General features: G+C 52.4%; 1 protein-coding gene and 21 non-coding genes across 22 annotated transcripts; 12 read left to right on the top strand and 10 right to left on the bottom strand.

The window, feature by feature from the left end:
• Positions 1-1,321: 1,321 nt before the first annotated feature.
• Positions 1,322-1,394, bottom strand: TRNAK-CUU. The gene has a single exon. It is a non-coding gene; the product is annotated as a tRNA-Lys (tRNA).
• A 10,972-nt stretch (positions 1,395-12,366) lies between these two features.
• TRNAS-GCU lies at positions 12,367-12,448 on the bottom strand. Its single transcript has one exon. It is a non-coding gene; the product is annotated as a tRNA-Ser (tRNA).
• Positions 12,449-16,705: 4,257 nt separating this feature from the next.
• On the top strand, positions 16,706-16,787 carry TRNAS-UGA. Its single transcript has one exon. It is a non-coding gene; the product is annotated as a tRNA-Ser (tRNA).
• Positions 16,788-18,305: 1,518 nt separating this feature from the next.
• On the top strand, positions 18,306-18,378 carry TRNAF-GAA. Its single transcript has one exon. It is a non-coding gene; the product is annotated as a tRNA-Phe (tRNA).
• A 16,845-nt stretch (positions 18,379-35,223) lies between these two features.
• Positions 35,224-35,315, bottom strand: TRNAI-UAU. Its single transcript is given in 2 exon segments — positions 35,224-35,259; positions 35,278-35,315. It is a non-coding gene; the product is annotated as a tRNA-Ile (tRNA).
• Positions 35,316-40,073: 4,758 nt separating this feature from the next.
• Positions 40,074-40,146, bottom strand: TRNAF-AAA. The gene has a single exon. It is a non-coding gene; the product is annotated as a tRNA-Phe (tRNA).
• Positions 40,147-46,917: 6,771 nt separating this feature from the next.
• Positions 46,918-46,990, bottom strand: TRNAF-GAA. Its single transcript has one exon. It is a non-coding gene; the product is annotated as a tRNA-Phe (tRNA).
• A 1,129-nt stretch (positions 46,991-48,119) lies between these two features.
• Positions 48,120-48,201, bottom strand: TRNAS-UGA. The gene has a single exon. It is a non-coding gene; the product is annotated as a tRNA-Ser (tRNA).
• Positions 48,202-52,546: 4,345 nt separating this feature from the next.
• On the top strand, positions 52,547-52,620 carry TRNAT-AGU. The gene has a single exon. It is a non-coding gene; the product is annotated as a tRNA-Thr (tRNA).
• Positions 52,621-59,769: 7,149 nt separating this feature from the next.
• TRNAS-AGA lies at positions 59,770-59,852 on the bottom strand. The gene has a single exon. It is a non-coding gene; the product is annotated as a tRNA-Ser (tRNA).
• Positions 59,853-70,234: 10,382 nt separating this feature from the next.
• Positions 70,235-70,306, top strand: TRNAD-GUC. Its single transcript has one exon. It is a non-coding gene; the product is annotated as a tRNA-Asp (tRNA).
• A 1,161-nt stretch (positions 70,307-71,467) lies between these two features.
• Positions 71,468-71,539, top strand: TRNAD-GUC. Its single transcript has one exon. It is a non-coding gene; the product is annotated as a tRNA-Asp (tRNA).
• A 1,161-nt stretch (positions 71,540-72,700) lies between these two features.
• TRNAD-GUC lies at positions 72,701-72,772 on the top strand. Its single transcript has one exon. It is a non-coding gene; the product is annotated as a tRNA-Asp (tRNA).
• Positions 72,773-73,928: 1,156 nt separating this feature from the next.
• Positions 73,929-74,000, top strand: TRNAD-GUC. Its single transcript has one exon. It is a non-coding gene; the product is annotated as a tRNA-Asp (tRNA).
• Positions 74,001-75,161: 1,161 nt separating this feature from the next.
• TRNAD-GUC lies at positions 75,162-75,233 on the top strand. The gene has a single exon. It is a non-coding gene; the product is annotated as a tRNA-Asp (tRNA).
• A 2,395-nt stretch (positions 75,234-77,628) lies between these two features.
• On the top strand, positions 77,629-77,700 carry TRNAD-GUC. Its single transcript has one exon. It is a non-coding gene; the product is annotated as a tRNA-Asp (tRNA).
• A 2,375-nt stretch (positions 77,701-80,075) lies between these two features.
• TRNAD-GUC lies at positions 80,076-80,147 on the top strand. The gene has a single exon. It is a non-coding gene; the product is annotated as a tRNA-Asp (tRNA).
• A 4,565-nt stretch (positions 80,148-84,712) lies between these two features.
• Positions 84,713-84,784, top strand: TRNAD-GUC. The gene has a single exon. It is a non-coding gene; the product is annotated as a tRNA-Asp (tRNA).
• A 4,197-nt stretch (positions 84,785-88,981) lies between these two features.
• On the top strand, positions 88,982-89,054 carry TRNAR-UCG. The gene has a single exon. It is a non-coding gene; the product is annotated as a tRNA-Arg (tRNA).
• Positions 89,055-90,035: 981 nt separating this feature from the next.
• On the bottom strand, positions 90,036-90,107 carry TRNAQ-UUG. The gene has a single exon. It is a non-coding gene; the product is annotated as a tRNA-Gln (tRNA).
• Positions 90,108-107,950: 17,843 nt separating this feature from the next.
• TRNAK-UUU lies at positions 107,951-108,023 on the bottom strand. The gene has a single exon. It is a non-coding gene; the product is annotated as a tRNA-Lys (tRNA).
• A 16,827-nt stretch (positions 108,024-124,850) lies between these two features.
• Positions 124,851-126,114, bottom strand: LOC120375508 (zinc finger protein 135-like; the record flags this gene model as incomplete). The annotated part of the gene is made up of 3 exons (XM_039496169.1): positions 124,851-125,004; positions 125,088-125,258; positions 125,426-126,114. Coding segments are annotated over 3 exons (1,014 nt in total), but the record flags the coding sequence as incomplete, so codon positions are not given.
• Positions 126,115-140,348: the final 14,234 nt, after the last annotated feature.

Genomic DNA, 140,348 nt, shown 5'->3' with positions numbered 1-140,348 from the left:
GGGAAATCAGGACCCTGAGACTGACAGTCCCCAGGGGCAATGGGGAGAGGACAAAGCTCCAAGTTAGCCGCACTGACAGGCCAAGCAGTGTAATGAGGGAGTCACCAGGCCAGGGGTCCCATCCTCCATGGGAGCTGGAACTGCCTGGGCCAGAGTGGGGCAGAGCTAAGGAGAGAGCAGGAGCCCGAGAAGAGCCGGGGAGCAGAGCTGCACCAGCCGGGGAGAACCAGAGCAGATCTGTGCTGGGAGCTGAGCCGCAGCAGCACGAGCCGTAGAAGCTGCCCAGGGAGCAGATCTGTGCTGGGAGAAGAGCTGCAGCAAGCGGAGCCAGAGGAGCAGCCCAGGGAGCTGGAGGCAGAGCCGCAGCAGCACTGGGGCTGGAGGTGGGTGCAGTGAGCAGCGTGGGAGAGCGAGGGGGACCCTGGGCAGAAGGCCCAGTGCAAGGAGATGCCACCGGTCAAGAGATCTTGCAGGCCAGACTTTTGGGGGTGGGGGGATCATATCCCCTACATGGGGGCTGACACTGGGAACAAGGGGCCTGTCACCTAGAGCATGTGGCCACTGCCAGAGCAAGTGTCCAGCCCCTGGTGTCCCTGCAGCACAGCCAGGGCCTGGGGAGGAGGCCTGGGACATGTGAGGGAGAGACTGTGACCTGCCCTGACCCTCCAGAGACGCTGGTTGTGATCTCCCTGCGCCACAGAACAGGGTGACGTGTTTTCCTTTCCCATCTTTCCTTGTGTTTTACATTGATTGCTGGGTAATAAATGGTGTTCGCTTGAAGCACATGCAATGAGGAGTGGGTCAGGGAAGTGCCCAGAGCAGAGCGAGTACCCCAAAGTGAGGACACTGTAGCCCCCGTTCAAGTGATCATGGCAAGATTGGAGGTCAAGCCCCCTAGGAATCCTGGGCCCAGCCTTGTTAGGGATACAAGGTCTCTTCCATACATGAGAATAGAAAGAGAGTCCTTGAGGTCAGGCAGCCTCTGGGTAAGGGGGTGGGGACTCAGATCCTTCCGCTGGCCAATTCCACTGGGGTCGTGTATAAGCCAGATTAGACTCTCCTTACACTTGTACTCTCTCCTCACTGCTTCTCTCTCTTCCTTCCCCCATCTCTGCTGCTCCCACTCTGGGCTTTCTCAGCACCTGGCCCCACAGCACTTCCTGGCAGCCAGAGACTGCGCTTTCTGCATCTGCCGATGTGGCCTCTCTCCTGATTGCTAAGGAAAGGAACCTTTCCAGGAAATGGCCACAGCTTCTGGGAATCCCTGTGTGGCTGTGAACAGCATATGGGTCCTGGCACATAAGGCAACTTAAAAGCTGAGCACCCAGGCAGGGGCTTGAACCCTGGACCCTCAGATTAAGAGCCTGATGCTCAACCAACTGAGCTACCTGGGCTTGTTGAGAAACATCTTCACCGTTAAAGCAATAAAGAATCCTGTGGCACCTTATAGACTAACAGACGTTTTGCAGCATGAGCTTTCGTGGGTGAATACCCACTTCTTCGGATGCAAGTGGTGGAAATTTCCAGGGGCAGGTTTATATATGCAAGCAAGAAGCAAGCTAGAGATAACGAGGTTAGTTCAATCAGGGAGGATGAGGCCCTGTTCTAGCAGTTGAGGTGTGAAAACCAAGGGAGGAGAAACTGGTTCTGTAATTGGCAAGCCATTCACAGTCTTTGTTTAATCCTGAGCTGATGGTGTCAAATTTGCAGATGAACTGGAGCTCAGCAGTTTCTCTTTGAAGTCTGGTCCTGAAGTTTTTTTGCTGCAGGATGGCCTCCTTAAGATCTGCTATTGTGTGGCCAGGGAGGTTGAAGTGTTCTCCTACAGGTTTTTGTATATTGCCATTCCTGAAATCTGATTTGTGTCCATTTATCCTTTTCCTTCACCGTTCAGCACAAGAGCAAGCAGGCAGGCAAACGAGAGGCAAAAAAAGTCCCAGGAACCCCTCCTCTTTTTCTGCACAGCCACTGCCTGTCAGCAGGGTTCCCCCTCCTCCTCCTCAGTGAGACTAAATCTAAGCACCTAGACAGCCGGCCTGTCCGCTGCACCCCAATCCCCCATGCCTGAGCCTCCCTGCCAAAGCCCTGCACCTGGCCCCATAGAATTAAGTCTCACATCTCGCTGGGAACTCGACTTCTTGTGCCCAGAGTGTCTCGGCCCCCTCAGCAGATGACCCGAGAAACACAGTGTCCGGCTTTTCCAAAGAAGAGCTTAGACCCCCTCATCATGTGACCTAAAGGATAAGGCATCTCCCTGTGGATCGGCTGATTCAGGATTTGAGTCCCCTCGTGGTTGTGCTCACTTTGTGCTGCAAGTCCTGCTCCCTTCAGGGCTGGAACCTCTTCTTGGCCGCTCAGGCCAATGCTCTGCCTTCAGCTAGAGCCCTGGGAAGGAGTTGGGGGTTGGGCATCACAAAGGCTGGGGCATGAGCCCCAGGTGCTTCCAGTCTCGCCTTTGCCATTCCTGACTTGCCAAAGAAAATGGGCGGCTGCCCGGGCTAGCGTGTGCGCCTGTCCCTGTGCTGGAGGGTACTTGCTACACAGCGTCTTTGGAGCCTGGGTCTTTCTCTGCTTCTCGCCAGCTGGGGAAAAGCCTCTTTGGGTAAAATCTCCTGCCCCACTGCCAAAGTGAGCACCTGTAGTGGGAACGGTCAGAGGCCCCCCCAGGGGGGCTGGCCCTGCTTTCCTACCGTCTTCTGGTGTTGGCCACAGAGCGACAGCAGCCGCCCCGCATGCTCCTCTGCGGGTGGCCTTCAGTGGGGGTTTGGCATGGCAGGGAGCAGGCTGGCTGGGTGTTTTTGTGCCCATCTGAAGGCCACACATAGGCATGGTCCTGCCCTCCTCTGGCCCTGACCTCAGTTGCTCTGTGGCTTTTAAGCCGTCCCTTGGAGCTGTCAGCACCAGCCGCCTCTGCTCTAGGTGCCCAGAGGAGGAGAGGTGCTGGGCTCCCGCCTGGGAAGCCTGGCCCCGGCACTGCTTCCTTTAAATGCCATGTGGGCAAGAGGAAGAGCTGCAGCGACAGGGACCAAAGTTGTGGGCATCAGGTGAAGCAGAAAGAAACCCAACATCAGGTCAACCCGCAGGAATCTCTAGCCAGACTGTTAAGTTCTAGGACCCCACCCTCTAGCGGCCCAGCTGGACCAGAGACCCATCTCCCAGTGGGCATCAGTGACCCAGGAGGAGGAGAAACAAAACATCACTCTAGCTCAGCCAGGGAGAGGGTAACCAAGCACATTGGGCTCCAAGGCTTTACAGCAAACCACCCTACCTAGCAGAGGCCCCACTGAGATTTGAACTCAGATTCCAGGATTCAGAGTCCTGAGTGCTGCCCATTACACCATGGGATCTGCTGCTGTTTTGTTTTCTAGACCCCTGTGACTCTCAGCTGGCTGGTTTGCTCTCTGCACTTATTGCTTCCCACCAGCGGCTTCCTCTCGCAGGACTCTCTCTCCTCCTCCAGCGACTGTGGGCCTGCACGGCTGGATCCGCGGGTCCTGCCCTGAGTCCCTGCATCCCCCTGCTTTGTCTCCATTCCCTGCAGGCTGCAAAAATGTCAGAGGAGGCCGCCCCTCCCTTCACTCGGTGCTCCCGCTCATATCAGCCAGCTGCAGCCTCATCTCCTGGAACTCGGGCAGCTGTCGCTTGATCCTGTTCTACAGTCACACGCTGACTGGTTCCCCAGCCTGGATGGTCTTGTGGAAATCCCACAGGCGACACTGCAGGACTTGGCACTGTTGGTTTCTTTAATGTTGTGGTGTTTGCACGACTGCCAGAACAAAGCCGCCAACTCCTCCCTCACCGACTCCCACCAATCCCCCTGGTTGCCATAGAACCCTCTGATGCTTTCCCATTCTGCCAACAACGCCAGGCCTCGGCCCCCTGCTCCTTTATCTTGCAAGCTCTGGATGTTCAGCTTCCAATATCCTCTGCCCTGGGTCAGGGACAGGGGTGGCTCCAGGCACCAGCGCAGCAAGCGGCGGGGGGGTGGCCTGCTGGTCGCTGTGAGGGTGGCAGTCAGGCTGCCTGCAGGAGGTCCCCTGGTAATGCGGATTAGGCGGCATGTCTGCGGGAGCTCTGCCAGTGCCCCGGCTGCAGCAGCAATTCGGTGGTGGTACGCTGAAGGCACAGGATCGGCAGACCTCCCACAGGCATGCTGCTGAATCCGCCTTACCAGAGGACCTCCCGCAGGCATGCCACCGAATCCGTGTTACCAGAGGACCTCCCGCAGGCATGCTGCCGAATCCGCCTTACCAGAGGACCTCCGGCAGGCATGCCACCGAATACGCCTTACCAGAAGACCTCTGGCAGGTGTTGGGATAGATCTGTATTACATTATACACTAATGTTAGATGTGTAGAAAGTGTGACTAGAAAGGAGCAGTGTGACGGTGCTGCCTGTGGGAGCCAGCTGAGGTCACTCAATCAGGGTGAACTGCAAACAAAATGGGGCAGACAAACCCCAAACATTGGTGGTTATTCCAGTACTTAGATTTACCAACCAGCACAACACAGCTTCTGTAGCACCTCACTGGTTACTCAGAAGTCCAAACAACGCAGTTCCCAGCCTCCGGCCTCCGTCCAGACACACACATCAGATATGATGATGATTCCTGAAAATCTGATCTCATCATATAAAAGAAAAGGTTCTTCCAATCCCAAAGGATCAGCCACATACCCAGGTCCAATTATAACTTAGATCTTACCCAAAATACACGCTACAGCCAATTCTTATTAACTAAGCTAAAATTTATTAAAAAAGAAAAGAGAGAGAGTGTTGGTTAAAAGATCAATATACAGACAGACTTGAATTCAATTCTTGAGGTTCAGATGCATAGCACAGATGAGCTTGTAGTTGCCAAAAGTCCTTTTAGAAATAGTCCATAGATTATAGTCCAATGTCCATATTCAGGGTGACTCCAGTCAGTGACTCGGGATCTCAATCCTTATGGCTTAAGGTTTCCGTCTCTTGAAACCCAAAGCAGTTCTGAGATGAAGCAGGATCATGTCCCAGGCTTCTTATATAGTTCCAGCAGCCTTTCAGCCTGAGAAAACTATAGGCTTAACTCCTTCTCCCAAACATCCTGGCAATTAGCACAGGGTAATTTACCCATTAAACAGTTCAGATACAGGTTAGTACAACCTTCAAAGAGACACAGAGACAATAATGCTATTTCACTCAAGTATCATCATAAATATTAATATTCCTTTTTTGATCTTTGAATTAAAACTACAGCAATAGACAAGACTTGTTTGCTGACATCACAAGCCCTGAGCAAACATCTCCCCTTCTACCTCTAACAGTGCAGACTTGCATTTCAAAGCTCTGTTCATTTACAGATCTTCCTAACCAGTCCTTAAGGTTCACCCATGGGTCAGGTCAGTGGGTGAGGTGAGTTAATTAACTCTTTCTGGCCCTGTCACCTTTCAATGAAATATTATATTACATTCATAACGTCACAGGAGGTCAGGAATGGGATGGCAGGGGCTGCGGGTCGGGAGTGAGGGGCACCATCAGAGCTGGAGGGAGCGCAGGGGGCTGCGGGTCGGGAGTGAGGGGCACCGGCAGAGCTGTAAGTCTGGAGGTCAGGACTGGGATAGCAGGGGCTGCGGGTCGGGAGTGAGGGGCACCAGCAGAGCTGTGAGTCTGGAGGTCAGGACTGGAATGGCAGGGGCTGCGGGTCGGGAGTGAGGGGCACCGTCAGAGCTGGAGGGAGCGCAGGGGGCTGCGGGTCGGGAGTGAGGGGCACCAGCAGAGCTGTGAGTCTGGAGGTCAGGACTGGGATAGCAGGGGCTGCGGGTCGGGAGTGAGGAGCACCAGCAGAGCTGTGAGTCTGGAGGTCAGGACTGGGATGGCAGGGGCTGCGGGTCGGGAGTGAGGGGCACCAGCAGAGCTGTGAGTCTGGAGGTCAGGACTGGGATGGCAGGGGCTGCGGGTCGGGAGTGAGGGGCACCAGCAGAGCTGTGAGTCTGGAGGTCAGGACTGGGATGGCAGGGGCTGCGGGTCGGGAGTGAGGGGCACCGTCAGAGCTGGAGGGAGCGCAGGGGGCTGCGGGTCGGGAGTGAGGGGCACCAACAGAGCTGTGAGTCTGGAGGTCAGGACTGGGATGGCAGGGGCTGCGGGTCGGGAGTGAGGGGTGTCACGGAGTCCCCGGGCGATGCTCTGGAACTGCTCCCCACAAAGTCAGGCAGGACTCTAGGGAGCCTCCTCTCCCTCGGAGCAGACTGTCTCCAGGGCAAGAAGCTCACACGGCTTCACCTCCTGGGTCTCTCCTTGGAGCATTCAGCATCCTCTGCTCCTCCGTGCGCTTCCCACAGCGAGTCCGCCCAGGTGGGGTCCTGGGGAAGCCACAGGGTCCTGCCCCCCCACTGCGCAGTCAGACGTGACTCTCAGCCAGCCAGTAACACAGAGGTTTATTTAGATGACAGGAACACAGTCCAAAACAGGTCTTGCCGGTACAGACAACAGGACCCCCTTTAGTTAGGTCCATCTGGGGCCCCAGGGAGGCCACAGCCCCATTGGGAGGCCCGAGCCCCATGGGGGCTCCCCTCCATTTCCCAGCCAGCTTCCAAAACTGCCAACCCCCCTCCAGCCCCTCCTCTCTGGGCTCTGTCTCCTTCCCAGGTCAGGAAGTCACCTGACCTCTTTGTTCTCCCACATCTTTAGCATCCCCTTGCAGGGGGGAAGGGCCTGGCCATTAGTTGCCATGGAGACTTCGTCACATGACCCAGTCTAGACGAAGTGAGGCAGAGTTTGGGCCAACGTCAGTTTGGAACAGCCCGACTTAACCCGGCAGTTTTCTCAAAGTATCTGCTGCCGTAAACCGCATGTCGTGTGGACGTGCGAACCCCAAAGGAATCAAACATGAAAGACACATAAGGCCAGTTACGGGGACGTTTCCATGGCCAGGCCTGAGGGTTAAGCAGCTGGGCTCTAACAGCTGCCTCCTCAAAAGGAAAAGGGGCCTCAGCACCCATAAAAATAACTGGTTGCAAAAATCAATCATCCTGCATCCATCACCACTTTAAATTCTGACCTCTCCTGCCCGATGTGTCTTTGTTTAGCAAACAAGTGAACTGGGGAACTCTGTGGCTGTTACCCTCTAACTCAGGAGAAGGTTACACATCTTGACTCAAGCAATATTCCTCTTGAAAAAAAATTATTTTAAAGTTTATCAAAATAAATTCCATTTGAAATAGAAATAATTACAATCTACGCTGGGGCTCTATTTTCATACATGCTATTTCTCTCCCATGTTCCCCCACTCTAATTCCTTTGGAGTGAGGTTTTACTTTTCAAGATTAGCCACCATTTCCGATATAGTAGGAGGGGCAGGGAGAGAACTAGAAGAAAACCTGAATTATATTGTAACACTGAAAGTTATCACATAATCAGCCTCTTACTTTACACTAATTAACTTCATGCTTAATTTCATTAACAACTTATTCAAAGATTACAAAATATAAACCTATAGGGCAGTTTTCTCTTAATTCCCATTTCCACCCAGTGAGCTTTGTGTGAAATCACATTCTACAATAACCTAGGAGCCTTCCATTTCTGTGAGTTCATTTCGTCCTGGGTCTTCTCCCAAAAGTGTGGGTGGAAGAGCTCTCATGCTAGTGGGTAGGTTGCATCATGAGAAAACCACCTGTGCTCTATTTCCACACTTTCTAATCTTTCAAAGTAGCAGGAGGTGGAGAAGTGATACAAATGCTTAAGACCTAATAGCAAAACTAAGAGACAAAACCACGGAGTCAGGACTCAGCATTCATGTATCCTGCGGTCTGAACTTGGAATCTGATACATTCCCTCATTGGCTACCATCATTTGCTCAGCATGGAACTGCTTCTTGTCCAGCAAGTCAGCCAGATTGGGGCCCCTAGGCATGGAATGGCTCGGAAGGAATCAGCTGTTTCTCTCTGTGCTTTATGAAACTTTGGATCCAAATGGTAAAAGACAGTTGTTCCCAATTTAATCATAGCGTCCTTTACGAGTGGGACCAATGCCACTTAACTAGGGAACAGCGTTCTAAAAATAGTTTACCTGGGCCACAGGTCACCATAGCTTCCATCTCTAGGGTGAAAATCAAAATCTGCAGTTTCTCCCCGAGTTCTTGTCGAATCTTTGACCTTTCTTGGAGTAATTTTACACGTCTCTGGTGTAGAATTCTTCACCAACCACACAACGTATCAATAGCGATAGTGAGGCACAACTCTCCCAAATATGCCCTTTCATTTCTTTAATCTGGTGGCACAGATTTAAATTAGGGACTAAATTCAGGTGTGGTTTAGAATCCTTGTAAAACACCAAATGTCAGGTATCTATGGAAAATAGGTCTCTTTCTGCAGCTATGTCACATTCAACAGGGATTTCATTTTCTACATATTTGCAGCATCTCCCAGGGGTGAGCTGAACAGAAACATCACTTCCATTTTCCCCCTTCCCTACCTAGACAGGAATTGCATTTCCCAAATAATAGGCAACACGCACCTGATTAGGAAGGCGATATCTTCAGGAGTCACCTCCTGCAGGGTCCGGGCCACAACTGCTTTGGGGGCCAAATGCAGGGGTATCGTGCTTAGTTCCAAGCCATTTGCTAGGGACTCGTCTTCCCAGCCCTTTAGAAAAAATACTGACCTAACGAACTGAACAACACGGGGGTTGGGATGGTGATGGGGAATAAGAACAGGGAGCTGCAAAAGGCAGAAGGAGGCAACTCATCTGAGAGACCACGGGGAACATAGTGCAAAGGTCGCTCTGTGGGAACTTTCAATTGTGATTTTTTAAAAAATAATCTTTGGCCAGCCGGAATCAAGGCATTTATTACAGGTCTCTCATATGTGGATTTTCTGATGTCTAATAAGGCTGGAGCTCCGATTGAAGCCTTTCCCGCACTCAGAGCACATGTAGGACGTCTCTCCACTGTGGATTCTCTGATGTGAGACGAGGGCTGAGCTATAACTGAAGCGTTCCCCACACTCAGAGCATGTGTAGGGCACCTCCCCTGTGTGGATTCTCTGATGTGTGATCAGGGCAGAGCTCTGCTTAAAACTCTTCCCACACTCAGCGGATGTATCAGTCTCTTGTGGTGTACTTGTTAAGTTTGTGGGAAACCCCCCCTATGCCATTCATCATTGTCTATCAGTCTATATAAAAGGTCATAGACATAGGCATGGGTACTCATCTATTTAAGTAACAAAAGCTATAGGTCAACTTTGCTTTCTGAATAAAAGGTCTTAATCTAGATATGCTAACTTTGCCTTAGCTTAACATACAGGATATGGCCTGTAGGTCTCTTGCATTACAGGCAAACTTATTTTAATATAAATCTATAAACCTAATACAATACATCAAATAATAGATATCTATATATATATACACACAAGCAATTTAGTCCTATAGGCTACAGCACAAAGCAGGGCTCAACCCTCAGCATAAACTAAATGAGCTGCTCACAGATTCTGGCAGCCACAATGAGCCATTTGGTGTGAGAGCTCAAACCTGCCCCCGTCCCAGAGGAAGGGGATCATCTGCAAGGGGCTTGGACCACTGACCTATCAGCTCTTAACTCCCAAACTTTCAGTAACTCTATTATCAGTACCTGTGAGTGTAATTTAAACCACGAGAATAGCCACACTGGGCTAGAACAAAGGCCCATCTAACTCTACATTTTGTCTTCTAACAGTAGCTGACACCAGGTGCCCCAAAAGCCACTCCCCTAGGCACTACTGCAAGTTGAACCCACGATCTCCTGTTTAAAAAGCAATCGCTTTAACCAGCTAAGCCACAGTGCCTGCCTGTAGCTAAAGGACAGTGTCTGCCCACACCTGACTCTCTGCCAGACCCCACCGGGGCCTGACACACTTTACTTGTGTTTGGATTCTGCAAAGTAGAGGAGCAGGTGAGGTTTTCCTTGCAAGCTGTGTGTGTGTGTGTGTGTGTGTGTGTGTGTGTGTGTGTGTGTGTGTGTGTGTGTGTGTGTGTGTGTGTGTGTGTGTGTGTGTGTGTGTGTGTGTGAGAATCTTTGGCCAGGTCTGCACTACAAAGTTATTTCAGCATCATTATATTGCTCAGGTATGTGAAAAACACACAACGCTCCCTCGGTCGGCAGCTTGTGGCCGGTGCACACACTGCAATACCACGTCTGGCGACAAAACTGCCCTGTTTTGGTGACAAAATAAAACCACCTCGACAAGAGGCCTAGAGCTTTTTGCAGCAAACTTAAAGCAACAAATTGTTAGTGTAAATGCTGCTGATCATTATATCACCATACCTGGCCTTCACCAGTATGCCGTGAACTTGCCTGCCCTCCATTCCTGCTACACAGCCATGGGCCCCTCCCCTTTCATAGCTCCATAAAGTTCTGACAGCTGAGCCGCTGTCTGCACTGGGGCTGGGTTGATATAACTGCATTGCTTGGGGGGGATGTACATTTTTTAAACCCCTAAGTAATGTAATTACACCGACCTAATTTTGTAGCGTAGACCTGGGCAAAGAATCACTCACGCACTGCGGGAGTAAACCTTCCCCTGCTCCTCTGCTTTACACAATCCAAACACGAGCAAAGCTTGTCAGGGCTCAGTGGGGATTGGCAGGGAGTCAGGTGTGGGCAGACATGATGCTTCAAATCACAGCAGGTGCCATGGCTTAGCTGGTTAAAACCTCAGTTTTGTAAACAGGAGATCCTGGGTTCAACTCCCAGTGCTGCTTTTGGGGCACCTGGTATTGGCTACTGTCAGAAGACAAAATTCAGAGCTAGATGGGCCTTTGATCTAGCCCAGTGTGGCTGTTCTTATGGTTTAAATTACACTCGCAGGCACTGACAATAGGGTTACTGAAAGTTTGGGAGATAAGAGCTGATAGGTCAGTGGTTCAGTCCCCTCAATGCGGTTTCACCATTTCCACTTGCTAAACTCCCTCCCACCCTTCTGGGCTCCTAGAGCAGGGGACTGAGCCTGAGCCCAGACACGGACACTGCAATTTTACAGCCGAAGCCACATGACCTTGGTTAATATGACATGGGCCAGCCGTGGGTGTTTCATTCCACTGAAGTCATATCCTAACATTATGTCTACACTGTGATTAACAGGCCCAGGGCACCTGTCCCAAAGCCCGGCTCAGCTGACTCAGGGTAATGGGGCTTGGGCTGCAAAACTATAAAATTACAGTGCAGACAAACAGGCTTGAGCCCAACCTCTGAGGCACGAGGGTTTCTGAACCCAGGCTTCAGTGTGAACACAAATATCTGCACCACAGTTTTTAGCCCCTCAGCTTTAGCTCCATGAGCCCAAGTTAGATGACCCAGGCCAGCCCTGCTGCCATCTTTATCCCAGGAGAGATGCACTCTAAGGGCACGTCTCCATTGCAGTGTAAGCCCAGGTGTGGCACGCTGTGCTCAAAGCAGCACCCTGCAAGCCCCATATTCACCACTCTCATATAATGATGACATGGTTTGTACAAAGTCTGCCTGGTGAAGTATCATGTCAAAAGTCTTGATCTGTTGAACATTAATATCGTGTTGGATTGTGTGTGCTCGCATTGGTTGGGAAGTTATGAACTTCTGCTCTGTGTGTGTTACTGAGATATGTTATGAGGTTGAGAAATGCCCCCCACCAGCCTTCAGGTGCACCAATGGAGGAGCCAGACTCGCTGCTGGCCCATTGAAGGGATCCACACTCCCAAGGACTATCCCAGGAACCGTGTACAATGAAGGCTTCTCCGAGATAGCGCAGAGACAATGGACACTGCTTGACTCACATGGTAGCAAAGGAGCTTCCTAGCAAGTTGGAAGAAGCTATGAAAGAGGGGAAGAGACATCATGACTTGGCCTCTCTCCCCCACAACTCAGCAGGTGGAAACACACCTGGAGGAGAAAAAACTGAACTGATTCAGAAATCAGAAGAGTCTAATAACAATAATACTTGCAAACCAAAGTCCCCAACCAGACTAGTACTGGTTTTTCAGCAGAAAATTTTCAGTTTGGGGAATTTTATTTTCTGAGTCAGACTTTGCCAAGGGAAGCAGGGAGAAAATGTTTGAGTTGCCTCCTTCAGAGCAGCTTGGCCTAGACACTAGCTCTGGTTCACTGCTCTGGCCTTGCTTGGGTTGAGGGTATTTTAATAATTTGGGCAGGTCCCAGGGTGTTTGGGGGAGATGATGAGGATGTTCCCTTTTGAGATAAAAACTAAGAAATACAGGACTAGAGAATTTTTTTTTGAGAAATCTGGGATTTAGACATTTTCTTTAAAGCAAGGGAGTTCTGAGTTTCTGAGAAGGTTTTTGTTTGCAAGAAGGGACATTGTTTGATCTGTCATTGTACCAAAGGGGTACATGTTTGTCTACAAAGGAGGGGCGACGACTAAAAGCATCCGATGAGGATGGGATTCAAACCCATGCGTGCAGAGCACAATGGATTAGCAGTCCATCACCTTAACCACTCGGCCACCTCATCTGAGCTGGCAAGAAGAAGACAGGAGGAGAAATCTAAGGCCAGCAGAGCTAGGGACAATAAGGAGTTTTTAAACACTAAGCAGAAGCAGGGGCTGAATGAGCTCCCCCCTCACATCTAGTGAGGAGCTGGGGGAAAGACTTCAGGAACAGATCGTGTTTGCACAGACACACCTACTCTGCGTAGCTATGCAGCATGATGGAGCCACTTTCCCAAAATGACCAGTTTTGGCTGCTGGTGGGTTACAAATCACTTTAGGATTGAGTGGAATGAAATGTTATTATCCTTCCTGTATGAGTGAGGGGCAGCAGAACATACCTAGTCCGTCCTGATGGAGGGCTGGGTGGGTGAGGAATAGCTTTTATTGGACTGCATAGAAGCCATTGAGAACATCATCCTAAACCAGGGGTCCCCAAACATTTCACTCTGTGCCTCTTAGCCATGGCTGTGGACCCTCGGAAACCACAGTCGGAAACCGAGGCTGGGAGTGGGGCTGTTGCTTGCTGGGGAGAGGGGTGCAGACAGGGATAAGGGGGTCGAGGCCAACTTGGGCACTAGAGCCCCAGGCTGAGGGTGGGGTTGGGGAAGAGCTGGCACAGAGTGGGGCTCAGTGCTGCTCCCTCCATGGGGGCTGGCTCAGACCCTGAGGTGCCCCTATGAATGTTCCTCTGTGTCCCCCTAGGAGTCATGCCCCACATTTTGGGAACCACTGAACCCTTCTCACTAAGCAGGGGCTAGTGATGCCAAAGCCCAGGGAAAGGGAGAACAAGTGCAGGGCCCCCAGCACTGGAACCATGTGAAGGGGCTGCAGGAGAGGAGCAATGGCTGGTGGCACAGGGAGTTAAGGGCAAAGGGGGCACAGGAGGGGGCAGGAGTTAGGGGTGAAGGAGGTGCAAGGGTTGGGAGTGCAGGAGCTAGCGGTAAAGGGGGAGTGGGGATCATCCAGGGGCAATGGGGAAGTGCCAAAGTACAAGCTTTGCTCAGGGCACCATTTTCCCTAATGCTGGTCTGAGCAAACAATTGGAAATGACCCTTCAGTGAGAACAGAACCATAGTGTAGAAAGGCCCCTTTGTTAAGTGGTGGTGGCTGAGGGCTTAGGGAGATGGGTTAAAAAACAACAAGCATCTCTCTGTGGAGGTTTGATTCTTGCCTGCTGGGCAAGGCTGGTGTGTGGTGTCTCCATGGCTGCACTTTCAGTGTCTGATCACCCACAGTGTCACAGGGAGCCAAGTCTAGACATATTCAGAGGCTCTATGCCAGGGTTTCTCAAACTTCCTTTCACTGCAACCCCCTTCAGCTAAAAAAAAAAAAACCTTACTATATGGCCCTGGAAAGAGGGACCAAGCCCCTCCACACCAGGCAGGGGCAGGGGGGAGCCAAAGCCTGAGCCCTGCCCCAGTTAAGGGAGGGCAAAACCAAAGCTTGAGGGATTCAGCCCTGGGTGGTGGGGCTCAGACTTTTGGCTTCAGCCTCAGGCACCAACAAGTCTAATGCCAGCCCTGGCAACCCCATTAAAACAGGGTTATGACCCACTTTGGGGTCCTGACCCACAGCTTGAGAACCACTGCTCTATGCTGAGGGGAGAGAGTTTTCCTGTGGGTGTAGTTAATCCACTTCCCCAAGAGGTGGCAGCTATGTCAGTGGGAGAAGCTATATCGGTGGGTGCGCAAGCTGTGGTGGTTGCCACATTTAAGAAGTTTAATCAAACCCCATTTTTAAAACCACCTGTGGTCTGGGAATGGCAACGGAGCTCAATGAAGCAGGGTCTGTCCTTCAAAGTCCTGGAGATCACAATTCTATACTCCTGTTGTCATGGGGGTATAGCTTAGTGGTAGAGTGCTTAACTGCAGCTCAAGTGGTCCTTCGTTCAAACTCCTGTGTTCTCTTATAACCTTCTTTCATTTTATAAAAAAAAGGAAAACATTTATTTTTCCATTCTCCATTCTGTTCAGGAGCTCCACTATACGGGGGTGCTTGATATGAATGTAAACACTCAACATTTCGCTGTCCAAATGCATAAAAACCTAGCGAAGCTGTCCATCAGCTGAAATCAGTTCCAGTCCTCTAAGTGTCTAGTTTATGTTTTCATCAATTAAACAAAGGTATCATACGAATGTACATTTGCAGATCCCTCTTCTCCAGGAGCTGTGCTGTGCAGAAGAACAAGAGCCACATCCAGCTGCAGTTCAGGAATCTGATGACCAAAGAGCCAATAAATGTTCTGAGGGCTGGAGAAAATTGCCTTCTAGTGAGCTATTGAACGAGCTCAACCTGTTTAGCTTATCAAAAGAAGATTGAAAGGTGACTTCATTGAAGTGTTGAAGGGCCTTAATGGACAGAAGAGATTGGGTATAAAAGGGCTCTTTAATCGAGCAGAGAAAGGCATAACAAGACCCAATCGCTGGAAGGTGAAAAGAGACAAATTCATATTACAAATAAGACACAAATATTCAACAGCGAGGATGATTCACCACAGGAACAAGCTACCAAGGAAAGTGGCGGATTTGCCATCTCCTGATGTCATTTAATGAAGACTAGATGGTTTTCTGGAATGTGTTTGCCCCAAAAGTAGCTCTTGTGTCATTCAGGAGGCCTGTGATATGCAGGGGGTCAGATTAGATGCTCTAATGGTCTCTTCTGGCCATAAAATTGACTAATTTCTGAAAAACTGAGTGTAGCATTGGGAGCAGCGTCTGATGTTTTCCTGTCTAGCCGGCTTGCTTCCTAGAACGAACGCTCCTTGAGTGGGGTGGTCCACAGGGAGTAGCTCAAACCTCCAAAGTGCCTGCCAGGGGCAGGACATTAGCACAGCAAGGGAGGGGTGTGGCAGTGACAACACAAAGGCCTTTTGCAGGACCTCAGACTATTGGTCAAAGACTATTGGTGGGGAGGTGGTGACCTCACAGAGAGATGCTGACATCAGCCAGGCAGGACGGGGCGAGAGGCCAGAGAAACCTCAGAGACCCCTGTGGCTTTGCTTCAGCAAGTCTCCTTCTCCAGGTCTCTCTTTGAGGACTGAGAGAGTATTCGGGTTCACGTATGTGAGCGCCAGGAGGAACCTCTTTCAAGTTTTCTCCTTCCCTTTTCCTGATTTTACTAGAAAACAGCCATCCCTGTTTAGAAGGTAAGAGCCTCCTTGAGATTTGAAACCTGTTCAGTCTGATCCATCAGGTGACAGTTGAATTCTAGGCATGGAAAACAGGAACTTAAGGAGGCAGAATTTTATTCCACACCTGGGATTTTGTCCCTTAGGGTTTGTTCTTTTTGTTTCACCTTTTCCTCCATCCATCCCTTCCTCCTTTCTCTTCGTCTCTTGCTTTTTTTGTCCTTTCACCTGTTCCCCTCCCAACACCAGGAGCAGTGTGTGTGTGTGTGTGTTGCGGGGGAGTGCTCTGCAGCTCCCACTGTGGGAGGTTCACCCAAAAATGTGGGGCTGAAATAGTGCTCGGGCAGTGATCCCCACCGGTGACCTGGGCCATCCTTTGGGCTCTCTGGTGAGAACCCTCAGCCTCCCATCCTGTCTCTACCCTGATTGGCTGAGCAGGGGGTTATTGACAGGGAGGAGACTCAGGTCCTTGTTGTTCTCTTTGAAGACCAAGGAAATAAGTCATAACCTGTTATATGTTGACAAATTTTAGTGCTTTGCTGCATTAACGGTCTCTGAGCAGTTCATGATTCTCTCTAACATTGCAGTTCTCCTCAAATGCTTGCTGAATAATTACTATGCACTGTTGTTCGTCTGGAGCTCATCTGCGAGCACTTTATTCAGGTCATTCAGTGTTTGAAATTCACGATCTGATGGTTAGTTTCAAAATCAGGGCTCTTGGGTCCTATTCCCAACTCTGCCACTGGCTGGCTGTGTGACCTAAGACAAATCAATTCTCCTTTCTCAGCCTTAGCTTCTCCCTCTTTCAAGTAGGGATAATAATGAACCGCTCCTACCTACCTCACAGTGGGTGGAGGATGGGTATCCATTGGAGAGTGTCACTAGGAGTATCAGAGGGGTAGCCATGTTAGTCTGGATCTGTAAAAGCAGCAAAGAGTCCTGTGGCACCTTATAGACTAACAGACATATTGGAGCATGAGGTTTCGTGGGTGAATACATCTGACATAGTTAAGCAAAGAGAACAAACCCCAAATCCCCCCTGTGCTTTGGGAGCCAGGTTTGCGGTGGGAATTCTGTAGTTCAGATGACTTCACACCTGGGCATTGTGATTCTTTACCAGTTTCTCTGGCATTCAGGCAGTTTTGTGCTCACAGCTGTGATGGCCGAGTGGTTAAGGTGTTGGAGTTGAAATCCAATAGGGTTCCCCTGCACAGGTTCAAATCCTGCTCACAGCGAGGCCTGTGTTTTAGCCAGTCTCTCACCTGGGCAACACCTCTGTACAACCTCCTGAGACACTCTCAATTCTCTCCCCACCCCAAGGAAATCCTGTTCTGCTCCTTTCACAGAGATCCCTGGGACACCCCCTCACACTGTGTCTCAGCACCTGAAGCCTCTGCCACTCACCTGGTGCCCCATAGATCAGACATAGCCCTGGTTCTGCTCCTCTCTCTAGGGTGTGAAAGAAGCTGAGTCAGTGACTCCATGGGAGCTACGGGGCTGTAGAACCAATAGAGAAAAAATAGGTGCTCAGTGCCCACTGGCAGCCAGCTCCCCCGCACCCCACTACAGGCCTTGCTGACAAGCTCCTGCTCTTCCCCTTCAGCACCTCCCACCTGCCAGTGATCAGCTGTTCAGTGGGGTGCAGGAGGGGCTGGCAGGGGATGGGGAGGAGCAGGGACGGGAAGAGGTGGGGGAGGGAGAGGAATGGGGCAGGAAGGTGCAAGCCGGGAAGAGATGGGACAGGGGTGGGGCCTTGGGGGAAGGGGGGGAGTGGGGGCAGGGCCTGGGGTGGAAAGAGGGGGCTTTGTCACAGATCCCTCTAGGGCGTACCCTGAAGGGAAGCACTGACTATCACAGTGACAATACAACTGACCAGCATTGCGGGGGAGGCTGAGGGAGATCCGCACTTACCAGGTCTCTTCTCTCCCCCACGGTGAGCCAGACACTGCTCTCTCCTGGCTCTCACTCTAGCAGCTGGATGCCAAGGAGCCATTTCCCCACAGGAAGGGCATTGAGTGCCCCTATGGTGCTGGGGGGCTGGCGCTGCTGCCTGTGGGGCTGGCAGGGGGGCTGATGTCTGCACAGACTCTCAGCTGCCAGGCCGGAGGGGGCACTTGGGACCTTACCAGACTGGCTCAGTGAAGACGGGGGGTTGACAGAGCAATACAGACGCTCTCCAGAGCACGGAGCAGCAGCCGCCCATGCAGCCAGGCAATGAGCATTTCCCACAGCCTGGAGCCGAGGGGGAGGCGCCAGCTGCTGTTCCAGCTCCTTGGGGACAGGCCCTGTCAGCCAACAGCCACTTCTTACTCCCCACAGCTAAGGGTGCCGGGTTCCTCCGGTGGGGGTGTGGAGCAGCCGTTCGTTTTCCTGTTCGCACTCCTCTGCGGTGTGAAAATCAGGGAGGGGAGGCAGAAGCCCCACTTCCCTCCTGAAATGACGCCCAGTGGGGGAAGCCAGGACAACAGGGTGGGGCGGCAGGTGGTGGCCAGACTCTCACCGCCAGGGTCTAGTCTAGCTCAGGGTCCAGCTCAACTTCCTCCCCGCGCCACTGGCCCCCAGTCCCCTTCCACCACCAGGTCAACCCAGGCACTAGGGCAGGAACGGGGTGAGGCAGCAAGTCAAGCTGAGCAAGGCAGGCAAAAGCGAGTCTTGTCTTCATGGGCACCTCCCAATGACGTCCTTTTTGTGTGCAACTGCTGCAAAAACCTCCCGGGCAGAGAAGCAACAGGCCCAAACATTACCACACAGCTGCCAAAGTAGCTCAGTTGGGAGAGCGTTAGACTGAAGATCTAAAGGTCCCTGGTTCAATCCCAGGCTTTGGCAGGCCCTTTCATCCCTCTTTGTGCCCTGCTGGCTTGTTCTCTGGGAGCACAGTGGTGTGTCAGCACCCAAGATGAGCAGGGCTGCCCTAGAGCATTTAGGGGTCTGGAACAAAGCATTTTTGGGAGCCCGTTCAATTAAAAAAAAGTTGCAATACTGTATTCTCATGGGGCCTGGGGTAAATTGCCCTGCTTGCCTCCCCTCTGGGTGGCACTGATGGTGAGTCTCTGATCTTGGGCTCTGCAGTAGGAAAACATAGAATGGGCTTCTGCCCCTAGTTGGCCCACCTGACCTTTAACAAGGAGAGATGGGAGCTGCCTTTCCCAATATGTCAGGGAGAGAGCAAGGCAGGGTGACCCTCAGGAATGGTGCCAGAGGGCTGCTGGGCAGTGACAGGCAGGGAGTGGGGGTGAAAACTCCTCTGCGCAGCTGAGCAAGGGCAGTACCAGGGAAGGGGCATCTGTGAAAGTGGCCGTGTGGAAGGGATTTGGGGGTCCAGGAGGAGGCACTTGCTGTTCAGTGCCTTGGAGCAGCTGGACTTGGCCATGGTGGGTGTTCAGGAAATGCACATTCATGACTCTATGGTAGCTTGCTGGGCAGAGGGTGATGGGAGGAAGGGCCTCCTGGCCAGGAAAGAATGATGGGGTTGGAGTCTTGTTCTTCACATTCGCGGTGCGAGTACAGAAGGTGGTGGAGCTCCAACCAGGGAGGGCATTACTGGTGGGCTTTGTGATCTGTGGCACTGGTTACTGCTATATTAGTGTGTATGGTCTCCAGTTAAGGCATGAGAGGGAAGATCAAAGGCTCCCTTCCTCTGGGCTGCATGGTGTTTGTTGTTGAGGGGGAGGGTGGGTTAATTGTGTCAGCCGGCCTGAGCACCGCTGGTCCCATTTTCCCAACTGTCAGAGGAAATATTTTTACAATGAGCACTACCTGGCACAGGTCTGTAGTGAGGTCGGCTTGGAGGAGCTCACTCCAGCCACAGAGGGGGTTCATCTTTCTGCGGGGACAGACCAGGACTCGCATTGACCGGATTTATGCTTAGCTTTTGTGTCTTTAGCATGTTGCTTCTCAGATTCTTTCTTGGCCTGACTTGTTACACTTTGTCACTTAACAGGACAGAGTTTGTGCACCTTCCTATTATCCTCACTAGGATCTGATTTCCAAATTTTGAGGAATGACTTTTTGCCTCTAACAGCCTCCAGTACTCGGCCGTTTACCTAGAGTGGCGTTCTGCTGGTCGTCCTATTGTCGTTTCTGATTTAGGGCAAACGTTTCATCTGAGCCTCTAATTGCGGTGTTTTTAAATGGTCTGCATGCTGCTTGCAGGCACCTAACACTTGTGACAGCAGCTCCTTTTAATTCCCATCCAACCATCTATACTTATGCCAATAGGTTGACTTTAGGTCTTTAACTTTGAGCGGTAGCTGAGAAGATGGTAAATTGGGCAGAAACCCATTCGACAAACCTCTTCATTTCCTCGTTATTTCCTGACTTCTTCATTCATTGCCTTTTCCTTATTTCCTGGCTGAGGCGGCGGCCTGCCAGGGAGCTCCCCGGCACCTCTGGTTGCCGGGGTGAAGGCAAGAGGCAGGCCTGGGCATGGTGAGGGCCTCTTGTCCCGTAATGAGGCCGCAGTGCTTCCTGGTCCCCTTTTCCCACCCACACCGGCAGGCGGCTGCTGTGGGAGAACACGAGGGAGGCTCTCGGGATGCTAGGCAGCGCTGTGTGGCTGTCAGGGAAAAGAGCCTTCTTCTCTAAAGATGGCTGGCAGAAATGTGGGGCTCAGCTCTGTCAGCGACCTGCCCAGTAGCCTCACTGCCAGGGGATGCAGACATTTCTGTAAGGTGCAGAAAGAGGGTATTTGGCTTCCAAGTTAATATGAGAAATATGCATTTAGGAGATAGAGCTTCCATTCTTTCATCAGTGGCCTAATAGACAAGGCAATGGCTTTCTAAGTCAGAGATTGTGGGTTCAAGTCCCATGTGGGGTGAAAAACTGCCTTCTTACTGTATATTACAAGGAAACCTTGGCCTTATTTTCACCAAGGGAGCTAGGAGATGTTTGAACACAAAATACTGGATCTTGGGAAAAATCCCCCAGAAATGGCATCTTGATAAATGCTTTCTAAACCCATCAGTAGCAAACAGTTAATACTAGTGTTTGTCTGAGACTAGAGGGAAGGGGAGTGTTTACTCTGACACCTCAGTGAGTGAAACAGACGGAAAGAGCAAGGCTGTTCTGAAAGAGAATGGATCTGTCTGGAGACAAAGCAGCCCCTGAGAATGAGCAACGGTGTGAAAAGAAGAGGTTCAAATGGGTGTTAGATGTTAGTTAGTGTTAGAGGGTTTATCCCTTCACCTTCCCATTACTGGGTCCTTCTTGCGTACACACAGAGCAGCAATACCCAAAGTCCGAAGGTGCAAACAATGAGATGTTTATTGGATTGAACTTCCAGCAAGCAATGATTCCAGTTTCCTTCCTCAGTGTCCCCATCCCAGCCCTGACACCACAGAGCCTTGCCTGTGTCCCTGTTCCCATTCTCCCCCTTAGCAAGACATAGGACACGTGGTGACACATTTCCTGATAGGGCCAGGCCTCAAGGTGGAAGGTGTTGATATTCCATTGTCCCACTGCCCCGTGCGTAGTGCAGTGCCCTGCACCTTCTCTCGTACGGACGTGCCACACCCGTTCCAATTAGCGTTCCAGACTTCCCACTATAGTGGGCCTGAGAAGGTTGGGTCCAGGTTGTCTAGTACAGGGGGGAGGGGCTTACTCCATTACTTCTAGGTTATTTCCATAGGCAACGTCACACAAGTATACTTAGCAATACACCAGCCGCTGTAATAATCCACAGCAACACCGAGAGACCTGAGCACTAGCCGCATGGTCCAACATCCCGGCCACCACCGAAACACCTCCTCTCCTCCTTCGACGGGGTCAAGCTCTTAACGTGCCCAGTTGCAATACGCTGCCGCTGCAGGTTTTCGTGCTTTTGTCCATATCATAAGTCCATTGAATGTCCACAGAGAAATGGGTTATTGTCCAAACCAACTTAACCACGTGGTGTGGAATCAGGCTGTATGCGCTGGTTCGATTATTCACAGCAGTAAGATTCACAGGTCTATCTGTGCACCAAAGCCCAGAGAGCAGTGTGTAGTGTGGAATTTGGTTAGGGGCTGGGGTAATTGTGCCCCCAGTAATATGTACATTTCCAGCAAAACACCTCATACACAGTACACCCAATTGTCCACCCCTTACCATGGGCCATTGGGTGTGCTCCTCCATGGCCATCAGGGAGGGGCACGTTCAAACATCTTCTCTGGATTTACACCATTTTACACACCCCTCCATTGATTCCCAGCGAGCATATCCCCTTCTCATTATTCCCATATGGCTTGTGGGGCCCACCTTAGCTGCCGATTCACTTCCAGATACCACGGTAGCTATTGCACAGGTGCTGGCCTCCTAGGAGAGCATTTTGAATTTCCACACACATCTCCCCCCAGGTCAGCCTTTTGAAGCCATCCTCACCCATGTCATGAGGTTTTCTGTTCATTGAAACACAACAATGCTAACAACAAGACAAACACCACAGACAAACAATACAAAACATAGATTCATGGTATTATGGTTTAGTCTTTTGCTGGCACCAGCTTGCTCGTAGAGTGTCTGAAAAACAAAAGAAACAATTTCCACACACCCCCCCCGTGGGGACAGATTAGTGCTTAATAATAATAATACCATATCCTTTTACAAATTTCCTTGCTAATTGCAGGAAAAACAGAAGAATTACCTCCAGGCTGTCCTTATTTTGTTCTATAGTCAGATAGTGAATTACTCCCCTCACTGGTCATTTATGAAATTCATGAAGTGGCGTGCCTCAGTTTCCCCTCTTGTACAACAGACCAAGTTTGCAATAGTTTCTCTGCTGTACCAAGCATTAAGTTTATCCTCAGGTAATAGCTGAGAGACAGCTTTAGATTTAGCTTTAGCACTGTACACACACACACACACTCCTTAGGGTTAACTGTCCCCCTTATTTTCAGACTTGACTTGTTTTTTCATCTCCCTTTCCTGGAGGGCCACAATCTGAGTCTTCCAGTAGCTTGTTTGCTGACCAGATGTATTTATTATTTGCAGCTCCTTTGTGCAGCCACTGATGGGCAGTTCTCTCCTTCCCCCATCAGCTAGGTCATTTGCATTCACCCCGGCTTTCGGGCTTGGCTTTTGGATCCAAAGCCATCAGCAGCTCAGAGACTGTCTTAAAAGGGACACAATCAACTTCCACCTGAGTTCTGATTACTTTCCACTTTCATCTTCTGCTTCAAAACACACAGATCTGAAAAAGAAACCTCAACCTATTGTGGCTCCCTTTGGAGCCCTAATAGGGTTTGAGCTAAGTACCATGTTTTGTTTGCATTTCTTTTACCCTTTCTCCAATATACACTGCACATGTCCTGGGAAAAAGCACATTCCTTACATAGTTTAATCTTCATAACATTATATTACAAACCATAAGTCTCAGTTTAGGTTTTTAAAACCTTACACAATTACACAAAACATTTTGTTTTGTCTAACAGCCCTTGCACTGCAATAATTTTTTTTTTACACAACTGTACCCTGATTACACGTCCATCTTGTACAACCAGAGCCAGCCAGGGGCAGGCAAGTTAAGTTCCAATAGAAACCCCGGACATTCCTTTAGTGATTTTGCTTACATTACCCAGGAGTCAAATCATTTTGATGAGATTATCTCTCCGCCTGCTGCCTGCAGCCGTCCCCTATAGACCATTTCTGTGGGCAAAGGGCCCATTTCCCCTCAGAATGGCTGTAAAGGCTTCTCGGGACAAAACATAGTGATGGTAGCAGCCACTTTACCTGACCCTCTTGTATAATTTAATTACTAAGCTTCCATCCAACGTGAGTGCACAGAGCTGCACATACAGTTACATTTATATAACTGGGTTTTATTATTAAACCAAAAACTGCCCTTCTTGTAACACCACAACTGTTGCCTTTTGCTATTTCCACAACTCACAAATGTTTACTTTCCTCCAAACTCTGTATTATTAATTTTTGCAAAACCCTGGGCGGCTGCACTGCAGTGCTGGGGTGACTCTGCAGGGGGAGAAGCTGCTGTGGAGCAATGTAGAGCAGGTGCAGGAAGGAGCCGGGGTCACTGTTCACATTGTGATCTGCACAATTTTCCATATTTGGGAATGTCCGAGAACAATTCTAGGGTAAGGTGAATGCAGAGCAGTGACACTGGAGGTGCCCAGACCTCCAATGGGGGCGGTGTGGAAATTAATAATGGGAAGATCATTTGCGAAATTAGTCATCACTGACAAGATTTGTCTCTTCTTATTTCATGTTATGGTGTTATTTAGCGGAATCAGGACATATTTTTACTATGTTAATTAAACACTTAATTTTATTTAACTGAGCCAAAAACTTAGTGTCACTTATTTTTTCTCTGTCCTAGCAAGAACTAAATGAATGTTGAGACTTTCTGGAAAGTGCAGCGAGATTAAATGTGGGGAATTCAGTCTCTGTGTTTGTGAGCTGATGTTTTCCTCTCACAGGTCAGTGCCTGCATTGAAATACCAAGAGGGATCTAAGGGCTGGTGTACGCCGGGCACAGGGGTGTTTGCAGGAGGGGCGGGGCCTCAGATGGAAGGGGCGGGGCAGGGTGTTAGTCTCCCCCAGCTGGCGGTTCACGCCCTGCCCATGGTGTTGCAATGACAGAGGCTGCCCAGGCTGCACTTGTAGCGAGGTTCCCCCACTAGGTGGCCGCGCAGAGGCTGCAGGAGACAGGCAGGTGGCAGCAGGGGAAGTGGCGACACAGGAGCTCTCAGCAGCAGGGTGAAGGACAATGCCGTGGAGCGGCAGCGACGCAGAGTGAACAGGGCAAACCGAGAGCCAGTTGAGGGAGTGTCGGAAGCAGAAGCTGAGGTTTCGCTTGATTCCTTCCCGTCCCTCCCCCACCCCTGGGGCTTTGCTGCCCAAGGGGAGTGGGGGTTGGGGGGAGGAGAGCGGAGGGGTCTGTTAAAGGAACATTGGATTGGCCTGTCACACTCCAAGGCGAGAAACTGAGGCACAGCACTGCCCAGTGTACTCTGGGGTGGGGGGGTTGCTGATGAGCGTAGATGTGAATGTGGTTGTGGGGTTTTCCCAAACTCAGGCTTGATTCTCTTTCCCTTTTAATAGAAGTTCCCATTGGCTCTCCACCCACGCAGAGCTGGGGAGTGGGGGCCTGTTGCCTTTTCCCCAGGCAGCAGGTGACACCTGCCTGGCTAGTGAGGGTCGGTTTGGGTGACCCCCACTCAGGGCAGGCTAAGGGCAGGTCTCTGCCCTTTACTCAGCCCAGGAGGAGTTTTTTGCACTAACATCCCAAGTGTGCAAGTCCGTCCCCGCAGAGCTGCCCCATAGGGTGACCTTAAAGCAACTGGAAAATGGGACAGGGCTTGGGGGGTAATAGGCTCCTATATAAGAAAAAGTCCAGCCAAACCGGCCTGTCCCTTTAAACATGGGACATCTGGTCACCCTGGAGCAGCCCCGCACTCCTGCTCCCCGGTTGGTGCGTTTGTAACCCGGGGGATGAAGCCGACGTGAGAAAGGGAAGGGAGCGAGCTCGGAGCTCTCCGGCGCCACCTGCTGGGAGCAGAGGGCAATGACTGAGCGACGTCCTGGCTAATTTAAATATCACCTGGTTCTCTGCCGGGTGGCTCCACTGGAGAGCTCGGGAGTGGCCTGAGTGTGGCAGCACCTTATTTGCATATTAAAAGCGGCAGTTTGGGGCCATTGGGGTAAAATATGAGTAAGTTTTGGGGTTGGGCCCCACATGTTTAGTGCAGGCTGTGGGGAGCCGGGCTGAGCAGAGCCTGCCCCGACGGGGAGTGTGGTCACCCTGAGCTGGGAGCGTGTGGCCAGACATGGGGAAGGGGCTGCGGGGGGATTGGTGGTTGTGTGAAGCAGAAAGTGTTTCCCCTTTTTTTGGTGTGGGGGGGTTCTCGTTACCTAATGCAGAGCACTGGTGGGGGAGGGGAATTGAGACTCTGCTTTGGGGGTTGCTGTGGGGCGTGACACAAGCCCCCTGGTGCTGGGTGCTGCTGTGGGGCATAGGACAGGTGGGGGGGCGGGGCTGTCTGGGTCCTTGAGATGAGGGGCGGTTCCTGGTTGGCTGGTGCCCGCCTGCCTAGTGTTTTCTGATAGCTGATCTCCCATTGTCCCTCGTGCGGGGCGGGTCTCTGAAAGCTGGTCTCCCATTGGGCCCTCCCCACCTGACGGTTCTGACAGGCTCAGCTCCCATTGGTGACGTTGTCTGACAGCGATGCGGGGCGGAGCCGCCAGGGCCTTGTGCGCTCAGAGCTCAGCGCCGCCCGCGAGAAGCGGCGCGAGGCCGCGCGGGGCGGGTCCCGCTGCCGGGCGGAGGGACCGAGACCGCAGCCGCGGCGCCGCCTCCCGCCTGGCGCGAAGCCGCAGCACCGGGGGGGGTCACAGGGCGCGAGGCGCTTCCGCGCGCGGCTGGTTCCTGCCGGTCGCGGGGTGACGGGTCCTGCCCGGGGCGGCCGCGGGGTCCCGATGGCAGCGGGGGGCTCTGGCGTCCGCCCGCCCGCGGCGGCTGGGAGCTGCGGGGCCACCTGCACTGGCCGGGGGCTGCGGCTCCTCCTCACCCCCCCCCCCCCGGTGACTGGGAGCTCCGGGCTCCGCCTGCGGTGTCCGAGCGCCGGGGGCTCCTCTCCTGCTCGGGGCGGCCGGGAGCTCCCGGGGCTGCGGCTTCTCCTCACCCCCCCCCGGTGACTGGGAGCTCCGGGCACTGCCTGCGGTGTCTGAGCCCCGGGGGCTCCTCTCCTGCCCGGGGCGGCCGGGAGCTCCCGGGGCTGCGGCGCTGCAGGGTCTGTGAGCGCTGACGTGGGGCTGCGGGGTCCTCACACCATCAAGGCCTGTTGGGAAACCCTGGGTCCATCCGCAGCAGCTGGGAGCTCTGGGGTCCGCTCGTAGGAGCTGCAGGGTCCATACGCAGTGGGGTGGGGCTGGGGGGGCTCCCCGGCCACCCATGGCTGCTGGGAGCTCCAGGGTCTGCCTGTGGGAGCTGTGGGGAGATGAGGGGTTTGGGGTGGAGGAGGGGGCTCCAGGCTGCAGGGTGGGGCCGAGGGATTCAGAGTGCAGGAGGGGGCTGTGGGTTGAGGCAGGGGGTTGGGGTCCAGGATGGGGTGATGGCTCTGGGGTGGGGGCAGGGATGAGGGGTTCCAGGTGTGGGAGGAAGCTCTGGGCTGGGGCAGGGGGGTGAGGGCTCTGGGGTGCAAGAGGGGGCTCTGGGTTTGGGGGGGTTCAGGGCTGGGGCAGGGGGTTGGGGTGCAGACTTACCTCGGGCGGCTCCTGGTCAGCGGTGCAGCAGGGGGGACCTACTGGCCACTTCCAGGGCGCAGTGCGGTGCCCTAGGACACGTAGGGACCAGCCTGCCTGAGCCCCGCAGCACCGCTGACCGCACTTTATAACCCAGTCACCCCACTGGGAGCTCCAGGGTCCCCCTGTCCCATGTGGTACCTGGGAGCTCTGGGATCCACCCACAACAGCTGGGAGCTCTGGGGGCATCCCGCTGCTCACAGTAGCTGGGACCTGTGGGGTCCATCCGTGGTGGCATGGGCCTGTGGGAGCCCCTTCCGCCACTGGTGGCTGATGGCCGGTGGGGGCCTCACAGCTGACAGCTCCAGTCTTGCTGCCCCAGGGCTGAGGCGGAAAATGTCACTGAGATCTCTGAAAGTCACAGATTCTGGGACCCCCTTTATATAATCTTAGCCTTAATAGTTGTTGACTGTCTCTCTCAATCTAGAGGTCTGTTCTAGGGCAGATGGGACAGGGAAGACAGAAGCTCACCCCCCAGCACAGGTTTGGGCAGCAATGGCTCTTGGGCTATTTGCTGTGCATGCAGAGGACTTGTCTAGGCCGGTGAAGCAGCTCAGCCAGATGAGGAGCTGGAAGAAGGAGACCTGAGCAGCCTGGACATCCCACTTTTTCTCCACAGCCACTGCCTATCAGCAGGGTTCCTCCTTCTCCTCAGTGAGACCAAATCTAAGCACCTAGATAGCTGGTCTGTCTGCTGCACCCCAATCCCTCATGCCAGAGCCTCCCTGCCAAAGTCCTGTACCTGGCTCCAGAGAATTGTCTCACATCTCGCTGGGAACTCGACTTCTTGTGCCCAGAGAGTCTCGGCCCCATTCAGTAGAGGATGTGAGAAACACAGTGTCTGCCTTTTACAAAGAAGTACTTGGAAAGGTTTTGTTCCTGTGACCACATGGCCTAATGGGTAAGTTGTCTGACTTTGGATCAGACGATTGAGGGTTCAAGTCCCTTCGTGGTTGTATTTGCCCAGTTTTACCTTTGTGCTGAAAGTCCTGCTCCCTTCAGGGCTAGAACCTCTTCTTGGCCGCTCAGGCCAATGCTCTGGCTTCAGCTAGAGCCCCGGGAAGGAGTTGGGGGTTGGGTGTCACAAAGGCTGGGGCATGAGCCCCAGGTGCTTCCAGTCTTGCCTTTGCCCTTCCTGACTTGCCAAAGAAAATGGGCGGCTGCCCGGGCTAGCGTGTGGAGCAGTTTCCCTCTTCCAAGTGTGCGCCTGTCCCTGTGCTGGAGGGTACTTGCTAAATAGCACCTTGGGAGCCTGGGTGTTTCTCTGCTTGTCGCCAGCTGGGGAAAAGCCTCTTGGGGTAAAATCTCCTGCCCCACTGCCAAAGTCAGCACCATGAGTGGGAACGGTAAGAGGCCCCACCAGGGGGCTGGCCCTGCTTTCCTACCATCTTCTGATGTTGGCCACAAAGCATCAGCAGCTGGTTGTGGGTGGTTTTCAGTGGGGGTTCGGCATGCCAGGGAGCAGCCTAGCTGGGTGTCTCTGTGGCTGTCTGCTGGCCACGCATAGGCATGGTTCTCCCCTCCTCTTGCCCTGCCCTTGGTTGCTCTGTGGCTTTTAAGCCTTCCCTTGGAGCTGTCAGCACCAGCCGCCTCTGTCCTAGGTGCCCAGAGGAGGAGAGGGGTGCTGGGCTCCAGCCTGGGACTCTTCCTCCCTCCTGCCTTTCCCTGACTATGAAACCTGGCCCTGACACTCCTTTCTTCAAGCGCCATGTGGGCAAGAGGAAAAGTGTGGTAGAAAGCACAAGGGCCAAACTTGTGGGCATCAGAAATCCCAAACACCCAGTCAAACCATAGCCACTTCTAGACCCCATTCCAACCAAAGACCTGGCTCCAGTGGGTATGAGTCACTCAGCAAAAGGTAAACAACTCATTTTTATACAGCTGGAGATAGGAAAGCGCTTGGATCTCCAGGGATTTACCATAAGGTCCCACTGAGATTTGAACTCAGATGTCAGCATGCCAACCATTACACCATGGGCCCAGCTTGTGCTAGTTTCTCTGAACATTGGTGACCCCATCATAGAATACCAGGGTTGGAAGGGACCTCAGGAGGTTCTAGTCCAACCCCCTGCTCAAAGCAGGGCCAATCCACAGGCAGATTTTTATCCCAGATCCCTAAATAGCCCATCTCAAGGACTGAGCTCACACACCTGGGTTTAGCAGGCGAATACTCAAACCACTGAGCTCTCCCTCCCTCACAGGCCCAGGTTGTGTAAGGGGACTGTTGGCCCTTTACTAAAACTGAGTGGGGTTTTTTTGGTTGGCTAGTTCCCAGTCCCAATAGAAGGGGGAAGGGTCAATGGGAAATCAGGACCCTGAGACTGACAGGCCCCTGGGGCGATGGTCACCAACTGGTAGGGAACAAGTGAGAATTTGTTAATGAGTAAAATTCCTGGTGAAAATTGGCAAAGCTGTGGAGAGTTTGAAAAGTTCCAGTGAATTTACACATGAAGATACAAACAGAGAGACAAATAGAGAGAAAGAGAACATCACAGACTGCACAGGCCCACACAGACATAAACAACCAAACCCACACAGCACATAGAGCCATAGACACATAAGGGAAAGCCACACAAAACATAGAACAAATCCACACCAAACAATACAGCAAAAGCCCACAACAGGAAAGCACAAAAACCACATACCAAAAGAATACTTAGCAAAAAACAATCTGCATGCAAAAGTCACACACACACAAAACTATGCCAGGCATCCACAAAAATCACACAGGACCCACATGCACATCAATACGTCAGACAATAAAAACCACCGACATACCGAAAGCCAGGCAGGGTTTGAGTCTCACAGCGAAGAGGGTGAGCACACAGGTGGTTTGGGGAGCAAAGACTGATGGGGAGTCGGGGGCAAGATTTAAAGGAAACTTGTGCTGGAGGTGAGGTTTGAACTCACAACCTCAGCATCACTCCACTCAGCACTGCTCTGTAAGTACTGGGCACTAACCCATTGCACCACTGAGTCCTGCTTTCAGGAGCTTGTCTCCATGTTTCACAGATGGTTTAGCGGAGTGGGGGGGTTGCATTAGCTAAAACAAATCCATATTAAAGGCTGCAGGATGGCAGCAGCAGAGGTTGGGAGCCTCCTTCCATGTGATAGAGCTGGTTCCCCTTTCCGTTGCTCAGGGGAAGGTTGGTGCTTTGAGCCCACCCGGTGCTGGAACATCCCATGGGTGAGATTAACGGGACTCTTGGGAAGGGAGGGGAAGTATTTTCTATCCCTGCCTAGCTCCATTGGTCTCCTGTGGCCCTTTTGGCTCCCTGCTCCCCTGTTGGGGAGATGCAGAGACAAGCCCCCATCTGGGAGAGTCACCGAGAGGCTGTGTCCCATGGCGTGTGGGGGGAGAGGGGGAGGGGTGGGATGGGGCTCAGGGAGAGAAGGTTGTGTGTGACAGTGTGTGGGGGAGGGGGAGGGTGTGTTCCTTAGGATAGAAATGATGGAAAACACAGGGGAGGTGACAGTGAAGCCCCATGTCTGAGTGTTATGACCCTGTGTGGTGCCGCCATTCACCTTCCCCTCCTATGGGCTCAGCTTTAATTGAATCCAGCATTTTTTCACCTGTCCTCACCACAGAGGTGTCCCACATGCCTCAGCTACCGAGAGTCCCTCTTAGAGACGCAGAGGGCTGGAACTGATTTCAGCTGCTGGTCAGCTCTGCTAGGTCTTTATTCATTTGCACGGGAAAATGCTGAGTGTTTAAATTCATTTCAAGCCCCCTGCCCCCATTCAGCGAACTCCTGAACATACTGGAGATGGGTCTGGAAATTGATTTTCATTCAAAAAAGTTTTTAAAGGGACTCACTTGGATGGGAACTAGGAACCCATTACCCTGCAGGAAACATTCACCCACTAAGCTACCCTCACAACAGAGAGTGTCCTGTATAGCCCAGAGCAGGAACAGCTTTGAACCTGGAGGTTAGTAAACTTTCTCTCTTCTATACAAACACCACAGCTTACAAACTCCCCACCCCCGCTCTGTGTCACCAGAGCACAACAACAACTCTCCTTGGGGCACACACAGCTCCCCAGCTCCCTGCCCGTCAGTCTCTCCAGCATTACTCCAATCCCTTAAAGCAGGGTCTCAACCTCAATTTACCTTAGGGCCAGGGCCAGTCCTCCAGTCCTCCCAGTGGGCCAATAATGTCACTCATACTGCCCAGACCCCGCCCCCCAAAACTCCACCCCCCCACCTGCCTAAGGCTCTGGGAGGGAGTTTGGGTGGGGGGAGGAGGTCTAGGGTGCAGGCCCTGGGCTGGGGATTGGGGTGCAGGGTCTGGGGGGAGTTTGGGTGCAGAAGGGGTGAGAGGCTGGTCTCTGGAAGGGAGTTTGGGTGGGGGAGGGGTTCTGGGGTGCAGGCTCTTGGGGGGAGTTTGGGTGCAGAAGGGGTGAGAGGCTGGTCTCTGGGAGGGAGTTTGGGTGGGGGAGGGGTTCTGGGGTGCAGGCTTTGGATGGAGTTTGCAGCGCTGTAACAAGGGCGAGGCGAGTGAGGCACTTGCCTCGGGCGCGCAAAGTGGAGGGGCGCCGCTCTACCACGATCAGAGGCGCTTCGGCGGCAGCTCTACTGCTTCCACTTCTTCGGCAGCAATTTGGCAGTGGGTCCTTCTCTCCGAGAGGGACTCAGGGACCCGCTCCTGAATTGCCACCGAAGGATGAATGAAGCAGCGGTGGCAAATCAGTGGCAGGTGATTCCCTCCGACAGGGACTCAGGGACCCCCCGCCAAAGAGCCTGGAGCCGGCCCTTGCATCGGGCACAAAAATTCCTTGTACGGCTCTGGGAGTTTGGGTGCTGGGTACAAGCTCTGGGCTGGGCCAGGGGGTAGGGGGAACCGGTGGTGGGGTGGGGGTGCAGGCTCTGGGAGGGAGATTAGGTGGGTGGGAGGGTGTGTGGAGGGTGAGGGTGCTGGCTGTGGGAGGGAGTGGGGGGCCGGTGGGTGTGGACCGGGGTGCAGGCTCGGGGAGGGAGTTTGCGGGGAGGAGGGGGTATGTGGGGAGGGGATGGTGGTGCAGGCTCTCGGAGGGAGTCAGGGGTGCGGCGCTTACCTGGGGCTCCACGGCGGGGTGGGCGGGGGGGCCGCCATGTTCTGCTGCCCCCAGGCATCACCCCTGCAGTGTCCCATTGGCTGCAGGGGCTCGGGTGGGGCAGCGCACAGAGGCAACGACCCACCCCGCCCTGCCATGGGAGGGGCCGGCAGCCACTGGAGCGAGCAGGCAGATGCTGCTCAGCTCCACTGCACTGATGGGGCCTTTGGGGGAGCACCTGGGGCAGCCGGTGGGGCCAAGGGAGTGACCCAGTCCCAAAACTGCTGGAGCCCCACGGGCGAGACCTGGGAACCAGGACTGCCAGCCAGACAAACACCTTTAAGAGGAGGTGTCCCTCTCCCTGTCAAAAACTGATCTTCCTCCTTCAGTTCAGTGACAGCCTGAATCGTTCCTTATCCCGCCAGAGCCAGAGGACTGAAACAGCAACATCAAACCCCTGTGTAGCTCGCAGGAATGGACACAAACACTCCCTGGTATCTGAGGAGATGTTCAGCTTTCCCCTTGGTCAACTACAAGGCTAAAGGGAAAGGAGGTGGTGCCAGATATAAAGAGTGAAACACGACACATCATAGTTATGCCCATGGTGGCTGCAAAATCTTTTATGTACTTCTTCTTATCAGCAGTGTATTGTTTTCTCTGGAGCCTAGGCCTTGACCAAGTAATTTGTACTTTGCTAAAATAATCGACTGCCCCTGGTGAAGACAATGGACTTGACACCCACTGGGGTGTCCCTACACAGGTACAAGTACTAACAACAGTGGCTGCCTTTTAGCCATAGATTTTAAACAGGGCAATAAATTGAAACAAAGCCCTGTTAAATCATTTCTCAGCCCGAGTCCTTCACCCACATTCCCTAGAGCATTGGGCCACCGTGTGGACATTTCATTTCTGACCTCAGTTTCACACAGAGACAAAATTTCCTTTGCACAGATCCATAAACAGCAAAACCTCCCTGTGTCTCTGGTCTGAGCCAGGGCATTCGATGCCAGTGTACCTTTTTCTCCTGCAATGATGACGGTCAGACAGAGGGGTCATGGCACCTGCATCCCTGCCAGGGAGATATTGGCTCCGCTCTTTCTTTCTGCTGCTGTTGTTCGTCCATCAAACATCAAGGGTGGAATGCAAGGCTGAGTTCACGCACCGGCCCTCTGAAAAATTTCAGTGCCCCAGAGAAATCCTGCCCCCTGCTATTGGAACGATGTGCTGGAGATTTGACTAGGAAAGGGACTGTCTGAATTGTCAGAGTGGGGAATGAACAACAATCTACAGCAATGTCGTTCACACAAACACACTCTAATCCTGCTCCAACCGGAAGGGAAATGGGCAGGAATTCTCGCTGTTCAGCCAAGGACACACTTACACTGATGCGCAGCCGTGAGTGTGCTGGGGAAGCTGGTCTGAGCAAACAATTTGAAGTGACAATTTAGTGAGAACAAAATCATCATGCAGTGAAACAACTGCATGTCAAGTAGTTGTAGCTGAGTGGTTAAGGCGATGGACTAGAAAGCTATTGGGGTCTCCCTGCGCAGGTTTGAATCCTGCCAACTACACAAGTACTGTCCTGCTGTTGTTATTATTGTAGTCTTAGTGCCTGAGCATCCACAGTGCGAACTGGAGATAAATCTAGTTTTATTCTGTCTACACTTAAAATGCTGTTGTGGCACTGCTATAGCACTTTGGAGTAGACAGTGACTGGAGGGATTTTCCCATCCCTGTAATAGCTGCATGGACAGAACAATTCTTCCTTTTCTTTAGCACTATCTAACCCAGGCTTAGGTCACCTTAACTATATTGGTTTGTGGGGGGAGTCACACCCTGAGAGACGTCGCTTTGCCAGTTCAGTGCCCAGCGTACACCAGTCCTTAGATCCCTCTGGGTATTTCAATGCAGGCACTAACCTGTGAGAGGAAAACATCAGCTCACAAACACAGAGACTGAATTTCCCACATTTAATCTCGCTGCACTTTCCAGAAAGTCACAAAATTCAATTCATTCTTGCTAGGACAGAGAAAAAATAAGTGATACTAAGTTTTTGGCTTGATTAAATAGAATTAAGTGTTTAATTAATATAGTAAAAATCTGTACTGATTCCTCTAACTAACACCATAGCGTGAAATAGGAACAGAGACAAATCTTGTCAGTGACGACTAATTTCACAAATGATCTTCCCATTATTAATTTCCACATTGCCCCTGTTGGAGGTCTGGGCATCTCCAGTGTCATTGCTCTGCGTTCACCTTCCCCTTGAATTGTTCTCGGACATTCGACTTCCTCTGCAGCGTGGGGCTCAGGTCACTTGCTGGAAGATTCCCTGCACCTTGAGGTCTTTAAGCCACAATTTGAGGACTTCAGTAACTCAGACATAGGTCAGGGGTTTGTTACAGGAGTGGGTGAGTGAGATTCTGTGGCCTGCGTTGTGAAGAAGGTCAGACTAGATGATCATAATGGTCCCTTCTGACCTTAAGTCTATGAATCTATGAATCTAGTCCCAAATTTGGAAAACTGTGCAGTTCAGCATGAGAATAGTGACCCCGTCTCCTTCCTGCACCTGCTCTACATTGCTCCACAGCAGCTTCTCCACCTGCAGTCACCCCAGCATGGCAGTGCAACCCCCAGGATTCAGCAGGGGCCCCTGGCAAGGACAGTGGGTGCAGCTAACAGCCCAGTGTGCCTGGCAGTGAGGCAGCTGTAAAAAAGCCACCCACCCCCCCAGAAGTACAGAGACTGAATTCCTTAACTTTAACATCATGACCCCCTGTAGAAAGCCACACGTGTCAGTTGTATTTTCACAGGGAGATGCAAAAATCAAGTGACACCAATTTTTAAGTTGAGTAAATAAAGTTGAGGAGATAGTTATTAACCTCACAAAAATACACTAAAGATCCCTCAACATAACACCTGAAGGTGAAATATGAACAGAGACAAACCTTGTCAGCAAAGGCTCATTTCCCAAACGATCCTCAAAATGTTACCAATTCCCACCCCTCCTCCACAGGAGCTCTGTGCAGTGTCACTGTTCTGCAGGCAGCTTCCCATTAAATGCTGTTGTGGGACATTCCCAGGCCTGGAAATGTACCAACGACAGAATTTGAAGAGCAAACCTGGCTCCCCGCACCAGGTGGGATTTGAGTGTTTTGTCCCCCTTACTTAGTGTTTGTCAATAGTACAGATGCCATGGGCAGGACTCCAGGCTCTGCTTGAGGGATCCTGGCACAGGGGCTGGTGGGGGAGAAAGGATGGTAGCTTCTGACCTGTGCTCTGGAGAGCAGGTAATAATTGAAGTGGGCATTTCTGACTCCTCCCCTCCTCAGTGTCCCTGGGCTGGAATTCTACATTCCACAGGGCCAAATAAGGGGGTGATGCTACTTGGCTAATGAAAACCAATGCTCCAGGTGAGGTTTGAACTCACAACCTCAGCATAGCTCCTCAGCACTGCCCTATAAGTACTGTGCGCTAACCAATTGCGCCACTGGAGCACCTGTTAATTAAGAATCTCTGAGACCCCCCCTAGGCTGATAAAGCCAAGGAGTGACCCCAAAACATTCTCAGTGGAGCTGAGAGCAGGTAGCGACAAGTGTTGTACTCGGTGGGGTGGATTCTTCTTAAGGGTTCCAGGCACCATTTGACCCTTTTGTTCTTCCCTGTGTAATAACAGAGCTGGTTAAGACTCAATGGAGAGTCTTGCTGCAGACCAACAGAGCTGAAATCACTGAGAACCGGCTCTAAGCATTAGTCCTGCTTTGGGACAGTGTCTCTCATGCAAGAAACTGCCCAGTCTGCGCTAGCCGTGAGGCTCCCTCACTAACAGCTGAAATCAGGGAGAGCTGTGTGAAGTGCAGGGCCCTAGGGGTGCCTGGACAGGGGGGAACAACACCCCAGGTGCCCAGAGGAGGAGAGGTCCTGGGCTCCAGCCTGGGACTCTGCCTCCCTCCTGCCTAGCCCTGACTGTGAAGCCTGGCCCTGGCCCTCCTTCCTTTAAATGCCATGTGGGCAAGAGGAAGAGTGTGGCAGCTGCAGGGACCAAAGTTGTGGACATCAGGTGAAGCAGCAAGAAACAACCATATGGTCAAACCACAGGAATCTCTAGCCAGACTGTTAAGTTCTAGGACCCCACCCTATAGCCGCCAGCCCATTGAACCAGCCAGACCAAAGACCTATCTCCAGTGGGCATCAGTCACCCAGCAGGAGGGAAAAACCTCACTCTCTACCTGAGAGAAGGTAGCCAAACACATTGAGCTCCAGTGCTTTGTAGCAAAGCAACGTATTGCCACAAGGTCCCACTGAGATTTGAACTCAGATTCCAGGATTCAGAGCCCTGAGGGCTGCCTATTACACCATGGGACCTGCTCCTGTTTCACTTTCTAGATGCCTGTAACTCTTGGCTGGTTTGCTCTCTGCACTTATTGCTTCCCACCATCAGCTTCCTCTCGCGGGACTCTCTCTCCTCCTCCAGTGACTGTGGTCCTGCACTACCGGATCCGTGGGTCCTGCCCTGAGTCCCTGCATCCCCCTGCTTTGTCTCCATTCCCTGCAGGCTGCAAAAATGTCAGGGGAGTCTGCTCCTCCCTTCACTCGATGCTCCCACTCATATCAGCCAACTGCAGCCTAATCTCCTGGAACTCGGGGAGCTGTCGCTTGATCCGGTCGTACAGTCACACGCTGACTGGCTCCCCTGCCTGGATGCTCTTGTGGAAATCCCACAGGTGACACTGCAGGACTTGGCACTGTTGGTTTCTTTACTGTTGTGGTGTTTCCCCAGCCACCAGAACAAAGCTGCCAACTCCTTCCTCACTGACTCCCACCAATCCCCCTGGTAACCACAGAACCCTCTGATGCTTTCCCGTTCTGCCAACACCGCCAGGCCTCACGCCCCTGCCCCTTTATCTTGCAAGCTCTGGATGTTCAGCTTCCAATAGCCTCTGCCCTGGGTCAGGGAATTGCCCACATTGAGCACACAGTGAGAGCTGCGTGATCCGAACTGTCCATTGGCACCACCCTGCACTGGGCTGTCGATGTGCTCTCCTTCATGGAAATCCGGTCAGTGCGACTCCTGGCCTGTCCCCGCAGAAAGGTGTATCCCCTCTGCGGCTGGTGTGAGCTCGGGTCAGAGGAATAGGAGGCTACTGCCCGCCCTCCACTGGTTCCACTGTGGAGAAACACGTTCTCTAAGCCGACCTCGCTATCGACCTGCACCAGGTAGTGCTCATCGTAGAAGAGTTTCCTCTGACGGTTGGGAAAACAGGACCAGCAGTCCTCAGGCCGGTGCAACAATTGAAATCCCCCCCCGACACCAAACACCGTGCGGTCTAGAAGAAGGCAGCCAGTTCCTTCATAGAACTTTCCTTTCATGCCTTAATTGGGGACCATACACACTAATATAGCAGTAACCAGTGCCATGGAGCACAAAGCCCACCAGTAATGCCCTCCCTGGTCGGAGCTCCACCACCTTCTGTACTCGCACTGCGAATGTGAAGAACAAGACTCCAACCCCATCATTCTTCCCTGGCCTGGAGGACCAGAGAGATGGGCCCTTCCTCCAATCACCCTCTGCCCATCAAGCTACCCTAGAGTTGTTAATGTACATTTCCTGAACACCCACCATGTCCAAGCCCAGCTCCTCCTGGGCCCCCAACTCCCTTCCACATGGCCACTTTCACACATGCCCCTTCCCTGGTACTGCCCTCACTCAGCTGCACAGAAGAGTTTTCATCCCCTATACCTGCCTGTCACTGCCCAGCACCCCCTCTAGCACTCTCTTCCTGCCATATTGGGTCCACCAATAACTCACTTAGGAGAGACAGCTCCTGTCCCTCATTGTTAAATGTCAGGCCAGGCAATTAGGAGCGGAAGCCCACAATATCTTTTCCTACTGCAGAGCCCAAGCTCAGGGACTCACCTTGGGTGCAGGGACCACTGTGCTCCCAGAAAACAAGCCACCCCTGTGCAAAGAGGGATGAAAGAACCTGCCAAAGCATGGGATTGAACCAGGGACCTTTAGATCTTCAGTCTAACACTCTCCCAACTGAGCTACTTTGGCAGCTGTGTGATAATGTTTTGGCCTGTTGCTTCTCTGCCTGAGATATTTTTGCAGCAGTTGCACACAAAAAGGACGTCATTGTGAGCGGCCCATGACGACAAGACTCGCTTTTGCCTGCCTTGCTCAGCTTGACTTGCTGCCTCACCCCGTTCCTGCCCTAGTGCCCGGGTTGACCTGGTGGTGGAAGGGGACTGGGGGCCAGTGGCGCGGGGAGAAAGTTGAGCTGGACCCTGAGCTAGACTAGACCCTGGCGGTGAGAGTCTGGCCACCACTTGCCGCCCCACCCTGTTGTCCTGGCTTCCCCCACTGGGCGTCATTTCGGGAGGGAAGTGGGGCTTCTGCCTCCCCTCCCCGATTTTCACACCGCAGAGGAGTGCAAACAGGAAAACGAACAGCTGCTCCACACCCCCACTGGAGGAACCCAACATAGCCTCAGGATTAAGACCCAAGGACTCAGGCTGAGAACTGATATAACTCCACTCATCTGGGATTTAACAACTTGTCTTCCACGGAGCAGGGCCAGATCCAGAGTTTTTCCTGCCCCAAGCGGCAAAAAAAATAAATTAAAAAAAATCCACAATCGATGGCAGCTCTACCGTTTTTGGCAGCAAGTCCTTCCCTTCGAGAGGGACTGAGTGGGCCAAATTGCTGCTGAAGAGCCGGACATGCCTCCCCTTTCCGTTGGCTGCCCCGGGCACCTCCTTGCTGTGCTGGCAGCACCAGGTGATGTAGCAGGCGATAGCTAACCCAGGTGGGGACATGACCCCACACACCCTCTGCAAGTGTTGCCTCTGAAATTAGGAAAACTGGTGAGTTGAAGGCACAGATGCACACCCAGAAGAAAGCCCAGCACAACTTGCTCAGGGTGAGGGGGGTGCTAAAGCCTGGCATCAAACCAGAAACCTTCAGATCTTCAATCTAACACACTCCCAGCTGAGCTACTTTGGCAACAGCCAGGCCCACCAGGAAGGCTTAATACACAAGCCACAGCACATGCTGGGAAGATTTAAATCTGGATGTCACAACACAGGAGACAAGCAGTGGACTTGGCCCAGAGGGGCAGGCTGGGTTTCCCTATATCCCAGTCACTCAAGCCAGCACCTGCCCTCTCCCAAGCTGTCACTGGCGCCCCCAGGTCTGCGAGACGAGAGCAGCGGTTCTCACTGGAACAACTCCACCCACAGCTCGCAGGCTCCTCCCAAGCCTAAACCAGAAAACCATCTTGCCAGAAAGCCGCCCACTAGGACTCACCACTGCTTCCTTTCCTTCCACCCAGAACCCCACTTCTTCTTCTCCTGGGCTGCAAGTAGCCACCCCTGGGAAGCCAAGACGCAGGCACAGGATTCTACCTCCCAGCAGCCAACCGCACCTCCCCAGGCTTTGCAGAACGACTGGTGACGCTCTACTAACCCCACTTAGCCGCACTGAGGCGCTTAGCTTCTGCCCTGCCTTCCTCAGCTCGACTTTCCTCTTTTGCCCCATTCCCGCCTCACTTCCTCCTTTGGCAAGTCACGCAGAAGAGCCGGCCTCCGCAGGCCAACCTCCAAGGGCAGAGGAGGCCAAGCCAGAAGCATTCGAAAGGCGACTGGCCTAACTCCTCAAGCTTCCCCAGGCTGACGCCAAGGTACTTTGTCCACTGATGTCACCACCCTCCATCGTGCGGGGGTTGGGGTTATCCCAGGGACAGGCCAGTGGCAGAAGGAGGAGCACCTTGCTGGACAGCATGGGGAGCTGGGAAAAGGAAGCCAGCATGTTGCTGCCTGGTTTTGGGTTGAGGCCCTTTTGCATGTGAGGTTACTGTTAGACCCGCTACACTATAGAAACTCCATCAGAGTGCGCTGCCCTGCCCTGCCCTCAAATTCCATGCACTTTGGTGGTGCTCACCCTGGCACACACCGAGGGGTGAACCTGGAGAACATGGCGGCAGCTCTTCAATGGGTCAGCTGGAAGAGCAGATGACTGGAGCCAGGGCTCAGGAAGTCGTCCTTACATCACCCTTGTGACTCCAGCTTGAGGGAGAGCTGCTTTTTGTTCCCTTGCTGAGAAAGAGCAAGAGAAGAAAGAACTGTCAGGTGGGCCAACTGGGTGCAGAAGCCAATGCTGCCTTTTCCTGCAGCTAAGCCTGAAATGAGGGACTTGCATTGGATAAAGGAACTGCTGTGCTTCCAGGAAACAGCCCACTGCTGCAGAAAGAGTCTGCTGAAGCCTGGGATTGAACCAGGGACCTTTAGCTTTTTAGGCTAACGCTCTCCCAACTGAGCCACTTCAGCACCTTCAGGGGGCCTTTTTGGGCTGCTGCTTCTCACCTTGAAGCTTATTCTCAATAAACCATCGCTCCAGTCAATAATGGCCAATGCAAGACAGACATCACTTGCTATTTTAGCACTCAGAAATGTCATCAACTAGTCTTCGGATCTCGCGAATGCTGCGCTTCAGTTCATGGGGGAAAGGCGAGAGAAGCGACCTTTGAACAAAAGGCCTGGGGTTAACATCCTAACACTGTCTCCGACTGTAACACTATTTAATAGCAGCCCACGCAGTGCTGGTGACAGTTCCATTGCTAGATGTTAGTACATTTCAGTTACTGTTAAAATTAAAAGTTTCTATATGCTTAAAGGAAATGATTTTTTATTTGCTTATATATGGCATGAATAAATACAGATTTACACATCCTAGCATGAAAATTTATTGTCTTATATGATAGAGAAAATCATGCATCCAAACTGTGCATCAAAATCATGAAATGAGCTACAAATGCAACAAAAAATCAGGCATTCAATGGTTTAACATATGGAGCGGGGGTGGGGGTGCACCGAAGACACGTCTTGCCTGGGACGCCACTTGGTCTAGGGGAGGCCCTGTCAGGGAGAGCAGGAGTTAGTCTCACACGCCTATTTCCAGGCTGTTATCTGTGGGCGCCCTGCTCTGCAGGAGGGATCGTGGCAGCCCGGACTCAGGGCTGGAACAGGCCCCGGATTGAGGGGGTGGCTGCAGGGTTTGCAGCACTCTGATGTCTCAGACAATGTGTCTCCCCAAAGCCTCGGATCTGCATCCCCAGAAGGCTCCTGCGCTGCCTCCGCTCCTCTCACAGTCTATAGCAAGGAGCAGCAGCAAGGGTCAGGGATGAGCCATAGGGCACTAGGTGGGGGGCAGAGGCTGCAGGACTAAACCCAGCACCCAGAGCAGAGGGGGTATGAGGCTTTTTCTCTCTCCTTAGCCACGTGCTATAGCACCGAGAGCTCTTTGAAATGCCTCCCCGCCCACAGCCTGGGGAAGGGGAAGGAGTCTCAGGTTCTAGCGTGATTTGGATGAGGATCACTGGACCCTAGAACCATTCACTGCCCTTTCCTAGAGAAACCTGTGATGCCCAGAACGGGGCTGAGATAAATGCTGACAGGAGCCAGGATTTGCTCCCCTGGAATAGCAGCAGGATTGGGCAGCTGGAAATCTCACCAAAGGAGCTGAAGCCTTGATGGGTCAGACACAGATGTCCCAGGTACTGCATGGGAGGTTTAGGTTTGTTTCTGGACAATAGCAGTGAGAGTCTTATTGTCTCAACGTTTCAGTAGAAAAATTCAGACCCAAACTGTCTGTGGCGGGGAGGTCAATAGCGGTTTCTTTGGGTTTGATTTAGTTTGTTTTCTCTTTCTCATTGTAAAAGCCCTGGATCATTTTGATGGGAACAATGTTTGCACAAGGCCAAGGAAAAATAAGAAAAGTTAAACATCTGCATTGGAGTGAGGGGGTCTCTGTGGGCCAGGGCAGGGGTGGAGATTTTCATGGGGAGGGGGTTAAGGGATGAATTAGACACTTTTGCGGGAACACAGGGGGATGTTTTGCAGTTTAATTTTTCCAAAGGGAAACCTCCCCACTCTCCCTGTGCTGCTGCCCAGCTCAGACCCCACTGACACCCCTGTGACGAAGTGGGAATTTTCAGAATGTTTTGCATATTGTGCATGCCTCAGTTTCCCCTATTTGTTGCATGATTATCTACGTCAGAGGTCCAAAACGCAGGGTGCATCCCGCCAGGTGGAATGAAGTAACACTCAGGGGAATGGACCTGGGGCCCAGGCCAGCCCCCAGAGTGTGTGGGGAGGGAGCACCATCCAGCTCCGCTCCTGGCTGTAGCCCCAGCTGCTGGCCCTGGCTGCTGGCCTGGCTCCCAGGGCTCCACTCCCAGCCCTACACCTGTGGCTCTGCTGCCGGTCTCTGACCCCACCCCCAGCTCTGGCCCCTGCCTCAGCCCCCTTACCCCTGTCTGCGTCCCTTCCCCCACAGCTGTGGCCCCATTCCCAGGTGTGGCTCATGGGGGCACGGACAAGGGTAATGGGGGGGCCTGACCCTCAAAAAGTTTTGGGACCACTGATCTCGGTGCTGGGACAAGGGTGTTTACTCTGCGGAGACCCCCAAAGGGCAGGTGTGGCTGCTGTCCAGCTGCCTGGGCCCAGACAATGGCCACAAATTCTGTCTCCTAGCAACTGCTGGCTGGGGCGCACCTGCTGCAAGACACCAGCTGGCTGGGATGAGTTGGAGAACAAAGAACGAGGTGGAGGCCAGGTGAGCAGGTTACCGGGGAAACAGAACAAAGGACAGAAGAGGGGCAAAGGGCCTGGCTGAGTTGGGCTGTTGGGACCAAGGAGTCTGCTGGTTTTGGGACTCGACGGGAGAGCCCAGACTCTGAGTTCGGGGTCTCCCCAAGATGGACGTTGCTGAATCTTCCTGCTTCCTGTGCGAACACAGAACTTTCCCAGGCTGGATTCCAGACCACTAATAAACCTTCTGTTTTACAGCGCTGGCTGAGAGTCACTGGTGATTGTGGAAGTTGGGGGTGCAGGACTCCCCTTCGGGGGAGGATGTAAGGCCAGGGCTGGCTCCAGACCCCAGTGCACCAAGCACGCGCTTGGGGTGGCATTTTTCCGGGAGGGCGGCAGGCGGCTCCGGCGGACCTTCCGCAGGCACGTCTGCAATAGGTCCCGCGGAGCTGCGGGACCGGCGTGCTTGGGGTGGCCAAATTCCTAGAGCCGCCCCTGTGTAAGGCTTTCCAAGGTGTCTGATTCAGATGGACTCACGACAGGAAGGTCTTGGGATGGAACAGGGATGCTGAAAGGTCCAAGGTCGGTCTGAGGAGGTGCTTAAGCCAAGGAGGCTTGCCCCAGTGAGAGCACGTGGGAGGAAAGACTTAGACCTGCCAACTTTTTGAACGTGTGAATGTGAAGTGACCAAGTGGTGAGTTAACAATGATGCTGTTGCACAGGATCTGACTGGAACTAGAAAACAAAAAGCCCTTAAAGTGGAACTCTTGGGTGACAAGAAAGATCTGATTTGTATTTGGAAGGCAATAGATTGTTACATCAGTCAAAACAGCCTGGTTTGGTTTGGTTGGTTGGTTCAGGGGTTGGCCGCTTTCCCTGGTAAATTGCAGAGGGTTCAGAGAAGAGCCACAGGAATGATTAAAGGCTTGAGCAGGAAAAGGAGTTTAAAAAAATCCTGCAGCCCTTGATAACCTCCCACTGATGGCAATGGGAATTGAGCTTTTGTAACTAGCTGCTGGTACCTGCGGTCTCAGCTATGGATTAAACTGGTGGCAAACACAGCTTCAGCCAAAGAAGTGAAGGATGTAAGTGAAAGAGCAAAACTGGCCATCCGGGCAGCTGCTGCAGTCCCATCACCACAGCTGGAAAGGAGAAAAGGAAAAACTCCCTAAAGTGCTGGGAGCAGCACCGAGAAAAGGAAGTTTGGCCATGAGATCAGTAGCAATAACTATGAAATGAAGGAGTGCTTTTTCATCTGTGCCGACATGTTTGAATTGTGTCACTTTACTACAGGACAAAACTTTAAAATATCCTGCTCTAATTTCAGGATGGGTCTGTAAACATAATCGGGTCTCTGTGGGAAGTGGCTCACGAAAGCTCATGCTAAAATAAATTTGTTAGTCTTTAAGGTGCCACAAGTACTCCTGTTCTTTTTGCGGATACAGACTAACACGGCTGCTACTCTGAAACTTGTGGGAAGTGGGACATTCAAAATTCCCAAGGAATTTAAGGGGTGGCGTTCATGGTTGGTCACCAGAGGGCAGTGCAGTTCAAACTGATGACCAGAGAGGAGAGAGCAGGGATTGTGGGACACCTACCCGAGGCAAGCTGCAGCGCTGTAATCGACCAGGTGTCTACACCGGTACCGTGGCGCTGTAGCCCCGGCGCAGAGAGCTGTACACCTCTCGTCAGGGTGGTTTTTTTACAGCACTGCAACTGTGCAGTTTCTGTGCACTAAGTGGCTTGGCAGTGTGCACACCTCAGACGTTACACCGCAGAAATCTGGTTTACTGTGCAGAAACTTGCCAGTGTAGACAAGGCCGTCGATGGCTTAACTAAGAACCCAAGACTGGTCATACTGGGTCCATCTAGCCCAGTGTGCTGCTGAGAGTGACCAGTGCCAGATGCGTCAGAGGGAATGAACAGAACAGGCTTGTTGACCGGCAAGATGAGGGTTTTTCACCATTGCCTTTAACTTCATTGTTGTTGATTCCTACTTATCCTATCTCACCACACCTCCCCCGAGGCCTCTGGGCAAATCAGGTGTGAACCACTCCTGTGATACAGGCCTGTCCCAATCCAGCTGAATTGAGGCAGACTTTGGGCCAATGTCTGTTTGGAAAAGGCCTGCTTAACCCAGCGGGTTTCTCAAAGTATCTGTTGCTGTGAACAGCATGAAGTGTAGCCGTGTGCAGGGGCAGCAGGTTATATGGGCTTGTGGTGCCCGAGCACCAGGAATATTCAAGGCTGGGGGCTGTGCTTCACCAATATTTGGAGCTGGGTTTCTCCCCATATCCTGCCTGGAGCGGGGCCTGCCAGCACCCCTCATCCCCGTCCCAGAGCATTCCCCCGCCCACCCGCCTCAGAGCTTCCCTGCCTGAAAAAAACAATCGGTGCCTCCGTCCCTTGCTTGTGCTGCCGGCTGCCTGCCGCTGCTTCTGCCTAAGGCTATAGAGAGCAGCGGCCAGCAGACTGTTGGAGCACCTCAGGAGGCGAAGGGGAAGGGGGAGAGAGGAGTGGGGAGGAGGCACACACGTGCTTGGGAGCCCTCTCTCCTGTCCCCAGCACCCACCTGGAGGAGACGCCAAGGGGACTTCCGGCCAGGAGATGGACATCTGGAGTGGTCCTCACTCACCGGAGCAGCTGCTGGGGCTTCGGTGAGGCTTGACCCTGTGATCCACCCCCTCCCCCACCCCGCAGCCCTCACTCCTGCCCCACGCTGGGCAAGGGGCAGCCCCATCCCCAGTGAGGCTATGGTGAGGGGCAGCAGGCTGCAGCAGGGGAGGAAGGAAGCCACATGTCATGGCAGTCCCCCCCCAGCACCCACCCACCCACCACAGGGGAGATGGGGGAGGGGGGCTTCCTAGACCTGAGCAGCTGGGGCTTGGGTGAATTTTGTGACACCCTGTCTCCCCCCCAGCCACCACCCTGCAGTCCTCACTCCTGCCCCACGCTGAGCAAGGGGCAGCCCCATCCCCAGTGAGGCTATGGTGAGAGGCAGCAGCAGAGGAGGGCACACGTGACGGCAACAACCCCCCACCCCCGGTACCCACTGTAGGGGAGGCGAGTGGGCTTTCTGGACCTGAGAGAGGCCCTAGGAGCATGTGCAGTGACCATGGTGCAGAGTGAGTGTGCTGCCCGGGGGGGTCCTCTCTGGCCCTAGCCCTGGGGTAGCCTGTCTGCACCCCAAGTTCCTTATCTCCAGCCCTTCCCCACCCCAGAGCCTGCACCCCCAGCAGCCCAACCCTGAGCACCCTCCTGCACTGTCAACCCCTCATCCCCAGCCCCACCCCAGAGCCCTCACCTGAGGGGAAAACCGTGCAACTTAAATTTGGTGGTCAGTTTGGAGTATCATTGTGTTTAGCACAATACTTGATTATTTTACATGCTTTAAAGTATATAACTAGTCGTATACAGGTGTTACTAAATGAGAATGTCCTTAATGTTTTCTCTGAATACTGTGTGGGTGCCTCAGTTTCCCCTATGCATTTCTCAAGGATCTAGATGGTGGGATAAGGGGGTGTGATTGTTGTAGAGCCCTACAGGGACAGTGTGATGCCGTCTGCACAGAGAATGGCCGCAACCCTGTCTCCTGGTAACTGATGGCCTGGGCCACTCTCCTGCAAGGTGCCAACTGAAGGTGTTGGAGAACAGAGAGATCGGGTGGCCTCCTAATGCCTGGAAAAGAGACAAAGGCCAGAGGAGGGAGTGTCAGTGCCTGTGCGGACTTCCGGGAAGTGCATGGTGTGGAAGGGGATGCTGGGATGCTTTGGAACTACTCCATACAAAGCCAGTCAGGACTCTGGGGGAGCCTCCTCTCTCTGAGCAGACTGTCTCCAGGGCAAGAAGCTTACACCTTCCTGGGTCTGACCTCGGAGCATTCAGCCCTTCCACACTGTGCACTTTCCACAGCGAGTCTGCCCAGGCTGGTCCTGGGGCAACCAGAGGTTCCTGCACCCCAACTCTGCAGTCAGACGTGAGTCTCAGCCAGCCAGTAAAAACAGAAGGTTTATTAGATGACAGGATCACAGTCTAAAACAGAGCGTGTAGGTACAGAAAACAGGACCCCTCAGTCAGGTCCATCTTGGGGGGTGGGGAGCCCAGACCTAAGTTCTGGGCCTCTCCCCATTTCCCCATCCAGCTCCAAACTGACACTCCCTCCTCTGGCCTCTGTGTCTCTTCCGGACAAGGAGGCCACCTGATCTCTTTGTCCCCAACACCGTCAGTTGGCACTTTGCAGGGGAAACAGGCACCCAGACAGTATTCAGAGAAAACATTAAGAACATTCCCACTTTGTCATAACAGGTGCAACAAAATATAATACCGTATATTGAAGTAGGCAAGTGCTGCTTCTGACTTTCCACTTTTAATTGACCCTTGTAATCTTGTGGTGCCGACATTTTATATTGGCTTACAGGGCGGGAACCACCAAAAGCTATACAAACCTGCTGCCTATGGCTGCACTCTCAGAGAGCAAAGCACCTCCTGCACAAAGGGGATGAAAGGACCTGCCAAAGCCTGGGATTGAACCAGGGACCTTTAGATCTTCAGTCTAATGCTCTCCCAACTGAGCTACTTTGGCCTGTTGGTTCTCTTTCTGGAATGTTTTTGTCAGCAGTTGCACACCGCAGAGGAGTGTGAACAGGAAAACGAACGGCTGCTCCACACCCCCACTGGAGGAACCCGACGCCCTTAGCTGTGGGGAGTAAGAAGTGGCTGTTGGCTGACAGGGCCTGTCCCCGAGGAGCTGGAACAGCAGCTGCCGCCTCCCCCTCGGCTCCAGGCTGTGGGAAATGCTCATTGCCTGGCTGCATGGGCGGCTGCTGCTCCGTGCTCTGGAGAGCATCTGTATTGCTCTGTCAACCCCCCGTCTTCACTGAGCCAGTCTGGTAAGGTCCCACGTGCCCCCTCCAACCTGGCAGCTGAGAGTCTGTGCAGACATCGGCCCCACTGCCAGCCCCACAGGCAGCAGCAGCACCAGCCCCCCAGCACCACAGGGGCACTCAATGCACTTCCTGTGGGGAAATGGCTCCTTGGCGTCCAGCTGCTAGAGTGAGAGCCAGGAGAGAGCAGTGTCTGGCTCAGCGTGGGGGAGAGAAGAGACCTGGTGAGTGCAGATCTCCCTCAGCCTCCCCCGCAATGCTGGTCAGTTGTATTGTCACTGCGATAGTCAGTGCTTCCCTTCAGGGCCGGCCCTAGAGGGGTGCAGGGCCCAGGACAAATCTCCGCATTTCTGCCCCAACCCCTGTCCCATCCTCTCCCGCCCCCACCCAGCGCCTCCTGCACCCCACTGAACAGCTGATCACTGGCAGGTGGGAGGTGCTGAAGGGGAAGAGGAGGAGCTTGTCGGCAAGGCCTGTAGTGTGTGTGGGGGGGCAGCTGGCTGCCAGTGGGCGCTGAGCACCTATTTTTTTTTTGTTGGTTCTGCAGCCCCGTAGCTCCCATGGAGTCGCTGACGTGGCTCCTTTCACACTCTCAAGAGAGGAGCAGAACCAGGGCTATGGCTGATCTATGGGGCACCAGGTGAGTGGCAGACAGTTCAGGCGCTGAGTTTGCCTGACCCCTCAGGGACACAGTGTGAGGGGGTGTCCCAGGCATCTCTATGAAAGGAGCAGAACAGGATTTACATGGGGTGGGGAGAGAATTGAGAGTGTCTCAGGGGGTTGTACAGAGGTGTTGCCCAGGTGAGGGACTGGCTAAAACACAGGCCTCGCTGTGAGCAGGATTCAAACCTGCGCAGGGGAACCCTATTGGATTTCAACTCCAACACCTTAACCACTCAGCCATCACAGCTGTGAGCACAAAACTGCCCCAACGCCAGAGAAACTGGTAAAGAATCACAATGCCCAGGCGTGACATCATCTGAACTACAGGATTCCCACCGCAAACCTGGCTCCCAAAGCACAGGGGGGATTGGGGGTTTGTTCTCTTTGCTTAGCCATGTGCAGTCGCACAGAGAGTGCGTTGAAAAGTCTCCCCTCCCACAGAGCGGGAAGGGGAAATGATTCTCAACTTGAAGCCTGATGTAGGGTGACCAGACGTCCTGATTTTATCTGGACTGTCCCGATATTTGCTTGTTTGTCCTGTGTCCCGACCGATGTTTGGTTGGGACACTGGACAAACAAATAATTTTGCCCTTTTCTCCGGCACACAGGCAGAGCCCGGAGGGACAGTCGCCCCTCGACTCCGCCCCCTCCTTCCCCCATTGGATCCCTCCCCAAAGCCTCGCCCTGGCCCTGCCTCTTCCCCAAGCAGGCGGCATCCTCCTCCCTCCCAGGTTTGCAAACAGGCCATGGCCATGGCTGGGAGCGCAGTGTTGCCGGCCCAAAAGGCCTGAGGCAGCAAACAGTGGTTCGTTGCCCGGTGTGCGTCGCACTAATTATCACACCAGGGTGGAGAATGCAGAAAAAGTTTATTTGAGCCCAAGTAAGGTGCCAGGGAGATATTACAATCTCAAATCCTGCACACAGATGCAAGCTGTGTGTCTCTTCTTATACATGACTTCAACAAGGCATCCTCATTACCCCCCACTAGTCTCCTCCCCCCTCCTATATAGTACATACAGTGTATAGTTAACAATTACATCAAACAGGTTAAATCATCCTTGACAGCAAACAATTTATCTCGTAACTTTTCAAGGCTGTTACCTTGGTTTACTCCTGGATTTATTACCTTGTCTCCCCTCTTTCTAAACTAAACACAAGTAGGGCCTCTTTTTACTATCTCCTGCTGTCCGTGTTGTACTGATAAGAAGCAGTTACACATTCCATTCTCACTTCTAACTTGGGAATTCAACTAAAGTTTAAAAGTTTAAGCACTCTGGACAAGCATAAAATAACTTTGGTCCATTCAGGCCTGGTACAGAAAAGCTTCATTAATACTGTGGTTTTTCTACCCTCCTGAGTTATCTAGGGATATGCCTAATGGCACCAACAGCAGCATGGAGGCTGCTCCAGCCCTGGAGCCTGCAGGGCAGCGCAGTGGGGCTGGGGGCAGTGCGGAGTGGGCAGGACCCATGTGGGCGGGGGGCGGAGACACACATGGGGCAGACACGCTCCTGCTGGGAGGGCCCGGGCCCGGCTGCCTGGTTCGCCCCTTGCCCGGGAGCTGCAGGAGGGACCTGGGGCGCGGCTCGGCTGCAGAGCTCGGAGTCCAGGCTGGGCCCAGGAGCGAGGGGATGGGGGAGCTGGGGGTGTATCGGGGGTTGGAGCCGAGAATTGGGTGGAGACGGAGCTGTGCCACTGCCGCCTGGTGGGGGGGGGCGGAGCCTCCGGCTTTTTTTTTTTGGATCTGCCGCCGGCTTTTTTTTTTTTGCTCCGCCCCCCGCGTCCTGATATTTCATCTTTGACATCTGGTCACCCCAGCCTGAGGTGAATGAGGATGTCTGGACCAAGGGGCCAGGGACTGGCCTTTGCTAGAGAAACCACTGTCAAATTTTAACCAATTAGGACAAGTCAGCAAATAAGAACAACCTCAGGTGTCAGTAACTGCTGCAGCAAAGGTAGCAAAGTCCTACAGGGAGCAGTTTCTGGCACTACACCTGTGCAGCTCTGCTCCCTGGCTCTTCTCGGGCTCCTGCTCTCTCCTTAGCTCTGCCCCACTCTGGCCCAGGCAGTTCGAGCTCCCACGGAGGATGGGACCCCCTGGCCTGGTGACTCCCTCATTACACTGCCTGGCCTGTCAGTGCGGCTAACTTGGAGCTTTGGCCTCTCCCCATTGCCCCTGGGGACTGTCAGTCTCCGGGGCCTGATTTCCCATTGGCCCTTCCCCCTTCTATTGGTGCTGGGAACTAGCCAACCAACCCCCCCCCCCCCGACACACACACTACGTTTTAGTAAAGGGCCAAGAGCCCCTTACACAAACCAGCCCCGTGACGGTCACCGATGTGCAGAGAAGGCAGCCTGAGCTGGTCCCATGCTGTAACGGGCAGCACTCAGGACTCTGAATCCTGCAATCTGAGTTCAAATCTCAGTGGGACCTTGTGTTGGCTTGTGGTGAAGTCCTGGAGCTCACAGTGCTCAACTTCCTTGTCTCCAGCTGTGCAAGAGCCAGTCTATCCCCCTCCTGCTGGGTGACTTACACCTTGTAGAGCCAGGTCTTTGGCTGGGAAGGCCACAAAGGGTTGGGGCTGTGGAACTTGCTACCTTGATGGTTGGGCTTCACCTGCTGCCCACAAGTTTGGCCCTTGTGCTTCCTGCCACACTTTTCCTCTGGCCCACATGGCGCTTGAAGAAAGGAGTGTCAGGGCTGGGATTGATAGTCAGGGCTTGGCAGGAGGGCGGAAGAGCCCCAGGCTGGAGCCTGTCACACGGTCCCTCCTCTGGGCACTGTTCTCTATTTGGTTGTCATGGTTTTTGTTGCTATGGCAACTGAGTTAGATTATTAGGGGATAGCCCAGCCTGTTTCGGCCGGTTGGGTGAGCTGTGTGTCTGTAAATAAAATGGTAGTTTTGTTAGCTGTCTGCTGTCTGGCCTCAAGTGATTTCTTCCTAAACCGGCTGCCCCCAAGGATATAACAGTAGACATCTTGGCTCAGGCTCAATACTGGGCTCTGGGAGCCCTCAAGGTAGGGAGGGAGTTTAGCCAGCAAAAAAGGTAAAATGGCAGTGGAGTATTACCCTGGACTCGACGGCATTTCTCCATTAGTCTGTCTGCTTTGGGGCAGGGACAATAACACGTCCTGCTGCTTTCGTTATTTCAAAGGGCGGTTTAGGATTTTCATTCTCACACACGGTGCACAAAGCAGGACTCAACCCTCAGTGCAAACTAAATGAGCTGCTCACAGATTCTGGCAGCCACAATGAGCATTTGGTGTGAGAGCCCAGACCTGCCCCTGTCCCAGAGAGAAGGGGGTCATCTGTGACAGGCTGGACCACTGACCTATCAGCTCTTAACTCCCAAACTTTCAGTAACTCTATCATCAGTGCCTGTGAGTGTAATTTAAACCATAAAAACAGATATACTGGGCTGGACCAAAGGCCCACCCAACGCTCTGTTTTGTTCTCTGACAGTAGCTAATACCAGGTACCCCAAGAGTTATTCAACAAGGCACCACTGGTAGTTGAACCTAGGATCTCCTATTTATAAGGCAGGTGCTTTAAGCCAGCTAAGCCATGGTGCCTGCTTATACCTGAGGCTTTGGCTACACTTGCATTGCAAAGCGCTGCCGCGGCAGCGCTTACGCTAAGTGTAGTCAAAGCGCCAGCAGCGCTGGGAGAAAACTCTCCCAGCGCTGTCCGTCTCCACCTCCCTGTGGGAATAACGGACAGCGCTGGGGCGGCTCAGCGCTGGGGCTTTGACTACACTGGCGCTTTGTAGCGCCGCAATTTGCAGCGCTGCAGAGGGTGTTTTCTCACACCCTGCTGCAGCGCTGCAAATTTGTAAGTGTAGCCAAGCCCTAGGACACAGTGTCTGCCCACACCTGACTCCCTGCCAGCCCCACCGGGGCCTGACACACTTTGCATGTGTTTGGATACTGCAAAGCAGAGGAGCAAGTGACGTTTTCCTTGCAAGCTGTGTGTGTGTGTGAATCTTTGGCCAGGTCTGCACTAATTCTTTCAGCAGAATTATATTGCTCAGGTGTGTGAAAAACAGACAATGCTCCCTCGTTCGGCAGCTTGTGGCTGGTGCACACTCTGCAATGCCACGTCTGGCGACAAAACTGCCCTGTTTTGGTGACAAAATAAAAACACCTCGACGAGAGGCCTAGAGCTTTTTGCAGCAAACTTCAAGTGACAAATTGTCAGTGTAAATGCTGCTGGTCATTATATCACCATGCCTGGTCTCCACCAGTATCCCACCATGCCTGCTGTGAACTCGCCTGCCCTGTATTTCTGCTACAGAGGCTGGGCCTCTCCCATTTCAGTGTCCCCCTGCTCCAAGGGAAAGTTCTGACAGCTGAGCCGCTATCTACACTGGGATTAGATTGATATAACTGCATTGCCAGCCTAAGTAATGTAATTACACCAACCTAATTTTGTAGTGTAGACCTGTCCAAAGAATCACACACACACCTTGGGAGCAAAACGTCACCTGCTCCTCTGCTTTACAGAATCCAAACACGAGCAACACTTGTCAGGGCTCAGTGGGGATTGGCAGAGAGTCAGGTGTGGGCAAACATGATATCTTAAGTAACAGCAGGTACCATGGCTTAGCTGGTTAAAGCACCTGTTTAGTAAACAGAAGATCCTGGGTTCAACTCCCAGTGGTATCTTTGGGAGTGGCTTTTGGGGCACCTGGTATTGGCTACTGTCAGAAGACAAGTTTCAGAGCTAGATGGACTCCTACGCTGCCTCTTTCTCCAAGACACTGCTCTCTGCCCCCTCCCCACCCTTATGGTCATCACAAAGCGGCAAAGCAGAGCTCTCCCATTTTTAAAAGTCCTGGGGTGTTGTTCCCCCCTGTTCAGGCACCCCTGGGGCCCTGCACTTCACACAGCTCTCCCTGATTTCAGCTGTTAGTGAGGTTGCCTCACTGCTAGTGCAGACTGGGCAGTTTCTTGCATGAGAGACACTGTCCCAAAGCAGGACTAATGCTTAGAGCTGGTTATCAGCGATTTCAGCTCTGTTGGGCTGCAGCAAGACTCTCCATTGAGTCTTAACCAGCTCTGTTATTACACAGGGAAGAACAAAAGGGTCAAATGGTGCCTGGAACCCTTAAGAAGAATCCACCCCACCAAGTACAACACTTGTCGCTACCTGCTCTCAACCCCACTGAGAATGTTTTGGGGTCACTCCTCGCCTGTATCAACCTAAGGGTCTTGGAGAATCATAGCTAACAGGTGCTCCAGTTGCACAATTGGTTAGCACACAGTACTTATAGGGCAGTGCTGAGAGGAACTATGCTGAGATTGTGAGTTCAAGCCTCACCTGGAGCACTGGTTTTCATTAGCCAAATTACATCACCCCCTTGTTTGGCCCTGTGGAATGTAGAATACCAGCCCTGAGGAGGGGAGGATTTAAAAATGCCCCTTCACTTATTACCTCCTCTCCAGAGCACAGGTGAGAATCTACCTTCCTTTCTCCCCCCCAGCCCCTGTGCCGGGATCCCTCAAGCAGAGCCTGGAGTCCTGCCCAGGGAGTCTGTACTATTGACAAACACTAAGGCCTGGTCTACACTAGGACTTTAATTCGAATTTATCAGCGTTAATTCGAACTAACCGCTCAACCGTCCACACCAGGAAGCCATTTAATTCGAACTAGAGGGCTCTTTAGTTCGAATTTGGTACTCCACCCCGGCAGGTGGAGTAACGCTAAATTCGCACTTGCTAGCTCGAATTAGGCTTGGTGTGGATGCTAATCGAACTTAGCAGCTCCGGGAGCTATCCCACAGTTCACCACTCTGTTGACGCTCTGGACAGCATTCCGAGCTTGGATTCTCTGGCCAGCCACACAGGAAATGACCCGCGAAAATTTGAATTCATTTTCCTGTCTGGGCGGTTTGAATCTGACGTTCTGGTTGCACATCGGGGCGAGCTCCAGCACCTGCAACGATGCAGAGCTCTCCAGCAGAGGAGTCCGGGCAATCCCAGAATAGAAAGAGGTCCCCAGCATGGAGTGACCGGGAAGTCCAGGATCTGATCGCTGTGTGGGGCGAGGAGTCTGTGCTCTCGGAGCTGCGCTCCAACAAGCGGAACGCGAAGACCTTCGAGAAGGTCTCTAAAGCCATGAAAGACAAAGGATACAGCCGGGATGCGATGCAGTGCCGCGTGAAAGTGAAGGACCTAAGACAAGGGTATCAAAAGTCAGAGCGGCAAACGGACGCTCGGGCCCAGCCCCAGACATGCCGCTTCTACGACGCACTGCATGCCATTCTAGGTGGGTCTGCCACCAGTGCCCCACCAGTGACGGTGGACTCCGAGGACGGAATAGTGTACCGGGACAGTTCCCCCTCCCTGTTCGCCGATGGGGAAGATGAGGAAGGGTCTTTAGAGGACGGCGCAGGCGACATCGAACCCACTCCCGCTTTCCCTGACAGCCAGGATCTCTTCATCACCCTCACAGAGATCCCCTACCAACCGTCCCCGCCCGTTAACCAGGACTCGGAATCAGGGGAAGGATCAGGCGGTAAGTGCTACAAACAGGGAAACATGTATTTTTTAAGAAACAGGGATTTATATAAAAATAGAAATACTATATAAACATTTTTCAATATGAAACTAAACAAACAGCTGGTCTACACAAACAGCAATGGAGCAATAGTCCTCTGGGGATATTTCAAATAAGCTCTCAGAGAGCCGCTGGCAAAGCCTCAGCAAGAGGTTTCTTGGGAGAGGTGCTTTATTGGGTGCTCCGTTGAAGCAAACTCTTACGCGCCATGCCATCCTCAGGTAGAGGGGGACCATCGCCACTACGAGCAAGTCAGCGTAGGGACCTTGTCTGTGAAGGGCTTCTATTAAAATCCGCTCTCTGTGTGCGCCTGACACGCCTCAGGGTGATGTCGTTGTGGAAGTGCTGCATCTAATTAGTGGAATTAGTGTACTGTTACTATTGTGCATGGTAGACTTTTACTTTGCATAAGAATGACCCTCGCTTAACAGAGTTTTACTTTGCATAAGAATGACCCTCGCTTAACAGAGTTTTACTTTGCATAAGAATGACCCTCGCTTAACAGCCACGTGTTGCAGGCCTCAGAGGAAAAGCATACAGGGGTCTTTCGCGGTCACTGGCGGGAGATGCCGCATAACGCTCATCTTTTCTGCTTTGCACATTGCCTCCAGCAGGAGAGCACAGCTAAGCACTATCTGATAAGCAGTCTGTACTGTAAGGCTTACCAGGACTTTGTGCAAGAGGGATGCAGCTGTCTCTCCTCGCTTGTGCGCTATCCAGTGCAATCGCGCCGCCAAGGAGAGCGTATTCCGAAATCTCGGACTAGTTCCGAGATCTCCTGAGACTTGGTTCCCTGTTTGGTCTTCTTAACTGAAAATGACTAGACTGTGTTTACTGTTGGCAAACATGTATTTGTTCAAGGAAATCACCTACTTTTTCGCATCACACAGCTTGGCTCCTTCACGGACTGCCCGCCATCCTCGCAGAGGCTGGCTCAGATTAGGCGCCGAAAGAAAAGACAAGGGACGACAGGGTCCAGGAACGGAGGGCCAGCTCCCGAGCGGAGGCGGCAGAGCAGAGACAGTCACGGGAGAGCCTGTGTCAGCAGCATCGCACACACCTGGAACGGGAGGATAGGTGGCGGCAGGAAGACCAGCAGGCGACTCAAACGCTGCTTGGTCTAATGAGGGAGCAAACGGACACGCTCCGGCGCCTTGTAGATGTTCTGCAAGACCACAGGCAGGAGGAGAGAGCCCCCCTGCAGTGCATCTGCAACCGCCCTCCAACGCCAAGAAGTCCTGTCCCCCCCTCACCCAAAGTGACAAGAAGGAGGCGGTAGGGGCCGTGAGAACTGTCACTGCACCGCAGCAGAGCGCTAATGTACAAGACACCTCTCGCGCTGTAAATTTGTAGAAGTTCTTCCCTTACAGGATCACCCAGTCCCAAATCCAAGTTTCAACCCCCCACTGTGTATAACATTATTAAAAGCGGTTTGCTGTTACTCTCTGTTTCCGTCACGTTTCTCGTGTCAGAAGACTTTGTGGGGGGGGGGGATTTTTAATTACAGTGCATAGCCCACATTAACAGGGTACAGACTTGGGGGCAGGGTCAACTGCAGGGCACACACAGACTGCAGTCACTAGGCACCAGGGACAGTCTGTGTGGTGTATGCTGCCCCGGGTCTTTCCTTGATGTGTAGGGTCCTGGTGCCTGACATCCCCGAATGTAAAGGCAGGCTTCCCTTCACATGCATTTGGACCGTAGTCACGATCCTCCCCGGTGCCCCGAGCCCCAAAGAGACCTCATCCAGGGGCAGATACTCACCCTTCCCCACCCCTCACCCTTCCAACGCCCAAACCCACAGCCGTCATGGTAACCCCTATCCAAGGACGGCACCCCTCGCCCCTTCCTGCAAACCCACCCATCAGTGCACACCTTAACCAGCACAGAATGCTTCCATGTTTCAACGAAGAAACAGAAATGCAAAGTCAACGAAAGATTTATTATTAATTACTAAAACATGTCCTTAGTTTTAAAACGTCCTTGGGAAGTGGGGAAAACTTGGTTTATGATCAGGCTCTCTTAAAATCAAGTGGACAGTCACAGGTTACCCTGCTCTGCGAGGAAACTCGCTTTCAAAGCCTCCTGATGCATATCGCTTCCCGCTGGGATATTCTCTCAGCACGGGTGTCTGGCTGATCATAAACAGCAGCCAGGCGATTTGCCTCAACCTCCCAAGCGGCCAAAAGGTCTCGCCCTTGCTCTCACAGAGATTGTGGAGCACACAGCAAGCAGCAATAACTACGGGATATTCTTTTCGCTGATGTCCGAGCGAGTCAGTAAGGTCCGCCATCTCCCTTGAGACGTCCGAAAGCACACTCCACCACCATTCTGCACTTGCTCAGCCGGTAGTTGAAGAGTTCCTTTTCAGTGTCCAAGGCGCCTGTATAGGGCTTCATGAGCCAGGGCATTAGCGGGTAGGCCGGGTCCCCGAGGATCACTGTAGGCATCTGCACATCCCCAACCGTTATTTTGTGGTCCGGGAAGAAAGTGCCTGCCTGGAGGCGTCTAAACAGACCAGAGTTCCTGAACACACGCGTCATGAACCTTGCCCGCCCACCCGACGTTGATGTTGGTAAAACGTCCCCTATGGTCCACCACAGCTTGCAGCACCATTGAAAAGTAGCCCTTTCGGTTAATGTACTCGCTGGCCTGGTGGGCTGGTGCCAGGATAGGGATGTGAGTCCCATCTATAGCCCCACCGCAGTTTGGGAATCCCATCGCGCGAAGCCATCTATGATGACCTGGACATTTCCGACAGTCACTACCTTTGAGAGCAGTTGCTCAACGATTGCGTGGGCTACTTGAATGACAGCAATCCCCACGGTAGATTTGCCCACGCCAAAGTGGTTCGCTACTGACCGGTAGCTGTCTGGCGTGGCAAGTTTCCAGAGGGCTATGGCCACTCGCTTCTGCACAGTCAGGGCTGCTCGCATCCTTGTGTCCTGGCGCTTCAGGGCAGGGGACAGCAAGTCACACAGTTCAAGGAAAGTGTCCTTACGCATCCTGAAGTTTCGCAGCCACTCTGTGTCATCCCAGACCTGCAGCACTATGCGGTCCCACCAGTCTGTGCTTGTTTCCCGGGCCCAGAATCGCCGTTCCACACCATGAACTTGACCCATTGCCACCATGATCTCCACTGCCCGGCGTACCCTGCTTTCTGAGAGGTCTGCGCCACTCTCCTCACCGTGCTGCCGGAGCCTCCTCGCCCGGTTTCTCAGCATCTGACTGTGGAAGAGGTGGACGATAACGTGCGAGGAGTTGACAACGGCCATAAGTGCAGCGATGATCGCAGCGGGCTCCATGCTCGCAGTGCTGTGGCGTCCGCGCTGTAACCGACCAGAGAAGCGCGAACAGATTTCCGCCGGCGCTTTCAAGGAAGAGAGGAGGGCGGGATTGACGGTTCAATGACGACACATTTTCCCCCAGCATGCATTGGGGAAATCCCTAATTCTAATGGGCAGCGGGAGTGCGGGAACTGTGGGATAGCTTCCCACAGTGCACCGCTTCCAAAGTCGAAGCTGGCCCCGTGAATGTGGACTCAGAAGTTCGAATTTGTGTATTTAGTATGGATACACAAATTCGACTTATTAAGGTCGAATCCACAAATTCGACTTAAGTAGATTCGAAATAGTCCTGTAGTGTAGACAAGCCCTTAGTGACAGGGACAAAACACTCAAATCCCGCCTGGTGCGGAGCCAGGTTGCTCTTCAAATTCTGTCGTTGGTACATTTCCAGGCCTGGGAATGTCCCACAACAGCATTTAATGGGAAGCTGCCTGCAGAACAGTGACACTGCACAGAGCTCCTGTGGAGGAGGGGTGGGAATTAGTAACATTTTGAGGATGGTTTGGGAAATGAGCCTTTGCTGACAAGGTTTGTCTCTGTTCATATTTCACCTTCAGGTGTTATGTTGAGGGATCTTTAGTATATTTTTGGGAGGTTAATAACTATCTCCTCAACTTTATTTACTCAACTTGAAAATTGGTGTCACTTGATTTTTGCATCTCCCTGTGAAACTACAACTGACACGTGTGGCTTTCTACAGGGGGTCATGATGTTAAAGTTGGGGAATTCAGTCTCTGTACTTCTGGGCGGGGGGGTTGCTTTTTTACAGCTGCCTCACGGCCAGGCACTCTGGGCTGTTAGCTGCACCCACTGTCCTTGCCAGGGGCCCCTGCTGACCCCTGGGCGGCTGCACTGCCGTGCTGGGGTGACTCTGCAGGTGGAGAAGCTGCTGTGGAGCAATGTAGAGCAGGTGCAGGAAGGAGACGAGGTCACTATTCACATTCTGAACTGCACAATTTTCCAAATTTGGGAAAAGATTAATAGATTCATAGACTTAAGGTCAGAAGGGACCATTATGATCATCTAGTCTGACCTCCTGCACAATGCAGGCCACAGAATCTCACCCACCCACTCCTGTAACAAACCCCTAACCTATGTCTGAGTTATTGAAATCCTCAAATCGTGGCTTAAAGACCTCAAGGTGCAGGGAATCCTCCAGCAAGTGACCCGAGCCCCATGCTGCAGAGGAAGGCGAATGTCCGAGAACAAGTCTAAGGGGAAGGTGAACGCAGAGCAATGACACTGGAGATGCCCTGACCTCCAGTGGGGGCAGCGTGGAAATTAATAATGGGAAGATGATTTGCGAAATTAGTTGTCACTGACAAGCTTTGTCTCTGTTCCTATTTCACGCTGTGGTGTTAGAGGAATCAGTACAGATTTTTTTACTATATTGATTAAACACTTAATTTTATTTAATCAAGCCAAAAACTTAATGTCACTTATTTTTTCTCTGTCCTAGCAAGAATGAATTGAATTTTGTGACTTTCTGGAAAGTGCAGCGAGATTAAATGTGGGGAATTCAGTCTCTGTGTTTGTGAGCTGATCTTTTCCTCTCACAGGTCAGTGCCTGCATTGAAATACCAAGAGGGATCTAAGGGCTGGTGTACGCTGGGCACTGAACTGGCAGAGCGACGTCTCTCAGGGTGTGACCACCCCCCCCCCCAAACCCATAGAGTTAAGGTGACCTAAGCCCTGGTTAGATAGTGCTAAAGAAAAGGAAGAATGGTTTTGTCCATGTAGCTATTACAGGGATGGGAAAACCCCTCCAATCACTGTCTACTCCAAAGTGCTATAGCAGTGCCACAGCAGCATTTTAAGTGTAGACAGAGTGAAACTAGATCTGGCTCCAGTTTGCACTGTGGATGCTCACGTACTAAGACTATAATAACAACAGCAACATAGAGCTTGCGTAGTTGGCAGGATTTGAACCTGCGCAGGGAGACCCCCAATGGATTTCTAGTCCATCGCCTTAACCACTCGGCCACAACTACTTAAGCTACAGTTGTTTCACTACACAATGATTCTGTTCTCACAGAATTGTCACTTCAAATTGTTTGCTCAGACCAGCTTCCCCAGCACACTCATGGCTGCGTTAGTGTAAGAGTGTCCTTGGCTGAACAGCGAGAATTCCTGCCCATTTCCCTTCCGGTTGGAGCAGGATGAGAGTGTGTTTGTGTGAATGACATTGCTGTAGATTGTTGTTCATTCCCCACTCTGACAATTCAGACAGTCCCTTTCCTAGTCAAATCTCCAGCACATCCTTCCAATAGCAGGGGGCAGGATTTCTCTGGGGCACTTAGGGCTGCTGCATGAACTCAGCCTTGCATTCCACCCTTGATGTTTCATGGTCTACGAACAGCAGCAGAAAGAAAGAGCGGAGCCAATATCTCCCTGGCAGGGATGCAGATGCCACGTCCCTTCTGTCTGACTGTCGCCATTGCAGGAGAGAAGGGGTCACTGGAATCGTATGCCCTGGCTCAGACCAGAGACACAGGGAGGTTTTGCTGTTTATGGATCTGTGCAAAGGAAATTTTGTCTCTGTGTGAAATTGAGGTCAGAAATGAAACGTCCACATGCTGGCCCAGTGCTCTAGGGAATGTGGGTGAAGGACTCGGGCTGAGAAATGATTTAACAGGGGTTTGTTTCAATTTATTGCCCTGATTAAAATCTATGGCTAAAAGGCAGCCACTGTTGTTAGTACTTGTACCTGTGTAGGGACACCCCAGTGGGTGTCAAGTCCATTGTCTTCACCAGGGGCAGTCGATTATTTTAGCAAAGTACAAATTTCTTGGTCAAGGCCTAGGCTCCGGAGAAAACAATACACGGCTGATAAGAAGAAGTATGTCAAAAGATTTTGCAGCCACCATGGGCATAACTATGATGTGTCGTGTTTCACTCTTTATACCTGGTGCCACCTCCTTTCCCTTTGGCCTTGTAGTTGACTAAGGGCAAAGCTGAACATCTCCTCAGATACCAGGGAGTGTTTATGTCCATTCCTGCGAGCTACACAGGGGTTTGATGTTGCTGCTTTCAGTCCTCTGGCTCTGCCGGGATAAGGAACAATACAGGCTGTCACTGAACTGAAGGAGGAAGATCAGATTTTGACAGGGAGAGGGACGCCTCCTCTTAAAGGTGTTTGTCTGGCTGGCAGTCCTGGTTCCCAGGTCTTGCTCGTGGGGCTCCAGCAGTTTTGGGACCAGGTCACCCTTGGCCCCACCTGCCGCTCCCAAGCGCTCCCAGGGGCCATATCAGTGCAGCGGAGCTGAGCAGCGTCTGCCTGCTCGCTCCAGTGGCTGCCGGCCCTCTCCATGGCAGGGCGGGGTGGGTCTGTGCCTCCACGCACTGCCTCTGCCTGATCACCCTGTGGCCAATGGGACGCTGTGGGGTGATGCCTGGGGCAGCAGCACACGGAGGCCCCCAGCCTGCCCCACCTTGGAGCCTCCGGTAAGTGCTGCATCCCTGACCCCTTCCTGAGCCTGCACCCCACCTCCTCCTCATATACTCACTCCCACCCCAAACTCCCTCACAGAGCCTGCACCCCCTCCTCCCCACCCCAGCCCCCAAACTCCCTCCCAGACTCTGCACCCCTGCTGAATGCCAATCCCCAGCCCCAGCCCAGGGCCTGCACCCTAGACCTCCTCCCCCAACCCAAACTCCCTCCCAGAGCCTTAGGCAGGTGAGGGGCGGAGTTTTGGGGAGCGGGTTCTGGGCGGTATGAGTGACATTATTGGCCCACTGGGAGGACTGCAGGACTGGCACTGGCCCTAAGGTAAATTGTGGTTGAGACTCTGCTTTAAGGGATTGGAGCAATGCTGGAGAGACTGACGGGCAGGGAGCTGTGTGTGCTCCAAGGAGAGTTGTTGTTGTGCTCTGGTGACACAGAGCGGGGGTGGGGAGTTTGTAAGCTGTGGTGTTTGTACAGAGATAAAGTTTACTAACCCCCAGGTTAAAAACTGTTCCTGCTCTGGGCTATACAGGACACTCTCTGTTGTGAGGGTGGGTCAGTGAGTGAATGTTTCCCTGCAGGGTAATAGGTTCCTACTTCCAAGCCAAATGATTCCCTTTAAAAACTTTTTCGAATGAAAATCAATTTCCAGACCCATCTCCAGTATGTTCAGGAGTTCGCTGAATGGGGGCAGGGGCTTGAAATCAATTTAAACACTCAGCATTTTCCTGTGCAAATGAATAAAGACCTAGCAGAGCTGTCCAGCAGCTGAAATCAGTTCCAGTCCTCGTCGTCTCTAAGAGGGACACTCGGTAGCTGAGGCATGTGGGACACCTCTGTGGTGAGGACAGGTGAAAAAATGCTGGATTCAGTGAAAGCTGAGCCCATAGGAGGGGAAGGTGAACGGCAGCACCACACAGGGTCATAACACTCAGAGACGGGGCTTCACTGTCACTGCCCCTGTGTTTTCCATCATTTCTATCCTAAGGAACACACCCTCCCCCTCCCCCCTTTCCATCCCACCCCACCCCACCCCACATTGTCACACACAACCTTCTCCCCTTGAGCCCCATCCCACCCCTACCCCTCCCCACACGCCATGGGACACAGCCTCTCGGTGACTCACCCAGATGGGGCTTGTCTCTGCATCTCCCCAGCAGGGGAGCAGAGAGCCGAAAGGGCCACAGGAGACCAATGGAGCTAGGCAGGGATAGAAAAGACTTCCCTTCTCTTCTCTTCCCTTCCCTTCCCAAGAGTCCCGTTAATCTCACCCATGGGACGTTCCAGCACCGGGTGGGCTCAAAGCACCAACCTTCCCCTGAGCAACAGAAGGGGGAACCAGCTCTATCACATGGAAGGAGGCTCCCAACCTCTGCTGCTGCCATCCTGCAGCCTTTAATATGGATTTGTTTTAGCTAATGCAACCACCCCCACTCCGCTAATCCACCCATGAATTAAGGAGAAAAGACCCACAGTCAGGAAGCAAAGGTGCAATGGGTTAGTGCACAGGCTGTCTAGTAGCAGTGTTGAGTGGAGTCATGCTGAAGTTGTGAGTTCAAACCTCACCTACAGCACTAGCTTCCTTTAAGCAAATGGCTTCTGCCAATCATTTTGCCCTGCAGAAAATACAATTGCAGCTCAGAAGACACCGAGGTCCCCTTGCTTTACAGAGAGCAGGGCAGATTCCACAGATCTACCAGGCTCTGCTCTCCACCAGCCGCCTGTGTCAGGAGGGTCGAGCAGAGCCCAGAGCACTGCCCCCGACTCCCCTCAGTCTTTGCTCCCCAAACCACCTGTGTGCTCACCCTCTTCGCTGTGAGACTCAAACCCTGCCTGGCTTTCTGTATGTTGGGTTTTTTGTTGTCTGTCATGTTGATGTGCATGTGGGTCCTGTGTGATTTTTGTGGATGCCTGGCATAGTTTTGTGTATGTGTGTGTGTGTGTGTGTGTGTGTGTCTGTGTGTGTGTGTGTGTGACTTTTGCATGCAGATTGTTTTTTGCTAAGTATTCTTTTGGTATGTGGTTTTTGTGCTTTCTTGTTGTGGGCTTTTGCTGTATTTTTTGGTGTGGATTTGTTCTTTCTATGTTTTGTGTGGCTTTTCCTTATGTGTCTATGGCTCTGTGGGTTTGGTTTTTGTTTATGTCTGTGTGGGCCTGTGCAGTCTGTGATGTTCTCTTTCTCTCTATTTGTATCTTCATGTGTAAATTCACTGGAACTTTTCAAACTCTTCACAGCTTTGCCAATTTTCACCAGGAATTTTACTCATTAACAAATTCTCACTTGTTCCCTACCAGTTGGTGACCATCGCCCCAGGGGCCTGTCAGTCTCAGGGTCCTGATTTCCCATTGACCCTTCCCCCTTCTATTGGGACTGGGAACTAGCCAACCAAAAAAACCCCACTCAGTTTTAGTAAAGGGTCAACAGTCCCTTACACAAGCTGGCCCTGTGAGGGAGGGTTAGCTCAGTGGTTTGAGTATTGGCTTGTTAAATCCAGATTTGTGAGCTCAGTCCTTGAGAGGGCCATTTAGGGATCTGGGATAAAAATCTGTCTGAGGATTGGCCCTGCTTTGAGCAGGGGGTTGGACTAGATGACCTGCTGAGGTCCCTTCTAACCCTGGTATTCTATGATAGGGTCACCAATGTTCAGAGAAACTAGCACAAGCTGGTCCCATGGTGTAAGGGTTGGCATGCTGAAATCTGAGCTCAAATCTCAGTGGGACCTTAAGTGCTTTCCTGTCTCCAGCTGTATAAGAATGAGTTGTTTACTTTGTGCTGAGTGACTCATACCCACAGGAGCCAGGTCTCTGGTTGGAATGGGGTCTAGAAGTGGCTGTGGTTTGACTGGGTGTTTGGGATTTCTGATGCCCACAAGTTTGGCCCTTGTGCTTTCTACCACACTTTTCCTCTTGCCCACATGGCGCTTGAAGAAAGGAGTGTCAGGGCCAGGTTTCATAGTCAGGGAAAGGCAGGAGGGAGGCAGAGTCCCAGGCTGGAGCCCAGCACCTCTCCTCCTCTGGGCACCTAGAGCAGAGGTGGCTGGTGCTGACGGCTCCAAGGGAAGGTTTAAAAGCCACAGAGCAACCGAGGGCAGGGCAAGAGGAAGGGAGGACCATGCCTATGCGTGGCCAGCAGACAGCCACAGAGACACCCAGACAGGCTGCTCCCTGGCATGCCGAACCCCCACTGAAAACCACCCACAGCCAGCTGCTGATGCTTTGTGGCCAACATCAGAAGATGGTAAGAAAGCAGGGCCAGCCACCCTGGTGGGGCCTCTTACCGTTCCCACTCAAGGTGCTCACTTTGGCAGTGGGGCAGGAGATTTTACCCCAAGAGGCTTTTCCCCAGCTGGCGAGAAGCAGAGAAACACCCAGGCTCCCAAGGTGCTATGTAGCAAGTACCCTCCAGCACAGGGACAGGCGCACACTTGGAAGAGGGAAACTGCTCCACACGCTAGCCCGGGCAGCTGCCCATTTTCTTTGGCAAGTCAGGAAGGGCAAAGGCAAGACTGGAAGCACCTGGGGCTCATGTCCCAGCCTTTGTGATGCCCACCCCCCAACTCCTTCCCGGGGCTCTAGCTGAAGCCAGAGCATTGGCCTGAGCAGCCAAGAAGAGGTTCCAGCCCTGAAGGGATCAGGACTTTCAGTACAAAGGTAAAAATTGCACAACCACGAAGGGACTCGAACCCTCAATCTCCTGATCCAAAGTCAGATGTCTTATCCATTGGGCCACATGGTCACAGAAACAAAACCTTTCCAAGCACTTATTTGGAAAAGGCAGACACTGTGTTTCTCAGGTCCTCTACTGAATGGGGCCGAGACTCTCTGGGCACAAGAAGTCGAGTTCCCAGCGAGATGTGAGACAATTCTCTGGAGCCAGGTACAGGACTTTGGCAGGGAGGCTCAGGCATGAGGGATTGGGGTGCAGTGGACGGACCGGCTGTCTAGGTGCTTAGATTTGGTCTCACTGAGGAGGAGGAGGAATCCTGCTGACAGGCAGTGGCTGTGGAGAAAAAGAGGGATCTCCAGGCAGCTCAGGTCTCCTTCTTCCAGCTCCTCATCTGGCTGAGCTGCTCCACCGGCCTGGACAAGTCCTCTGCATGCACAGCAAATAGCCCAAGAGCCATTGCTGCCCAAACCTGTGCTGGGGGGTGAGCGTCTGTCTTCCCTGTCCCATCCGCGCTAGAGCAGACCACTAGATTGAGAGAGACAGTCAACAACGATTAAGGCTCAGATTATATAAAGGGGGTCCCAGAATCTGTGACTTTCAGAGATCTCAGTGACATTTTCCGCCTCAGCCCTGGGGCAGGAAGACTGGGGCTGTCGGCCAGTGGGGGCCTCACAGCTATCAGCCACCAGTGGCGGAAGGGGCTCCCACAGGCCCATGCCACCACGGATGGACCCCACAGCTCCCAGCTACTGTGAGTGGATCCCAGAGCTCCCAGCCACCACATGGGACAGGGGGACCCTGGAGCTCCCAGTGGGGTGACCAGGTTATAAAGTCCGGTCAGCGGTGCTGCGGGGCTCAGGCAGGCTGGTCCCTATGTGTCCTAGGGCACCGCACTGTGTCCTGGAAGTGGCCAGTAGGTCCCCCCTGCTGCATCGCTGACCAGGAGCCGCCCGAGGTAAGTCTGCACCCCAACCCCCTGCCCCAGCCCTGAACCCCCCCAAACCCAGAGCCCCCTCTTGCACCCCAGAGCCCTCACCCCCCTGCCCCAGCCCAGAGCTTCCTCCCACACCTGGAACCCGTCATCCCTGCCCCACCCCAGAGCCATCACCCCGTCCTGGACCCCAACCCCTGCCTCAACCCACAGCCCCTCCTGCACTCTGAATCCCTCGGCCCCACCCTGCAGCCTGGAGCCCCCTCCTCCACCCCAAACCCCTCATCTCCCCACAGCTCCCACAGGCAGACCCTGGGGCTCCCAGCAGCCATGGGTGGCCGGGAGCCCCCAGCCCCACCCCACTGCCTATGGACCCTGCAGCTCCTACGAGCGGACCCCAGAGCTCCCAGCCGCTGCGGATGGACCCAGGGTTTTCCAACAGGCCTTGATGGCGGGAGGGCCCCGCAGCCCCACGTCGTTGCTAACAGACCCTGCAGCGCCGCAGCCCCGGGAGCTCCCGGCCGCCCCGGGCAGGAGAGGAGCCCCCGGCGCTCAGTCCCCGGAGGCAGAGCCCGGAGCTCCCAGTCACCGGGGTGAGGAGAAGCCGCAGCCCCGGAGCTCCGGCCGCCCGGCAGGAGAGGAGCCCCGGTGCTCAGACACCGCAGGCAGAGCCCGAGCTCCCAGTCACCGGGGTGGGGTGAGGAGAAGCCGCAGCCCGGGAGCTCCCGGCCGCCCGGGCAGGAGAGGAGCCCCGGCGCCAGACACCGCAGGCAGAGCTCGAGCTCCCAGTCACCGGGGTGGGTGAGGAGAAGCCGCAGCCCCGGGAGCTCCCGGCCGCCCGGGCAGGAGAGGAGCCCCGGCGCCAGACACCGCAGGCAGAGCCCGGAGCTCCCAGTCACCGGGGTGAGGAGAAGCCGCAGCCCCGGGAGCTCCCGGCCGCCCGGGCAGGAGAGGAGCCCCGGCGCTCAGACACCGCAGGCAGAGCCCGGAGCTCCCAGTCACCGGGGTGAGGAGAAGCCGCAGCCCCGGGAGCTCCCGGCCGCCCGGGCAGGAGAGGAGCCCCGGCGCCAGACACCGCAGGCCGAGCCCGAGCTCCCAGTCACCGGGGTGAGGAGGAGCCGCAGCCCCGGGAGCTCCCGGCCGCCCGGGCAGGAGAGGAGCCCCGGCGCTCAGACACCGCAGGCAGAGCCCGGAGCTCCCAGTCACCGGGGTGAGGAGGAGCCGCAGCCCCGGGAGCTCCCGGCCGCCCGGGCAGGAGAGGAGCCCCGGCGCCAGACACCGCAGGCAGAGCCCGGAGCTCCCAGTCACCGGGGTGAGGAGAAGCCGCAGCCCGGGAGCTCCCGGCCGCCCGGGCAGGAGAGGAGCCCCGGCGCTCAGACACCGCAGGCAGAGCCCGGAGCTCCCAGTCACCGGGGTGAGGAGGAGCCGCAGCCCCGGCCAGTGCAGGTGGCCCCGCAGCTCCCAGCCGCCACGGGCGGGCGGACGCCAGAGCCCCCGCTGCCATTGGGACCCCGCGCCGCCCGGCAGGACCCGTCACCCCGCGACCGGCAGGAAACAGCCGCGCGGAAGCGCCGCGCCCTGTGACCCCGGTGCTGCGGCTTCGCCAGGCGGGAGGCGGCGCCGCTGCTGCGGTCTCGGTCCCTCCGCCCGACAGCGGGACCCGCCCCGCGCGGCCTCGCGCCGCTTCTCGCGGGCGGCGCTGCGCTCTGAGCGCACAAGGCCCTGGCGGCTCCGCCCATCATCGCTGTCACACAACGTCACCAATGGGAGCTGAGCCCGTCGGAAACGTCAGGTGGGGAGGGCCCAATGGGAGACCAGCTTTCAGAGACCCGCCCCGCGCGAGGGCCAATGGGAGATCAGCTGTCAGAAAACACTAGGCAGGCCGGCACCAGCCAACCAGGAACCGCCCCTCATCTCAAGAACAGCCCCGCCTGCACCTGTCCTATGCCCCACAGCAGCAGCCAGCACCAGGGGGCTTGTGTCATACCTCACAACAACCCCCAAAGCAGAGTCTCAATTCCCCTCCCCCACCCCTGCTGCTGCTCTTCAGTAGGTAACAAGAACCCAACCCACACACCAAAAAGAGAAAGGGGCAAGGGGCACTGTATAAAGCCAACAATCTCCCTCACCTCTCCCCCCGCAGCCCCTTCCCCATGTCTGGCCACACGCTCCCAGGTCAGGGTGACCACACACTCCCCGTCGGGGCAGGCTCTGCTCAGCCCGGCTCCCCACAGCCTGCACTAAACATGTGGGGACCAACCCCAAAACTTACTCATATTTTACCCCAATGGCCCCAAACAGCTGCTTTTAATATGCAAATAAGGTGCTGCCACACTCAGGCCACGCCCCAGCTCTCCAGTGGAGCCACCCAGGAGAGAACCAGGTGATATTTAAATTAGCCAGGACGTCGCTCAGTCATTTCCCTCTGCTCCCAGCAGGTGGCGGCGGAGAGCTCCGAGCTCGCTCCCTTCCCTTTCTCGCGTCGGCTTCAGCCCCCGGGTTACAAACGCACCAACCGGGGAGCAGGAGTGTGGGGCTGCTCCAGGGTGACCAGATGTCCCATGTTTAAAGGGACAGGCCGGTATGGGAGGACTTTTTCTTCTATAGGAGCCTATTACCCCCCCACCCCCGTCCCGTTTTCCACAGTTTCTTCAATGTCACCATATGTGGCAGCTCTGCGGGGACGGACTTGCACACTTGGGAGCCATCAGCCGGATCTGCGTGCCAGGGAAGCTGCGTCCCTCCAGAGGCGCTTGAGAAGCCAGAGGAGCCGTGGGTGAGTTTGTGATGAGGTGAGTGTGAAGTGTGGAAGGGGGAGGGTGGCAAGAGGAGGTTTTGAGAGGAAAAAAGGTGCTGCTGAACTGGTAGGTGAGGGCAAGGTCCCAGGCGGGTGTTGTGTGAGGAGCTGTGTAGGCCCGGAAAGGCGTCGTGCTGGGCAAGGGCAGGTGAGGAGGGCCAGGGCTGTTGCTGCGGCCAAAGCCTTTGGGAAGCAGAAGAGGGCCAGGAGTGTTGTTGCCTGCTGGGGCCCATGCGACGGTGTAGGTGTACGCTGACCATAGCTGGTCTGTGGGAGCTGGGGTCGTTCATCATGCCCCTTTCCTCGTTAGTATAGTGGTGAGTATCCGTGCCTGTCACGCGGGAGACCGGGGTTCGATTCCCCGACGGGGAGGGTGACCCCTTTTGAAGGGGGGACAAAGAAATCCCTGGCCTGCCCGCCACATGCCTTGCATTCTCTTTCGACGGCCACTTCCCTTCGCACCCCGCACTGATGACTTTCACCTCCAGAGAGACAGTTACCTCGCAAGGACACGCTCGCCCTAGCCAAAGCCTCCCCCGGGGCCTGCACGTGGGGGCACGTTTCAGAGCGGCAAAGGGAAATAGGCTGGCCAGGGCCATGAGGACAATGGCCCAGACAAACGGGGAGGGATTTGGTCCAGGGGTGGAGGAAGACAGAAAAAGGGACAGGCATGGGATTGGCTTCCTGTCTTGTTTCCTTTGCTCAGCATTTGACCTGTGAGTGTAATGGGGAGACTTGAGAAAGACCTGTGGCCGCCGGTGAGGTAGGTGGCCGCCCCGAGAGCGCAGAGCTGAGCATTTTCCACTGGGTTGCTGCCTGCGTCCCCAGCACCTGGCCGTGATCGTATAAAGGTTAGTACTCTGCGCCGTGGCCGCAGCAACCTCGGTTCGAATCCGGGTCACGGCATTGCTTTTTGGTGGGGAGGGGCTATCCTGCAGCACGCCTCGTGGCTCAGTCTGATGGCGTCCGTTTGCAAAGAGAGCCATCAGCCGGTCCTCAGTTTCTGCTTGGTAAAGGCAAGTCAGTGGGGTCCATCGGTCAGAAAAAGAGTCCCAGGACTTCTTGCTGGGCGCCAGGGTCCAAAAGCAGCGCATTCCCTCCTGGAAAGGGCTGTGTTTCGAATGTCCGTCCAGTGCGCTTTGAAGGGAAGGATCTGCGTGCCTGGGAAGCTGCGTCCCTCCAGAGGCGCTTGAGAAGCCAAAGGGGCCGTGGGTGAGTTTGTGATGAGGTGAGTGTGAAGTGTGGAAGGGGGAGTGTGGCAAGAGGAGGTTTTGAGAGGAAAAAAGGTGCTGCTGAGCTGGTAGGTCAGGGCAAGGTCCCAGGCGGGTGTTGTGTGAGGAGCTGTGTAAGCCCGAAAAGGCGTCCTGCTGGGCAAGGGCAGGTGAGGAGGACCAGGGCTGTTGCTGCGGCCAAAGCCTTTGGGAAGCAGAAGAGGGCCAGGAGTGTTGTTGCCTGCTGGGGCCCATGCGACGGTGTAGGTGTACGCTGACAATAGCTGGTCTGTGGGAGCTGGGGCCGCTCATCATGCCCCTTTCCTCGTTAGTATAGTGGTGAGTATCCCCGCCTGTCACGCGGGAGACCGGGGTTCGATTCCCCGACGGGGAGGGTGACCCCTTTTGAAGGGGGGACAAAGAAATCCCTGGCCTGCCCGCCACATGCCTTCCATTCTCTTTCGACGGCCACTTCCCTTCGCACCCCGCACGGATGACTTTCACCTCCAGAGAGACAGTTACCTCGCAAGGACACGCTCGCCCTAGCCAAAGCCTCCCCCGGGGCCTGCACGTGGGGGCACGTTTCAGAGCGGCAAAGGGAAATAGGCTGGCCAGGGCCATGAGGACAATGGCCCAGACAAACAGGGAGGCACTTGGTCCAGGGGTGGAGGAAGACAGAAAAAGGGACAGGCATGGGATTGGCTTCCTCTCTTTTTTCCTTTGCTCAGCATTTGACCTGTGACTGTAATGGGGAGACTTGAGAAAGACCTGTGGCCGCCAGCGAGGTAGGTGGCCGCCCCGAGAGCGCAGAGCTGAGCATTTTCAACTGTGCTGCTGCCTGCGCCCCCAGCACCTGGTCGTGATCGTATAGTGGTTAGTACTCTGCGCTGTGGCCGCAGCAACCTCGGTTCGAATCCGGGTCACGGCATTGCTTTTTGGTGGGGAGGGACTATCCTGCAGCACGCCTCGTGGCTCAGTCTGATGGCGTCCGTTTGCAAAGAGAGCCATCAGCCAGTCCTCAGTTTCTGCTTGGTAAAGGTAAGTCAGTGGGGTCCATCGGTCAGAAAAAGAATCCCAGGACTTCTTGCTGGGCGCCAGGGTCCAAAAGCAGCGCATTCCCTCCTGGAAAGGGCTGTGTTTCGAATGTCCGTCCAGTGCGCGTTGAAGGGAAGGATCTGCGTGCCTGGGAAGCTGCGTCCCTTCAGAGGCGCTTGAGAAGCCAAAGGGGCCGTGGGTGAGTTTGTGATGAGGTGAGTGTGAAGTGTGGAAAGGGGAGAGTGGCAAGAGGAGGTTTTGAGAGGAAAAAAGGTGCTGCTGAGCTGGTAGGGGAGGGCAAGGTCCCAGGCGGGTGTTGTGTGAGGAGCTGTGTAGGCCCGGAAAGGCGTCCTGCTGGGCAAGGGCAGGTGAGGAGGGCCAGGGCTGTTGCTGCGGCCAAAGCCTTTGGGAAGCAGAAGAGGGCCAGGGGTGTTGTTCCCTGCTGGGGCCCATGCGACGGTGTAGGTGTACGCTGACAATAGCTGGTCTGTGGGAGCTGGGGCTGCTCATCATGCCCCTTTCCTCGTTAGTATGGTGGTGAGTATCCCCGCCTGTCACGCGGGAGACCGGGGTTCGATTCCCCGACGGGGAGGGTGACCCCTTTTGAAGGGGGGACAAAGAAATCCCTGGCCTGCCCGCCACATGCCTTGCATTCTCTTTCGACGGCCACTTCCCTTCGCACCCCGCACTGATGACTTTCACCTCCAGAGAGACAGTTACCTCGCAAGGACACGCTCGCCCTAGCCAAAGCCTCCCCCGGGGCCTGCACGTGGGGGCACGTTTCAGAGCGGCAAAGGGAAATAGGCTGGCCAGGGCCATGAGGACAATGGCCCAGACAAACGGGGAGGGACTTGGTCCAGGGGTGGAGGAAGACAGAAAAAGGGACAGGCATGGGATTGGCTTCCTGTCTTGTTTCCTTTGCTCAGCATTTGACCTGTGACTGTAATGGGGAGACTTGAGAAAGACCTGTGGCCGCCGGCGAGGTAGGTGGCCGCCCCGAGAGCGCAGAGCTGAGCATTTTCCGCTGGGCTGCTGCCTGCGCCCCCAGCACCTGGCCGTGATCGTATAGTGGTTAGTACTCCGCGCCGTGGCCGCAGCAACCTCGATTCGAATCCGGGTCACGGCATTGCTTTTTGGTGGGGAGGGGCTATCCTGCAGCACGCCTCGTGGCTCAGTCTGATGGCGTCCGTTTGCAAAGAGAGCCATCAGCCGGTCCTCAGTTTCTGCTTGGTAAAGGCAAGTCAGTGGGGTCCATCGGTCAGAAAAAGAGTCCCAGGACTTCTTGCTGGGCGCCAGCGTCCAAAAGCAGCGCATTCCCTCCTGGAAAGGGCTGTGTTTCGAATGTCCGTCCAGTGCGTGTTGAAGGGAAGTATCTGTGTGCCTGGGAAGCTGCGTCCCTTCAGAGGCGCTTGAGAAGCCAAAGGGGCCGTGGGTGAGTTTGTGATGAGGTGAGTGTGAAGTGTGGAAGGGGGAGTGTGGCAAGAGGAGGTTTTGAGAGGAAAAAAGGTGCTGCTGAGCTGGTAGGGGAGGGCAAGGTACCAGGCGGGTGTTGTGTGAGGAGCTGTGTAGGCCCGGAAAGGCGTCCTGCTGGGCAAGGACAGGTGAGGAGGGCCAGGGCTGTTGCTGCGGCCAAAGCCTTTGAGAAGCAGAAGAGGGCCAGGAGTGTTGTTGCCTGCTGGGGCCCATGCGACGGTGTAGGTGTACGCTGACCATAGCTGGTCTGTGGGAGCTGGGGCCACTCATCATGCCCTTTTCCTTGTTAGTATAGTGGTGAGTATCCCTGCCTGTCACGCGGGAGACCGGGGTTCGATTCCCCGACGGGGAGGGTGACCCCTTTTGAAGGGGGGACAAAGAAATCCCTGGCCTGCCCGCCACATGCCTTGCATTCTCTTTCGACGGCCACTTCCCTTCGCACCCCGCACTGATGACTTTCACCTCCAGAGAGACAGTTACCTCGCAAGGACACGCTCGCCCTAGCCAAAGCCTCCCCCGGGGCCTGCACGTGGGGGCACATTTCAGAGCGGCAAAGGGAAATAGGCTGGCCAGGGCCATGAGGACAATGGCCCAGACAAACGGGGAGGGATTTGGTCCAGGGGTGGAGGAAGACAGAAAAAGGGACAGGCATGGGATTGGCTTCCTGTCTTGTTTCCTTTGCTCAGCATTTGACCTGTGACTGTAATGGGGAGACTTGAGAAAGACCTGTGGCCGCCGGTGAGGTGGCCGCCCGAGAGCGCAGAGCTGAGCATTTTCCGCTGGGCTGCTGCCTGCGCCCCCAGCACCTGGCCGTGATCGTATAGTGGTTAGTACTCCGCGCCATGGCCGCAGCAACCTCGATTCGAATCCGGGTCACGGCATTGCTTTTTGGTGGGGAGGGGCTATCCTGCAGCACGCCTCGTGGCTCAGTCTGATGGCGTCCGTTTGCAAAGAGAGCCATCAGCCGGTCCTCAGTTTCTGCTTGGTAAAGGCAAGTCAGTGGGGTCCATCGGTCAGAAAAAGAGTCCCAGGACTTCTTGCTGGGCGCCAGGGTCCAAAAGCAGCGCATTCCCTCCTGGAAAGGGCTGTGTTTCGAATGTCCGTCCAGTGCGCGTTGAAGGGAAGGATCTGCGTGCCTGGGAAGCTGCGTCCCTTCAGAGGCGCTTGAGAAGCCAAAGGGGCCGTGGGTGAGTTTGTGATGAGGTGAGTGTGAAGTGTGGAAGGGGGAGTGTGGCAAGAGGAGGTTTTGAGAGGAAAAAAGGTGCTGCTGAGCTGGTAGGGGAGGGCAAGGTCCCAGGCGGGTGTTGTGTGAGGAGCTGTGTAAGCCCGAAAAGGCGTCCTGCTGGGCAAGGGCAGGTGAGGAGGGCCAGGGCTGTTGCTGCGGCCAAAGCCTTTGGGAAGCAGAAGAGGGCCAGGAGTGTTGTTGCCTGCTGGGGCCCATGCGACGGTGTAGGTGTACGCTGACCATAGCTGGTCTGTGGGAGCTGGGGCCGGTCATCATGCCCCTTTCCTCGTTAGTATAGTGGTGAGTATCCCCGCCTGTCACGCGGGAGACCGGGGTTCGATTCCCCGACGGGGAGGGTGACCCCTTTTGAAGGGGGGACAAAGAAATCCCTGGCCTGCCCGCCACATGCCTTGCATTCTCTTTCGACGGCCACTTCCCTTCGCACCCCGCACTGATGACTTTCACCTCCAGAGAGACAGTTACCTCGCAAGGACACGCTCGCCCTAGCCAAAGCCTCCCCCGGGGCCTGCACGTGGGGGCACGTTTCAGAGCGGCAAAGGGAAATAGGCTGGCCAGGGCCATGAGGACAATGGCCCAGACAAACGGGGAGGGACTTGGTCCAGGGGTGGAGGAAGACAGAAAAAGGGACAGGCATGGGATTGGCTTCCTGTCTTGTTTCCTTTGCTCAGCATTTGACCTGTGACTGTAATGGGGAGACTTGAGAAAGACCTGTGGCCGCCGGTGAGGTAGGTGGCCGCCCCGAGAGCGCAGAGCTGAGCATTTTCCTCTGGGCTGCTGCCTGCACCCGCAGCACCTGGCCGTGATCGTATAGTGGTTAGTACTCTGCACTGTGGCCGCATCAACCTCGGTTCGAATCCGGGTCACGGCATTGCTTTTTGGTGGGGAGGGGCTATCCTGCAGCACGCCTCGTGGCTCAGTCTGATGGCGTCCGTTTGCAAAGAGAGCCATCAGCCGGTCCTCAGTTTCTGCTTGGTAAAGGCAAGTCAGTGGGGTCCATCGGTCAGAAAAAGAGTACCAGGACTTCTTGCTGGGCGCCAGGGTCCAAAAGCAGCGCATTCCCTCCTGGAAAGGGCTGTGTTTCGAATGTCCGTCCAGTGCGCGTTGAAGGGAAGGATCTGCGTGCCCGGGAAGCTGCGTCCCTTCAGAGGCGCTTGAGAAGCCAAAGGGGCCGTGGGTGAGTTTGTGATGAGGTGAGTGTGAAGTGTGGAAGGGGGAGTGTGGCAAGAGGAGATTTTGAGAGGAAAAAAGGTGCTGCTGAGCTGGTAGGGGAGGGCAAGGTCCCAGGCGGGTGTTGTGTGAGGAGCTGTGTAGGCCCGGAAAGGCGTCCTGCTGGGCAAGGACAGGTGAGGAGGGCCAGGGCTGTTGCTGCGGCCAAAGCCTTTGGGAAGCAGAAGAGGGCCAGGAGTGTTGTTGCCTGCTGGGGCCCATGCGACGGTGTAGGTGTACGCTGACCATAGCTGGTCTGTGGGAGCTGGGGCCACTCATCATGCCCTTTTCCTTGTTAGTATAGTGGTGAGTATCCCCGCCTGTCATGCGGGAGACCGGGGTTCGATTCCCCGACGGAGAGGGTCACCCCTTTTGAAGGGGGGACAAAGAAATCCCTGGCCTGCCCGCCACATGCCTTGCATTCTCTTTCGACGGCCACTTCCCTTCGCACCCCGCACTGATGACTTTCACCTCCAGAGAGACAGTTACCTCGCAAGGACACGCTCGCCCTAGCCAAAGCCTCCCCCGGGGCCTGCACGTGGGGGCACGTTTCAGAGCGGCAAAGGGAAATAGGCTCGCCAGGGCCATGAGGACAATGGCCCAGACAAACGGGGAGGGATTTGGTCCAGGGGTGGAGGAAGACAGAAAAAGGGACAGGCATGAGATTGGCTTCCTGTCTTGTTTCCTTTGCTCAGCATTTGACCTGTGAGTGTAATGGGGAGACTTGAGAAAGACCTGTGGCCGCCGGTGAGGTAGGTGGCCGCCCCGAGAGTGCAGATCTGAGCATTTTCCGCTGGGCTGCTAGCCTGCGCCCCCAGCACCTGGCTGTGATCGTATAGTGGTTAGTACTCCGCGCCGTGGCCGCAGCAACCTCGGTTCAAATCCGGGTCACGGCATTGCTTTTTGGTGGGGAGGGGCTATCCTGCAGCACGCCTCGTGGCTCAGTCTGATGGCGTCCGTTTGCAAAGAGAGCCATCAGCCGGTCCTCAGTTTCTGCTTGGTAAAGGCAAGTCAGTGGGGTCCATCGGTCAGAAAAAGAGTCCCAGGACTTCTTGCTGGGTGCCAGGGTCCAAAAGCAGCGCATTCCCTCCTGGAAAGGTCTGTGTTTCGAATGTCCGTCCAGTGCGCGTTGAAGGGAAGGATCTGCGTGCCTGGGAAGCTGCGTCCCTTCAGAGGCGCTTGAGAAGCCAAAGGGGCCGTGGGTGAGTTTGTGATGAGGTGAGTGTGAAGTGTGGAAAGGGGAGAGTGGCAAGAGGAGGTTTTGAGAGGAAAAAAGGTGCTGCTGAGCTGGTAGGGGAGGGCAAGGTCCCAGGCGGGTGTTGTGTGAGGAGCTGTGTAGGCCCGAAAAGGCGTCCTGCTGGGCAAGGGCAGGTGAGGAGGGCCAGGGCTGTTGCTGCGGCCAAAGCCTTTGGGAAGCAGAAGAGGGCCAGGGGTGTTGTTGCTTGCTGGGGCCCATGCGACGGTGTAGGTGTACGCTGACCATAGCTGGTCTGTGGGAGCTTCGGCCACTCATCGTGCCCCTTTCCTCGTTAGTATATTGGTGAGTATCCCCGCCTGTCACACGGGAGACCGGGGTTCGATTCCCCGATGGGGAGGGTGACCCCTTTTGAAGGGGGGACAAAGAAATCCCTGGCCTGCCCGCCACATGCCTTGCATTCTCCTTCGACGGCCACTTCCCTTCGCACCCCGCACTGATGACTTTCACCTCCAGAGAGACAGTTACCTCGCAAGGACACGCTCGCCCTAGCCAAAGCCTCCCCCGGGGCCTGCACGTGGGGGCACGTTTCAGAGCGGCAAAGGGAAATAGGCTGGCCAGGGCCATGAGGACAATGGCCCAGACAAACGGGGAGGGACTTGGTCCAGGGGTGGAGGAAGACAGAAAAAGGGACAGGCATGGGATTGGCTTCCTGTCTTGTTTCCTTTGCTCAGCATTTGACCTGTGACTGTAATGGGGAGACTTGAGAAAGACCTGTGGCCGCCGGCGAGGTAGGTGGCCGCCCCGAGAGCGCAGAGCTGAGCATTTTCCGCTGGGCTGCTGCCTGCGCCCCCAGCACCTGGCCGTGATCGTATAGTGGTTAGTACTCTGCGCCTTGGCCGCAGCAACCTCGATTCGAATCCGGGTCACGGCGTTGCTTTTTGGTGGGGAGGGGCTATCCTGCAGCACGCCTCGTGGCTCAGTCTGATGGCGTCCGTTTGCAAAGACAGCCATCAGCCGGTCCTCAGTTTCTGCTTGGTAAAGGCAAGTCAGTGGGGTCCATCGGTCAGAAAAAGAGTACCAGGACTTCTTGCTGGGCGCCAGGGTCCAAAAGCAGCGCATTCCCTCCTGGAAAGGGCTGTGTTTCGAATGTCCGTCCAGTGCGCGTTGAAGGGAAGGATCTGCGTGCCTGGGAAGCTGCGTCCCTTCAGAGGCGCTTGAGAAGCCAAAGGGGCCGTGGGTGAGTTTGTGATGAGGTGAGTGTGAAGTGTGGAAGCGGGAGTGTGGCAAGAGGAGGTTTTGAGAGGAAAAAAGGTGCTGCTGAGCTGGTAGGGGAGGGCAAGGTCCCAGGCGGGTGTTGTGTGAGGAGCTGTGTAAGCCCGAAAAGGCGTCCTGCTGGGCAAGGGCAGGTGAGGAGGGCCAGGGCTGTTGCTGCGGCCAAAGCCTTTGGGAAGCAGAAGAGGGCCAGGAGTGTTGTTGCCTGCTGGGGCCCATGCGACGGTGTAGGTGTACGCTGACCATAGCTGGTCTGTGGGAGCTGGGGCCACTCATCATGCCCCTTTCCTTGTTAGTATAGTGGTGAGTATCCCCGCCTGTCACGCGGGAGACCGGGGTTCGATTCCCCGACGGGGAGGGTGACCCCTTTTGAAGGGGGGACAAAGAAATCCCTGGCCTGCCCGCCACATGCCTTCCATTCTCTTTCGACGGCCACTTCCCTTCGCACCCCGCACTGATGACTTTCACCTCCAGAGAGACAGTTACCTCGCAAGGACACGCTCGCCCTAGCCAAAGCCTCACCAGGGGCCTGCACGTGGGGGCACGTTTCAGAGCGGCAAAGGGAAATAGGCTGGCCAGGGCCATGAGGACAATGGCCCAGACAAACGGGGAGGGACTTGGTCCAGGGGTGGAGGAAGAAAGAAAAAGGGACAGGCATGGGATTGGCTTCCTGTCTTGTTTCCTTTGCTCAGCATTTGACCTGTGACTGTAATGGGGAGACTTGAGAAAGACCTGTGGCCGCTGGCGAGGTAGGTGGCCGCCCCGAGAGCGCAGAGCTGAGCATTTTCCGCTGGGCTGCTGCCTGCGCCCCCAGCACCTGGCCGTGATCGTATAGTGGTTAGTACTCCGCGCCGTGGCCGCAGCAACCTCGATTCGAATCCGGGTCACGGCATTGCTTTTTGGTGGGGAGGGGCTATCCTGCAGCACGCCTCGTGGCTCAGTCTGATGGCGTCCGTTTGCAAAGAGAGCCATCAGCCGGTCCTCAGTTTCTGCTTGGTAAAGGCAAGTCAGTGGGGTCCATCGGTCAGAAAAAGAGTCCCAGGACTTCTTGCTGGGCGCCAGGGTCCAAAAGCAGCGCATTCCCTCCTGGAAAGGGCTGTGTTTCGAATGTCCGTCCAGTGCACGTTGAAGGGAAGGATCTGCGTGCCAGGGAAGCTGCGTCCCTTCAGAGGCGCTTGAGAAGCCAAAGGGGCCGTGGGTGAGTTCGTGATGAGGTGAGTGTGAAGTGTGGAAGGGGGAGTGTGGCAAGAGGAGGTTTTGAGAGGAAAAAAGGTGCTGCTGAGCTGGTAGGGGAGGGCAAGGTCACAGGCGGGTGTTGTGTGAGGAGCTGTGTAGGCCCGAAAAGGCGTCCTGCTGGGCAAGGGCAGGTGAGGAGGGCCAGGGCTGTTGCTGCGGCCAAAGCCTTTGGGAAGCAGAAGAGGGCCAGGAGTGTTGTTGCCTGCTGGGGCCCATGCGACGGTGTAGGTGTACGCTGACAATAGCTGGTCTGTGGGAGCTGGGGGCGCTCATCATGCCCCTCTACTCGTTAGTACAGTGGTGAGTATCCCAGCCTGTCACACGGGAGACTGGGGTTCGATTCCCCGATGGGGAGGGTGACCCCTTTTGAAGGGGGGACAAAGAAATCCCTGGCCTGCCCGCCACATGCCTTCCATTCTCTTTCGACGGCCACTTCCCTTCGCAACCCGCACTGATGACTTTCACCTCCAGAGAGACAGTTACCTCGCAAGGACACGCTCGCCCTAGCCAAAGCCTCCCCCGGGGCCTGCACGTGGGGGCACGTTTCAGAGCGGCAAAGGGAAATAGGCTGGCCAGGGCCATGAGGACAATGGCCCAGACAAACGGGGAGGGACTTGGTCCAGGGGTGGAGGGGGACAGGCATGGGATTGGCTTCCTGTCTTGTTTCCTTTGCTCAGCATTTGACCTGTGACTGTAATGGGGAGACTTGAGAAAGACCTGTGGCCACCGGCGAGGTAGGTGGCCGCCCCGAGAGCGCAGAGCTGAGCATTTTCCGCTGGGTTGCTGCCTGCGCCCCCAGCACCTGGCGGTGATCGTATAGTGGTTAGTACTCTGCGCCGTGGCCGCAGCAACCTCGGTTCGAATCCGGGTCACGGCATTGCTTTTTGGTGGGGAGGGGCTATCCTGCAGCACGCCTCGTGGCTCAGTCTGATGGCGTCCGTTTGCAAAGAGAGCCATCAGCCGGTCCTCAGTTTCTGCTTGGTAAAGGCAAGTCAGTGGGGTTCATCGGTCAGAAAAAGACTACCAGGACTTCTTGCTGGGCGCCAGGGTCCAAAAGCAGCGCATTCCCTCCTGGAAAGGGCTGTGTTTCGAATGTCCGTCCAGTGCACGTTGAAGGGAAGGATCTGCGTGCCTGGGAAGCTGCGTCCCTTCAGAGGCGCTTGAGAAGCCAAAGGGGCCGTGGGTGAGTTTGTGATGAGGTGAGTGTGAAGTGTGGAAGGGGGAGTGTGGCAAGAGGAGGTTTTGAGAGGAAAAAAGGTGCTGCTGAGCGGAGGGCAAGGTCCCAGGCGGGTGTTGTGTGAGGAGCTGTGTAGGCCCGAAAAGGCGTCCTGCTGGGCAAGGGCAGGTGAGGAGGGCCAGGGCTGTTGCTGCGGCCAAAGCCTTTGGGAAGCAGAAGAGGGCCAGGAGTGTTGTTGCCTGCTGGGGCCCATGCGACGGTGTAGGTGTACGCTGACAATAGCTGTTCTGTGGGAGCTGGGGCCGCTCATCATGCCCCTTTCCTCGTTAGTATAGTGGTGAGTATCCCCGCCTGTCACGCGGGAGACCGGGGTTCGATTCCCTGACGGGGAGGGTGACCCCTTTTGAAGGGGGGACAAAGAAATCCCTGGCCTGCCCGCCACATGCCTTCCATTCTCTTTCGACGGCCACTTCCCTTCGCACCCCGCACTGATGACTTTCACCTCCAGAGAGACAGTTACCTCGCAAGGACACGCTCGCCCTAGCCAAAGCCTCCCCCGGGGCCTGCACGTGGGGGCACGTTTCAGAGCGGCAAAGGGAAATAGGCTGGCCAGGGCCATGAGGACAATGGCCCAGACAAACAGGGAGGGACTTGGTCCAGGGGTGGAGGAAGACAGAAAAAGGGACAGGCATGGGATTGGCTTCCTGTCTTGTTTCCTTTGCTCAGCATTTGACCTGTGACTGTAATGGGGAGACTTGAGAAAGACCTGTGGCCGCCGGCGAGGTAGGTGGCCGCCCCGAGAGCGCAGAGCTGAGCATTTTCCGCTGGGCTGCTGCCTGCGCCCCCAGCACCTGGCCGTGATCGTATAGTGGTTAGTACTCTGCACCGTGGCCGCAGCAACCTCGGTTTGAATCCGGGTCACGGCATTGCTTTTTGGTGGGGAGGGGCTATCCTGCAGCACGCCTCGTGGCTCAGTCTGATGGCGTCCGTTTGCAAAGAGAGCCATCAGCCGGTCCTCAGTTTCTGCTTGGTAAAGGCAAGTCAGTGGGGTCCATCGGTCAGAAAAAGACTTTCAGGACTTCTTGCTGGGCGCCAGGGTCCAAAAGCAGCGCATTCCCTCCTGGAAAGGGCTGTGTTTCGAATGTCCGTCCAGTGCGCGTTGAAGGGAAGGATCTGCGTGCCTGGATAGCTGCGTCCCTTTAGAGGCGCTTGAGAAGCCAAAGGGGCCGTGGGTGAGTTTGTGATGAGGTGAGTGTGAAGTGTGGAAGGGGGAGGGTGGCAAGAGGAGGTTTTGAGAGGAAAAAAGGTGCTGCTGAGCTGGTAGGGGAGGGCAAGGTCCCAGGCGGGTGTTGTGTGAGGAGCTGTGTAGGCCCGAAAAGGCGTCCTGCTGGGCAAGGGCAGGTGAGGAGGGCCAGGGCTGTTGCTGCGGCCAAAGCCTTTGGGAAGCAGAAGAGGGCCAGGGGTGTTGTTGCCTGCTGGGGCCCATGCGACAGTGTAGGTGTACGCTGACCATAGCTGGTCTGTGGGAGCTGGGGCCATTCACTGTGCCCCTTTCCTCGTCAGTATAGTGGTGAGTATCTCCTCCTGTCATGCGGGAGACCGGGGTTCGGTTCCCTGACAGGGAGGGTGTGACGTTATTGATGTAAATTGGGACCATATAGAACATGGGTTGCAACCAAGGTCCTGCAGTGGCACCAAATCTTAGATAAAGGGGGTCATCTAAGGTGTCTAAGACCAGATTATGGGTTGCTGATTATAATTATGCTGTCTATATGTCTGTATCATTTTTAGTTGAAGTTATGAATGTTGGCTCTATGCTGTCAGTATTTCAAGTTGGTGCTGTGCTTCTGGGGGAAGCCTCCCAGACAAGCTGGTGTTAGCTCTGCCTAGCCTGTTTGATGGCCCATTAAAGGCCATCGGCTACACAATGGACCCATGGAGAGAAGGCAGACACGCCTTGTGACTCAGCAAAGTATGCAGGGGCTGGCTCATGTGACTCCAGGCTCCATTTTGCTGTAAAATTCCACAGTGAAGACAAAGGGATTCTTACACCTGGAAAAGTCTATATAAGCCTAATGCCTCATCTCCACCTGGTCTTCAATCCTGCTTCTGACCTCTGGAGGGACTTTGCTACAAACTGAAGCTCTGCACAAAGGACTGAGGACCCATCCCAGTGGGGGATGCATTCCAGAGACTTAAATTGAACCTGCAGTTTACTCCATCACTGCTGCAAGCCTGAACTAAGAACTTTGCCATTACTGTATGTAATTGATTGCATTTAACCAATTCTACCTCTCTTCTCTACCTTTTTCCCTTTGTAAATAAACCTTTAGATTTTAGATTCTAAAGGATTGGCAACAGCGTAATTTGTGGGTAAGATCTGATGTGTATATTGGCCTGGGTCTGGGGCTTGGTCCTTTGGGATCGAGGGAACCTTTTTCTTTTATTGGGGTGTTGGTTTTCATAACCATTTATCCCCAGGACGAGTGCACTGGTGGTGATACTGGGAGACTGGAGTGTCTAAGGAAATTGCTTGTGTGACTTGTGGTTAGCCAGTGGGGTGAGACCAAAGTCCTTTTTGTCTGGCTGGTTTGGTTTGCCTTAGAGGTGGAAAAACCCCAGCCTAGGGCTGTAACTGCCCTGTTGTGACGGAGCGATTCTGGCGGGACCCAACTGAGAGTGCCAAATCAGGACCAATTGCTTAAACAGGGCAGTTACAGCCCTAGGCTGGGGTTTTTCCACCTCTAAGGCAAACCAAACCAGCCAGACAAAAGGGACTTTGGTCTCACCCCACTGGCTAACCACAAGTCACACAAGCAATTTCCTTAGACACTCCAGTCTCCCAGTATCACCACCAGTGCACTCGTCCTGGGGATAAATGGTTATGAAAACCAACACCCCAATAAAAGAAAAAGGTTCCCTCGATCCCAAAGGACCAAGCCCCAGACCCAGGTCAATATACACATCAGATCTTACCCACAAATCACGCTGTTGCCAATCCTTTAGAATCTAAAATCTAAAGGTTTATTTACAACGGGAAAAAGGTAGAGAAGAGAGGTAGAATTGGTTAAATGCAATCAATTACATACAGTAATGGCAAAGTTCTTAGTTCAGGCTTGCAGCAGTGATGGAGTAAACTGCAGGTTTAGATTAAGTCTCTGGAGAGCATCCCCCACTGGGATGGGTCCTTCAGTCCCTGGTGTAGAGCTTCAGTTTGTAGCAAAGTCCCTCCAGAGGTCAGAAGCAGGATTGAAGACAAGATGGAGATGAGGCATTAGGCTTATATAGACTTTTCCAGGTGTAAGAATCCCTTTGTCTTCACTGTGGAATTTTACAGCAAAAATATGGAGTCTGGAGTCACATGGGCCAGTCCCTGCATACTTTGCTGAGTCACAAGGCGTGTCTGCCTTCTCTCCATGGGTCCATTGTGTCCTTAATGGTCCTTAATGGGCCATCAAATAGGCTAGGCAGAGCTAACACCAGCTTGTCTGGGAGGCTTCCCCCAGAAGCACAGCACAAACTTGAAATACTGACAGCATGGAGCCAACATTCATAACTTCAACTAACAATGATAGAGACATACAGACAGCATAATTATAACCAGCAACCCATAACCTGGTCTTAGACACCTTATATGACCCCCTTTACTTAGGATTTGGTGCCACTACAGGACCTTGGTTGCAACCCATGTTCTATATGGTCCCCATTTATATCAATAACGTCACACCTGTTTAAGCAATTGGTCCTGATTTGGCACTCTCAGTTGGGTCCCGCCAGAATCGCTCCGTCACAGAGGGTGACCCCTTTTGAAGGGGGGAGAAAGAAATCCCTGGCCTGCCTGCCACATGCCTTGCATTCTCCTTCGACGGCCACTTCCCTTCGCACCCCGCACTGATGACTTTCACCTCCAGAGAGACAATTACCTCGCAATGACACGCTCGCCCTAGCCAAAGCCTCCCCCGGGGACTGCACGTGGGGGCACGTTTCAGAGCGGCAAAGGGAAATAGGCTGGCCAGGGCCATGAGGACAATGGCCCAGACAAACGGGGAGGGACTTGGTCCAGGGGTGGAGGAAGACAGAAAAAGGGACAGGCATGGGATTGGCTTCCTGTCTTTTTTCCTTTGCTCAGCATTTGACCTGTGACTGTAATGGGGAGACTTGAGAAAGACCTGTGACCGCCGGCGAGGTAGGTGGCCGCCCCGAGAGCGCAGAGCTGAGCATTAACCGCTGGGGTGCTGGCCTGCGCCCTCAGCGCCTGGCCGTGATCGTATAGTGGTTAGTACTCTGCGCCGTGGCCGCAGCAGCCTCGGTTCGAATCCGGATGACGGCATTGCTTTTTGGTGGGGAGGGGCTATCCTGCAGCACGCCTCGTGGCTCAGTCTGATGGCGTCCATTTGCAAAGAGAGCCATCAGCCGGTCCTCAGTTTCTGCTTGGTAAAGGCAAGTCAGTGGGGTCCATCGGTCAGAAAAAGAGTCCCAGGACTTCTTGCTGGGCGCCAGGGTCCAAAAGCAGCGCATTCCCTCCTGGAAAGGGCTGTGTTTCGAATGTCCGTCCAGTGCGCGTTGAAGGGAAGGATCTGCGTGCCAGGGAAGCTGCGTCCCTCCAGAGGCGCTTGAGAAGCCAAAGGGGCCGTGGGTGAGTTTGTGATGAGGTGAGTGTGAAGTGTGGAAGGGGGAGGGTGGCAAGAGGAGGTTTTGAGAGGAAAAAAGGTGCTGCTGAGCTGGTAGGGGAGGGCAAGGTCCCAGGCGGGTGTTGTGTGAGGAGCTGTGTAGGCCCGAAAAGGCATCCTGCTGGGCAAGGGCAGGTGAGGAGGGCCAGGGCTGTTGCTGCGGCCAAAGCCTTTGGGAAGCAGAAGGGGGCCAGGGGTGTTGTTGCCTGCTGGGGCCCATGCGACGGCATAGGTGTACGCTGACCGTAGCTGGTCTGTGGGAGCTGGGGCCACTCACTGTGCCCCTTTCCTCGTTAGTATAGTGGTGAGTATGCCCGCCTGTCACGCGGGAGACTGGGGTTCGATTCCCCGACGGGGAGATTGACCCCTTTTGAAGGGGGGACAAAGAAATCCCTGGCCTGCCCGCCACATGCCTTGCATTCTCCTTCGACGGCCACTTCCCTTCGCACCCCGCACTGATGACTTTCACCTCCAGAGAGACAATTACCTCGCAAGGACACGCTCGTCCTGTACTTCCCCCCCCGGGCCCAGCTTCGGGGCCTGCATGTGGGGGCACGTTTCAGAGCGGTAAAGGGAAATAGGCTTCCCAGGTGCATGAGCAGTGATTTCCCAACACCCCCCCCCAGTTTTGTGAACTAGTTTCATGCCAAACCTGGTGGCTGAACTTCGCTACTTTGTCCTCACCCACAACTATTTCACATTGAGGACAATATATATCTTCAAGTCAGCGGCACTGCTATGGGTACCCACATGGCCCCACAGTATGCCAACATTTTTATGGCTGACTTAAAATAACGCTTCCTTAGCTCTCGTCTCCTAATGCCCCTACTGTACTTGCACTACACTGAAGACATCTTCATCATCTGGACTCATGGAAAAGAAGCCCTTGAGGAATTCCACTGTGATTTTAACAATTTCCATCCCACCATCAACCTCAGCCTAGATCAATTCACTCAAGTGGTCCATTTCCTTGACAGTACTGTGCTGATAAGCGATGGTCACATAAACACAACCCTATACCGGAAACCCACTGACCGCTATACTTACCTACATGCCTCCAGCTTCCAGCCAGGACACACCACATGATCCATTGTCTATGGCCAAGCTCTAAGATACAACCATATTTGCTCCAATCCCTCAGACAGAGATAAACACCTACAAGATCTCTATCAAGCATTCTTAAAACTACAATACTCACCTGCTGATGTGAAAAAACAGGTTGACAGAGCCAGAAGAGTACCCAGAAGTCACCTACTACAAGACAGGCCCAACATAGAAAATAACAGAACACCACTGGCCTTTACATTCATCCCCCAATTAAAACCTCTCTAGCGAATCATCAAAGATCTACAACCTATCCTGAAAGATGATCCCTCACTCTCCCAGATCATGGGAGACAGGCGAGTCCTTGCTTACAGACAACCCCCAAACCTGAAGCAAATCCTCACCAGCAACCACAGAACAACAACACTAACCCAGGAATCTATCCTTGCAACAAAGCCCGATGCCAACTCTGTCCACATATCTATTCAAGTGACCCCATAATACGACCTAATCACATCAGCCATGCCATCAGGGGTTCGTTCACCTCCACATCTACCAATGTGATATATGCCATTATGTGCCAGCAATGCCCCTCTGCCATGTACATTGGCCAAACCAGACAGTCTCTGTGCAAAAGAATAAATGGGATGCAAATCAGACGTCAGGAAATATAACATTCAAACACCAGTAGGAGAACACTTCAACCTCTGGCTGTTCAGTAACAGATTTAAAGGTGGCAATTTTGCAACAGAAAGCTTCAAAAACAGACTCCAACGAGAAACTGATGAACTTGATATGCAAACTAGATACAATCAATTTAGGCTTAAATAGAGACTGGAAATGGCTGAGCCATTACACACATTGACTCCATTTCCCCATGTTAAGTATCCTCACACCTTCTTGTCAAACTATCTTAAATGGGTCATCTTCATTATCACTACAAAAGTTTTTTTTCTCCTGCTGAGAATAGCTCATCTTAATTAATTAGCCTCTTAGAGTTGGTTGGGCAACTCCCACCTTTTCATGTTCTCTGCGTGTATGTGTGTGTGCATATACATATATCCTCACTATATGTTCCATTCTATGCATCCGATGAAGCCATTTATCAACATTGAATTTCAGCTGCCATTTTGTTGCCCAATCACCCAGTTTTGTGAGATCCCTTTGTAACTCTTCACAGTCTGCCTGGGACTTAACTATCTTGAACAGTTTTGTATCATCTGCAAATTTTGTCACCTCACTGTTTACCCATTTTTCCAGATCATTTATGAGTATGTTGAACAGTAATGGTCCCAGTACTGACCCCTCTGGGATACCATCTCTCTCCATTCTGAAAACTGATAATTTATTCCTACCCTTTGTTTCCAAGATTTTAACCAGTTACTGATCCATGAGAGGACTTCCCTCTTATCCCATGATGGCTTACTTTTCAAAAGTCAATTTAAATTAAATACATTTTTTTTAAATTATATATATTTTTAGAAATCTAGACCTGTTATGTGTAACTTGCATTATCCTTATGTTAAATTTGCTTTATCCTAACAAAACATTTACTTTATTCACATCTCTTTTATGTATCTCATTGGCCCTGACAGCCCCCCTGTAAATTCAAACACCCCCTCTAATTTCAATTCCTGGGGAAACTACTGGGCGCCGCCTCCTGCCTGGCGAGAAGCCGCAGCACCGGGGGGGGTCACAGGGTGCGAGGGGCTTCCGCGCGCGGCTGTTTTCTGCCGGTCGCGGGGTGACGGGTCCTGCCCGTGGCGGCCGGGGGCTGCAGGGTCCCGATGGCAGCGGGGGGCTCTGGCATCCACCTGCGGCGGCTGGGAGCTACGGGGCCACCTGCAATGGCCGGGGGCTGCGGCTTCTCCTCACCCCCCCGGTGACTGGGAACGCCAGGCTCTGCCTGCAGTGTCTGAGCACTGGGGGCTCCCTTTCCTGCCTGTGGAGGACACCTCCCCCCTCCAGCGCAACGCAGCTCCTCATCCCCGCCCCGCCCCCCAGAGAGCCCCGGCCCCGCCCCCTGTGCAGGGTGTGACGTTGCCCCGCGCAGGAACGTGCTGCGCCGCTTCGCCCCTTTCACCCCCCGCACAAAGCGGCTGGTAGGGGCGGGGACGGGTCTGGCTCTGCCCGGGGGCTGGATCCACGTGTTCCCGGCGCCCCTACGTGTCCCCCCCCCGACTCCCGCTGCCCCCAGCCCCGCCCCTCCCGGGAGCCCGGCCCAAACACCCGCAGAAAGACCCGCCCCGGCCCGCCCCGAGCCCCCCGCTGTGCCCGCTCCAGAGCCCGGCCCCGCCCCGTCCCCCAAAGCCCCGCCCCCTGCGGTGCCCGCCCCCAGAGCCCTGCCCTGTGTGGGGGCACCAGCACTGTGCCGGGTCGTGATGGGAAATTGTCCAAGCTGGCCCAGGAGAGACGTGTGTGTCCCTGCTGCCCCCCGCTGGTGGGGCTGAGCCCCGCTCTGGGGGGGGTGTGTGAGAGAGTCAGTGTGTTGCTGGGCTAACCAGTAGGAAATGGCTTTGCAGGATTTTGTATCCTGCAGCAAGTGAGTGACTGACTGACACGCACACGCACACTGACGCACAAAGGGACTCACACAATCCCAAGAACACTCACACACAACACACCCAGAGGGACATGCTAGCCCAACCCCCAAAGAGAGCAACAATCACACCCCCAGCCACACTCACAATCACCCCCCCACACACCATAGGAGGGGCGGGGGCCATGGGGAAGAGCCAGGCAGCCCCCCCTGCAGCAGCTCCCCACCCCAGCTCACCTCCGCTCCGTCTTCTCCCCTGAGCACACCGGCGCCGCTCCACTTCTCCCGCCTCCCAGGCTTGCGGTGCCAATCAGCTGTTTAGTGCAGCAAGTCTGGGAGGGGAGGAGAATTAGAGCGGGGGCGGCGTGCTCAGGGGAGAAGACGGAGCAGAGGTGAGCTGGGACAGGGAGCGGTTCCCCTGCACACACACTCCCACCCCCCATTACTTGCTGCGGGCAGCCCTCCCCCCGCACCTCCCCCAGCCCCTGCCACAGCTCACCTCCACTCCCCCGCCTCCCCTGAGTGCGCTTTATGGTGCCCCAACCACTTGGCACCCTGGGCGGCTGACTAGTTTGCCTAGTGGTTGCACCAGCCCTGGCCACTGCCTGTCAGCAGGATTCCTCCTCCTCCTCCTCCTCAGTGCGACTAAATCTCTGCACCTAGACAGCCGGTCCGTCCGCTGCACCCCAATTCCCCATGCCTGAGCCTCCCTGCCAAAGCCCTGCACTTGGCTCCAGATAATTAAGTCTCACATCTCACTGGGAACTCGACTTCTTGTGCGCAGAGAGTCTCGGCCCCCCTCAGTAGCTGACCTGAGAAACACAGTGTCTGCAAAAGCAGCAAAGAGTCGTGTGGCACCTTATAGACTAACAGACGTATTGGAGCATGAGCTTTCGTGGGTGAATCCCCACTTCGTCGGATGCGTCAGTTTCGGCCTTTCCCAAAGAAGTGCCTGGAGGGCCTTTTTCTGTGTGACCATGTGGCCTAATGGATAAGGCGTCTGACTTCGGATCAGGCGATTGAGGGTTCGAGTCCCTTCGTGGTTGTACTTGTGCAGTTTTACCTTTGAGCTGAAAGTCCTGCTCCCTTCAGGACCTGAACCTCTTCTTCGCCGCTCAGGCCAATGCTCTGGCTTCAGCTAGAGCCCTGGGAAGGAGTTGGGGGGTGGGCGTCACAAAGGCTGGGGCATGAGCCCCAGGTGCTTCCAGTCTCACGTTTGCCCTTCCTGACTTGCCAAAGAAAATGGGTGGCTGCCCGGGCTAGCGTGTGGAGCAGTTTCCCTCTGTCCCTGTGCTGGAGGGGGTTTGCTACATGGAGCCTGGGTGTTTCTCTGCTTCTCGCCAGCTGGGGAAAAGCCTCTTGGGGTAAAATCTCCTGCCCCACTGCCAAAGTGAGCACCTTGAGTACGAATGGTCAGAGGCCCCACTATGGGGGCTGGCCCTGCTTTCCTACCATCTTGTGATGTTGGCCACAGAGCATCAGCAGCCGCCCTGCATGCTGGTGACCTTCAGTGGGGGTTTGGCATGGCAGGGAGCAGCCTGGCTGGGTGTTTTTGTGCCTGTCTGCTGGCCACACATAGGCATGGTCCTGCCCTCCTCTAGCCCTGCCCTTGGTTGCTCTGTGGCTTTTAAGCCTTCCCTTGGAGCCGTCAGCACCAGCCGCCTCTGCTCCAGGTGCCCAGAGGAGGAGAGGTGCTGGGCTCCCGCCTGGGAAGCCTGGCCCTGGCCCTGCTTCCTTTAAATGCCATGTGGGCAAGAGGAAGAGCTGCAGCTACAGGGACCAAAGTTGTGGACATCAGGTGAAGCAGCAAGAAACCCAACATCAGGTCAACCCGCAGGAATCTCTAGCCAGACGGTTAAGTTCTAGGACCCCACCCTATGGCGCCCAGCTGGACCAGAGACCCATCTCCAATGGGCACCAGTGACCCAGGAGGAGGAGGAAAAAGCATCCACTCTAGTTCAGCCAGGAAGAGGGTAACCAAGCACCTTGAGCTCCAAAGCTTTGCAGCAAACCACTGTACCTGCCAGAGGTCCCACTGAGATTTGAACTCAGATTCCAGGATTCAAAGTCCTGAGTGCTGCCCATTACACCATGGGACCTGCTGCTGTTTTGCTTTCTAGACCCCTGTGACTCTCAGCTGGCTGGTTTGCACTCTGCACTTATTGCTTCCCTCCAGCGGCTTCCTCTCGCAGGACTCTCTCTCCTCCTCCAGCGACTGTGGGCCTGCACGGCTGGATCTGCGGGTCCTGCCCTGAGTCCCTGCATCCCCCTGCTTTGTCTCCATTCCCTGCATTCATCATTCATTCATGCCCGTCACCCCAACCGGGGTATGGGCCGCCAACCATAGTCTTCTATCCTGGGCCATTCGCTCTAGCTGGTTCCAGGTATAGCCCATTTTTTTGCTATCAACCTGAAGGTCGCGTCGCCAGGTATTTCTTGGGCGGCCTCTTTTCCGCTTGCCTTGGGGGTTCCACTGCAGTGCCTGTCTGGTGATGTTGGTTGGCTGCTTGCGTAGTGTATGTCCTATCCAGCCCCACCTTCTCTTTCTAATTTCTTCCTCTGCTGGGAGTTGATGGGTCCTCTCCAAGAGGTGGATGTTACTGATGGTGTCTGGCCAGCGGATCTGGAGAATCCTTCTGAGGCAGCTATTAATGAAGGTCTGGATCTTCCTGGTGGTTGTTTTGGTTGTCCTCCAGGTTTCAGCTCCATACAGTAAGACTGATTTCACGTTGGAGTTGAACAGTCGAATCTTTATTGCCAAAGACAGCTCTCTGGAGCTCCAGATGTTCTTGAGCTGTAAGAAGGCTGCTCTTGCCTTACCAATCCTTACTTTGATGTCTGCGTCTGTGCCACCCTGCTGGTCGATGATGCTACCTAGGTAGGTGAAGGACTGCACTTCTTCCAGGGGGCTTCCATTCAGTGTGACTGGGTCGTTGCTGATGGAATTGATCCTAAGGATCTTGGTCTTGTCCTTGTGGATGTTGAGGCCAACCTGTGATGACGTGGCTGCCACTACGTTGGTCTTCTCTTGCATCTGCTGTTTACTGTGTGAAAGGAGTGCAAGGTCGTCGGCAAAGTCCAGGTCATCAAGCTGGGTCCACAATGACCATTGGATTCCATTCCTACGCTTGTAAGTGGATGTCTTCATAATCCAATCGATGACGAGAAGAAAGAGAAGTGGTGACAACAAGCATCCTTGTCTGACTCCGGTTCGCACCTGGAAGCTGTTTGTGAGCTGCCCTCCATGGATCACTCTACAGTGTATGCCGTCGTATGAATTCTTGATCAGGTTGACCACCTTTGCTGGGATGCCATAGTGCCGAAGGAGCTTCCAGAGGGTCTCTCGATCCACGCTATCGAATGCTTTCTCATCCATTCCCTGCAGGCTGCAAAAATGTCAGGGGAGGCTGCTCCTCCCTTCACTCGATGCTCCCGCTCATATCAGCCAACTGCAGCCTCATCTCCTGGAACTCGGGCAGCTGTCGCTTGATCCGGTCGTACAGTCACACGCTGACTGGCTCCCCAGCCTGGATGCTCTTGTGGAAATCCCACAGGCGACACTGCAGGACTTGGCACCATTGGTTTCTTTAATGTTGTGGTGTTTGCACGACTGCCAGAACAAAGCCGCCAACTCCTCCCTCACCGACTCCCACCAATTCCCCTGGTTGCCACAGAACCCTCTGATGCTTTCCCGTTCTGCCAACACCGCCAGGCCTCGCCCCCCTGCTCCTTTATCTTGCAAGCTCTGGATGTTCAGCTTCACTATCCTCTGCCCTGGGCCAGGGACGGGGCGGCTCCAGGCACCAGTGCAGCAAGCTGCGGGGGGTGGCCTGCCGATCGCTGTGAGGGTGGCAGGAGGTCCCCTGGTAATGTGGATTAGGCGGCATGCCTGCGGGAGTTCTGCCAGTGCCCCAGCTGCAGCAGCAATTCGGTGGTGGTACGCTGAAGGCACAGGACCGGCGGACCTGCCACAGGCATGCCGCCGAATCCGCCTTACCAGAGGACCTCCGGCAGGTGTTGGGATAGATCTGTATGACATTATACACTAATGTTAGATGTGTAGAAAGTGTGACTAGAAAGGAGCAGTGTGATGGTGCTGCCCGTGGGAGCCAGCTGAGGTCACTCAATCAGGGTGAACTGCAAACAAAACGGGGCAGACAAACCCCAAACGCTGGTGGTTATTCTAATACTTAGATTTACCAACCAGCACAAAACAGCTTCTGTAGCACCTCACTGGTTACTCAGAAGTCCAAACCACGCAGTTCCCTTGAAGTGCCCAGCCTCAGGCCTCCGTCACGACACACACGTCAGATATGATGATGATTCCTGAGAATCTGATCTCATCATATCAAAGAAAAGGTTCTTCCAATCCCAAAGGATCAGCCACACACCCAGGTTCAATTATAACTTAGATCTTACCCAAAATACACGCTACAGCCAATTCTTATTAACTAAGCTAAAATTTATTAAAAAAGAAAAGAGAGAGGGAGAGTGTTGGTTAAAAGATCAATATACAGACAGATTTGAATTCAATCAAGGAGTGAGGGGCACCAGCAGAGCTGTGAGTCTGGAGGTCAGGACTGGGGATAGCAGGGGCTGCAGGTCGGGAGTGAGAGGCACCTGCAGAGCTGGGGGGAACCCAGGGGGCTGCAGGTCGGGAGTGAGGGGCACCAGCAGAGCTGTGAGTCTGGAGGTCAGGACTGGGATAGCAGGGGCTGCGGGTCGGGAGTGAGGGGCACCGTCAGAGCTGGAGGGAGTGCAGGGGGCTGCGGGTCGGGAGTGAGGGGCATCAGCAGAACTGTGAGTATGGAGGTCAGGACTGGGATGGCAGGGGCTGCGGGTTGGGAGTGAGGGGCACCGTTAGAACTGGAGGGAGCGCAGGGGCTGCGGGTCGGCAGTGAGGGGCACCAGCAGCACAGTGACTGAGGAACTCAGCAGGGAGTCCAGGGGGCTGTGGGTCGGGAGTGAGGGGCACCAGCAGAGCTGTGAGTCTGGAGGTCAGGACTGGGATGGCAGGGGCTGCGGGTCGGGAGTGAGGGGCACCAGCAGAGCTGTGAGTCTGGAGGTCAGGGCTGGGATAGCAGGGGCTGCGGGTCGTGAGTGAGCAGCACCAGCAGAGCTGTGAGTCTGGAGGTCACATCTGCAGGGAACAGTTCTGAACTTGGAGCACTTACAACTTGCAGAGTCTTTGTAGGGCATCCCAAATGTTTCCTGTATTCACAGACAGTTGTTGAGATGGTTCACCCAATTCCTCACCTGTGCACACAGCTCTCGGGAGCACTTTTTTCTAGAGCCATAGAGGTCTGAGACCCACGGCTGTTCCCCTCATTCCAGCTGCGAGATCACATCAGGTTTGGAAACTGGAAACCCTGGGAAGGGAAAGAAAACAAGGGAGGTCAGTGGAATTTGTGGGATACTTGTCACAAGGAATATTCCATGGTTTTAACCCCAGCTCATTTTTAAGACGTAACATCCCAAGGCCGGCTTCCTTGGCTCAAAGTGGCAGGAGAGTTATTATTATAACTCATATTCATGACCTTAGTGCCTAAGATCCAATGAACCGTGGGCCCCTGTTGTGCTGGGCACAGCACAAACCCAGAATAGAAGATGGCCCAGGCCCTGAAGAATTTACAGTCTAAATAGACAAGACAGACACAGATGAGGGAAGAGGTGGAACCCGCCAGCAGAGTGAACTATGTGAAGGCAGAGGGACAGATCTGATGAACACAGGTATAGAACTTGAGACTATTGTATTTAATGTTATGACTAGGGCCAGTGTTTTCCAGAAATTGCTGCTATTACTGCATTTCCCCCTGAAACTACTCTTCATTTCTGGAATCACCCTTCGTATCCAGAATAGCTGAACAGAAGGTGGGTGGGGATGCAGGGTCACAAACCCCACATTTCTGCCTGGAGACCCCTGACTCCTCCCCAGAGCACGGAGCAGAGGCTGGGGGCTGGCTGCTTTTGAGACTTGCTGCCAATTTCTTCCCTCCTCATACAAGTCTGGGCTCAGAAAAAACACTGGAGCTTCCCCTTGGGAGATGGGGCACTTGGCAGTGGGACGCTGGGCACCCTCATGGTGCTGCAGCGCAGACGGCATCCACAGCACCTCTCCCCTGCTCCTCTCCCCTGCACACAGCTGGTTCATGTCCCATCTCCCCAGCACACAGCCGGCTCTAGGCTCTCAATGCCCAGTGTCTGGGCCTCATCTCCCCCACACAGCTGGCATAAAGGATTATATATTGCTCCTGTCCCCTCCCCCCAATGCACTTTCCGGCTGTAAAGGATTATATGTTGCTCATGCTTGTCAATTACTCTGTTTTCGCTGCCAGCAAACACTGGCCCTACTTATGACTGTTATCTGTATCTTTGAGCCAGCCCTTGAAAGCACGAATACTTCACAGACTGTGGTGCTGAGATGGGCCAGATGATACCGGGGAGGCTGAGGGATCGGGAGATGGGTTTCCTGTGCAAGCTGGTGTCACTAAGGCTGGATCTCAAGGCTGGTTATGCAGAACTCCATCTTCTGAAGCTTTACCCCGCACAGAAAGGGGCAGTGACTGATTTTACCTCTTTCGGGAGACTGAATATGACAGACTTTTGGGGGAGAAACAGCTGAGTTTGAGCTGACTGAGAAGGGCCTTTTTGCGCTACAAACTGACATGACCTGATAACCCAGACGTAAGCTTTTAAAGAAGGTTTTTAATATACTTTGGAATGATCAGGGATTCCCAAGAGGACTGATGGTAAATAAACATTTTGATGCTTTTCTTGCTTTATATCTTTTCCCCATAAGGCACAATGCCACTGTCATGGATCCACAGGATCTGTGCAATGCCCTGGCTTTTAAACTGTCCTTGGGAGGTGCCCCTTGAGTGCACTACACCCCCAAGGGCTCCCACTCTTCCACAAGGACAGGCCATGTAGCTTCAGCACCTGAGCCTCTGGCTTCAACACTCCTATTTCAACCTGTGAGCTCTGCCAGCAGGTCCAGCCGAACTACACTCCTGTTCAGAGACTGTTCCTCAGTCAATGCACAGAGCAAGTTTGTGCTGTGACACTGGGCAGACTTTTAAAACATAGCAGGGTTCATTAGTCAACTGAAATACAGCACTGAACGTCTTTAGATTAGCACAGAGAAGCAAAGACGACGATACAGTCCATACTGGCCAACGCCCTTGAGCCAGGCTGCTGTAGAAAACAGTTTGGTTTCCTTTCACTGAGCCTGTCCATTTGTCTTTGCTCCAGTAGAGCTCCCTGCATCTGCAAACCCAGTTCTTCCTGCTCCCAAGCACATCATGAGTCCATGTGTGCTTCACTCAGCCAAGCTGAGACCCTCCCATGGACAGGTGACAATTATTCCCTTGTCTCTGTCGGGTATTCCACTGATGTAGGTTGGTCCCAGCCTGTCCTTATGACCCATTCATATCACCCCGTGACAGCTCCGTGACAAAACACCTCATGTCTCCTGCTCTTTATAATCATGGCAATACCAACCACAGAGGGAAACTGAGGTGTGTATTGACATCACCAAAATTCCTGCCTCTCTCACACACACACTGCTCACAGCCCTTGGAGAGAAAGCAAAGCACGGGAACTGGAGGTCAGTCCAGTGAACACAGTGCAGGACAAGCTGCAATCCTCACAGCCTGGTCAAACAGGAGAGGCATGTGGGTCCCCACCCATAGAGAGGGGCTGGCTAGAGGCCTGATACCCGAGAGGCCATTCCTTGAGCAGACCATGGAGGCAGGTCAAAGGCTTCTCTACCCTAGAACTGTGGCATCGCAAAAGCACATTTTGGGGAATTGGGAAATCTAGTGACTCAGGTGTAATGGGAGGGAGAATTAAACTCCCCAGTGTGTGGAGAAGGCTGGGGAATTAAACACTAAAATTCAGGAGCAACAGCCCCTAATTCTTCTGAAAAGAAGGAAGTTTGGGGTGGGCTTTAGCAATTAGGTTGCACCACATTCATAGATTGGAATTATTAATTAATAAGTGATGTAAATCATGAGTATTAATGCTTGATGCTTATGGACTTCCCAAAGGCCACGTATGGGTTGGGGCAGCTATTGACATTCTTGTTATCAGAGAAAAGGAGCAGATAGGGTACATAGCCATCCTATTACCATAAGGAAGTGGATAAAATACCTCTCCTAGTTACCAGGTTTTCATTTTGTCGGGTCCCTGAGACAGTGTAAACTGAAGCAGGCTCCCTTCTGATGGGCTCCTTTGCCCGTCGATCTTTCTTTCCAAGGGTGTCCGTATCTTGTAAGTGTGCACAGGGCAAAACCCTCTTTACTGTACTTACCTTAGTTTAATCGTTACGTGTATTGAGCCTGGCCTATGAGTTCAGTTATAACTGTCTGGATTAAATCACGTTTCTGCGTTTCACCAAATTCCATCTTCTCAATTAACTCTGAGTAGCCCTGTGCAAGGGCAAGTTGTGCCCCAACCTGTAATCTTATAGGTGTAGAAACTGTCCAGACTACACCACCGCCCTGTGACATCATCAGCCAAGCGCCCATTGGTGCCTGGGAGGTGGCCCTGGTGTGGGAGGGAGGATGCAGCAAGGACTCAGGGTCGGAGGCCGGGGTCACTGTGCATTGAGATGGGGAGGGGGGTAATGAGCGGGAGAGGGAGGTCAAGAGTTATAATAATAAATAATAATAATATTGGGGGGGGGGGATGTATAATGAAGTGAAACTGAACAGAAAGGAAACTGGAGTGGAGGCTCTAAAGCAACAAGGCTTGGGCAGGGATTCGGGGTTAAAGGTCTGGGATCCCCCAGAGCTCTGGATCCCCAAACCTCTCCTCCCTCCCACTGACCCACAAAGCCCTCTTCCCGGGTGCCCTTCCCCCACACTCCCCTCCGCTTCTTCCCACTACTCTCAGCCGGCACCACCTCCGGCCACCTTGGGAGCTTCTTGTGTTCCCGCCTCGTCTCTCACTACCTCCTCCCTCCCTGCTGCTTCTTAGCTCTAACCCTGCACATGCCCGCCCCATGTCCTGGCACCCCAGAATTATCTACTCCTCCCTTCTCCTCCCCTCCCATAGCTCTGTTCTCCCTTCACCCGTGGGGTCCTGAATGGCAACTTTATACACTCTCCTATCAAAAGAGACTGTCACACAAGCCAGGCATGAGTCACACACGTATTAACTCGATTTAGAATTCTACAGGAGGCGTATTTTCCTCCTATAATGAGGTAACGGCATGAAAGCTACAGTTATTAATGTAGTTATTAAGGTATCCTATAAGGATACATTAAATGCAATTTTAAAATGACTGTTGGCACCAAAAAGGCAAATGTCCAAAAATTATTCTAGTGGGTGGGGGATAAGGCAAAAAAAGTGGGGCAAGGGAACTTGTCAAAACTTGTATGACAAATAAAGGTATAAAGTTATCACTGCTCAGGTTTTTTAGAGCCCCCGCAGCTTCTAATAACCCAGGGGACAGGACTCCCTTACCCAGCGAGGTCACCGTCCCATAGTTCTCCTGCATGACATCCCTGTAGAGGGCTCTCTGAGCGGGGTCCAGCAGAGCCCCCTCTCTCCTGGTGAAATACACAGCCACCTCCTCGAAGGTCACCGGCCCCTGAAAGAGCAAGAGTCCAACACTCAGTACCTGCTGCACCACTCACAACCCCACATGGGGGAAAGGAGCCAATCAAAGGGAAGCTCTGGCTGGCTCACGGTCAGGAGTCCCGCCCCCACCCTGCTCAGAGCAGCCAGGAAACACCAGGGGGAGGGGACGAAGCGAGAGCCCCTTGTGTCTCCCAGTAGATCCATCACCCCCCCACTAGCCACAGACGGATACAGGGGATGGAGCCCCTAGCAGGGCGCAGGGAGAGCTCGCTGGCAGGGAGCCCAACGCTGTTCTCATTGTGAAGAGCAGGACAGGACCAGACTTAGTGGGGGGCAGATGACATGACGGTCCAGGGGGGCCTTGCTGAGGGGTGTCCTGTCTCTCCTCCCCCCACTTCTCTTCAGCTGTCTGCCCCTGCACCTGTTCCTGCAGCCCTGCCCCCTCCCCCACTGGGAGCTGCCCCTGCCAAGCTGCTCCCAGGAGCCTCCCGTGTGCCGTGCGGGGGGGGGGGGGTGTTTGCTGATGTCAGGGTGGCCCCACCCTCCTGCCTCTGCCCAGTCTCTGCTGAGCTGAGCGGGGGGGACAAGATTCTGTGCTGCTGCCTCTGGTTCAGGAGTGGGAGCTGCTGGCCCCTGCTGCTGTGTGAACGAGCCTTCGGACTAGTGAGTGCCGCTGGGCTGGGAGTGACAGCGGGTGTGTCTCACCCCCGCCCCCCGCCACACACTCACCCCACAATAGACACTTCAATTACTGTTATTACTTCTTTTTACTTCCTGTCAAAATGTGCAAAGTGCACATAGTCTCTGTAATTTTATTCTTTCACATTTGGTCAGGATGACAGTGCTGGTATTTTAGCTTTCTAACTGGTCTGTGCATTTCAAAATTTTATTTCCATCTTATGCTTAAATTCAATTCTTTGAGTAATGAGTTCTAAAATGCCTCAGCTGTCCTGGCTGGAGTAATTATCATTATTACTGTTATTACCGTATTGTGCTTTGTCATTCATTATTTAAAATGGTACAGTCAAATAACAGACTCTACATTTTGCATGTACTTACCTTAGCAGGGCTCATTTAAAAAAAAATTAGCTAAACTCAAAACTTTAGACACTGTGCAGATGAAGATCACTTATCTTCAGATTGTATTTTTAAATCTGTCTGTAAAGTAACTTAAAATGTCTATGAAAATAAATACAGTTCCAAGTATGATACTAATAGCAATGATGGAGTGAAATGTTAATGAGTCACCTACATGATAGTGACCAGTTAACACAAATGCCAAAATAACTAGAGAAATAAATTCCCATTCGTAAAAAAGAGAAAAAAACTTTAATCCCCTATGTAAACTAAGTAAATATGTTTTCAGTGGAATGAAAAACAATTGACTAAAATAGAGGAGATAATGGCAGTAACATGGAGCGTGTCTGTTAGAGAAAGTAAGCAGATTTTATTTATTTTTATTTATCTCTACTAAAGATGGGGTAAAAAGTATCAACCTTGTGTTTCTGATACCTGCATTAAAGCTCCAGAACTGATACCTCAAGGCTTGGGATAGGGAATATCTTGCTGTATTGTCTCCTGATTGTTCTAAATTTACTTTTAAATTTAATATGTGGCTGTATTAAGATTATGGGAAAAGAGGTACCAAGTGGTAACAGGGTGAACAATTAGCAGGAAGATTAATTTTAAATAATTTTTTTTTTGTAAAGGCACCTCTGTTTCCAAATGTGCCTTAACCACAGGATACAGGTTGTGTGTCAATGCTAATGAGGTATAATCAGAATCACATTATAAAAAGGGGGTGCCCAGAGCAGGAAAATTGAGCTCCCTATGGGAAATTCCAGCAGGAACCATCCCTCTACTGATGATCAATCCATGAGAGACACCTCAGACCCTAATACTATTGAACAGGATGTGAGTAGAACTAGAGTTGTAACTTTTGCACAGGTCTTTATAGAATGTCTATGTGCCTTGGGTCTTCATAACCTTAACTGTAACTTCAATAAAACTTGTAAAACCGACTAGACCTTGTACCTGTGAATGTCTGTGTGGTCACTCCCCTTGGTCTGTGTGTGTTCCTAGAGACTGTGCATTTAAAGCAAGTAGCAGAGGCGACTTTCACTCTGTTAAGCTTGAAACTGTCGCCACCAGAGCCGACCCCGCGGCGGTGTAATGCCACATTACAAACTGCACTTTAAATAAAAGGCTGCACAATACACCACACACCAGGCCACCCTCACTTCTGCGCTGCTGCTGGCGGTGGCATGGCCTTCAGAGCTGGGCGCTCGGCCAGCAGCCGCTGCTATCAGGCCGCCCTGCCAGTGCTGAATTTGTGCCATGGCTGAGCTCTGGCACCTCTTTCAATACAAATTAAGCACTAGAGGGAGGCACCGGGGCCTGGACGTGACGGTGGGGAGCCCGTGGGGGCCAGGGGTGATGGGGGGCACCAAAATACAAGTTCACCCAGGGCGCCATTTTCTCTAAGGCCAGCCCTGGAGCTGGGTATGGGGGAGGGGCACATCCCCTCAGGCCGTGGTTCTCAAGCAGGGGTCCCTGGACCTCTGGGGGGCTGCGAGCTGGTTTCAGGGGCTCCTCCAAGCAGGGCCAGTGTTAGACTCGCTTGGGCCCAGGGCAGAAAGCCCAAACCTCCCTGCCTGGGGCCATGAGCCCTGCCACCAGGGGCTGAAGCCAAAGCTGGAGCAATTAGCTCTGTGGGGGGCCCTGTCACATGGGGCCCCAGGCAATACCCCTGTTTGCTACCCCCTAACACCAGCCCTGGCTTTTCTGTGCAGAAAACCAGGCGTATGCAGGGCAGTGGGGGTTTTATAACATGTTGAGGGGCCTCAGAAAGAAAACAGTTGAGAACCCCTGACTAAGCCTCATTGGTGGGTGCCCCTCTACATCTCACAGCAGCCGCTGGTTAGTCGGGTGAGGCTCCAGCCCTGGGATTCTGCTCCCTTTACCTAGCCCCACCTAGGTGTGTTCTTTGCTCTTCCACAAATCAGAGCATTTCCACCTTCTAACCTCATGGGTCTGTTCCTAGAATGGAAGCCACATATTAAACAAGTCCCAACAGGTTTGCTACACCCTGGCTTCCTCCCATTCTCCACCCTGTGAATTTCCTGCCCCGCAATAACCTCTAAACCAGACTGCCCAAGCCTCCCACCTCCTGTGTATCTGCTGTCACTCTCCCTCCAGCAGGAACCCACCAATAACCCCCAATAATCCCTACCTGAATGGGATCCTCTGAAGCCATTTCCCTTCCCTGTCCCATAGGAGGATGGGATGAACCGGAGCGAGACGTGGGCGTCATTCTGCAGCCTGGCAGGATGAGAAGGGCAGTTGTGGAGGTTTCAGAACTGGCTTTAGTTCATTTCACATCACAATTCCCCCAGGCCCTTTCCCTGCAGACAGACATCCTAGACTCTGCCATGCTGGAAAATGCTTGATCTCTTTATTACAGTGTAGACCTGACCCCTCCTGCCAGGGGTAAATCCACAGACGTTTTTCAGCCTCTGCAGTAATAAAGTCTCTGAACAAAATGCTAGAAAGGAGCAGAACCAAAGGGGCTGGGCAGGCTCCATAGGGGACACTGGTTCCTCCTTCCCCACCGGTGCCCCAGCCATGCCCTGTGGCTGGCAGAGAACGGCCACCCCATCTCCACCCCAGAGGGAGCTGTGTCTCAGGGCTCCCCCAAACAGCACCCAGGAACCCCCATCCCTTTTGGGGAATGACTCAGGGCAACAATTTCCCACCCAAACAAGGACGAATTGCTGCAGATGAAATGGAGGGTGGGGGGAAGCCCCCCAAATATGAGGAGAAGTTAAATTGACATTTGAGAATTATGGAGAAAATTGGGAAAAATAAGAGACTAGAGAGTCAATAATTTTAGGAAAAACGAGGGAATCTCCTTGGGTTTGACAGTCCTGTGTGGTGAGGGGAGAGAAAAGGGGGAGAACTAAAGAGACTTGTTACCAGTGCTGGGGAGGGAAGTGGCACAGACAGGAGAAGGATGCAGGTATCTCCCCCCCCCCCCCCGGACTCACACACAATCTCCCCCTGGACTTTCCCGGCTGCCCAGAGACCGTTCAACCCCCACCTGCCCCACTGCCCTTCCCCCGCCTGCAGCTCCGGCTTCTCCCCGCCCCTCCCGCCCCCGCCAGCCACACAACGGGGAACCCCCGGGCCCCAGGCTCTGTCCCCACCTGGATCCCAGCGGGGCCGGGGGCAGATCCTGCTGCAGCGGAGAACAGCGGCTCCGCTCCGGCTCCGGCGGCTCCAGCGCTGCTGGCAGCACGTGGCCACCAGGGAGCAGCTGCCGCGACACAATGTGCCAGAGCCCCGCCCCCAGGAGCTGCCCCGCCCCCAAGCTGTGCCAGAACCCCGCCCCCAGGAGCTGCCCCGCCCCCGGGCTGTGCCAGAGCCCCGCCCCCAGGAGCTGCCCCGCCCCCGGGCTGTGCCAGAGCCCCGCCCCCAGGGGCTACCCCGCCCCCAGGAGCCTCCCAATGTCCCATCTCTGGGCTTTGTTCTCCTGCCTCCTTCTTCCCAGCACCCCAAGCTCCCAGCTGCTCCCTTCCTGTGTCTGCAAACACCCCCCCTCCCCCGGGGCGGGCTGCAGCACTCACTGGGGCTGTCTCCAGTGGCTGAAGTTGCCTCCATCTCTGCTTTACTTGGGGGGTGGGGAGAGACAAAGAGAGGAGATGGTCCCAGGGTGTGAAAGCAAAATTAGGGGGCAGGGAAAGAAGGACTGTTTGGAAAGGTGGGTTTCTGGGAGGGGGGTAGGGAGTCAGAAGAAGTTGGGCAGCAGAGGCTCAGAGAAATTGAGGGGAACCCCCTGGGTGTCCCAGTGTTGGCCAGGGTTTGTACAGCACCTAGCGCAATATGGGGTCCCCATCTCAGTCATGGTCTGTGCAGCACCTGGGAGCCCTGATGTCTGTTTCCTGATCACAGGTGCTGGGAATGGAGAGAGGGAAAAACTCAGCACCTGAAGGGTTAATGCAGCCCTGTGTGCAACCCCCACTGGGTGGCGCTGCTGCTCTTATGAGGGTATTAACAGACCAACATTGCAATCCCAGTCCCATAGGGTCTAGTGGTCAGGATTCCTGGTTTTCACCCAAACAGCCTGGGTTTAATTCCCAGTGTGGGAATAATGCAGAGTTTTTGCTCAGAGGGGAGGAAGGGAATGAGGAGGGATCCTAGAAACAGAGCATTAGACAGTGCTGGGAGGGGATCCCAGAAGTGGGAGTGGGGGGCAGAGCTCTGAGGGGAGATCAGGGAAGGATCCCAGCAGTGTGGGAAGTGGGCAGCATGGAGAGTCCAGGCCTGGCATGGGGAGTGGGAAGGGGGAATGTGTCCCTCTAAACTCACCCAGGGCAGACTAGGCAGGCTTGGAAGAATTACGTGTTTGTTGGTAAATGTCAATTTCTGTGGAAACACACGACCCAATGGCAAAATATTTCCATCGATAATAATCAAAATTGACAGATGGGCAAAGTAAGAAACATGCTGCTTGAGAACGTGTCCTGTTCTAATCCTATAGGGGTCCCTTCTGCCTTAGGCACCACCATGTGGGTGTTTCATTTTCCTCCCCATTTTCACACAGACACACAATTTCCTTTGCATGGATCCACGAACAGCAAAACCTCCCTGTGTCTCTTGTCTGAGCCAGGGCATTCAATTCCATTGAAACCTTCTCTCCTGCAATGGCAATGGTCAGACAGAGGGGACGTGTCCACCTTCACCCCCCACCCCCCGGCAGTCAGATATTTTCTCTCCTCTTCATGCTGCTGTTGTTATTCCATGAGTCATCAAGGATGGAATAAAAAGCTGAGGTTACTCCAGGGTGAGGAAAGAAAGGAGCCACCAACTCCCTGAAAAATCTCAGTGCCCAGAAAAAACCTGCCCTGCTATTGGACTCACAGAGGTGCTGGCGATACGACAGGAAAAGGGACTGTCTGAATTGTCAAGGCAGAGAATGGACAATCTACAGCAGCATCATTAACCACAAACACACTCTAGCCATGCTCCAGCCAGTAGGGAAATGGGCAGGAATTCTTGCTGTTCAGCCATGGCCACACGTACAGAGCTGCACAGCAGTGAGTGTGCTGGGGAAGCTGGTCTGAGCAATTGGAAATGACCCTTCAGTGAGAACAGAGCCATAGTGTAGAAAGGCCCCTGTGTTAAGCGGTGATGACTGAGGGCTTAGGGAGCTGGGCTGACACCATAGGGGTTTTTCTTTGGAGGTTTGATTCTTGCCAGCTAGGCAAGGCTGATGTGTGGTTTCTTCATGGCTGTACTTTCAGTGATGCAGGTTTCTCTATCCCATTGTTCCATAATTATAATCAGCCAATCAGAACCTCTCCATAGACCCCTTACACGACAACCTTTCTACCATATTGGCTGCAAATATAGACCAGTGGTCGCAACGGTGATCTATACAGTTACAGATTATGTCAATAACATCACAGGAGGTGACACGGCATCAGTGAGACTGACACTGGAATACTGCCTCCAGTTCTGGTGTCCTCATTTGAAAAAGATGTTGTGAAATTGGAGCTGGGGCAGCAAAGAGCCACCAAATGTTCTGAGGGCTCGAGAAAAATGCCTTCTAGTGAGCTATGAACGAGCTCAACCTGTTTAGCTTATCAAAAGAAGATTGGCAGGTGACTTCAATGAAGTGTTGAAGGGCCTTAATGGAGAGAAAAGATTGGGTATGAAAGGGCTCTTTAATCCAGCAGAGAAAGGCCTAACAAGACCCAATGGCTGGAAGGTGAAAAGAGACAAATTAATATTACAACTAAGGCACAAATATTCAACAGCGAGGATGATTCACCACAGGAGCAAGCTACCAAGGAAAGTGTTGGATTCACCATCTCCTGATGTCACTTAATGAAGACTAGATGCCTTTCTGGAATGTGTTTGCCCCAAAAGTAGCTCTTGTGTCATACAGGAGGCCTGTGATATGCAGGGGGGGGCAGATTAGATGCTCTAATGGTCTCTTCTGGCCATAAAGGCGACTAATTTCTGAAATAGTGAGTGTAGCATTGGGAGCAGCGTCTGATGTTTTCCCGTCTAGCCGGCTTGCTGCCTAGAACGAACGCTCCTTGAGTGGGGTGATCCACAGGGAGTAGCTCAAACCTCCAAAGTGCCTGGGCAGGGGCAGGACATTAGCACAGCAAGGGAGGGGTGTGGCAGTGACATCACAAAGGCCTTTTGCAGGACCTCAGACTATTGGTCAAAGGTGGTGGGGAGGTGGTGACCTCACAGAGAGATGCTGACATCAGCCAGGCAGGACAGGGGTGAGGGGCCAGGGGCCAGGGAAACCTCAGAGACCCCTGTGGCTTTGCTTCAGCAAGTCTCCTCCTCCAGGTCTCTCTTTGAGGACTGAGAGAGTATTCGGGTTCAAGGACATGAGCGCCAGGAGGAACCTCTTTCGAGTTTTCTCCTTCCCTTTTAGGGAGTTTACTAGAAAACAGAAGTCCCTGTTCAGAAGGTAAGAGTCTCCTTGAGGGAAGGGGTGTCATGGGGGTGTCACATTCAGATGCCGGTGACCCCCCCCCCCCCCATGTATGGAAGTTCCCACCACCCTGCTCTGTGTTCGCAGTGCGGGAGAGAGCAGCATCCACGGCAGTGATTTGCTCCTGGCTGCCGGAGCAGAGCAGCAGGCTCAGCTGTCAGAACTTCCCGGAGCGATGAAAGGGGAGGGGCCCATGGCTCTGTAGCAGGAATGCAGGGCAGGCGAGTTCACGGCGGGCATTGTGGGATACTGGAGGAGGCCAGTTATGGTGATATAATGAACAGCAGCGTCTACAGTGATGAGCTGCCAAATTTTTAACAACGGGTTCCCTCCTTCCCCCCCCCTCCGGGGGGGGGTCGTGCCCCATCGTGTGTTCCTTGACACACACACTCCGAGACCCCTGACCCATCCCCCCCTTCCCTGTCCCCTGACTGCCACTTGCCGCCACCCAACCCCTCCTCTCATTCTCAATGGCCCCCCAGAATCCCTACCACATACAACTACCCCTTCTCTCTGTCCCTGAGTGCCCCCACCACCTCATCCAACCCTGCTCTTTCCTGACTGCTCCCCGGGACCCTTGCCCCATTCAATCCCCCTGTTCCCTGCCCTCTGACTGCCCTGACCCCTATCCACCCCCACAACCCACCCTCCCTGCCCCCTTACCCTGCCTGGGGACCGGGTCCACTCTGCCAGGACCACGACCGGCGGGGGGGGAGGACGCGGGGCCGTGCCGCAGCCAGTGAGTGTCGGGCGGGGACCCGGGGACGGGCAGGGTCGTGGCCGGGATCGCGGGGCCGGGAACGCGGGGGGGGGGAGACGCGGCCAGGAGGGTCGGGTGGGGACCCGGGGACGGGGCTGGGCAGGGTCGCGGCCGGGAACGCGGGGCGGGGGGGACCCGGGGACGGGGGGGGGGGGCCGGTGGCCGGGGAGGCGGGGACGGGCCACCGCCAGGGACCGGCCGGGGCACACGCCCCCCCCCCTAGTTTCCTACCTCAGCGTCGTCTTCCTGGGCCGGGGAAGCCTGCCTGCTTCTCAGCCCTCCCAGGCTTCCCGCGCGAACAGCTGATTCGCGGGAAGCCGTGGGGGAGGAGAAGCAAGGAGGAGCTTCATGGTAGGAGGTGGAGGCAGAATTCGCCACGGTTCGCGCGAACCGTTTGCTAAAATTAGACGCCGGACAGCCGGTTCTCTGTCCGGCGTCTAATTTTAGCAAACGGTTCGCGCGAACCGTTGCGAACTGTCTGCAGCTCACCCCTGAGCGTCTACACTGACACTCTGTCACTTTAAGTTTGCTCAAAAAGCTCTAGGCCTCTCGTCGATGTGGTTTTATTTTGTCGCCTAAACAGGGCAGTTTTGTCACCAGACGTGGCATTGCAGTGTGTGCACCAGCCACAAGCTGCCGACCGAGGGAACGTTGTGTGTTTTTCACACACCTGAGCAATATAATTCCGCTGAAATAACTGTGTAGTGCAGACCTGGCCAAAGATTCTCTCTCTCTTTCACACACACACACACACACACACACACACACACACACACACACACACACACACACACACACACACACACACACACACACACACACACACACACACACACACACACACACACACACACACACACACACACACACAGCTTGCAAGGAAAAGCTCACCTGCTCCTCTGCTTTGCAGAATCCAAACACAAGCAAAGCTTGTCAGGCCCCAGTGGGGATGTAAGGAGTCAGGTGTGAACAGACACTGTACCTTAGTCACAGTAGGCACCATGGTTTAGCTGATTAATGTACCTGTTTTGTAAACAGGAGATGCTGGTTTCAACTCCCAGTGGTGCCTTATTGAGATGCTTTTAGAGCACCTGGTATTAGCTACTGTCAGAAGATAAAATACAGAGCTAGATGGACCTTTGGTCTAGCCCAGTGTGGTTTTTCTTATGGTTTAAATTACACTCACTGGCACTGATAATAGAGTTACTGAAAGTTTGGGAGTTAAGAGCTGATAGGTCAGTGGTCCAAGCCCCTTGCAGGTGACCCCCTCCCTCTGGGACAGGGAAAGGTCTGAGCTATCACACCAAATGCTCATTGTGGCTTCCAGAATCTGTGGGCAGCTCATTTAGTTTACACCCAGGGTTGAGTCCTTGATTCACACATCAAGGATAACAACCCTTTGTTTCTCCTGCCCCAATAACATGGAGACTGGGAATCCAACACCAGCCACCAGTGATCATTTCGGCAAACAACCCAACCTATTTCCAACATACTGTAAAATCCACATGCAGACTCATACATGAAACCTTTCAAGAAAATCTTCCTGAGGGGGTCTGAAGCACCTGCTGCTGGAGGGAAGGAGGGAGCTGTGGGTTGGGATTGAGGAGCAGCATGAGGAGAAGGGGCCTGTGGGTTGGGTCTGAGGGGCACTGGGAATAGGAGGGGGCTGTGGGTTGGGACAGAGGAGAAGGGTGAAGAGGAGCAGGCTCTGGTTGGGAGTGAGGAGCAGTGAGCATAGGAGGGACTGAGGGTTGGGACTGAGGGGCACTGGGAAAAGAGGTGACATGGGTTTGGGCTGAAGAGCATCTTCATTTGGGGATCCAGCAGGACAGGGGAAGGCAGCAGGTGATTCTAATTCCTTAGGGATATTCTGTGTGTGTGTGTGCAGGGGAGGAACATGCTCTGTGCCCAGAGGCCTTTATTCCTCCAGGCTGCAAGGACAGAGGGGATGTCAAGGAGTTGTTCCTTCAATCCCCCCCACACAAAGGCCCTTCTTAGGAAAGGAAAATCCTGAAGAGAAAGAGTAACACCAAAGAAGACTCCAGAAAGTCAGATTTTTACACTCATAGTGAGAAGTTTATCACCTGACCAGGGACTTGAACCCTGGACCCTCAGATTAAAAGTCTGATGCTCTGCCAACTGAGCTAGCCAGGCTCACATAGGAAAAGTGCTACTTGGTGCAGAGGTGAAGCTAGTCAAGAAAAAGCGAGCAGGAAACAATTGGGGAAACCTGCTGCTCGCTCTCTCTTCCCAGCCCTGTCCTGGCCTGGTATTAGTGCTGGCTAAAAAGATGGGAAAATATCAGCATCTACCAGCCTTTCACAGCTGTACAAGACTCAGGCACAATACAGAGGTGCCCATCTGCAAGTGCCGAATGGTTGGATTGGCTAATGCAGCCTGTAGATGTCCAGGGCACACTGGGATATAGAGCCAAGTGTCCATCACCATCATCATTTCACAGGGATAATGATAATGATGGGAAGGTTCACAACTGACTCAGCAGTTGCATACAAAGGTGCACGTTTGGCAGATACATTGGGAAATTCTGGCTCCTTCTCAGGCTCAGGTTGGCCACCCCGGTCTAGATGTAGAAGTTACAACATTTAAACTTGAAAGAGGGGCCAATTTCCCCATCATTTCCCACCTTTACATCCAAACACGGTGACTTTCTGAATGAACCCTCCTCGTTCAGCCAGAAGATCTTGGGGTGGTTGTAGGAGTCACTGGATAAATTTCTCTGGACTCTGTTCTGAATCAGGTCAGAGCATAGGTACCTAGTGATCTAGTCTGGCTGTAAAATCTATATATCAACACCAAATATGGTGTGAAATTAATCCTCAGAAACAGCTGTTCCTCACCCAGACCCCAGCAAAGGGCTCCCCAGGGAAGGGGGCTGTTGAGGAAGGAAAGATGAAAGACGTCCTTCTATCCCTGGAGGAACTGGGCTCTGCGCTTTGGACAGAAAGGAAGGGAAGGAAATGGCTACATGACGGCAGCAGAACCTGAGAAATGAAACACAACAGGCTTCTGAGCACGTTGCTTCCAAACAGTGAATGAACCTGACTCCTGTACCTTGAAAAGCCAAAAAGCCGTTTCTTTCTATGCCCAGGAGAAAAGAGTTCCAATCATTCCTGCCCATTTACTTTTGAATTATTTTACATTATAAAGAAAATTGTAACAAAATTAGTCTGAACTTGAGCTGCCTGTTATTAAAAGCTGGTTCCCAATTCAGTTCCAACTGCTCTGCTAGAAACACCCCCAGGTCCCTGCTCACCCCAGGAACAGGAAAAAGAGAAACCCCCACTGGGCACTGCCCTTGGCGCCAGGCTGCTGTCCCGGGGTGCGGGTGGGGACTGATTGTTTGCTGCTGGGGAGGGAGCCAGTAGAGGCCTCTGGTGCTCTGCTCCTAGCATCTGCCCGGCCCAGGCTGTCCTCTGCCTCAGCTGCTGCTCCCGGCCTGCTCTAGAGTCAAACACGCAGGGCCCCCAGGGGAACAGAGGCTGGGACAGGGCAGCAGCCAGGGCTGGGCTGGGAAGATGCTGGGAGTTCTCGTTCCCTGAGAACTGGCCTGGCTCCCTTCTCAACAGCAAACAAATCAATTCCACGTCCCCTCCCCAGAAAAACCAGCCTGGAGCCAAGGGCAGCAGGGGACAATTCCCTCCAGTTCCCACCGAGGCAGAAGAGAACCCAGGGTGTTTCTAGCAGAGCTTATGGAACTGACGTGGGGAAACCAGCCTTTAACAACAGGCAGTTCCAGTTTAAGCTCAGTGTTTTTAACAATTTCTACAACATTAAATAACCCTTCAATCATAGTGTCACCATCCATAACATTGCTTCAGCCTTACAGGTTCCCAAGTGCAAAACTAAACATCTCTTCAAATCCAAGGGAGTGGAGATCAGTCAGTGTTCAGAGTCATCCCACATAAAAGAACCATGTTGTGGTACATACTGGCCCCATCATGTGGCCATCGCCTTTCCCTCCTCTCTGTTAAAAGTTTTAGTATTTTGCACAGAAACCTTCTTCCCTCAGGAGAGACTTGGGAACCAGGGCTGCCAGCCAGACAAAAACTTTTAAGAGGAGGCGTAACCTGTCAAAAAATGATCTCCCTTCTTCAGTTCAGTGACACCTTGAAATGTTACTTGTCCCGGCAGAGCTGGAGGATTGAAAGCCGCTACATCAAACCCCTGTGTAGCTCACAGGAATGGACACAAACACTCCCTGGTATCTGAAGAGATGTTTAGTTTTACCCTTGGTAAACTACAAGACTAAAGGGAAAGGCAGTGGTGCCAAATATATAGAGTGAAACACGAAACAATCGTCATAGTTATGCCCATAGTGACTGCAAAATTTTTCTATATACTTCTTATTATTTTCTCTGGTATCTAGACATTGACTAGACCTTGACCAAGAAATTTGGCTCTTGATAAAATAATCAACTATCCCTGGTTAATGGAATGGACGAGAAATCCTTTGTGGTCTCTCCACGCAGGTTCAAATCCTGCCAGCTACAGCTGCAGTATATTGTCATTACTGTTGTCTTAGTGCCTGAGCATCCACAGAGCCAAACTGGAGCCAGATCTAGTCTCACTCTGAGGCTGGCTACACTTAAAATACTGCTGTAGCACTTTGGAGAAGACAGTTGCTACAGTGAGGGGAGTGGTTTTGCATCCCTGTAATAGCTACATTGACAGAACAATCTTTCCTTTCATTTAGCACTATCTAACCACGGCTTAGGTCAGCTTAATTATACTGGTTCTGGGGTTTTTCACACCCTGAAAGACGTACTTGTTAGAGGGTTTATCCCAACACCCTCCCATTCCCTGGTCCTTCTCGCATGACCAGAGAGCAGCAATACACGAAGTTCAAAGGTGCAAACAATTCAATGTTTATTGGGGTAAACTTCCAGCGAGTAATGATTCCAATTTCCTTCCTCAGTGTCCCCCTGCCCAGCTCTGACACCACAGAGCCTTGCCTGTGTCCCTGTTCCCCTTCCCTGTTCCTATTCCCCCCCTTAGCAAAACATAATTCCAATTCCCCTACCCCCCATTCCCATTCCCCCCCTTACTTCCTGATTGACTGCAGACTATATAGTAAAACTGGAGTTCTGCTTAGCTTAACCTTAACCAAGGTTATACCTTGGTTATACCTTAACCAAGCATTTTACTGAAATGTAACTAACCAATCCTAACATAGTGTAACATGATTATCTAACCAATTATACCCTACCACCTTAATTGGTTTATACCCAACAATTTAATTATACAGCAGACAGAAAGAATCACAGCACCAAACAGAGATTATACAGACAAGCAATAGGAAAGTGGGGACTACAGTGATAGAACAACAAAGAAATGAGGATTTCACACCCCAGCTGTTGGTAAGTGAGTTGTTCCCAGACAGGATGCTATCATGGTAGAGGTTGTGGGTGCTGGTTGCTTAACTGTCTGGCCCACAGGGCAGGATTTTGAGGTTCACCATTACTGTCTCAGAATGCCAGCACCCATCTTTTGTTCACTTAAAACACGAGCAGGGAGAGTACAGCACCACAGAACTCATGGAGCTCCAGGAAACATGTAACTTTAGGTCTGGGTGAGTGTGTCTAAAATTCAGCTGTGCTGTAGCAGGTCTCCAGGAGTTCCTATTTGGTATGATGGGATGTTAGAGAAATAATTCCATTGAAGCATTCTGATTGCATCATAGCCAAGGAGAACAAAGAGGGGGGGGGGGAGTGTGTGTGTGAGAGAGAGAGACCATGTATCTATTGGGTTTCTGGTTCTGCTAACGGAACCCCCCCCCCCAGCCTAAGGGGAGCTTCCACAGGGCCTCAGAAACCCACTAATTGCGGGGGACAACTAATAAAAGAACAGGGACAGGAGTGCGGTCAAAGGGTCATAAGAAGGGAGCCTGATGGGGACACCGAGCAGAGAACCCCGGACAGCGCCCACCACTCCTCAAAGGCATCAAGGGAGCCAGCGGACGCCGCCCAGAGGAACTCCGCCCGGAGACGTGAACGGACTAAGGATCGGAAACAAGCCCCACAGTCGCAGGAGTCTCCATTGGCCAACCGCCTCTCCCTGGTCACGTAGATGGCCATTTTTGAAAGAGATGTGCCAACTCGACCGCCCTAAAGAGTTCATCAATTATTAACAAAAACTAGGGTTCATAAGTCACAGTCTTTGTAGCAGGAGGATGGTGGACTGGTCGAAAGTGCTAGTTTCAAGACACTTTTTTCCTATCTCTTGGGTGTTCTGGTATCTGCATAGAGACGTGGTTTCAAATCTCACTGCTGACATGACCATCTGGAGAAAATGGCCTCACTTCAATCTCCTGTGCAACAATAGAACCCCATTTGCTTAGCTTTTCTATTCCAGTAGTTGTGAGAGAAGCTCCAAACCAGGGGGAAACAGGGCCTGTTCTCTCGATCCATCAATTTTTGTCTTCCTTCATTCCAAGCCATTTTCTCAGATACATCCATATTTCCCACACTATTTTGTTTAATGTTCTTTGCTTTTATGAAACTTTAGAGTCATCATTTAATTGCCACACAACTGTACTTCTGAAGTAAAGTGAAACACAATATATTTTGGATATTCTTGCAGAAGAGTTTTGCTTTCTGACCTGGAATTGAACAGGGGCTGCCCGAGGGGGACAATGCTGCTCCCTTTTCTTGACTCATCCAAAAAACATAAGTTCTTGGTGCCCTTTGTTTCCCTGTTCTTCAAAGGCAAATCAGCTGGTGTAGCGGCTACTGAGAAAGCCTTAGAAAAGGGCTCCCAAATTGACAGCAGCTGGTTTCTGTAGTGTAGTGGTTATCACATTTGCCTAACTTGCAAAAGATCCCTGGTTTAAAACCAGGCAGAAACATTGATACTTTCCTTCCTTTGGTCTTTTATCATTCCAAGTCCTTTCTTAACTACATCCATAGCTTCTATGCTTTCTTCCTCATTATTTTTTTCCTTTCATGGAGCTTTAAATTGAAAAGGAGAGGCTTAGCCGGCATTTTGAGGGAAGGAACAGACCATCATTTGGGAGACTGACAGCTACATAACAAATCTGAGCGGAGAAGAATCCCAACCCATTGTTCTGCATATTCAGCTCCCAGCCAGCAGTTTTTCCCTTGCCTTTTTTTTTTTTGAGCTAACCTTGAGTCCAGGGCGCACACACTCTCTCCACCCCACACATCAAATCTGGCCCTGCTGCAAAGTGACCCCTAAGAACCAGCAACCTGCACAAAAGCATGACTGGGGGAAAGGGTTTCCCGTGAAGCGTATAAGCCACTGGATGCGTTGGAAAGAGGCAGGCTCTGAGCGTAACAGTCAGCAAAGAAGGCCTGTTTGGGGATGTGGCTCAGTGGTACAGCGCCTGATTTGCATGTATAAGGCCCTGGGTTCACTCCCCATGTTTGTCTTTCACCCCTGCTGCTTTGCTCATGCCCAGCTGGCATGTGGCCCAGCCAGTCTCCCTGCACAGGTTACAGTCCTGAGCAGTGATGGCAAAGTGCCAATTGCATGGAAGCTCTGGGGGGGTTTCTGCTCCTAAAGCACCAGGGTGACTCTAAGATTCCCATCCACTGAGCTGCTTGATGAGGAAGGACTGGAGAGAAGGGTCCCATCAGCACAGAGGGAGGGACAAGACATGGAGGGGCAGTCAGTGCTGAGAGAGGTCAGTGATTTACACAAGACAGGGGACTCTGGTTCTGGAGGGGACAGGAGGTGAGGGCAGCTTGTTTACAATGATGCTGAATAGAAAAAAAGGCTGGAGTCAATGAAACATGAGAGCATAGAAGGAGAAGGGCAGCTCCACAGACGGCCCTGGTGCTCATACACCCCCGTTCATAAGTACACAACATAAGAATGGCCACACTGGGTCAGATGAACGGTCCATCTAGCCTAGTATCCTGTCTTCTTACAGTGGCCAATCCTAGGTGCCCCAGGGTTCCACAGGTTGACTGCGTGTTATGTGAAGAAATATTTCCTTTTGTTTGGTTTAAACCTGCTGCCTCTTCGTTTCATTTGGTGACCCCTAGTTCTTGTGTCTAGTGGAGTAAATAACACTTCCTAATTTACTTTCTCCAACCCAGTCATTGCTTTATAGACCTCTATCATCTCTTTTCCAAGCTGAAAATTCTCAGTCTTATTAATCACTCGTCATATGAAAGCTGCTCCAGACCCCTAATCATTTTTGTTGCCCTTTTCTGAACCTTTTCCAATTACAATATATCTTTTATCAGGTGGGGTGACCACATCTGCAGGCAGTGTTCAAGATGTGGGTGTGCCATGGATGCCTGTAGAGGCACCCTGGCTTGTCCTAGATAGAGAGACTAGACAAACAGGGACCCAGCCCCCTACAGTGATCCATGGACAAGAACCTGGTTGTTAGTGGGGTGAAGGTTTCCTCTGGCCAAAGGGGAGCTGAAATCCCTCAGGGTCCTGGATCTTAAGCAATGAAAGCTTCAAACTCTTTATAGCCGTGCGTTGAGGTGCATCAGCAGAAGGTTGGGCTGCAGCAGGGGTCGGCAACCTATGGCACGTGTGCCAAAGATGGCACGCGAGCCAATTTTTAATGGCATGCTCTGGGGGCCGGGGCTCCGCACTCCCGCGGGGCAGCGTTTGGCTCTGTGGGGAGTGAAAGATGCTCCCCGCTCATCCAGCGCCCTGCTGCCTTGCACACAGCACTTTGAGGGGTGGGGCGGGGCTGCGCGCAGCAGCCGGGCTCCGAATGAGCAGGAAGCCTCATGGTAAGGGGTCCGGGGCTGGGGGGTGGGGGTAAGCGGGGGCAATCAGGGACAGGGAGCAGGGTGGGTTGGCTGGGGGTGGGATCGCAGGGGTGGTTGGGGTGGGGGTCTCTGGAGGGGGCAGTCAGGAGTGGGGGTGGTGGATGGGGCATGGGAGTCCCGGGATCTGTTAGGGGTGGGGGTGTATAGGAGACAGGGCAGTCAGGAACAGGGTCCTGGGGGCACAGTTAGGGTGGGGGTGTCGGGGGTCAGAGAACAAGGAGCTGGGGGTGTATGGGTCCAGAGTTCGGGGTCCTGTCAGGGGCGGAGCGGTTAGATAGGCATGGGAGTCCGGGGTTCTGTCTGGGTGCGGGGGTGTGGATAAGGGTTGGGGCAGTCAGGGGACAGGTAGGGGGTAGGGTCCTAGGTGGGCAGTCAGGGGACACGGGGCAGGGAGGCTTAGATAGGGAGTGGGGTCCCAGGAGGGGGTAGTCAGGACAAGGAGCGGGGGGGATGGGGGTTCTGGGGGAGGCACTCAGCCCTCTGCCTGGAGCCCTGACCCCCCCCACACCCCTCACACCCCGCCCAGGCCCCTGCCCTGAGCCCTGTACCACCCGCCGTCTGTTGACTCCTTCACCCCGCCACAACCCCAGCCCTGACTCTGGCACCCCCACACATCCCCAGCCCCCCTACCCTGACACCTGCACCCCCTCACATGCCCCCAGCCCTGACTCTTGCATCCCCACATCCCCACCCCCCACCCTGAGCACCAAACGGGAGCTCCTGCACCCCTCTGCACATTCCCACCTGCACCCCTCACGCAAATGGGAGCTGCCCAGGTAAGTGCCCTCACACCCAAACCTCCTGCCCCAACCCTGAGCCCCCTCCCTCATTCTAGCCCCTGGCCAGACCCTTCATCCCCAGCCCTGTGCTCGGTCCACTCCCACCCTCAGCTCAGTGCAGAGAGAGGAAGAGAATGGGCCAGAACCAGGGAGAAGGTAGGTACCCACTGTATGTGGGCAGGGCCGGGACCCCACACCGGCTGCGGGCTGAGCGGGTCCGGCAGCCGGGATCCCGGCTGGTAGGAGCCGGAGGATGGAACCCCTGAGCGGCAGTGGGCTGAGCCGCTGCCGGTCTGGGGTTCTGGCTGCCAGACCCTTCCCAGCTGGGGTCCTGGCCGCAGGCCCCGCTCAGCCCACTGCCGGCCTAGGTGAACAGAACCCCAGACCAGCAGCAGGCTGAGCGGGCCAGCGGTGTAAGAGCAACATTTTAATTTAATTTTAAATGAAACTTCTTAAACATTTTGAAAACCTTGTTTATTTTACAATACACTAATTTAGTTATATAATATATAGACTTGTAGAGAGAGACCTTCTAAAAAACATTAAAATGTATTACCGGCACCCGAAACCTTAAATTAGAGTGAATAAATGAAGACTTGGCACACCACTTCTGAAAGGTTGCCAACCCCTGGGCTGGAGGAACCTAGAGAGTACATTTCTGATCTACATTTCTATTTGTTTGGTTTTTGTAGGTTAAATTAATGCAGGCTCTGGTCCACTCTCTCCCAAGGGTGTAATGTTGCTGTGCACAATGAGAAATCTTGGGGAAAGATTGAAATGAAATGGAAGCAGCATATGGTGGCAGAACCTAAGGAATTAAAAGCCCATTGATTCTTATGTGTGTGCACTGCCTCTGAACCAGAAGTGTAATTTTTCTCGTTTTGTGGCAGCAGCCAGTAAAATATTTAAATATCTATCAGGGATGGTCTAGACAGTATTTGGTCCTGCCATGAGGGCAGGGGACTGGACTCGATGACCTCTCGAGGTCCCTTCCCGTTCTAGAGTCTATGAATCTATGAAACTCTGGCTTTTCCTGAATGCTGTAGACTGTGAGTTCCTGGGAAAGGGCAGGGGGAGAGGGAGCAAGAGGAGAAAGGCAGAGACACTGGAGAAGAATAATGGGAGGAGAAGAAAGAGACAGAGAACACAGAGAGACAATCAATGATTGAAGATGTCCCAACTCGATCTTGCTCCTCACAGGTGTTCAGAAAGCTGGGTAGTTGTAGGTTTCAAATATTAAAGGGATCTCCAGATACCTGATCTCTCTCCTGGCTCCCATTTTAGTATTTTTATTTTGAAATGTTTGGCTTACCCCTGATCTTCTCTTTCCCTAACTGTACTGCAAGTTGGATGGGATTTTTTGTTGTTTTTATGCTTCCCTTTTGTTCATATCAATATAATTATAACAGCAAAGGAATCTGTAGGAGCAAAAACTGACTCAAAACTTTATTTCCCCATCATGCAGGAACATGGTACAAACAGCTCACGCAGCTGGAATCATCACATGGAAGCCAGGGGATGGGAGATGCAGGTTTCCAAGTGTTCTGTCTTCTCAGATGACACATTCCAGCCCCTTGTAGTCCTCCCTCCTGTGACACCTGCTGGGCTTTGACACATTTATTGTCTCATTCTATTGATAATGTGATTGTAACACAACGTGACTGAAATTAAACCACTTCCAGACAAGGAACCAACAAAAGAGAAAAGCCATTATTGCACTGGCTGGGAATTGAAGCCATGTCAATTGTTTGGAAGGCAGCTATGCTCACCACTATACCACCAACACAGCTGGCAGGAGCAGCTTTCCTGCAGGCTACGTGTGCTGGCAAAGGGGGTTACACGTGACCATGGAGCTAGTAAGCAGGGTGGATGGGCTGGAAGCCGCCTGACAGCTGGGAGCAGAGTTAGGGGGCAAAGGTGAAAACAGATCTCATTGGGAGCTGGCCCACACCCAACCTGCCCCTAGGAGAGGGGAACTGAAGCTCAACTTCAATCATAGAAAAATCTTCCCTAAGAAGGAAGGGGATGGCTTGTTTTAAAGACAAGGTTTGTGGGTTTTGCCCACTACATACAGAGGGGCTGGATAGTGCCGAGTCCAGACAAGACTCTGGTAGGATAAGGAAGAAATTCAGGCTGCCAGTGAGCTGAAGGAGGGAGATGATATTTTGACAGTGATGGACACCTCATGTTAAAGGCCTTTGTCTGCCTCCTTCTAGTGATTGTTTGGCACAGGAATGCAGCCCCCACTCCTGGGTGTCTCCTGTGGAAATAATGTTTCTGTGCAAAACACAAAAGCTTTTAACAGAAAGGAGGGAAAGGAAATGGGACAGGAATGTAAGGAATGAAACAGCAGATACTTCTCCCACGTGCATTGACTTTGAACCTTGTTGTTTGCCATGTTGTTATATCCCTGTTGTTCCCTGGACATGAGAGGTGGGGCAGGGAGGTGGGGGCTCACATATCTTTCAAAGGACCAAGGAAGGGAGTGTTATTTACTCCTTCTCATAACACAAGAACTAGGAGGGGTCACCAAATGAAATGAATAGTCTACAGATTTGAAACGAAGTATTTCTTCACACAACGCACAGTTAACCTGGGGAACTCTTTAGCAGAAGATGTTGTGAAAGCCAAGACTAGAACAGAGTTCAAAAAAGAACTAGAGAAGTGCACAGAGGATAGGTTCATCAATGGCTATTAGCCAGGATGGGCAGGGATGGTGTCCCTCGCCATTGCTTTCCAGAAGCTGGGAATGAGCAACAGGAGAACCACAGAGCAATGACAAAGCCAGGCTGTCATGGGCGAGTAGTTAGGGGGATGCACTAAAAATCCAGTGGAGTCATCCCCCTCCTCTCCACCCCCAAGCAGCTTTGAATCTTGATGACTCTGATGCTGAAATTCCACTGCCTCAGCATCCTCAACCCCCACTGGAGGCCAGTGTAGAGTCTTTAGATCCCTGTTCATATTTCATACTCCAGCTGATGCACCATTCCTGCCCAGCAACTCACCGTCTGCCCCAGAAGAACCAGCTGGTGGGCCGCACCCACAGGCAGACAACTTATACCGCTCCCCTCAGAGCAGCAGCCGCAGCAGTTGGCAGCTAATCCCCACCTAAGGCTTTGGGGAAGGAGATGGGGATCACGTGTTATTTCTTTCGTACATCGAGTCTCACTGTGTTTGAACATATTTCTCTCTAACTCTGATATAAATTTAGAGCCCCTCCCCCCCATTTCGGCTTTGTAAGAGCCTCATTTCTGTACATAAAACATAAGAACAACCATACTGAGTCAGACCAATGGTCCATCCTGCCAAGTGTCCTATCTCCCAAGAGTGGTCAAAGCCAGATGCTTTAGAGGGAATTAACAGAACACGTAATCATGAAGTGATCCATCCCGTTGCCCATTCCTGGCGTCTTTACAGATGTGAACACAAAGAGACACTTGCAGCTACTTAGAATCAGAGAAGATTAGGGTTGAAAGAAACCTCAGGAGGTATCTAGTCCAAGCCCCTACTCAAAGCAGGACCAATCCCCAACTAAATCATCCCAGTCAGGGCTCTGTCAAGCCGGGCCTTACAAACCTCTAAGGATGGAGATTCCACCACCTCCCTAGGGAACCCATTCCAGTGCTTCACCACCCTCCTAGTGAAAAAGTTTTTCCTAATATCCAACCTAGACCTCCCCCACTACAACTTGAGACCATTGCTCCTTGTTCTGTCATCTGCCACCACTGAGAACAGCCGAGCTCCATCCTCTTTGGACCCCCCTTCAGGTAGTTGAAGGCTGCTCTCAAATCCCCACCTCACTCTTCTCTTCTGCAGACTAAATAACTCCAGTTCCCTCACCCTCTCTTCATAAATCATATGCCTAGGTCTCCTAATAATTTTTGTTGTCCTCCGCTGAACACTCTCCAATTTGTCCACATCCTTTCTGTAGCGTGGGGCGCTGGGGAACTGGATGCAGTACTCCAGATGTGGCCACATCAGTGCCAAATAGAAGGGAATAATCACTTCCTTTGATCTGCTGGCAACATTCCTACTAATGCTGCCCAATATGCTGTTAACCTTCCTGGCAACAAGGGCACATTATTGACTCATATCCAGCTTCTTGTCCACTGTAATCCCCAGCTCCTTTTCTGCAGAACTGCCACTTAGCCAGTCTGTCCCCAGCCTGTAGCGGTGCATAGGACTCTTCCATCCTAGAGAGTAGGAATCTCCACTTGTCCTTGTTGAACCTCATCAGATTTCTTTTGGCCCAATTCTCCAATGTGTCTAGGTCACTCTGGACCCAAACCCTACCCTCCAGCGCTTGGATTCTTTATGTGCTTTCACAGAGCGAAGAGCACATGTTCCATGATTTCATACAGCAGAGTTTTATGCTATAGGGAGCTTTCCCTGTGTGGATCAACATAGACGCACATTGTGACCCTTCTCAGGGTGCTGAGGGCCGTGAGTGTCCTTGTGGCCACCTGCCATGAGGAAGAGGGACTTTTGCATTTGGCAGCTGGATGTTAGTGACCAAACTCACCACCCTGTCAGACAGTCAAGCACCCTCCTCTGAGCTACAGCAACCTTGACAGTTGACAACAAAGACACCTTAACCCCTGAGTTCCTTCAATGTGTCCCCCTCTGGGGTCCAGCTCCAATCACCAGATACTCGGGGTATGTCTATACTATCTGCTGAATTGGCGGGCAGCGATCGATCGATCCAGCGGGGGGGGGGGGGTGTCGATCTATCACGTCTAGTGTAGATGCAATAAATTGATCCTCGAGTACTCTTCTGTCGACCACTGTACTCCAGCTCAGTGAGAGGTGCAGGAAGAGTCTACGGGGGAGCTGCAGCAGTCGACTCACCGCGACAAAGACACCATGGTAAGTCGATCTAAGTACATCAACTTCAGCTACGTTATTCATGTAGCTGAAGTTGCGTAACTTAGATTGATTCCCTCCCCTAGAGTAGACCAGGGCTCAGAAAAATCCCAGATCCTCTCTGCCCGAAGCAATGGTACATCCCAGGTTACCAGTTTTACTGTAGCCCACTGCTACTGGATCACACATAGCACTTGAGCACAGTTATTGAACAAAGGGAAATTTCTTTAACGAGGGACAGAGATTTAAACAAACAAATGTGAATGATGGAAACCAACTGTTACCAACAAAACAAAATCACAAAATGCAACCTACACTTTTTAATAGTTACCTTTCCTACCTAAGTAGATTGAAGTGTGAGGTGACAGTCTATTGCAGTGACTGCTAGTCCCTAGGAGCCAGGGCCCTGCCTTTCTTGAAGCACCATTGGTCATTAGTGATCTCCTTGGTGAATAGAACCAGAGTGTTTCTCTCCACCGTGTTATAAAATGAATCAGTCTTTTGTGTATATTCACAGAAAGGATCATTTCCTCATTGTCATATTGTCGTTTACACTTCCACAGGGTTTCGATGTCTATAATTTGTCTTTGATAGTTTTCCATTGGCTTTTCTGGGCTGGTGCAAAGGTTGACAATGCAGCAACACATCACATAACTGGCTAGCAAGGGATGGGTGACAATTCCCTCCCACTTGAATGGGCCATTCCCAACAAGACCTTTGATTGGGGTGACTCACTTTCATGACAATACCATATGGGCATAATTTTCCATATACTTACATGACTCCTTCAATAGGATTCATACACACCTCTTGCAGTGATCAGGAGTAACAATAATTTACAAGCTTTCAGTAGAGATCTCACTGCTATGCTTCCTGGATAAATATCATAAAATTCAGTGCATTACGTGTGATGAGTTTGTCAGGTCTGAGGCAGGAGTTTCTTGTGAATTACTTTGACCTCTCTGCCAATTGGCACCAAAGAGCATTTATCACACATGCACTGAGCTACACAGTCACACTCTGATAGAACAGAAAGGCCAACACAAAAAATAGAGAAAGGAACAATCAAATACTAAAATGACAATGGTTGGAACTCAACATTTCTCTCAGTCTTTGGACTGATGGGTACTAAGAACTTTTCCCTCAATTGAACCAGGTAATCGCACAGCTGGCTCAGCCCTCCATACTAGCAGATTTCTCACATAGAGAGATGGGTCAAAATTGGAATTGATGTCATGACTCGCTTCCCAGAGGGTATCAATCTGTCTAAGGGTATGTCTACCCTTCAAACACTGGAAATATTCTTCTGACAACATAACACTGTCTACACTGGGGCTTAGGTCACATTAACTACTTCTCTCAGTGGAGTGGATCTTTCACACCCCTGAGAGATGTGGCCATGTCAACATAGCTTTTCAGTGTAGACCAGCCTCTAGATGGCTTTTAGATATGAAAGGCAGTGGACTTCAGCCTTTTCCTTGGTATTGATGGTTGACAACTGCAGCTTTCCTACCTGCTGGACACATCCTATGACAGATGTCAGGCCTTTCCTTTGCAAATTAGAGAAGTGGGGAAGTCAGTGACGCTTACAGTGTAAGTGGGTAAAAACTTAGACAACTTGTCTCCTTGAGTAGTTTTCCTTTTAATAGAAATTGACTTTGAAGCTAAGCAAAATAAGTTCTATTTGAAATACAAAAAAATAAAATCTTATACAGACCCAATATTCTCTTATACACTCTTTCTAACACCTATTCTCCCACCTCAACCTTTGGAGTGAGGTTTTCTACCAGAACTCCTTACACTACAGGGGGTAAATTAAATCAAATTAACTTCTGAAGATTAACCATCATTTCCTGAACTAAAAAAAGAAAAAAAAAACAAGACAATTTTCAGTTTTCCAAAATTATTCAGATTATCAAACAATTAGTCTCTTACTCTTTAACCAATAGCATCACCTATGATTTCATTTTCACTAGTAACACTAATATATTCAAAGATCACAAATTCTGGTCACATATGTTAGTTTTCTTTTAATCCCCATTACCAACAACTGAACCTCGGCTCAAGTTGTGGTTTGTCCGAACACTTCTGTGAGTTCATATATCTCTGGTTCCTCTGCCAGGCGTGTTGGTGGAAGGGGTCTCCTATGTGGGAATCTTTGCATCATGAGGAAAAATACCTCTCTTTTCACACTTTAAATCTTTCAAAGTAGTAGGAAGTAGGGGAGAAGTGATACAAATGCAGAAAACACAAGAGAAAACTGTCTGGTCTACACTAAAGACATTTATCGGTATAATTATTGCTCAGGGGTGTGAAAAATCGACACAGCTGAGCAACGTAGTTACACATCTCTAATCCCCTGCGTAGACAGCGCTACATCAGCAGGAGGCCTTCGCCTGCCAACATAGCCATTTGAGACAATATTGATTTAAACAATTGAACTACATTGTGCTCATATGCACTTCCTTCAGTTAGTCGGGGGTCTGCTGCTGTTCACCATTTCCAAGTGGAGATTTTAAATCACTGCGGTGTCTTTGTTAGCATGGCCAGTAAATTGGAGAGTTCTCTCCTATTGACAGAACTGCACTTGAACTTTCTCCATATCATCATGGAAGGATGGGGAAAAAGCAAAGCTGAAGTGAGAAATGATGACTTTAGCAAATGGACATTTGTCTTAAATTTTCCAATAAATCTGAACTGAACTAATATCTAATTGTGTGACCACACAGCCATCAAGAAAGATAGAAACCGAGATCACAGAGAGATAGAATACATGACAATGAAAGTGTAAATTGAAATTCCAGAGCAGGTTACATCTAATTATTTAGAATCAGGACAAGAGATTCTCCCATCACATTCTCCTCTGATCCATTCAAACGTATTTCATTGAGCACTGTCTCAATAGTCAGTTATGTTATTTACAACATGTTTAGTCTCCTAGCATTGCCATAATGGGGGGAAAAGCAGCCACCTTGCCAGAATTGGCTTTACCAATAGATGGAACCAGGGGTTTAAACTCTAAATGATCACACTGCGATTAGGATCCATTTGAATTCCCCTTCCCGGTCTTTGATACTTTCATCTCCAGTCATAGCAACTCTGGTATAGGATTAAATAAGTCAAAGCATCATCTCCAAGCACAGACAACTGAGAACTCTTCATCACATGACACTTTGAGAAGTGGAGGGGTAGAATGTGATGACGATAAACTCTGCCTGGCTCAGACAAAAGGTAACAGTTCTGCCATGATGGGGAAGGAGGGAATCTCTGAGTCACCCCATCTCCTTCCAAGTATCAGAGGAGTAGCTCTGTTAGGGTACATCTATACTTACCAGCCGGGTCGACGGGTAGCATTCGACTTCTTGGAGTTCGAACTATCGCATCTAATCTAGATGCGATAGTTCGAACTCCGAACGTGCTCCCGTCGACTCCGGAACTCCACCACCGCGAACGGTGGTGGCGGAGTCGATGGGGGAGCCGCGGACTTTGATCCCGCGGCATCTGTACAGGTAAGAAGTCCCCCCCCACCCCAAGTGTAGACCAGGCCTTAGTCTGGATCTGCAAAATGTGACAAAGAGTCCTGTGGCACCTTGTAGACTAACAGACATATGGGTGCATGAGCTTTCGTGGGTGAATCCCCACATCGTCAGATGCATGTAGCGGAAATTACCAGAGGCGGGTGTAAATATGCAGGCAAGAATCAGTCTAGAGATAACAAGGTTAGTTCAATCAGGGAGGATGGGCCCCTCTTCTAGCAGTTGAGGTGTGAACACAAAGGGAGGAGAAACTGCTTTTGTAGTTGGCTAGCCAGGGACAGTCTTTGTTTAGTCCTGAGCTGATGGTGTCAAATTTGCAGATGAACTGAAGCTCAGCAGTTTCTCTTTGAAGTCTGGCCCTGAAGTATTTTTGCTGCAGGATGGCACTTTTAAATCTGCTATTGTGTGTCCAGGGAGGTTGAAGTGTTCTCCTACAGGTTTTTGTATATTGCTTATGCTCCAGTACGTATTTTAGTCTATAAGGTGCCACAGGACTCTGTCGCTTTTTACATCTCCTTCCAGTATAACAGAGGCTGAAATGACAATTTTTTCCTGCCCCTGCTCTTCATTTAAATGTAATATGAAAAGTTCCCATGATAACTGCTCTTCAGCACAACATGAGAACAACTGGCAATGATACAATCTGTAACACTGGTGACTCTAACAATAACTTTGCAATAGGAGGAATGGTATAAATGTGACGCTCCCTGGTTCCTGATAGGAAGGGCACACTAGAATTACTCATGGGAGAATGGAGTTGATAGAAAGGATAAATGAATCCACCTCAAAGAGGTCAAACTGCAAAATGCAAAAATAGGCCACTCACTCATCTGGACAAGCTGAGGGATATCGGTGCTTCAAACAGCTTTTAAAAGTGGGAATCAGGAAAGTATTAAAGTATTGATAGCCCTAGAGGTTTTTATGGTGTTGATCCCCCTTGCAGATTCTCTGATGGCTCACATGGGCTCAGTGGCAAGACAAGGTTTTCCCACACTCACTGCTTCCATTGGGTCGCATACCTGTGTGGATTCTGAGATGGGTAAGAAGGTGTGAGCTGTGATTGAAGGTTTTCCCACACTCACTGCATTTATAAGGTCTCTCACCGGTGTGGATTTTGTGATGTTTAGAAAGGCCTGAGCTGCTAGAGAAGCTTTTCCCACACTCATGACATTCATAGGGCCTCTTCCTGTGTGGATTATCTGATGTTTAGAAAGGTCTGAGCTGGTAATAAAGCTTTTCCCACACTCACGACATTCATAGGGCCTCTCCCCTGTGTGGATTCTCTGATGAACAGAAAAGGCTGAGCTGCTAGTGAAGGTTTTTCCACACTCACTGCAATAAAAGGGCCTCCCTGTGTGGATTCTCTGATGTTTAGAAAGTCCTGAACTGCTAATGAAGCTTTTCCCACACTCACGGCATTCATAGGGCCTCTCCCTGTGTGGATTCTCTGATGTTGAGAAAGGACTGATCTGTAAGTGAAGGTTTTCCCACACTCACTGCAATCAAAGAGCCTCTCCCCTGTGTGGATTCTCTGATGAACAGAAAAGGATGAGCTGCAAGTGAAGGTTTTCCCACACTCACTGCAATCAAAGAGCCTCTACCCTGTGTGGATTCTCTGATGTTTAGAAAGGCCTGAACTCCGACTGAAGGTTTTCCCACACTCACGGCATTCATAGGGCCTCTCCCCTGTGTGGATTCTCTGATGTTGACAAAGGGCTGAGCTCCTAGTGAAGCTTTTCCCACACTCATGGCATTCATAGGGCCTCTCCCCTGTGTGGATTCTCTGATGAATAGAAAGGGCTGAGCTGCAAGTGAAGGTTTTTCCACACTCACTGCAATAAAAGGGCCTCTCCCCTGTGTGGATTCTCTGATGTTTAGAAAGGCCTGAGCTGCTATTGAAGCTTTTCCCACACTCACGGCATTCATAGGGCCTCTCCCCTGTGTGGATTCTCTGATGTTGAGAAAGGGCTGAGCTGCTAGAGAAGCTTTTCCCACACTCATGACATTCATAGGGCCTCTTCCCTGTGTGGATTCTCTGATGTTTAGAAAGGTCTGAGCTGGTAATAAAGCTTTTCCCACACTCACTGCAATCAAAGGGCCTCTCCCCTGTGTGGATTCTCTGATGAACAGAAAAGGATGAGCTGCAAGGGAAGGTTTTTCCACACTCACTGCAATAAAAGGGCCTCTCCCCTGTGTGGATTCTCCGATGTTGAGAAAGGGCTGATCTGTAATTGAAGGTTTTCCCACACTCACAGCATTCATAGGGCCTCTCCCCTGTGTGGATTCTCTGATGTTGAGAAAGGGCTGATCTGTAAGTGAAGGTTTTCCCACACTCACTGCATTCATAGGGCCTCTCCCCTGTGTGGATTCTCTGATGAACAGAAAGGGCTGAGCTGCAAGTGAAGGTTTTTCCACACTCAGTGCATGTATTTTTCCTCTTTCCCATGAGGACTTCCTGCTGTGTTGTGGTTTCCTTGACGCTTTTCTGAGTTCCCCGACAGGAAATAAATTTACCCATTTTCTCCTCTGGCTGGTTTCCTTGCTCTCTTTCTGGTCTGTGCTGAATCTCACAGGATTTTCCCTGCTCATGACTCCAGGACACATTCCTTTTCGATCTTTGCGATAATTCTCTGTGTTTAGCCACTTTCTCAACATTTTCCTGCTGAGAATTCTGCTCCTCTTTCTCACATACCATTGCGTCACCTGCTGTGATAGAGACAGAAACCTCAGACAGGGATGGAAAGGGGAAGGCCAAACCAAAACAAGTGCTGGAGAGACGTCAAATAAAAATCGGGAACTGAACTCCCCCAAACTCTTCCCCAAACAGGAGAGAGGAGGGGATCAATTCGGCCCTCACATCCCATCCAAACTCACAGGGGAAAGGGAGGAAGCTACTGCCTGGTGTCTGCTAGTGTCTACAGGAAGCCATGAGCTATATTTACCCTGAGGATACGACCCCTGCTAGGGACAATAATGAACTGAGAAACCTTCCAAGGGCTTTGTAGGGCATCCCAGATGTTTCCTTCAGGCACTTACAGATTCTGAGTTGGTTTAATCTTTCCTCACCTGTGCAGGGAACTCTCAGGATCTCTCTTTCCTCTGAACCCTGGAGGTCTGGGACCCATGGCTCATCCCCTTGTTCCAGATGGGAGATTATATGAGGTTTGGAAACTGGAAACCCTGCTCAGATGAAAGAAAACAAAGGAGTTCAGCTGATTTCATATGACTGTGTCATAAAAAACACTATTAATTTAACTTCAGTGCTTTCTGTGACCCAGTGTGCCTGGGGCAGTCCACACTGAAAATGCCAAGATCAGGGCAGACTGAAAAAGGGAGAGCAGATGCTCCCAAAACTGGTGGTTAACACGGAAGTTAAATTCACCGATCAGTCACCAAGTGTGCTTCTGATCCCCCACACTGGTTATCGAGAAACTGAAAAAAGACATCACACGACCCCCTTTACTGCATTCCAGTTCTCTGACTCCCAATCAGCACCTAGGTCCGGCACAGTGAGAAGTTATTTAAAAACTCTGATCACATAAACAAAGTGTTCTTCTGACCCCAGAGTCAGCCACATTACCAGGTCTGTATAGGTTTGGATCTTACCCAGAATACTATGATGCCAGCCAATCCTTAGCATCTAAACTAAAGGTTTATAAGCAAGAAAGCATCTCAACTAAAGGTTTATTATAAAAGAAGGAAAGAAAAAGGAAGTTGTTAAAATGGGAAAACAGTCAGATACATTCAGAAATCTATATATCTGGTTCTTAGCAGTATTGGTGAGTTTCTGGCTTGAAAGGCTCTCTGGTAATGATTTTTTGCCCCAGATCCCTAAGTGGCCCCCTCAAGGATTGAACTCACAATACTGGGTTTAGCAGGTCAATGCTCAAACCACTGAGCTATCCCTCCCCCCACATCATTCAGTCCTTTGTTCCAGGGTTCAGTTTGTAGAGAAGTTGCTCCAGAGGTAGGAAGAGGGACTAAAGACAAAATGGAGATGATGCAGCTGCCCTTTATATTCCTTTTGCCAAGTGGCTTCTACTTCCTGTGTCCCAAACACAAGCTTCACAGCACATGGCATGGAAAAGCCTTGGAGGTCTCAGTACACAGGCATATCCCTGCATGTCTTGCTGACTCAATAGGTGTCTCCCCTTGATCCTTTCAATGGGTTCATTGTACAGCTGATGACCCCGGATGGGCCATCGAACAGGCTGGGCAGCACTGATGCCCATATGTCTGGGGGTGTCACTCAGAAACACTACACAAGTCTGGAATACAGATATACCCTACATATCTATAACTCACAATACAAAGATAGACACAAGATTATCAAACTTGGAAAATCATAACATTTTCATTGACACCTTACATGGCATATCTAGCACGATTCATTGCAATTTCATCATATTGGTATTTATAATAAAATAATAATAATATAAAATGTCTCTCAATTCCATAGAGTGTCACTTAATAAACCAGTGAATTCCCAGGACTGGTTCCCCAGGTGTTTGAAGATGCCGAACACCTTGCTTGTGAAGGATTGAAATACCCACATATATGTTGGGAACACACAGACGGACACTGTGCAAGTCTGTGCCCCTATGTTCACTCTTCTAGAAAATTATGATCAATTTTGTTCATAGTATGTGTCATGGCTGAATCTCCACTCTGTCACCTGAGTGCAGAAAGTGGGGGCCCACCAGGATTCTAAAAATTAATTTGTGCAACTCTAATAAGAACATAAGAAAGGCCGTACTGGGTCAGACCAAAGGTCCATCTAGCCCAGTATCTGTCTACCGACAGTGGCCAATGCCAGGTGCCCCAAAGGGAGTGAACCTAACAGGCTTTACAAGTAATCTCTCTCCTGCCATCCATCTCCATCCTCTGACAAACAGAGGCTAGGGACACCATTCTTACCCATCCTGGCTAATAGCCATTTATGGACTTAGCCACCATGAATTTATCCAGTCCCCTTTTAAACATTGTTATAGTCCTAGCCTTCACAACCTCCTCAGGTAAGGAGTTCCACAAGCTGACTGTGTGCTGGGTGAAGAAGAACTTCCTTTTATTTGTTTTAAACCTGCTGCCTATTAATTTCATTTGGTGACCCCTAGTTCTTGTATTATGGGAATAAGTAAATAATTTTTCCTTATCCACTTTCTCAACATCACTCATGATTTTATATACCTCTATCATATGCCCCCTTAGTCTTCTCTTTTCCAAGCTGAAGAGTCCTAGCCTCTTTAATCTTTCCTCATATGGGACCCTCTCTAACCCCCTAATCATTTTAGTTGCCCTCTTCTGAACCTTTTCTAGTGCTAGAATATCTTTTTTGAGGTGAGGAGACCACATCTGTACACAGTATTCAAGATGTGGGCGTACCATGCATTTATATAAGGGCAATAATATATTCTCAGTCTTATTCTCTATCCCCTTTTTAATTATTCCTAACATCCTGTTTGCTTTTTTGACCGCCTCTGCACACTGCGTGGACATCTTCAGAGAACTATCCACGATTACTCCAAGATCTTTTTCCTGACTTGTTGTAGCTAAATTAGCCCCCATCATGTTGTATGTATAGTTGGGGTTATTTTTCCCAATGTGCATTACTTTACATTTATCCACATTAAATTTCATTTGCCATTTTGTTGCCCAATCACTTAGTTTTGTGAGATCTTTTTGAAGTTCTTCACAATCTGCTTTGGTCTTAACTATCTTGAGCAGTTTAGTATCATCTGCAAACTTTGCCACCTCACTGTTTACCCCTTTCTCCAGATCATTTATGAATAAATTAAATAGGATTGGTCCTAGGACTGACCCTTGGGAACACCACTAGTTACCCCTCTCCATTCTGAGAATTTACCTTTAATTCCTACCCTTTGTTCACTGTCCTTTAACCAGGCTTGTATTAAACGCCCAAAGTTACAGCTTTTCTCTGAACTTTGCTTGGTAAATGCTGCCACCACCCAAATGCAAAAAAACCCCAAACCCTTGGACCCAGGAAGGAGCACTTGAGAATTCTTGCCTCTGGGGTAGCCTCAAGCCCTTTCACCTCCTCTCCGGGAAAGAGCTGAGAAAGAAAACAGAGGACATTAGCTGTGGCTACCAGCTAATCAAACAACATGCACAAACCTCTTAGGACACCAAAAATCCAACCCTGTTCTTAAAAGAGGTAAATTTTATTAAAATTGAAAAGGAAAACAATAAATCTGGAACTTAGGCTTTTGCTAGATCTTAAAAGAAACAATTGTTGTAAGCACCCAAAATAGCTTTCTTGGGGTTCAGCTTAAAGCTTAGGCCTGGTCTACACTAAAGGGGTTCGAATTAGGATGCAAATTCAGCTACGGGAATAGCGTAGCTGAATTCGAAGTACCCTAATTCGAACTACTCACCCGTCCAGACGTGGCGGGGTCGAACTCCGCGGCTCCCCCGTCGACTCCACCACCGCCGTTTGCAGTGGTGGAGTACTGGAGTCGTCCGCGGCGCTTCCGGAGTTTGAACTATCGCGTCTAGATCAGACGCGATAGCTCGAACTCCGAGAAGTCGAACTCACCGCGTCGACCAGGAAGGTAAGTGTAAACGTACCCTTAGAAGCAAAAAAAAGCATCTGGGATAGCACAGAGGAGCTCCAAAAGCCAAAATAAAAATATAAACCTGATTGTGTTTGTCTAAACTTCCCTGTCCAAAACATTTCTTCTAGGGATGGAAGATGAATTTTCCAACCTGCTTCAAGCCACACACAGCATTGCTACTCTGTGTCGCCTTCTCCGGAGAACAACAGACAAAGGGAAAGTTACTGTCCCATTTAAAAAAGTTCTAGTCTTTCCATTGGCTCTTTTGGTCAGGTGCCCACTCCTTTTCTTTTACCTATGGCCTTGTTAACCCTTTACAGGTAAAGCAAGCAGAGAAGTCACACCACCAAGGATTTTACAGCAATCTGGCTGGCTGGGTGTTTATAAAAGGGAGATCCCTCTTCTCCCCTTCATTTATCACTATATGGCTTGTGAGGTATCATTTGAAGACAATCTACTGAATATCCTCCTTAAAATGTGTAGCAACATTGTATGTAAAGTTATGAGATTTTACAGTATGATGTTACTGAAAAAGTTGCAACCCTAACCCCAAGTTCCTCAGAGACAGCAAGGCAAACAGCTGGTCGAATAGCCATTCTCCAGGAGGGGGAAGGTGTGAAGAAGACATTTACATTCCATCACAGGGACCACTTGAAGCTCATATCTACGAGAGCCTGTCACCATGACTCAGCTGAGAACTGGATTTGTTTCTAGTACAAAGGACTGAATTATAAAGAGATGTGAGGAAAATGCATGAGACTCTCTCTCTCTCTCCCCCCTTTCCCTCTGCTCATGACAACTCCTGAAGAACTGACTGTGGGCAGCAGGGGCAGGTTAGAGGGATTCCCGGCTGAAAGGAAAACCAGCCTGTCTCAGCAGATGGTGAGAGAAACATTTGTTTTAAATCATTTTAGCTGGTTAACTTAGATGTTAGTTTGTGTTTTATCTTCCACTTCTTTCGTAAACAATTCTGACTTTTATGCCTCATTACTTGTAGTCACTGAAAATCTTTTTTTTTTTCCCTTCAGTAGTTAACAATCTTGGTTTATTGTTTTATCTAACCAGTGTGGTTGGATTAAAGTGTGTTGGAAACTCCATTTGGAATAACAAGGCTGGTGCATGTCATTTTCCATTGATGAAATAACAGATTTCATATGAGCTCCCACTGTTCAGTAGTGTGCTGGACAGGACAAGATGCACATTTCTGGGGGATGTCTGGGAGCAGAGAATTTTCTGGGGTTCTCCTGTGGGGTACTGTAATTCGGGAGTTGCTGACTAGCAGCACTCAAAACTGTGTAGCTGGGAGCGAGTTACATGCTGGAGACTGTGTTACCTGCCCAGGAGTGGCTGCTCTCACAGTAGAGCAGTGTAAAAGGCACCCCAGCCTGGGGAACTGAGGGGACACAGCTGTTCAACACTCCAGATTGTACTGTGCTTAATGTCACAGACACTCAATTTCAAAGTCTCCTAAAACACATAGAAAGTAAATCCACGTCCCAGAAATCGAAGTCTCCAGAGAGAGAGCAAGTCTCCCTGGCTCTGCTTCTTGCTGACAGACAGGTCCAGAGACAAAGAGAGAGTCCTGGGGAAGCTGGAAACATAAGCGTGGGGCTCAGTGGAGATAGGGGAGAGGAAGGGCAGGGATATTACTGAATGCAGGATCTCAGCACTACTAGATGTCAGGATAACATAGTGCAGCCCACTGGAAAACATAATCCCAAATATACATATAAAATGATGGGCTCTAAATTAGTTATTTCCATTGATTTATATAAGGGCAATAAGATATTCTCTGTATTATTGTCTATCCCTTTTTAAATAATTCCTAACATCCTGTTTGCTTTTTTGACTTCCGCTGCACACTGCTGGATGTCTTCAGAGAACTATCCACAATGACAAAAAGATCTTTTTACTGATCAGCTGTAGCTAAATTTGCCCCCATCATATTGTATGTATAGTTGGGGTCATTTTTTCCAATGTGCATTACTTTACATTTATCCACATTAAATTTCATTTGCCATTTTGTTGCCCAATCACTTAGTTTTGTGAGATCTTTTTGAAGTTCTTCACAGTCTGCTTTGGTCTTAACTATCTTGAGCAGTTTAGTAACATCTGCAAACTTTGCCACCTCACTGTTTACCCCTTTCTCCAGATCATTTATGAATAAGTTGAATAGGATTGGTCCTAGGACTGACCCTTGGGGAACACCACTAGTTACTCCTCTTCATTCTGAAAATTTACCATTTATTCCTACCCTTTGTTCCCTGTCTTTTAACTAGTTCTCAATCCATGAAAAGAGTTCCCTCTTATCCCATGATAACTTCATTTATGTAAGAGCCTTTGGTGAGAGACCTTGTCAAAGGCTTTCTGGAAATCTAAGTACACTATATCCACCGGATCCCCCTTGTCCACATGTTTGTTGACACCTTCAAAGAACTCTAATAGGCTAGTAAGGCACGATTTCCCTTTACAGAAACTATGTTGACTTTTGCCCAACAATTTTTGTTCTTCTATGTGCCTGACAATTTTATTCTTTACTATTGTTTCAACTAATTTGCCTGGCACAGACATTAGACTTACCGATCTGTAATTGCCAGGATCGCCTCTAGAGCCCTTTTTAAATATTGGCGTTACATTAGCAATCTTCCAGTCATTGGGTACAGAAGCTGATTTAAAGGACAGGTTACAAACCATAGCTCATAGTTCCCCAATTTCACATTTGAGTTCCTTCAGAACTCTTGGGTAAATACCATCTGGTTCCGGTGACTTGTTACATTTAAGGTTATCAATTAGTTCCAAAACCTCCTCTAGTGACACTTCAATCTGTGGCAATTCCTCAGATTTGTCACCCACAAAAGGTTTGGGAATCTCCCTAACATCCTCAGCCACGAAGACTGAAGCAAAGAATGCATTTAGTTTCTCCACAATGACTTTATCGTCTTTAAGGGCTCCTTTTGTATCTCAATCGTCCAGGGGCCCCACTGGTTGTTTAGCAGCTTCCTGCTTTTGATGTACTTAGAAAACATTTTGTTATTACCTTCTGAGTTTTTGGCTAGCTGTTCCTCAAACTCCTTTTTGGCTTTTCTTATTACATTTTTACACTTAATTTGGCAGTACTTATGCTCCCTTCTATATACACCTCACTAGGATCTGACTTCCACTTTTTAAAAGATGCCTTTTTATCTCTCACTGCTTCTTTTACACGGTTAAGCCAAGCCACAGTGGCTCTTTTTAATTCTTTTGCTGTGTTTTTTAGTTTGGGGTATACATTTAAGTTGGGCCTCTAATATTGTGTCTTTGAAAAGTGTCCATGCAGCTTGCAGGGATTTCACTCTAGTCACTGTACCTTTTAATTTCTGTTTAACTAGCCCCTCATTTTTGCATAGTTCCCCTTTCTGAAATTAAATACCACAGTGTTGAGTTGTTCTTCCCACCACAGGAATGTTAAATTTTGTTATATTATGATCACTATTTCCAAGCGGTCCTGTTATAGTTACCTCTTGGACAAGATCCTGCTCTCCACTCAGGACTAAATGGAGAGTTGCTTCTCCCCTAGTGGGTTCTTGTACCAGCTGCTCCAAGAAACAGTCATTTAAAGTATTGAGAAATTTTGTCTCTGCTTTGTCCTGAGGAGACGTACCCAGTCAATATGGGGATAATTGAAATCTCCCACTATTATGGAGTTCTTTATTTTGATAGCCTCTCTAATCTCCCTTCGCATTTCATCCTCACTATCACTGTCTTTGACAGGGGGTCGATAATAGATCCCTATTGTTATATTCTTATTAGAGCATGGAATTACTATCCATAGAGATTCTATGGAACATGCAGTTTCATTTAAGATTTTTACTTCATTTGAGTCTACATTTTCTTTAACATACAGTGCCACTCCCCTCCCCACCCCCCTGAGTATGACCTGCTCTGACCTTCAGATGTATTTTGTACCCTGGAATGATTGTGTCCCATTGATTGTCCTCATTCCACCAGGTTTCTGTGATGCCTATTATGTCAATATCCTCTTTTAACACGAGGCACTCTAATTCACCCATCTTATTATTTACACTTCTAGCATTTGTGTACACGCACTTTAAAAGCTTGTCACTGTTTATTTGTCTGCCCTTTTCTGATGTGTCAGATTCTGTTGTGTGTGAATGCTTCTCATCTGATCTGGCCCCTACTTTATCCTCTTCCAGCCTCTCTTCCTGACTAAAACTAGAAAAATCTCTATCACTACACTCTCCTCTAAGAGAAGTCTCTGTCCGATCCACGTGCTCCTCTGCAGCCATTGGCTTTCCCCCCATCTCCTAGTTTAAAAACTGCTCTGCAACCTTTTTAATGTTAAGTGCCAGCAGTCTGGATCCACTTTGGTTTAGGTGGAGCCCATCCTTCCTGTATAGGCTCCCCCATCCCCAAAGTTTCCCTAGTTCCTAATAAATCTAAACCCCATCTCTCTACACCATCATCTCATCCACACATTGAGACTCCGAAGCTCTGCCTGCCTACCTGGCCCTGCGCATGGAACTGGGAGCATTTCTGAGAATGCCACCATAGAGATCCTGGATTTCAGTCTCTTTCCTAGCAGATTAAATTTGGCCTCCAGGACGTCTCACCTACCCTTCCCTATGTCATTGGTATCTACATGTACCATGACCACTGGCTCCTCCCCAGCACTACACATAAATCGATCTAGATGCCTTGAGAAATCCGCAACCTACGCACCAGGCAGGCAAGTCACCATACGGTTCTCCCGGTCATCACAAACCCAGATATCCTTGTTTCTAATGATCGACTCTCCCATTACTAACAGCTGCCTTTTCTTAATGACTGGAGTTCCCTCCCCCGGTGAGGTAACCTCAGTGCAAGAGGTTACCCCAACACTATCTGGAAGGAGGATCCCAACTATGAGAAGCTTTCCCTCTGCTCCCATTGACTGCTCTCATTCCCTGGGCCTTTCATCCTCCTCAACAGTGCGGGGGCTGTCTGACCGGAGTTGGGACAATTCTATAGTGTCCCGGAAAGCCTCATCAACATACTTCTCTGCCCCCCTTAGCTCCTCCAGTTCCAACACCCTGGCCTCCAAAGCCTCCACACCGTCTCTGAGGGCCAGGAGCTCCTTGCACCAAATGCCCACATACATACATAAGAACGGCCGTACCGGGTCAGATCCAAAGGTCCATCTAGCCCAGTATCCTGTCTACCGACAGTGGCCAATGCCAGATGCCTCAGAGGGAGTGAACCTAACAGGCAATGATCAAGTGATCTCTCCCCTACCATCCATCTCCATCCTCTGACAAACAGAGGCTAGGGACACCATTCCTTACCCATCCTGTCTAATAGCCATTGATGGACTTAACCACCATGAATTTATCCAGTTCTTTTTTAAACGCTGTTATAGTCCTAGCCTTCACAACCTCTTCAGGCAAGGAGTTCCACAAGTTGACTGTGCGCTGCGTGAAGAAGAACTTCCTTTTATTTTCTTTAAACCTGCTGCCTATTAATTTCATCTGGTGACCCTAGAAGCTTCTGTTGATTATGCTGCACTTAAACCTCAGTTTTACTTGAGCAAACAGGAGATATTTGACATTGTGCAATACGGCTCCTGTGCTCTGTTCCCAAAGTGTTCTGCAGCAGGGGAGGGTCTCTGGTAGTGTGTGTCTCACTGGCATATTGGGGTGATGCTGAAACTGGTCAGAGTAGAGGTGGCATTGTGGGGCTGGCGTAAACCTTCTCTCTCCATTTCCCCTTCCAAGAACCGAGGGACAGTAACCCTTACCCAGCGAGGTCACATTCTCATAGTTCTCCTGCATGACATCCCAGTAGAGGGCTCTCTGAGCGGGGTCCAGCAGAGCCCACTCTTCCTGGTGAAATACACAGCCACCTCCTTGAAGGTCACCAGCCCCTGAAAGAGCAAGAGTCCAACACTCAATACCTGCTGCCCCATTCACAGCCCCACTATTTGTGGGGAGAGGAGCCCATCAAAGGGAAGCCCTGGGTGGATTGCAGTCAACAAAGTCCCACCCCCACCCAGCTCAGAGCATCCAGGAAACAACAGAGTGAGGGGACAAAGAGAGCCCCGGCTCTCTCCCAGCCGATCCAACACAAACCAACAAGCCACAGACGGATACAGGAGAGGGAGCCCCTAGCAGGGACCAGGAGAGCTCCTGGTAGGAAGCCCAACACCCTCCTCATTGTGAGGAGCTGGATATGAAGGGAGGGGAATCTCCCCTAACCCTCACTGGTGGGTGCCCCCTTCATATCTCACAGCAGCCACTGGTTAGTTGGGTCAGGCTCCAGCACTGAGAGTCTGGTCAGTTTTCCCAGCCCCATTCACGTGGGTTATTTTCTGCTCCACAAACTAGAGCATTTCCACCTCCGAACCTCATGGGTCTGTTCCTAGAATCTAGGCCACTTATAAAACAACTCCCAGGAGGTTTGTCACACCCTGCCCTCCCTTTCTCCACCCTGTGTATTTCCTGCCCCGCGCCAACATCCAAACCAGACTGTGTAAACCTGCCCATCTCCGCTGTATTTGCTGTCCCTCTCCCTCCTGTAGGAACCCACCAACCCCCCCCTCAAAAAAATAATCCCTACCTGAGCTGGCTCCACTGCAGCCATTTCTCTTCCCTGTGTCATGGGAGGATGGGATGAGCTGGAGAAAAACATGGACGTCATTCTGCAGCCCTGGCAGGGTGAGAAGGGCAGTTGTGGAGGTTTCAGAACAGGCTTTAGTTAATTTCACATCACGATTCCCCCAGGCCCCTTCCCTGCAGACAGACATCCTAGACTCTGCCATGCTGGGAACATGCTTGATCTCTTTATTACAGTGTAGACCTGGCCCCTCCTGTCAGGCTAAGCCCACAGAGATATTTTTAACCTCCCTTCTCCCTCCCCTCACCCCGTAACAAAGTCTCTGAACACAAGGCTAGAAAAGAGCAGAACCCAAGGAGTCACTGTGGGGGATTCCCTCGGACACTGACCCCAGGGCAGTCACACCCCAGCAGGGGAAATGTGGAGTCAGGAACTGGCTTTTCCTCTGTCTGAGTCTTTTCTTGTTCACTGGAAAGTGGTTCTGCCCAGGGATGCTGCAATACATGTGTCTGGGTGGACTAGAGAGCTGGAAATCTCTCCCCCGACTCATTTCTCCCACTGCCTCTTTCAGTCTCTCCTTCCCCTGTCCTCTCTCCCTGCCCCTCGGGCTGGGACAGTGCCATTCCTGGTTCTTTGCTCTCCCAGGGCTGGATTTTCTCCTGGCAACTACTAATGGGAGGAGAAATTGGCGGGAGGGGCTGTTTGTGCCAGTCCCCAGCACTTTCCCTGAGATCTTTCAGTAACCTGGAGTCTGTGGCTCAGAATTTGCATTAACAGGGCCCAGGGCTGCCCTAGGGGGCTAGTACCAGCTGCAGAAAGTCATTACCTGGGCTGGACAGAGAAAAAAGCTTTAATTAAGGTCACATCCCAGGACAGAATCCAGCTGGGGGAGCAGCAGCTGCTAAGCCTGGTCTCCCAGATCACAATGGAGGCTGCAGTGTCTGACCCAGGAAGCTGAACCCCAATGTCCTGAGCAGAGAGGGACAGAGCGTTTGAGCAGCTTCCCTCCTTTAGCTCTCTGGGGAGAGCAGCTAATGAGAGCCCCTCCTCACAGGGAGAACTGCTGATCTCAGTCGCCCCACTGTCCATTCGGAGTCACTCCTTGTCTTTCCATGCAGTGACTCTGGATTAACAATGGTCTCAATGAAACCAGATTTCAGAAAGAAGGAGTCCAGAATGCTGTGGAAGAGACCATTGTGTGGCATTTCTAGCCCCCTTCCCACCTGCCTCACCCATCAGATCTAGTATAAGGACTCGGGGCACAAATTTTCCCAATGGAACTGGAAGGTCCTGGAGTTTTCAAGATGTTTGATAAGTGGATAGAAAGTTATCATGGTGACTGGGCCTGGCTGGGGAATGCTGGGACGTGCTTGGAGCCAGGATTCTGGCACAAGCTGATGAGCTAGAAGGAGCATGGTTAGTAGCAGCCCCCCGAGCCTCCATCCAGGGGACCCCAGATACCCCCAGATCCCGCAGCCAGGGTCCCACCAGATATTCCCTGGGACCCATCCCCCAAAATCCCTGAACAGGAACTCCAGATACCCCTCAGCACCCCACTGGCCAGAGAACCCCCACCAGACCATCACTGGCAGGCTGGGAATCCTAAAGGGTTCCCCCCACCAAGAGCCCCCAACAGCCAGGGACCACCCCCCCAGGGGACCCCTCACTGGGAATTCAGTCCCTCACTGCCTGCCCAGGATTCCCCGCCTGCCTGCCTAGGACCCCACCTGCCCTCCAGCAGGACCTGCCAGGCCGTTTGCCTGGGACCCCCTGATGCTTTACAATGGGACCCCTCCCTCTGCTTGCCTGGCATCCCGACCTAGCGCCTGGCACTCCCCCACCCAGTTCTGTGCATTAGGCACGACTGAGCCCCTGGCACAGCACCAGGCTCCCTCCAGCCCCCTGCCCTGCCTCCCCAAGAGACGCCCACCCCGGCTGTTCTGCACCAACAAGTCCCCAGCGATACCCACCTCCAGGACCCAAAGCCTCAGGGCTGGGCACATCAGAACCCCTCCCCCCCCGCGAAACCTCCAGAACCCACCAATTTGATTAGGGTACCCCTCCCACAATGCCCCTTCAGCTCCAGCTACAATCTCCCCACACAGACACCCCATCCCCTACCCCAGCAACAGTATTAACTTTCTATCCACTTAGCAGACACAGTGAGGTATCACTGCCCCATGCTGGCCAGTCACACGGGCAGAGGGATCCCTGTGCGGTGCTGCTTTAACAGGAGAATGGAAGGGCAAGAAAGGTCCATGCCCTGTCACTAGCTACATCTTCGCACTGCGGGAAGCAGCCCCTCCCAGAGACCATTTGTCATGGGCTTTGGGATACTTCTGGACCCACGCTGCACTCAGAGTGACCTCCTCACCCAGTGCCAGCTGGAGAAAAGAAAAGGGTCCAGCCTACTCTCCTATTACCAGCTGGGAACCACTGATCCCCCAAACAGGGGGAGGCCTCTGGATTTGATGGGTATTAAATCTGTTTAGAGAGGAAAGTGGAAAATCAGAGGGATTTTATATCAGTTGTTGATCCGAGGTAAAATCTGAGTGTTTCACATCAATATCTGATAACTGAATAGAGAGAAAATGGGCAAAATTTGCCAACATTTTATATCCATGTTCAGGAATCTGAGAAAAGGTGTAAATTTGAGATTTTCTTAGTATTTTATATTTAGAGAGACAGGGAAAAATCTCAGGCCATAGTCATTTAGAAATAGACAATTAGAGAAAAAGTGGGGCTTAGAATATTTTTTAGATTTGCAGAGAATACATATCAGAAACTATACAATTGATAACACTAAGAGAGGGAAGGAAGGGATAGCTCAGTGGTTTGAGCATTGCCCTGATAAACCCCGGGTTGTGAGTTCAATCCTTGAGGGCTGCATTTAGGGAACTGGGGTTAAAAAATTAGGGATTGGTCCTGCTTTGAGCAGGGGGTTGGACTAGATACCTCCTGAGGTCCCTTCCAACCCTGATATTCCATGAACACCACCAAGATCTGAGGGGATTTTATGTTGCTGGTACATAACTAGAGGGAAAAGGGGGGCTGTTGGACTGGATTTTTTATTACTATCCAATACATATACAGAAAGTGATGGCTCCCCCCACCATTCCCACAGGCAGCAGGGAGCCCTTTGAGGAGCTGCTTTAAGAGGGCAAAGGGGGAGCTGGCAGGTCCCTGGCGCCGGGAAGGGGGCAGCAGTGGGGGATGGGCAGGTGGCTGGTGGCTGTGTTGGGAGTTGGGGGCAGTAACTGGGACTGGGAAACCGGGGTCCGGGCAGCCCCACGGGGGCACGTGCCCCTCCGCCCCGGCAGATAACCGGCAGCTCCCCCCCCCCCCCCCCCCGCCAGGGGCAGCC

Source organism: Mauremys reevesii, linkage group 12, assembly GCF_016161935.1.
Source record: "Mauremys reevesii isolate NIE-2019 linkage group 12, ASM1616193v1, whole genome shotgun sequence".
Taxonomy (NCBI): domain Eukaryota; kingdom Metazoa; phylum Chordata; order Testudines; family Geoemydidae; genus Mauremys; species Mauremys reevesii.
Note: the sequence above shows the minus strand (reverse complement) of the source record. Positions and strands in the feature narration are given on the sequence as shown.